The 143,253-nt window shown below is 40.8% G+C and overlaps 2 protein-coding genes across 5 annotated transcripts; both read right to left on the reverse strand.

The window, feature by feature from the left end:
* Positions 1-2,111: 2,111 nt before the first annotated feature.
* LOC307255663 (5'-AMP-activated protein kinase subunit gamma-1-like) lies at positions 2,112-25,868 on the reverse strand. Its single transcript, XM_080034399.1, has 16 exons — positions 25,692-25,868; positions 24,015-24,080; positions 21,936-22,185; positions 13,826-14,052; positions 11,541-11,592; positions 10,343-10,449; positions 9,551-9,632; positions 7,868-7,926; positions 7,696-7,741; positions 7,527-7,581; positions 7,281-7,407; positions 6,872-7,037; positions 6,743-6,780; positions 6,483-6,629; positions 6,260-6,353; positions 2,112-3,814 (listed from the first exon to the last, which is right to left on the reverse strand). Exons 1-16 carry the CDS (start codon positions 25,773-25,775, stop codon positions 3,783-3,785), a joined length of 1,632 nt encoding a protein of 543 aa, XP_079890525.1. The 5' UTR covers positions 25,776-25,868; the 3' UTR covers positions 2,112-3,782.
* Positions 25,869-27,903: 2,035 nt separating this feature from the next.
* Positions 27,904-115,660, reverse strand: kmt2cb (lysine (K)-specific methyltransferase 2Cb). Of its 4 annotated transcripts, none has more exons than XM_080034677.1 (60): positions 114,979-115,660; positions 101,786-101,971; positions 91,406-91,494; positions 89,090-89,237; positions 87,926-88,132; positions 86,615-86,724; positions 85,993-86,102; positions 85,214-85,376; positions 84,915-85,086; positions 83,791-83,905; positions 78,246-78,421; positions 77,692-78,044; positions 70,386-70,466; positions 69,385-70,091; positions 67,907-68,029; positions 66,355-66,471; positions 65,953-66,057; positions 65,066-65,170; positions 64,764-64,945; positions 64,129-64,293; positions 63,919-64,025; positions 63,692-63,763; positions 63,343-63,555; positions 62,842-62,961; positions 62,426-62,551; positions 61,442-61,572; positions 58,343-58,538; positions 56,651-56,743; positions 55,383-55,523; positions 55,252-55,284; positions 54,831-54,980; positions 54,593-54,734; positions 54,269-54,504; positions 54,034-54,107; positions 53,134-53,331; positions 50,949-52,904; positions 46,211-46,524; positions 44,545-46,082; positions 44,339-44,453; positions 43,867-43,933; positions 43,711-43,771; positions 43,354-43,586; positions 41,119-42,726; positions 40,699-40,884; positions 39,642-39,806; positions 39,403-39,532; positions 39,127-39,274; positions 38,774-38,958; positions 38,479-38,615; positions 38,010-38,292; positions 35,418-35,551; positions 34,762-34,878; positions 33,320-34,436; positions 33,090-33,226; positions 32,858-33,000; positions 32,563-32,737; positions 32,325-32,441; positions 32,151-32,224; positions 30,135-30,243; positions 27,904-29,685 (listed from the first exon to the last, which is right to left on the reverse strand). In XM_080034677.1, the coding sequence occupies exons 2-60, from the start codon at positions 101,968-101,970 to the stop codon at positions 29,593-29,595; spliced, it is 14,787 nt and encodes a 4,928-aa protein (XP_079890803.1). In that variant the 5' UTR covers position 101,971; positions 114,979-115,660; the 3' UTR covers positions 27,904-29,592. The 4 variants fall into 4 exon arrangements, with proteins under 4 accessions (XP_079890803.1, XP_079890801.1, XP_079890802.1 ...); XM_080034675.1 differs by having other exon boundaries at positions 44,339-44,450; positions 77,668-78,044; XM_080034676.1 differs by having other exon boundaries at positions 39,642-39,803; positions 77,668-78,044.
* Positions 115,661-143,253: the final 27,593 nt, after the last annotated feature.

The raw sequence follows: 143,253 nt of genomic DNA on the forward strand, positions 1-143,253 counted from the left end.
AACGACTTTCCTTTCTTGGGAAAAGAAGGGACCAAGTGTGAGTATATGAGCAGCAACCGCACCCCGTCAGACATCAAAGCTGTCCCCAAACACTGCACTTGTCAGCCTCCCCTCTCTGGCTCCATACGCTGCTAAACACGAGTGCAAAAAACCCAAATGCCCTGCGGCCAGTTTTTTTTCTCTCTCTCTCTCACACCCCCTGCTTCTGTTCAAATCACACTTGTCTTCAAAGGGCCAGGGCACTCTGGCTGCTCGGCGGAATTTGTGAAAAGCATGATGCAGTAAAACTAATGTTGAAAGAGTCGAGTGGGTGCGAGAAAATGAAGAGAGGAGTGAAAGAAAGTGGTAGTTTCAGTATGGTGTGTGTGTGTGTGTGTGTAGTATCCCCAAGGAGACCAACAGTGTAGGGAAGTTAATTTGGGCTGGAGCCCCACGCAATCCCGGCTCTCTCTCTCTCCTGCTCTCCATGCATATAAAATGCATGACACGCTCTGAAGAGGAATTTTAAATCAAGCCCTAGACTTTTCAAAAGAGAGTCCAGTGTGGATGTGGAGGTTGACTGAGTGTGTGTGTGTAAAGAGAGAGAGAAAGATGGGCTGGTAGGAGGGGGGGTTGGGGGTAGTGAAGCCCTCCTGCCTCTTCTGCTTTAGGGCTACAAGGTGTAGAGGAGGCTTTCCCAGCACTGGGTATCACAGGGGAGATTGGGAGATCAAAGCAGATTGTCTGGAGCAAAGTCTGGTCCAGTTTCACCCCTCATTTGGAAGTCCATCAGATCCGCTCACTGGCACCTTTGCCTCATTTAGAGGCAACCCTCACTGTGCTAAAGAACTTCCTGCTGAAAAACTGGCAAATTCCCTTAAAGAGATCAAAAAAAGACACGCAGCTCGGAAATCATTCATCTCTGATTGGCATGTAAATATTCAATGAGGAAGATGTTGTTTCTTATTACACCAACTGAATGAACATTTTGGTCTGAACTGTGTACTACAGTGTCACCTTGTGGCTGCTCTAAAAACACCACAGCAGCAGGGTATTTGCAACATCAGGCAACCGCAGTCTTTAAAATCGCCTGCAAATTCCTACCTGACATCTACACACAACGACAGCTGATTTCCACTGAGCGGATCAGCTTCGAATATAGAGGATGAACCATCAGCTGTCGTGGTGTTCTGCTGAAATAAAAACCAGCCTTTTCCCAGCACTGTCTGGCACATGGTCGCCTATCCCCAGCACTCAAATATCCTGAGGGCAGAGCGCCATGCAGGGAAGAAAGGCTCCAGGGCTGAGAGTTAAACAGCTTTGGTGATGACTGTTCAGCCGTCTGTGGTTAGCTATAGTCTTATTTAGAGATGTCTAATGAGAAAGACGGCTGAGACAAGCAATCTTAAGTCCCACACAATACAGCAATCAGCAGGAAAGAAGGCATGGAGGGCTTATGCTCTGACTCCTACTACAGATCATGATCAAGTGATCAGCAGCAAACCCATAGAGAGAATTTGCTCAATGTTGTTAAAGATGAAGTGTAACTTTTAATGTTCAATGCTAAATTATAGTCCTGCAGCATATTGCACATACCAGGACATTGTTTAGCGCTTTGGTACGAGCTGCAGAGGTGCTTTTTTAGGGTTCAGACAGGATATAAAGAAATAATATTCAAATTTCAATAAAAAATGCCTAAGGCGGCGGTCTGAAAATGTCATTATTGCAGATTAATTCTCTTTCGATCAAATAATAGATTTTTTTCAATCCTGTAAATATGTTTGTTCAGGAGGCAGTGTAGGGTGTACTTCAGCGTTTACCAGGGGATATGTAGTATTAGTAGCTTGTGAAGGTAGTAATACATATTTGTGGAAGAGAGGAAAATAAAACTAATTTCTGACATGACAGGCCGACTATTCAGGTTTCAGTTTCCCACCAACCAAGTCAAATGTTTAAACAACAAAGTGTATAAAAATGAATAAATAATGAAGGGGTATTTGAGACCATCTGAGAATGTCAGACAAAAACGATTGGGAACTGCTCAATTAAAATTTACACATCCAGTTTACACACGGTACACACAGTTCAAATAAAAAGAAACTTAAGTATGCCGCTTTAAAGTACATTCAGTGTCCATTTATTTTTCTGCAGCGGGAAAAATAGAAAAAAAGTTAAACTAAAGAACATTCATACTGCTGAAGTGTATTTTCTCATGCTTGCACATATACAGTACATGTTGATCTGATACAAAGTCTCTTTTAGCCGGACATATTGCCACAATTTATTTACAAAAATAACATTAAAACCGCACATTCATAAAAATAAAGCTTTATGTGACACGTTTCCCAAAAAAGATCCTATTTACAGTTAAAGATGGAGATGAGTCCTGTCCAGCTACAGCGTCGCATGTTTGTGAGGATCAGATGATCTGGAGCATCAAAAGGAAATAAATGTAAAAAAAGAAAAAGAAAAAAAAAAGTGTTTTAAAGATCTAGAAAGAAATGTTTTCGATTTTGTAATATGGTTATACAAAAGAATGCATCCTAAAGTCTTTAAATGTAAATAACTACTGATGTAAAATGAGTGTAAAGCTCTCACGCGTAGTTTTTGGCTAAAATGATTCTTATTCATGTACAGGTGTATTTGCTTCGGATCACTGCATGTAAATGATTTAGATTTTTTTTTCAGGATTTTCATTTTAGAAGTAGTTCTATTCACAAGGTTTAGTATCACAGAAAATGCAAATGAAGAGAAATACTTTTTTGTATGGGAAATAGACGGTAGATTTTTACCAACTGCTTAAATAACATCCAAATAAATCCACTAATATTGACAGAAAAAAGTAAAAAGAAAACAAAAACTGTCCGTTTGAACAGGTGAGGGCAGGGCAAACAGAAGGCACAAATAAAGATTGGGCATAAGTCCCTCCACATTGGCACTGGCAAACTGTTATTTTTTTAAATGAGGAAAGTCATAAAAGGGCCACATTGTAAGTAAAGTATTTTTTTCCTGGCGGTTATGAGATTCAGTATCAACTTCCACATCAACTGATGACAGCAGCATGATCTGAACTACACCACCAAGAACACCGGAGCCCTTATTCATTAGAACCAGTCTCGGCTTTCCCAACATTCCCCACAATGCATCTCTTGTGTGGTTGTCTGTGTGGAGATATACTATACTTGCCCTGCGTTCCAAATCGCATACTCTTTGTTTTTTCTACTCAATATACTACTACATCTGACCATAAAAAGAATCTAGTTAGGATGCAGTAGGCATACACTTGGGACATACTTTTACCTATTTATTTCATCATAACATTGCGCCTTAAGCTTGCTTTTATATCCGTCGATGTGACGTCACTTCCGGTGTGCATTGGGTCAGAATCGCCCAAATATGATGCCGTTTTCAACACTAGAAATCTCGGCCGGATCTAGTAGACATCCGGGTATTTTAAAGCATACTAAATCGACCACAAGAATTGGGACATCTTAAATCTTTTTTCTACCATACTAAATAGTAGATAGTATGGGTATTGGAAGGCAGCCACAGTGTTTGGGTGTTCTGATCAGTGTTCAAACTAACAAAAATATAAAATAAACTCAGAAGGTCAAACCTCAGTGCAGGAACTCCACTTCATTCAGCTGTCTATCTCTTTGGTTTCTAAGCCTCTATAGTGCATCAGTCACAGGCGTCTCTGGGACCTCCAGACTGGCTCCTCATAGTCTCGCTCTACCTCCCTACCTCAACCTTCAAACTTATTGAGTCCCGACCACGTCTCCGCTTCTGACGCTTGCTCCCGCTCACTCCACCAGGTTCTCTTCCCTACAGGCGTCTGCAGAGAAAAAGAAGAAAGTAAAGACACAGCAGGGGTCACAATACATGAAAAAACATTCTGTAGCAAAGACAGGACTAATGTTATTCAACCCACATTAATAGCTGTGAAATTACAACCTCCCTAATGGACTCATTTTTTGACAAACTTTTCAATCTGCTGCAGGAACTTACTAGGAAAAATACACAATTTAAAAAACCTTCCAAACCAAACCATAATACATCTCTAGTTAGAAATAGTTATAGTATTTATTTTTGTGAGAATACCACATAGGAATATTAAATTAAATAAAGTTCAGAGTAAGCTGAAGTCTGGCCACTTTTATCTGAACAAAAAGTAGACCATTTCCAAAAATAAGCTTTATGACTATTTTTGAAGCACTACACTGTGTTTAGACCCAGTGTGGAGCTACATACCAGTAGGTCACACAATACCAAGGTTCTGTTACACACAAATATAAATGATGCTATAAACAATACAATAAAGTCTTGGTATGTAGTGGATAATAAACAGCTGCGTGCCATCATGTTACTTTCGCGTCGGAGTTATGACCGAAACACACAAAACCTCCAGCGCTGAAATCACTAAAATTATGCACGCATCTGGTATTGGTTTTCAAGCTTATCAACACAAAACATTCACATTAAAGCAGAGCTTGCTTCTGGCAAAATGCAGCAATTTTTATTAAAAGCCAAACATAATATAACTGAGCAGAATGTATCATATGTAAAGCTTCTGCATGGAGGAGTTTATGCCTTGGTTTACTTTCATAGCCAACGTCTGTGATTCAAACCACAGTGGACAACTTGACTTTTACAGTTTTCCCATTTCATTTGGCCAATTATAGTTGTAAACCTGGGGTTTTAAATATATTAACAATAGACTATTCTTGTGTAATGGACAGAGTTTGTGTAACATTATCAGTCCCAACAACAGACTTTAGGGGGCTAAGTAAAAGGATAACAAATTCTAGTTGAAGTTACTAAGACTAAGCCTCCTAAGACATTTATTTGTACTGCTTAATATTATTCAAAACACTTATCCTTAAGTTATAAATAAACAAAAGAATAGTTGGATATGAGAATCAGCAGAGGCCTGAAGCTAGACTCGACCCAATTTATTTGACCCGTCTTTGACACCAAGTTTGTACTCAGTTCATGTTGTTGAGCTTGGCTGTTCAAGCATCACAGCTTCCTGTCACATTTCCTTACATACATTACAATTCAGAGCAGAGGAGTGTTTTGGAATTTCATACTCATTCCTAACTAATTAAAGCACTTTTTCTTTTTTTTCTTTCAAATCAGGGTATTTGATGCAAACCCTTATACATCTAACAATTGAATATGTGTGTTAGTAAAGGGAATCACATGTTCACCACTGAACATGCATGGTGGAAGAAAATGCTTACCCCTTTGCACTAAAGGCCAGGACACACCAGTCCGACATGTTCCGACTACGCAAAAAATGGAGTCGGCCGTTTCAGGAAGCTCCAATCTTCCCGTCGCGGCCAAAGAACACACCGAGACGACTGTTTATTTTCCGTACACTCGCGGGACGTATGTCTCCACAACAGCAGGCGGCGCTAATCTGTATTGTGGCCCGAAAAAATACGAAAGCCGGAAATGATTGGACATCTCTCTAGAGCATAAACATAGATAGAAATACGTATTTATATTTATGGACCATAAGAGCACAATTTTTAGCAGAGAGTGTCGAGCATGGTGTCGAGCAGTCAACAAGGGTTGATGCATGTGAGTACTCTCAAAACGAAACGAACAAACACATTAAAACGATGGCTAGCTGTTGTTAGCTGTTTGTGCTACCCGCCTCACTTCCGGGCTTCACTGATTCGCTAGCCCTCCACCAATCAAATTGCTCCAAATGAAAGACGGTCGGCCGCCGATTGAACATGTACAATCGGCGGCCGCCAGGCTCAAAACAAGCCCGACGACCTCTACGTCGGCCGACGTCACGGCACACACCAAACAGATTCGTCTTTTTTTTTGACGACGGCGATTATCGGGCTGGTGTGTCCTGGCCTTAAAAGGTCAAGGCAGCAGAAGTGCTGGACAACATGGATTTCCCCTCGATCTGTGCATCTATGAACACAATTTTCTCATCTCTATTTACACTATGAAGATGTTTAAACTTTACACTAAATATATTTCAATGCACTGGTGAGGGATAGACATTGGATTTGTTTTTGACACAGAAGCAGTGAAGTCCTGACAGAGGATACATCCCAACATAAAAACCCCACACAGCGGCCTCAAGCACACAGAGGGATGTCAGGGCACTGAGCCTCCCTGCAGCCAGCTACAGGCGACAACCAGCCAGGAGTAAAATCTTTGTGCTTTTTTTCCTACCCGGGACAGGGTTAGAGGGGAGAGAGGGTCCAGGACAGAAGGGGGGGAACTTGGTGCTACCAATGCTGAGCGTCTATACCTGCAGGGCTGAGCACCAGGGTCTGGAGGATGTCTGACAGAGAGACGATGCCCTCGATGCTGGAACGCTCATCCACCACCACCAGCCGATGCACCTGGCACCACACAACACAAAAAGGACACAATAACAGATGAACTTCATGTCAGTCCTGACTCCTGACGCATTCCTGGGGCAACTAAGTGCATGCACACGTCTCTGCGTTAAAAAAAAATTAAAATCTCACCTCAGCCTTGACTATCCTGTCCACAATGGTCTCCATCGTTTCCATTTTGTGGCACTTCATCACTCCTTCAAAGTACTGAGAGCGATGCTTCAGAGCCTGTGTCACCGTGATGTCCAGGTTGTTGTAAGTCTTCTCAGCCGCCAAGTTCTACACAAACAGTAAACATGCATTTGTTTAATGTAAAGAAAGTTACAACAGAGGGCTTTAGTCACCAATAATTTGGTATTTTTGTCGCTTTCAAATTAGACATTTCAACTCACAATCACGTCAAACTTGGAGTAAATATCCACAACTTTGCCTGTAAGAGAAAAAAAAACTTTAGTAAGAAGGTTAGTTAATAAAGTATTATTATTAATGTTATTATACTTTGTCAACACTGAAGGTCTTACCAGACTCATCTACCACAGGCAGGGCGGACACTCGTCGCTCCACAAAGATACTCAGTGCTTTGATGATGGGCGTGTTTGGGTGGATGAAAGCTATGTCGTGGTACGAACCAATGCCCAGCTCCCCGAGAGTCTGCTTCATGAAAGCTGGCTTTGGCATTTCACACATCTGGAGAACACACACACACACACACACATAAACAATGGGGGAAGGGCATGGGGCGTGCGTTCAGTATGTTCATTCTCCATCCATTTAATTTTCCAGATTGACCACTAGGAGGCAGCATACAAGTGAAAGTATGACATGTTCTCAACAGATGTGTTTATTTTTATCCATCATATAGATTAAACATAATATGTCTAGCTAAACAATCATTGACTAACACCCTGATGTGGATTGTGTTGGACTCACAAACAGTTGGAGGAACTTGAGGATCCTCTTGTGTGTGAGAATATAAAGTGCGTTCCCAGTGACAGGGTCGATGACAGGCAGCCGGTGAATTTTGTTTTTGATGAGGGTGTAAACGGCATCGAAGAGGCTGCGATAACAAAAAAAAAACACAACGACCAGTCACATTGTGTGTACAAGCTGCTCAGGAGAGCACAGAAATGTGTGAAAACAGAAAGATTCATTATTTATAGTCAGACCCCCCTGTACCTTGCTTCAGGTGATATGTTGACCAGAGGTTTGAATGTTGCTTGAAGGTAAACCTCTGGGAAGCAAAAAAAGTAAAAAATTGATTGTATATTGTTTTTATATAAACTAGCACTAAAATATTACATTATACATGCTACAAACATACACAACAGTTGGTCATGATACTAACCTCTCCACGTCTCCAGCTTATGTTCCTCCAATTCATAAATTTGCACCTGAAATACAACGAGAAACAGACGCTGGTGTAAGAAAAACAAAACAGAAACAAACAAAGTCCTTATACTCAAATCCTCAACGAAAGCAGCAAATATGTTCTGTCATGTTCTGTCAAGTGGACCTACCATGGGTGACTTATAGTATCGGTGTAGTATAATGATGAAATCTGTGATTGTCAGCATTCCTGCAATGAGAATAGGCATTAAAAACACTGGTCCAGCGCCGTGCCTGCATTAAATTGTGCGTTGGGGAGAAAGAGACAGCACTGATAAGGGCGTGGTCCACACAACACATCGCTGACTCCCCCCTCTGCTTTATCCTCGCGGCATTCATTATTCATCACAGGCTGACTCGAAATAAACTCTACGCAGGGGGAAAAAAAGTCAGCACAACAAAACCGGTTCATTGCTGGTTTGGCTGTTGGCACCATCTAAATAACTTAAGGTATCTTTTCTAGAACCTGTGGGCATTCTTCCTTTTTTGATAAATATTATCTCAAATCTCTCTGAGCATTGGTCGAAACAGGGACATGCCTGTGCTTAATGGTTCATGACTGGCTCTAATGACTTCTGCTCAATATAGCAATGCGCTCCGCCAGCCATTAACCAGCGGCATTAATACACACCGTTTTTCCTCTTTGTTGTTCATTTAGGAATACTGCACCAGCACAGCGGGGACATTTTCCACCTCAGTTCAAAACTGTGGACTTAAAATATGTACTGCTGCACACCGACTTCTCATTATGGTGCTAGAGTCAGATCTTTAGAGCGAGCGAGACGACTAAATGATATCGAAGCAACTTTTCTCTGCGCGTACTTCACATTTAATTGCTAAGCTTTGTCTTTTGACGGAAAGTTTGGCAATTAAATCTGCAATGTGCAAAGTTTGTGGAAGCTGTGGTGGCAGATATTGCATATGATATATCTCTGGACTCAAATGTTGGAATGCTTATTAATGCAATAGGAAACATTGTTATTATCTTGTATAGACTTATAAGTGTAATGAAATATATTGCATGTTGTTTAATTGTAAACTGAAATGTAGATTCCTCAAATGCGTATCCAACAAACCACTCAGACGGGCCACACCTCTCCTATTGTACTATGCTCAGAACTCCCCCTCTGCCATCTTCAAACTGTCCCCCCCACCATTCCCCCTCACAGGACTGGCCAATTGAGAGCATTGCATTGTGGTTATGGTGAACTGAAGCCATTGTTGTATCTCAACCTGTCTGTCTCCCTACCTGTCTCCCCAGCTTCAGACCAACCTGACCCCTCCCATGCTTACAATAACAATGCATGTATATTAGAACTGTCTGCCTCAAAACCTGTCTCCCCCTCCTCTTGTAATGTAAGTTAGTCGTCTTCCCCCACCCAGCTTCTTTAAGTATGTATATTTGAACCTGTCTACCTGTCTCCTACGTATTGTAATTTAGACTCCCCCTCCTGGGAGACAAATGTCCTTAAATATGTCATGACTTTAAGGGAACGGGGTCACTCTTTGCTGCACGTAACATGTGTTGGAACTAGTGACCACTCCGCAGAGTTTTCTTGCTATATTGATTGAAGAATAAACCTTTTGCTTTTACAACGTATCACTGTGCTTGAATTTCCTCACTACAGTTTTGCTTTTCCCCCTCTTATTTGGTCCACATACCTGCAATGAGTTAACAACTTTTTTAACTGCAGAAAAAGTTAAAGTAAAAGAGGCCAAATTTGGAGCTGAAGAGCAACATTATTATGAAAATGACTTTTGTATGTGATAAGAGCAGACATAAATAAAAGTACATTTTGTCTTAAGGTTCTTACCCACAAAGCTTTGCTTCTCTGTGTCCCATAGCGGAGCAGCTCGCACACCGTTGGCTACCAAGGCAAAGAACGCTTTCTTAACCTGTCAGGCAACAGTTTAAATACAATGTTATTTTATGAGATAATACAGAAAAATTCAATTCCAAAAATAAATGATCAATCCAGGCTGTTCAATCCAGCCAAGGCAAATATCTACTGCTCCAAACTTCTTAAGCGTGAAGATCAGCGGCTTGTGTGTGTGTGTGTGTGTTTAATATGGTTATAAATTGAATATCGTTAGGTTTAGTTCCCCAGAAGAAAAAAAAAACACACATTTTAAGAGCTCTCCAAACTTGCAATAGTTTTAAATTTTTTTGACATTTCTTAAAAAGCCAAATAAGGAATGAACAAAACAATGTATATTTGGGTGCAGCCCTCACCCTCATTTGATGACTTCTTTGGTTTCTGTCACATTCTCATGAATAGAAGAGACACTAGAATTGTTCAGGTCTGTTCTAAACTCTCAGCGGCTTCGTGTTGGTTTTAGTATTTCCCTAGATAAGAACCCTTTAACTCTCAGCTTCAGTGGGTTTAGTGGCTGAAGATCAACACATCAAAAGGAGGTCAGACCTTCACAGGTTTACTGTTTAACAGCTTTATAGCAATTTCCACAACCATCTCGTAGAAAACTGCTCTAAGGGAAACACTCTAGCCTATTCCATTGAACATTAACTTAAGGCTAAATGTCTCTGAATAAGATCAACCTCAATATCATATGGAGAAAAAGGTGCGGTATTTTGTCACAGTACTAACTTGGAGTGCTGTGTCAAACACAACCAGCTTGGAACTTGTGGGGACGATGTCGTAGCACTTGTGGGATTTCATAAAGCGCATGTAAATATCACTCTCAGGTTCAGCAGCTGGAAGATAAAAAGCAGGAAAATACTTTTAGAGGAAGGAGAAATCTCACAGGGAATATATAATGAGAGTCTGAAAAACAACACACACACACACAAACAAACACACACACACACACACTGCAGCAGAGCCGAAACAGCCATTATGTGTACAGGCCACTTACAGCCACTTTGCTGCTTACTTTGCTTCATCGTACTGATAATTAACAATGGAAAAACACAGGCAGCAAAGTACTGGAGGTCCTTCACAGATGATTACAGCATTGTTTTTACCCACATGTGGTGGTAAAAAAAATGCAAGCAGATTAACCAATTAGTTTACTGACAGAATGGAAGGAATAATTTAATTAAAAAAACATAGATCCATCCATATCTGGTGGGTAATTCTGAATTATTTATTGTTCAGTGAAAACAAAACATATGCTTGTCGCAGCTCCACAAACGTGAATATGTGTTAATTATCTTAAGAATATCATTGTAAATTCAAAACAAAACAATGTTGGTCAGACAAGTGAGACATTTTAAGACACTCCTCTGGGGTCTGACAACTTGTGATTGATTTGTCTTAGTTTTATTCCTGATATGTTACCCATTGTATGATAACTTAAATCAAAATAACTGTAAATAATTAACTTACATCTTTAGTTTAAGCCTTGCTCACACGTTGGAAGAAAAAAGTAGAAAAAGGCCTGTTGAATGTATTTTAGTGGAAACGATTTCAATCTCCATCATTTCACTGTAGCCGACATCATTTATCTAGGCCGCCGCTTAAAATTATCGCCAAAAACAACTGGACTGAGACATTCAGATAAACGTGTTATGAAAACAAACCGGTAAGGTCAACTAGCTGAAAAGGGAATCCCGAATATTTCTTATACAATTCAGATCGGATGAATCGCTGGTTCTCTGGATAGGACTGAGCAGACGCTGCGCATTGGACATATTTAACTGTTTGCAGCATGATCTGAGTCGCAAATGATATACTGAATACTATGGGGTCACCTTTCCATTGCATTAGCCTACTAATTGCGTTGAGGGTAGTAACAACATAGAAGAGAGCCCTTGGAAGGCAGACATCGCAGAGTGACACTTACCATCATCATCTAGTTCAAGTTTCTCCAGCATGCCTTCGAATAAACCGTAGACCTGTGGGGGGGAGACGGCACACGTCAGGTTTGCGCCGAAGAGCACAGCAAATCCTCAACAGCACACGGAAGAGCGCGACAAAACTTTGCTATAAATTGTTAGTGAGAGCAGAAGGGTGAACCGACTTTTCCCCAGCAGCCACAGATGACTGGTCACAGCGAGTGCGGTGTGCAAAATACCAAAACAACCACACGCGCAGACAAAACGTCGTAAGCGTTTGCCTAGAAGTATAAAGCTCCTACAGGTCCGCTATACAGACACAGGTTAAAACATTGTACCGTAAGCTGCAACTTTAGTAGCACGTTATTATTAGAACGCTGACCCCCCTGAAACTCCGAGTGGAACAGTCCTGATCCATTTGCTGCGGGGGGAACCAATGCGTGCAGGCTGCTCGAACAGCCGCTGCACGGCCATATGAGAATTAATCCCACCACAGGAAATACATTTAAGTCATTTAACATGTTTATAATCGGTCAAAACAACACTCACCACACGAACATTCTCTCACATGATGCGCGGAGAAGAAGCAGGAAGCTACATGCGCTGTGGACACACCCCCTTGCATTCAGAGCAACCTGGTTGCTTCACCATATTAGGAAATCCCCTTCGTTGCTTAGCAATAAGAAGCTGGGGGATGCCTAGTCACATCTACAGTGACAAATCGATCAACATGGCTGAACTCTACAAAAACAATAGTTTGAATTTGGACCATAAGCAGTGACAGCAACATGAGGAAATGGCATGGTGCTATTAGCAAAACACACACAAAACAGGCAAGTTCCCAGCATTGAAATATGCTGTGTCATGCTGAGAGATGTGCATACTCAAAGCGTGCGTATGGTAACATGATCTCCCTAATTTGCAAGTATATCCACGTCAGGCCACTGCAGCAGCATGAGAAAGCCTGCCTACCTGCTCTGGGATGCTAAACAGTCCCCCAGAGTCGCCCGCAGTGGTGACACAGCGCTTCTCTCGCCAAAAAACTGCTCCTGCACTTTCATAAATCTTGTGCTGCTGCATCACAGCAACACACAGCCGGCTGCTGTATTACAGCAGAGAAGCAGACATACCAGATCCATTAAATGAATTACTTTTGAAGCTTGATGTGGCAAAAAGTTACCCACTTCATTCGAAGATTTTTTGTGAGCCTCATATGATGATGAGAGAGGGGAGGGACACTGACTCATCACATTTTAACCACAACGAGTCCTTGGGTGTTAGTACCCAACAGTTTACAATGTTGATGATGAAATATTGATTTACCCTCTCTGGCAAGGATCCACAATCACTCACAGCAGACAGGTGGCGACAGGCCTTCAGATAATTATTCATTAAATGGGCAGAGAAGTTATTCCTCTCTAGCCGGGGGAAATCCGGCATCATATCGTTACTCAGACTGAGACGGTGGTGATTCTTAAATAAAAGCCAAGATTAAAAACCCTACTGACAAATACCCGGAACTTCTACTTAGCAGATTTTGCAGTCAACTGTGCACCAGCTTCGTAGGACACAATGCAGCTCATGGGATATTGCTTCAATGCTGAGACAATATTAACACCCTGTGTTTTTCTGCTGGTGCCCGGAGCAAATAGTGCAAACACCAGCCTGTTCACACACAGCATGCTCAAGCATCAGATCATTTGCATTCACCATGCTTTCTGGTCTATGCCACATAAACCCTTATGACTCTGAGTAAAGTAGCACATGACTCATGGACAGAAGGCGTATAAGGCCACTGGTTACAAAGAAAAAATTGTTATTCCTCTAGACATCTTTTTAAACAAGCAGTATTTATTAGAATTAGTGTTGATGATATAGTTATATAGTGCAAATATATAGCATTTTAAATGCTCATTTTGTCCTATATGCGGGCTTATTTTTTGGGTACAAGCAATAAACAGTTCACCTATTCTCAGAATTCACAGGCAGATGTTATTGCTGAGTCCCAGGACAGAACTCACTCTGTCCTAGAGCAAGAAACTGGAGAGGTGACCTTTCAACGTTTGTACCAATGATGTGAAATCTTTCTGCTCCATAAACAACAATGTGTGCATGGACTTTGTGGAACCATCACAGCCGTTACCATTGCTGACTGGTGAGTTGACGTATTCATAGCCACGTATATTCATTGTTATTCACAGAAAGCAACCGAACAAAGAGATAACATGCAACAAAGATGACGTTTCAACTTTAAATTACTTATTAAAAAAGGTAGTTTTGCAGTGTGACTCACTTGTTGTGAGGTAGAGTAGGATGGCATGGGGCTGGTGGAAGGGATGGGGGGTTTAGCAGAGGGAAGGCTGAGGCGCTGTCCCGTGTCTGGAGGTGTGGAGAGCGAGCGGGAGCGGGAGCTGGGCTCTAGCCGCTCAGGGCTGGGCCTGCTCCGCTGGGCCTCCTGGGTGAACACAGGTTGGCTGGATGACTGGGTAGGGGTGGTGGGTGGTGTGGAGAGTCCAGAGGCTGCAGAGAGATAAAATAATGAATGAATAAAAAAGGTCCACAATAGATACCACAACTGATCTCTTGTTCCTCTCTATGTCGATCCATACAAACTGCATTTTTAGTGACACTGAAACGCAGTGTGGATTGACAGCGTTGATAGACTTAGTTGGCAAGACCGTGGTGCCACAACGGTGACTGCAGCAGATACCATCAGTGCAATGACAGGCTATAAAAGACAAGGAATGCATATCTGATCCATCAGGGACAGAGAGAGTCCTCCTGGGTACTGAGAAACAACTTGGATACAAGAGACCAGCATTTGTCTTTGAAAAACATAGTTATACAAATCAACTTACAAAAAATGACCTAATCAGTCCAGCTTGTTACTGCCTCAAAAATAACCCTCAGATTGAATAAACAGTGCATCATAAAACATTAATAGATATTTGTGTTGTATTTACTGTGGGACTACTCTTTTGTAAAGAGTTTGTTATTTTATCCACCCATCATAAATGAGTGCCTAAAAAACCTCCATGTTTAACAGTGTGTTATTGCAGTGTAGTAAACTCCTTATAGTTTATGGAGATTCAATTATGCATTTAATGTAATAAACACCAACACATTCATGACATGTGAATTGAAATCACTCACTTCTTAAAATTGACTCACCTGCGACATTTAAAAATTAAATTGTAATAGAGCTTTGAGGTTGCATATTTATTGATTGTATTCTTAGTTTTACCTCATTTTAATATAAATAGAATCATCACCTTTCAAATTATACTTTTTAAATGTATTGATATTGATGATATTCAACAGCTAACTGAAGGCTTTAATTATTACAGTCGCATATTCCTCAATAACACTGCTTTTGACATCCGCATCCCTGTGTGTTCATGACAAATCCCTTTTATGGCACTTCAAAGCTTATCTCATCTAAGTGAATGGCTAGAAAACGTGATCCATAATAGATGAATATTGGAAAAATAAACAATGAATCATGCAGGATGTCTTACTTCCTGTTCCGGGCGCCTCCCCTTTACAATAACTAGGCTGATTACAACACAAGCAGCCACATTAAACCTGACTCCAGTGTAACAGTTGGCGGTCTGTGATGCAGCTCTGACGGCTTCAGTCACACGATGGCCCTCACACATGCTCTCTCATATCACACGTCACAATCTTACGCAGGGTTGACATGTGACACTCAGGCTGCCCCGGTTGCACCCCGCTCAGAATATTTCCGTGTCCAGAGACAATGAGTGACATGGCTGATGTGGACCAAATGGAGGACATCACAAGGCCTCTACCATGACTTTAATCGTCCAGCACTGGTGCCAAAGTAAATCTATGAGTACAGTACAGTATGCGAATGTTCAGTAGCACAGGCATAACAATACAAGAATCAGTTTCTATGAATCTTCACACTTGACATAGTTAGGTAAATTGAACAAATGACGGAGAAATAAAATATCTGGAACTATAATTGAAAGGTTAACAAGCTGTGCACACTCCTTATTGAACCTGGGCTATATTGTGTTCTGTTGGGAGACAAGTCCTCTGTGTGTGTGTGTGTGTGTGTGTGTGTGTGTGTGTGTGTGTGTGTGTGTGTGTGTGTGTCGAGTAAAATGTTTTCCTTGGTCTGTTCCTAGTGCACTCCACACTATCTCCTGACATTTAGTTGGCATGCACCAGCCCTCTTTGGCGTGTGCTGCTTCCGCTGTGTAGCCTTCTTATTTTAGCCACGCTGTTGTGGCACATTCCCTAGGAGGAGATAACAGCAGGGCTTGGACCCTCTCCCCCGCCTGTTGGATATAGGGCAGCTAAGGAAACAGGACATGGTTGCCTGGCTGTAAGTAGCCAGGTGCATCTAACTTTACACAGCCTTACGCCGTATTATATAATATTGACTGTGGCTGCTTAAGGACATGCTACTTTACTGATGAACATTGATTTGTAGCGTTGATGTTCCTTTGCGTTGATGTCCCCGCTTGTGTTGTAGTGGTAAGAGCATTCCAGAGGCTCAGTCCTCATCGCAGCTGACCCGTGGTCGTTCCCTGCATGTCCTCCCCTCTTTGCCCCATTTCAACTCTGTATCTCCAAATCTGTTTAAATAAAGTGAAAAATGCCCCCATTTTTTTTAAGAAAATCATTCTTGATTAATCAGTTCATCAAGTATATAATTTGCAGGTTAACTGATGCTGAAACTAATTGTTAATTAAAGCTCTAATTTTCAATTTGAGCTCAAACAATAAGTGCATTAACTGATTAGACAGAACATAGCAAAATAATCTAACTATTTTCATAATCAGTTTATCATTTTAGCTAAGCTGAGTATCTTTGGGTTTGGATTCCAATCAGTTTCAAGTCGCCACCTTCTGCTTCAAGATATTTTTGAAATTCTTATAGACTCAACATTAGCTTCAGCGCTAGCTAGATCATTTGAGATGTGGGCAGTGATTTACAGGCATTTAGGCTAATTGCAGGGTGGCAGATGTTCTGTTGCAATTCACTGCACGCTGTGTAAACGTATCACCCATAAAAGCAGGTCCTCCTAGTCTGGGTGCCCCCTGAGGAGTTGACATGATGTGTCCAGTTTAGCGGGGCCACGGTGACCCCGGGAGCAACCTGAGCCTCCCTGCTTGACGTCAGAGCAGTTACGCTGCTACGCGTCCATTGGATGCACCGCCACAGTTTTCTCTGGCCGACCGTGTAGCACGATGAATCACAACTGTGAATGGATATGTGTTTATATGCACACTGGCTAAAACCGGTGTGTGGATTGTTACGTAATAAGCGATATGACAGCCAGTGGCAGCCAATTAGCAACAAGGGTTTCTAACTAATTTTCTAGGTAGGTACACTATGAAATCTGGTACTCTCTGTAACAAAGACTGTGACTGTTTAGCACTTCAGTAACAGCCCGGTTGGATAGGTGTGTAAACTGCATGATGGCAAAAAAAACATTTAAGTGAGCAGTCACAATTCAAAGTAAAACATTTTCTAAGAAGGACACAGGGTTCCCACAATTGGCAACTTCTAAAATGTCTCATGTAGACGTCAACTTCTTAAAAAGGGCCTAATTAAAAGACACATAGTGCCGTGTGGTAGTCTGAGGTGTCACCACGTTGTATACTGCCTGGCGTTAACCTCGACGTCTTCAACAGCCACATAGACTTAAATCATTATGACAGGACTCTGTTCATCTGCTCAACCAAGGCCAAGCTGGCTCTAAATCAGGAGCTGTGAAGGCTGTGATAAAGTGCCATTTGTACACTGCACAGTGTGCACCAGGTCTTCACTCATCAAGCATTATAAGCAAACACTTGACCATAACTGCATTAAGTCTGCATGGTGGTCTGTGCCTTTTGCTTGGCATCCATCTTGCCTGTCACTGTTTACGGCCTGCTTCCTATCAAGAAAAACCTGAAGGGATATTGTGTACGCACACATAAAGAGAAGAAAACCAAAGTTTGGACCCGTCTCTGCTTCAGCTGAAATGTTTCCATCCAATTTAAATTAAAGTTTTCAAAACGGAGAAGATATCCTGAAAAGACGCCCTTAGGATAGGACAGAAATATTGTAATTGAGCTGAGTCATATAGAGTGGCTATAAACCACTTTACGAGGACGATTATTGATTCAAACAAAATAAAAACTGTTTTCCCTAGATAACGCTGCTATAACATTTAATATACTTGAGACAACTTGATCAATGCACAGAACAAAAAGCACAATGCAGTGTGCAGTAATTCCACTGCACTTCTTTTGTGCATTTGTAAAAAAAAACATAGACCAGCCATGTAAGCGGCGCCATAAATATTTGGGGTAATATAATAATAATAATACATTTTATTTATATAGCGCTCTTCTCTCACTCAGAGCGCTTACGGGCGGGTACACAACAAACAACTTTGAACACATATATACATACATATATATAATAATATGGGCACACGCTAAGATTGGAAAAACACTAAACAAACACACACACACACACACACACACACACACACACACACACACACACACACACACACACACACACACACACACACACACACACACACACACACACACACACACACACACACACACACACACACACACACACACACACACACACACACACACACACACACACACACACACACACACACACACACACACACACACACACACACACACGCCACTTTATTATTAGGTACAGCAGTTCAATTTCTTCTTAACACATATAACTAATCAGCCAATCACATGGCAGAAACTCAATGCATTTAGGCATGTAGACCTGGACAGGACAACTTGTTGAAGTTAAAACCGAACAACAGGATGGGGAAGAAAGGGATTTTAAGTGACTTTGAACATGGCAATGTTGAGGGTGCCAGAAGGGCTGGTCTGAGTATTTCCGAAACAGCTGATCTACTGGGATATTCACGCACAACTATCTATAAGGTTTACAGAGAATGGTCCGAAAAAGGAAAAATATCCAGTGAGCGGCAGCTGTGTGGACTAAAATGCCTTGTTAAAGTCAGAGGTCAGAGGAGGAGGGGCATACTGGTTTGATATGATAGAAAGGCAACAGTAACTCAAATAACCACTCGTTACAACCAGGGTATTTCAATTTGACGTGTTTTCAATAAACTATAGTAAAGCCTTTTAAATAATATGTCCTGGCCTTTGACTGCCTTTACTCGATGTATTGTATTTGTATTGTGATAAAAAAATAATAATAATGGGGCTGATGAAGAGAACAGCACATTACCAGCCAGACATGACGACTCGGACTGATGCCTCCCTCCTAGCCCATCTTGCTCCTTCTTTTTCTTGCTCCTCCTCAGGCTGCCAAACCGCTTCATGAAACACAGTGGGTTGTGGGTTCAAAATGAAATGTTACCATGACCATGTGCATCACGATAGGGGCGCAGAAACGTCTCAAATCTGCAGAGTGAGTTTTACTTCATTTGCTAGACTGAGAAAGTTGTCCAGAAGATATGTTGAAAAGTATATCCAACTGATACAAGTCCAAGAAGCTAGATAATGGTGAGTCTGTCTTTGGGGGAGTGACGGTCCTTTTCTAAATAATGCTCTTCTGGCTTCCTCTGATTTTTGCTAATCCATGAAGTTGAGCGTTTCACTTTTCTTGGAGCCAGCAGTAAAATGCCACAGCAAGGTTAAGCTTACATATCCATTCCAGACCAAAAAATCCTCCAAAATCTTCTTTGGAAAAGACACAGAGTGTATGTCAAGCTGTGAATTCCACACAGTTTCAGCGGAGAAATGTCTCTCTTGCAAGGGATGCAAATAACTGGTACCCCCCCTTTTCCCTGTGTCACTCACTGCCGTAAATTGTCAGGTGCAGCTGTGGGTGGCGTCTATCTAATATAGCACGCATGTCAGCAGCCTGGAAAAGGAGGCCAGTCTATGAAGGCTACACCAGCTATTGGCTCAAGCTGCAACATTTTCCCGCCCCCATTTCCACTGCCCTCCTTCCTACGACAAAGTAAAGCACAGGCACATCTGTCTCACTCCGTCTTAACACGATGTAACATGCAGTCCGGATCACACAATCTCAGCGTTTCCCGAGATAAGAAAAAAAAATCTCCTTGATTTCTAATTCCTCCAAATTTTTCTGTAACAAATGAACATATAAAGGTTGTGTTTTGAAGCTGAGGGTCCTGCTGCTCCGTCATTTGTACAGCCAGTTGTCTGTAACTTTTAGGGGACTGACCTTTAAGGCTGCTGATGCCAGCACCACCGTCAGTTGACAGCAGGGGGGACATCCCATGGTCTGTCAGCTGATCAGAAAGCTTCCATTCAATAGGAAAAGCTTCCCTTACCATGAACAGATGGCCTACTCACTGTAAAGTGAGCGTGCCCGGTGCAGACTTCATATAAGATGCAAGTTTTCCACCCCAATCAGTGGGTCAATGACCAATATGAGTGAGGGGTTGAAATATCATATGAAATCAGTCCACTCAAATATCCTGTCATCCGTTTCAGTTTGTATTGAAGGTACGTTTCAGATCCATAAGGATTTTAAAATACCACAGTGTATCTCCTTATGGTCTTCCAACGCTTATCTTTCTGGCTCAAAATAAAACCATCTGCCCTAATAAGGCCCACGTTTTTGCGAATTTGGAAAGTCAAAACTGCCCGGTTCCTTTATTTACTGACAACATACAGCCCACAGTAGCAACAGAGAGAGTGAGAGAGAGAGGGGGGAAAACTCTGCCTGGTTGTATGAGGAGATCCTGAGAGTCCAGTCACTTCCAGATAAGGGTATGAAAGCGCTGCAGTTCAGCAGTGAGAGACTGACAATGTGCAGGCGATGGGAAAACTCATATTTAAGCCAAACGGGAACGACACGACATTCTGAAAACATTGGTAGTAAATATGAATACAAATGCACCTGAAAAAAACTAATTCACTGAATACATTTTATAAAACTTATACAAATCCTTATTAATTATCCCAATAATTTTTTAATTCTTTGTTTACTAAAATTTAAATATATTGCCACAATAATAATGTATGGGTTATTAAATTGACAGCTGATTGAACTATAGTTTGAGAACTAAATCAAGTGAAGACCGTGCCTTGAGCACACTCTTGTGGCCAAAGTACGGCGTCTACAAAACATCCCACTAATAAAAATAGAAAAGCTGCTGTGCCCACTCCGTCGCTGTGTGCTATTCATTAGCATATGTTTTAGTCATTACAATGGCCCCAGATCATTTAAAGACAAACAATTAGTCAGAAAACAAACGAAGAGGATGTAAGGCCTGAAAATCACATCGCACCCTTGAAATCCTGAGCAGCTGCCATGATGAGAAGGCTTGCAGGCAGCAGTCAGTGTGCTTTAGTTACCATCAATAACAATCTCTAGAGGGAAGCGGAGCATGTCGACTCTTTGGGTCTGGCACTAACTGGGCTTGGGCTATTCCACCACCCACTGCCAAACTGACCCTCCGCAAGGAAACTGAAGAATGGGTATAGGTACAGCCCAAAAAACACATGACTCATGCTTGTGCCGTTTGAAGCCGTTTCCAGACGCCCTGTTTCCGTGCAACTCGGGCTGGTTTATGTTATGTAATAATCGTGCACCAATACACATGGAGACACGAGAGCTGAAAATCTGCCCAGGTCTGTTCTTTATAAAAGAAAAACAAGGCCTTGTTTTTCGCCCTAGCATAGCCTTCTCCGTTCCAGTTCTTTGCACATGGATGGCAGTATTAGCATTACGTCATAAACAAGTTTTCATTTTTCGCATGGAGAATGTGCTATGGCTGAATTGGCACCTGTGTGATGCCATACCCATAACTCAATCTAATACACTGTCTTTGAAATGCACTGCTCAATGCTAAGAATTGAAAGAACAAAAAAAAACTCCTCTTTGATACAAACAATAACCTAAGAGGACCGATAATGAAGAAACATCTTTCCTGCAATCAAGCCCCACTGTCTAACGAGGCTCGTGACCATCAGCAAAACAAAGCAGTGGGTTTTTCTCTCTCTCTCTCTTTTTACTATGGAGGAAATCCAGGCATCTACTTCCTTATTAACACAATAACGTTCTGTGTGAGTGTGTGTGTGTGTATAAAAATGCTGCGTGACACGTTTGCATGCCAGTTCTGGCCACAGGTGCAAAATATCTGAACTGGTGAACTCAATCAGATCAACACAGGTTCCTGCTTGTGGCTTTACCTCGTACCGCAGGAACACTGAAGACTCTTTGAGATATCATAGCTTCATCTATTGTGTCTTACTTCCTTTTTACAATCTTCTTCCTCCTAGAAGGCTCTTGCAACAGTGTTTCTCAAATTCTCTACAACAAAAAGCCTTGTTTTGTGTTTCCACATCACATGAATGGGCAGTCGGGGCAAGGCTAGCTTTTTGACTCACCTCTCCTGGTCCTCGAGAAGATTTTGATGCTTCCAGGTGTAGAAATGGATGAGGAGCGGAAGATACCACTGAAGCTTAGGCGGTGGGGGGACTTGGGTGGGGAGTCCTGATGCGAAGGATAGGGGAAGATGGTTTTGGGCGAGCTGCTCTTGAATTGCACTGGCGCAGACTGAGGACAGGGTGGCATCAGGGCTGGGCTCCTCGAAGACGAGCCAGTGGTGGGGCTGGCTGAACGGATGCGACGTTCTCCCTGAGGGAGACAATATGGAGGATTTTTCTTTTTGTTAAGTGTGTGCTTCATGTTCACCGTGTATACAGTGTTATGTGATATGGGATACGAGAGGTTACCAAGCTATACTGTGACAAACTTCCGCACATAAACAAAACCCAAAAGTAAGAGGCCATATTGAAGGAACAAATGTGGAGAACAGATTTATTGTGAAATGACAGTCGCTGATTGCACTTTTGCTTGATATTTTTAGTTACTTCTTGTTTTTTAAAGAATGTACTGTTTAGTTAGCCACATTTTACCACTTAATGGTATGTCATAAAAAAGCACTATGAGAATGTGAGGCATGTGCAAAGTACAATTAGGTGAATGTTTGAGACTGATAAATAGGAAAATGTAATAAAAGTGACTGAAAGACCAGCAATAAGGATTATATGACTCTCTTAACCAGAGGTCCCTTTGACCCAACATTTTTAGATTTCCAGTCATGTTGCATTATAACAAACTAAATCCTAAGCAGAATCAGCTAATTTCTTCAGGAAACTCAATTCACCACTTGCAATTCAGAGTAACATTCGCACTGTTTAGATTAGTTCTTAAAACACTGTACAACTTGCATCTTTCCCTATGTCCAAGAAATATGGTCATGCTGTATAGTGTGTTCAAAGGGCATCATGTTCAATGGCTTACAAGACAGAAATACGAACAAAGGAGAAAATTTTCTTTATATACAGGTATGACGTTTTTGTGTTTATCAGTCTGTCTTTGCAAGGACATAAAATCCTTGTCTATTTGCTGTGCAGATACCAAAACAAAACATGAGAGACTGCAGCCAATGTAGCTGGAGACAGAGAGAGCCTCCACCCACCGCTGACTGCTGCCCGCTCTGGATTTACCAACAACAAATCTTTTAACCATTTGTGGGTTCTGATACAGTGAGGCCATAAGACGCGCAGTGATCTCAAGTCCGGAGGTCGTATTTACTGAAAACAATTAAAAAATGTAACAGGACTGTTTTGGTAACATTGTCGGTAGATAGAAGTCTGCGTAAGAGCCAGTCTCAACAAAACAGACAAGCTGCATGACGATATGAAGTGCAAAAAGAATCACTGCTGCCCTATGGGGACGATAATAATAACTCAAAGATGCTCAATCATGGAACTTGTGACAAAAGTCAAATTATAAAAAGGGAAGAAATGTTTTTGCGGTATTTGCTTAAGGTTGGCCCTGCTCCATACACACATTTCTCTTTAAACCAATCCTGTGACAAATCTGAGGCAGCGAGAGCACACACCCATCTTTTCTGTTTGCCAACAACTCTCAACACTGTCATTGTGAAAGAGCTCACTGAAGCAGGCCATGCTAGCTTGTTAAGGCAAGGCTATTTGTGTTGATATAAATCAGCTCTTTCGAAACACAGAGAATGCAGGTTTTTTTTTATCAGCACTGTACAAATATTAGAGGGGTCAAATTGAAATACAGGTTGGGGAGGATACAGTATGAGGCAATGGTTGAGAATTGCTCCTATTCAGATCAATTAGAGCAGATAGTAGGAAGAGTCTGCTTTCTTTTAGAAAAATCTATTTCCTGTATGTGATCCTGCTGTGCCTGGACACAGTGGGCGTAATGTTACAGTAAGCCAGCGAGCGTTGGCAGAGTGGGAGAGATGGCCTTGCGATATTTATTTTGCTCTCCCAAATCCATGTCTAAATGTGTGTTAAGTCAAACAAACAAGAGACACCATAAATCATGAGTTGGAAAAAAGAGAAAGCTTTAGAAAACAAAGAACATAACAACAGTAATGAAAAATAATGAGACAAAAATCCATAAATGAAAATAATATACCGTACCGTCTGAGAACCGCTTTTGGTTGAGCCGCTAGTCTCCACTTGTGGGGAAGTGAATGCACCAAAGTCCTGCATAAAGGAGATGTGAATGTCAAGGATTAGGCGGGCAGCCAGGAAATAAAGCAGACAAACATAATAACATGTCATGGCAGGTAACACCAAGGCCTTCTAAGACACTACAGGCTGCTTTAGCCAGCTAGAACCCAACATTGACAATGTTGTTCTTCTTCATCAATATGAGAAAACATTTTAACATTTTTCAACAGGCTTTTCGGAAATCAGAAGAAAGACATGTTTCGCAATCGCGGAAATGTGCTCCTTTCCTCCATACCAAGGGTTAGGTTTTACATTCCAGGAAGATCTTTAGACAGATGATGCATGCTGCAGCAGAAAGGCCGTATGATCACACAGGCATTGTTAGGTGTCGGTGACCATGCAAACCTGTTCTAATGTCTTTAATGCAATTGTATCGGAGATAACATACTAAACTCAAAATCCAGCAAGTCTATACGACTGCACAAGAATGCTTCGTGACAAATCGGATGGCACTTTTCAGCTGCATTTTAAAAACTAAAAACTATCTTACAAAGATCTTGAATGGGTAACATTCAGGATAGGCCTACATCCAATCCTTTTTATGATTACGTTGGAAAATTTTGTAGGTGGATCTGATGGATGCCATCCAAAAAAAGGCATGCCTATGATCCATTGCTACAAGACAAAACAAATTAGTTTTTCACCAAAGTGTGCCCACAGTATCCTGGATACGATTTGACCTTGGAAAAACAGAAGGTAAAAGCCTTAAAGTCTACTGTATGTAGGCAGGTCTATCAGTCAGTTATTTGTAGGAGTGAGAAGCAAAGAAAAACACAGTCCCAGACATTAATGGTCCAGACCCAGACTAAACTGTGGATTACGAAGTGGAATAAACAGAGGCAATGTACAGTGACAATATTGAACCATAATAACCTGGTCTGAAGCTGTTCAGTTCCTCTGAAATCTTTAATTTGCTATGTTATCTTTTTGCTGCAATGAAAGTATTTTAAGCAAAATAATGTAACAATGTGCAGATTATCTTTATACCATTGTCATCTGAATATTTTGAGGTTTTGGACTGTTGGTTTGTCAAAACAAGAAAATTAAGGAAACTCAACTTAATTTCTGGCAGACCAAGAAATCAATCGTGTAGAAAATAACTAGGTTAGATAAAAGGTTAATAGAATAACGCTAATTTAGTAACAGCCAGACTTGACGTTAGCCAAAGCAGGGGAGCTGGCTATATGACAGGGACATAGTGATGGAAATGTAAGGACAATGTCCTAAACAGACTTACAGCAGCGCAAACAGCCAACTGTTTATGTTAGAACCGCTTAATTAATATAAGGCTTTAGCAAATAAAATTAAAATATGTTATCAAACTGGCGTATAAAAAAATAACACGAGACATCTCACAGCCGTCAAACAGGCACGCTACGTCGCGTGCAAGTAGGCTACAGGCGGAGGTGCTTATGTCTATGGCTACAACCCTTATGTCTATGGCTATAACAACATAGAACAAAAACGGATAATAACGGCTAAAAGCCCCGCTCCCGGTTTCATGACGAAGTTCAACTAGAAACACAGTCTTTATCTGGCAGTTACAATCTGAAGCCAAATGAGTTATACACTTCACCGACTCACTGGCATGTTAACCCGCAAACTTCTTCTCTTCTTTGGCATTTTCTTTGAGCTGTCCTTGCTGGACTCCATCACCGTGCTTCCCATCTTTTTCTTCTTACTTCGTGAAACAGCAACAGCTAAAAAAAAACGAGTGCTCTGTAGCGACTGCAGAACATCAACCTCCACTTCAGCTGCTCCGTTTACTCACTACGACAACACTACGGAGGCGCTGCCTCCTCCACCAGGAAGTAGACTTTCGCCAGTGAAAAGAGGCAGGGCACGCATCCTCGAATGGGCTTCATCATTCAGTGTTTACAGGTGTTATGTCACAGTCTGTCCCACTATGTGCAAAACAGCACCACTCGGTAAACCATTTATCACACTGTACAATAGATTGAACGCGATTTAGTTACAATTGGAGGTGTATTTTCTTATGGCAAATGTGATGAATAAGGCCAAGAAAGTGTTTGCCATGCATTTTTCCTTCCCCAATTCCCTCCCAAGATCGTTTCCTCGTATGGTGACACAGTCAGGAGTACTATTTCGAAGGGATAGCTAAATTCGACACAACACCGGGCAGGCAGTCATCAGTGTAGCCTACTGTAACCTAGCCTACACTGACGCTCCACCAACAGAGGTCAGTACGACTCAGACTTTTAACTGCTTTGGTCAAGAAGAATGATATGAAAAAATAATTATTAGCCTGGGCTACAATACATCTACTGCAGAATATGCATGTGATTTAAATACATAATCCTTATTAATATTGGACAGATTGACTAATTGGCATAAGGACATAAGGGGCCACCTTGTAGCCTGTTAAATGCAGCCTAGATTGTGATCGGGGTGCCCACTGTTTTTCAGCTTGTGAAAATGACCAAGTCAAAGTGAGCTACCACCTACTATTAGGGGTCAAAAGTCACGGTTCGGTACGTACCTCGGTTTTTAAGTCACGGTTCTGTTCTGTACGCAGTACGGTTCTCAGTTAAGAGGGAAAATGTGTGCAGAATTGCAGCCTAAAGGTATTTTCCAGTATAGAAAAGAAAAAAACTGCTGCATACAACCAAAGTCTCCAATAAATAAAATACTTCTTAAGTAAAAGTGAAAGTTCTGCACCGCAAACCAAACAAGCCTGTACATATTTATTTAAACATATTGAAAATTAATGTACAATATAAGTTGGTGTACCTTGCATAACTGCATGAACCTAGGGATGCACCGATCCACTATTTTTAGTTCCGATCCGATTCCGATATCCGGGTTTTGGATATCGGTCGATACCGATACTGTATCATAATTGTTATACATTTTTTTGTTGGTGGTGATGTTATGTATTAGGCTAGGAAGGCTTAAGCAATTCTAATTTAAAAGAGCAATAAATATACACAAATGCATATAGGTTGATCTTAAAGGCAGAATTATAGTCATACAAAAAAAATCCTTCTCAATGATCACTTCTGTCCCACTAGAATATGTGGTGGTCTGTTTGTCTGAACAGTCTTCCTCTCTCTGGCTGTATTTTACATAGTAGAATTTGTCACAGTGCAGAAGCCTCTCCACTTCCTTGACTTGGATTAGCTTTGGTTAGCTCACTGGCTAACAAACTGATATGTACTGTATGTCAAAATAGAAAGTGGTGTCCTCTCTCCCTCCACCGAATGTCAGGCTCATTCATAGTTAAAAAAAAAATATATATATATATATATATTTTATTTTAAGAATGCCACGCAATGACCCACACTATCCTCGCGATCGACCTAGTGGGCACCCCTGGTTTAGGTAGTAGTGCAAGATCTTCCTTTTGCATCTTTTGTTTCGGTGTGGAATTTTTGCATCAAGTCTCTCAAATGTAGCCGGTAAATTTAAGAGTTTGGCATATGCGTGGTCTCTCGTGGCTGGAATAACCTAATGTGCCCATTAGTAAAAATAATTATCCCAATGCAGTGTTAATGTAGCCTTACCTATTTATAAGTATTTTGCTTTGTCCAACTACTTTTAGTTCCATTAAAAAAGGGGGAACAACGTTGTTGTTGCCTAATTCCTACCCCGCTAACCTGATTTGGATGTAAATATCCTCAAATTAACGCTGAAAGTCTAAACTTTAAGCACATAATGTATGGCTAAATGTATTCATATGCATTACAAATTGATATACCACACACACACACACACAAACAAAACAACCTGCTAACATGTAAAATAGTTTATTTTTGTAAATGTTTCTAAATTCAACTCCACAAACTCCAAACCTCATACTCTGTACACTTCAAAAGGCATTTTCCAAAAAAAAGAAAAAAAAAGAAACAAAAGAAAAAAAAATCTGACTACGAGACCAAGAAAATGTAGCACAAACACACTGGCAGGATGATGTAATATCATACAACAGAAGAAAAATATCCAAGAAACAATTTTGTTACAACCATTCATTGAGAAAATATATACAATTGAGTCTTCGGAAAGTTAAAAAAATACATGCCATATACATTACAAGTTCTAGGACTGTCTCCAAAATTTTACAGTCAACTTGAAATTGTGCACGCAAAAACCTTTTCCGTTTTCTAAGCATGTGACTTGTGAAGTGTCAGTATAAGAAATATCTGTGATTAAGGAGAATGCCATATCTGTCCAAACGGTTCCAAATAAGAGTTCCCCGTACGATTTCTGTCACACACTGCTTCGTCTAACTCGCAACATGATTAGACGTTTGCACCTTATTTTAAAAGCGATGTAAAAACAAAAACACAGGTAAATACATATCGGTGTTCCTAGTTGTGTTAAAAAGTTAAAAAGTAGTTTTTTTGAGTTTCAAAACCTAATTCACAGTTCTTTTAAAATCAAACCTGATTAACAGCAAACAGATCACACTGATCTCTCACTATTTGAAGAGTCTCTTTGTTTTTTAAATTCTGTAACCGATAACTCGTTACGTTAGTCAACAAAAATATTTCTTTTTTGAGTGGTCAAAGTATGTGTAAGTCACAAAACACTAAGCTACAATACCTTACTTTTAATACAACAAAAATACTTTGTGAATTATTGTGGTTATATTACAAATTCTGTACAGAATAATCATAATATATACTCTCAAAACTGAAATAACGTCCATCTTAAATAAATTTCAATGACAAACAGAACAAAAAAACAATTTAAAAACACCCAAACATCAAGAAGGTTAAGGTAGTATTTGGTCGGTTATTCCTATAGTTTTCTTTATGTACATTTATACAAAAAAGTAACAGCATGTCTTTCTCAGTCTTCAGAAACAATAGCCTTCTTTAACGCAATCTCATCATTTTGAGAATAAAATTCATTCACTCAGTAATAAATACAAAACCTCTCGAATTCCACACAAATCACATGACGGAGACCTATGATAAAACTGACTCATGGAATCAAGTATTTTTAAAAGTTTCGCGTGTTTTTTTTTCTTTTTTTTCTTATTTTTAGTGCAAGTTAATATTCCCTTCGCAGTATTCATTGCTGTACATTCCTCATTCAGTGATGTCTACATTTAGTCATACGGTATACATTAACAGTATGAAATAAAAGGGCCTGCCCTTAGTAAGCAATAAGGCCGCACCCTGCACAGTGCTTTCTCATTCGCTGGTGGATTCCGCACCCCATGTACACCAAACACACATACAGACAGATGGAGGCATCTCATACAACAGAGCCTCTCACATATGGCACAAGTCAAATCCTGCTACTGTCTTACCTTTCCCCTCCTCCACCCATTTGTTTTCCATGATCGTGATCAACCAAAGCTTAAATTCATTCATCTCTTCCTAGAGGGTTTGGGTCTTTTGCTCATTCGTAAAATGACTTTAGTGTGATGCCTTTTTTCCCTCTCTTCTCAGAGAATCGCAGCATTCACACACTATAGCAAGGAATGCATTTTTGATTTGTCGATTTTTTGTTTTCTTCAGTTAATCCACTTCCTGCATTCAGGAGCTCCACAGTGGCAGGCAGTCTTGGGCTGACCATCCACAGTGTCAAACTGGTAGTCGAAGCACAGCTGTAAAACAGGGAAGAAAACATAAGTGTGAGCATCACAGTGGAACTTTTAAACTCACACATTCATGCAACTGTATAAGTAAGAAGTCTAATCACATCCAACCATACTGGCAGAGAATACAATGTCCAATTAAGAACATTTTTGGGGATGGAATTAATTGTTATTTTTGTACAATTTATCTGGTCAATATCGCAGCCAACTTGTTGGTGCAGGATAAATATTTATTAATAATTTTACCAACTGCCAGCAAGAAAGCTGTAACACGAAAATGGTTGCAGGCCAATCCTCCAACATAGTCTGATAGAGAAATTTGGTTACTAACCTTCAATGTATGGAGAGAATTACCTTCTCACTAAATCTAAGGACTGAAAAATGCTTGAGGTACTGGGAAAAAATGGTCTGTATTTGTGTCATCATAAGATGTAATTTGCTCTGCAAAAGATATTCACCTCCTCTCCTTTTTCAATCCTGCGAATGCAGCTGATGATGATTTTGTAACCCCTTTCAAATGTGACCACCTCGGCAACGCAGTTAGAAGAACAAGAGTGGTTGATATATCTGGAAAACAAAACAAAAATTAAAACAGATTTCATTCATATCATACCAAATTAAACCGAACCTTGACGTGACAAAATAAAATAGTCTTAGTTTGGATCAAATTGCTTGTTTCTAGTGTTAAGTTTTTTTTTGGGATGGTTCTGACTTTAGCGCAATTACAGTAAGTTCTGGCAGGCTACTGTCAGAACTGGAAAATGGAAAAAACGCAGACACAAAATGAGCAAAGAAAGCAAAATGGGGGACGGAAGCCCAAATGTTTAAACATGTGTTGTCATCATAGATAGTATATAAAATGGATGTAGCATCCGGGCTGGCCTCAGGTAATTCAACTGCATCCAATCGTCCTGGCCTATGCACGTCGCCATCTTGTCAGATTTTTACTCCGCCTCATTTCCTCTTACCGAAAAAGGGCATTGATATGACGTTGGGGGGAGAGAAATACGCCCATCTAGCCAACGTATACCTCCGAGGCGAATTGAGGGTCAGCGGGCGGCTAGCTGTCACTCAAGAGGCCGCACCCCCAATTATTCGTACATTTTAACCTCCAATAGTTTAGAAACTAGCGTAATCCAAAAAGATTCACCCCCTCAGTTTTGTCAAATGGAACCTGGCCCCATGTAGCGGCTGTTTTTTTGGTATCGCCTCGCTCTAGGTTCCAAGCGAGCTGAGCCGATGCTAAAAGGTGACGTCGGCAGACTGCCGGCCACTGATTGGCCAGAGACTACCGGCTTCATTCTGTTGTATATTCTCCCAAACTCTCCGGGACTTTTCAAGTGCGTCACAGATCCTAAGAAAACTTAATGAAATGTCCATATATTCGCTAAGCTCACCCAGTTGTGTTGGTTATTGGGAATGTTACTTTAAACATACTGTACACGACAGAGGAGACATGTAGGGCAGCTAGCAGCTAGCCTATAGTAGCCAGCACGGACAGAAATGATAGCGAGCGATTACATTACAAGCCTCGGACTACACTGATTACCTCAATAAAATATTGAGGAACACCAATCCTCCCGTTTAATGGCCCGTCGCAATATTCTTCTACTTCTATTAGCAAACAGATACAAGGGGGGTATTTCTTAAACATTTTCCATCTGTATTATGGTGGTTGGTTCAGTAAAAGGAGTAGGCTTTCTGCCCCTTTGTATGACGACCCCGCACACGTTCAGGAGGTACTATTTGCGGTGGAAAACGATCCGTGCTGCTACCAAACAAAGTTGAGTTAAGTCGAGTTGAGTCGAGTAGAGCTAAATGTGCGGTGGAAAAGCGCCATTAATTGTTTTTTGGACCAGGCCGTAAATAGGTTTAATAATGCTGTGAAAACGGCCTATTTAACAAGGTAGTCAATGAGAAATGGCTCTGTTTTGGTACCACCTCTTAGTGGCCACTCGGTGAAGTACATTTTTTGTCACTCCCTCATTGGATGCTGGTAGAACTCGATGTGGTTGGGGCTTGGTTGTCATACGCAGGCCTGTCTAAAAAACTATCTATTCAAATTATAGGGAGACTCAACTCACATACGTAATGAAGCCAGGACATAGGTAAGTCATGTACAGTTATTAAGTGCACTCCATGTGAAACCTAAACTAACCAGATCAAGTATACAATTTAACAAAAAAACGCTAACCTCAGTTAGGACCCGGTTCAGACATTCAGATCTAAAAAAGGCCTGAGACAGTGTTTTTCCTAATTGGCTTAAAGACAATTTGACTAATGTTAAATTGAATGATGTTGTTCCAAAAATTCAGATACACACATTCTCAAAGCTCATTATGAACACATTTTACATTTCACAATTTCTTTTAAAATAAATGAATACATTGAAAAGAGGTGACAAAATCAAATGTGTTATTTTCTTATCAAATGTTTAAAAAAACAACAAAAAAAACAATGGAATCCCATCGTACCTTGCAAGCCCTCCAGTTCGAGTGGCATCAACAACGTGTTCGCTGTCGATGCGGAACATGAACACTGCTCGGTTCTGTCAGGGAGAGAGGAGGATTTAATTGCCGATTGTTTTGGCAGAAGTTACTTAAGACAAAATAAATTTCAGCTCGAAAACGATAAAAAAAAAAAAATACCTGAGATTTATAGATCTTCTCCTTCCTGATAGCAACCTCATTTCGAAGGATGGTTCCATTGTACTCAATCACCATAGTGTGTTTTTCCATGTCTTTGGCAGCAAACAGCCCCAGGCCCTGTGAATACATTACAACAGTAGGTATTAATTGTGTCCAGAGCAATCAGAATCCAAGAGCATGAACCCTTACTCTGTCAAAACGGAGAGATACATTTACTAACTGTATAATCAACACTGACCTGGATGCGGGAGCGGCCCAGATAGACATTGGCTCTCCACTCACTCTTCATCCAGCGGTACTGAGAAGACCTGGGGTGCACTACTGGAGGCTTGCTATGGGGGGCGCCACCTTCTCCTTGTGCCACATTCTGGTTAGACCTGGCACTGCTGCTGGATACAGCCTGTGGTTGTGGCCTTTATGTTGAGAGGGAGAAGTAATAATGTAATAAAAACAATCCAAATTAAATAATGTGTTATAAATAAAATATAAATATGCCCAAAAACATAATTCATGTCAGCTTAACTCAAAGTTACCTTATCACCATAGAAGTGTAGGGAGAGTTGGCTCGTGGCTGGGCGCGGGCGCTGCCAGCTGGATTGAACACGAGAGGTAACTCCACAAAAGGGTTGCGTCCGTAACGGAATGAGTACCTGTCACAAGCCTCCACTCCCGGGAGCTATGTGAAAATGATTAAAAAGGGGGTTTTATCATGAAGCCCTTATCACATTCTTTAACCTGAGTAACAAACACAAACAGTCTACCTACCGATTCAGAGATCTTGGTGACTGCAGGGACTGTGAGTCCAAACAAGTCCTCTCCTTTCAGGTAAACAGGGAAGAGCTGTAAAGTGCCTGTTTCACTTCTTTTCTCTGCAACAGGACCCAGAACCTTATCCCACACTCCTGATTCCAGGGAAACAAACAAACATGATAGTTAGAAACTCTTTTTGGAAAATATTATTCCTGTAAAGTGTAAAGTGAATAATTAGGACACACCTTTAGCAGAGGCATCAGTCAGGACCAGGTCTTGGTAGCCCTGTTCAATGACTCTGATGGTAAACTCTGGCAGTCCCTCTCTCTCCTCAACTGTACAGACATAGCGACAACGGTGGTTGCCATGGCGCATGCTCCAGTAAATGCGGCACGCCTCATAGCCTACTGGATGGATGGATGTTGAGGAATGGAAGGCAGCCATTTGTAGAGGGGTTAGTTGGCCCATTGCATGCAACACCAGGCTGCCGACTCGAAAGGTATAACCCAACTCGGGCTGCCGCACAGCAGTGGCAATCTGACGCACTTCATCTCTTTGGACGTAGACACGTCGGAAGACGGCAAAGCAACGCAGCTCGTGCTCCAGTGCTTGTCCAGCTGTTCCCCGGGGCCTGTGGGCATGACATAGCATGGTCTTGTCCTTGAAGAATGTGCACTGAGCTTGCAGAGCACAGGTGAAATGGTAGACATTGGTACACCGTAGGCGGTGGCAGCCGCTAGTGGCTCCAGTCTGCTGGCAGTAGGCGCATCGTACCGTTTGGCCACGACGCAACGCAAGCTCCACGTTGATGAGGGCGCCCGCCTGCGTCTCATACACCTCAGTCGACCACAGGGCACAGTTCAGGTGAACCCATACGTCAAGATCTATATTGAGAAGCCTAGCAGGGCCATCAGTGATCCCATCTCCAAACTGGTGGCAGAAACAGCAACGCCTCTGATCCCGGAGTAAGGCAGGAGGTCGCAAAGAAGCTCCTAGTTTCTTTAGGAGCTCATCGATTTTATCCTCATCTGGGAGTTGGGAATTCCCTCTTGGCACCACTATCTGGACAGTCCACTTTCTCCAACGAAGACCTTTCGGCCTTTTGCCTTGGTGCCAGCCGTCATGGGACCTTTGCCGGGCCTTCAGCTTCACTGTCACTTTGATGGCATCAGACTTGATCTCAGTCTTGGATGTCTCGCCTGCTGTAGGGAAGGGGATTGGAGGAGTGGATGGGGGGGACTGCTTGGGCTGAAGCTGGGCCAAGCAATGGACATCCAGCGATGACATGTTGTTACTGTACTGGTGCTGAATTTTGAAAAGGCTCTCAGTTTCCTCGGACACAGGGAGAAGGGACGATGATTCCTGAAAAAGTTAGGCAAGAGAAATGACGTCCAGGGTTGGGGTGTGAACGTTTACAAAAATGTCACGGTACACGGTTAACCGTGACGTCATTGTCAAATAGTTTGTGTTATTTCGTATGTTAAATGAATGAATGTGTCTCTCCCGAACATAATGAAATAAAAAAATAAAGAATGTTGTTTATTGATTTTTCCGAAGCGGTTATGATTTACTAACCGGTTACACGTGTACAACCCTAGTCCAGGGTAAAGACAACAGTCATAACTGATGACTGAATATGATTTAGGCTCACTGTTGTGTTTCTGCATGTGTTTACAGCGCTACACACCTTAGTTGTTTGTAAAGTAGATCTGGATTGCAGGGGAGGTGAGGCACAGTAGAGAAGGAAGCAGCTGTGGCTGCAGAAAACCAGGACTTCTTCAGATTTCAAACGGCATTCAGATTCCTAAAGAGAGAACACAGCAGTTTTAACAGTCTGAATAAAGAATCACGTGTTAAATCAAAGCCTGACCAATGAGAACTGCTTATTAAGCTCAACTGACGCTAAAAGAAGCTATGAAATAAACAACAAAAACATAGAATATTTAAAAAAACTAAATTCTCTTAAGGCTGAAGTCGGGTATAGGGTATGCCGTTTAACCCACTAATTGATCCAAAATTTATTAAACTCAAGCAGACAGGATTTACATAATCAAGAGGATATATGAAGTATTACTGTGGCGCTCTGTGTGTGCTTGTGCACATTCAGCCCTTCAAGCTGAAATAGTTAGTATATCCACCAAAGTATGTTCTGGGCATACAGTCATGGACTTTCTAGACCCCGCACTGGAGAATCAATCATACAAGTTGGAGAGAAGACGTTTCATGAAGTGGTATCTGTATATGTAAAAGTTGTTGTACTTTATGCAGGTGAAACCTAGTCTGTCTGCTTTAATATACCACCCTGCTGCCATCCAGTAGTTTTAAACCTAATTAATTCAGTACCTTCATGTGTGCAGGAAGATCTATGATGGATTTCTGCACTCCGTTTCCCAGAACAACCACCTTGCAGTTGCAACACCACTGAGGTTTACATCCCGGGCTAGCAGGAGTCTTCTGGTCAGGTCCACGAGCTGCACCTGAAGTAATACAAATTATGTTTTTAAAAATGATATCCATTTCAAAACACATTTTGTGAAGGTGAACTTGATGCTTGATAGAAGTTAACAAATAAATATTAGATCAGGAAAAAAAGACCCTATTGCATAAGTCACAAATAAATTCAACTAGACCATGGAAGCAACTGTGCCTACCCTTCGACTCTTGGTGAAATATGCCCTCTCTTATCCAAATGTGTCTGTGCTAACAAATTATTAGGCAAGTTTCTAATGTTTTCGACAGCAATAAGCAGAAATATGTATGCCAGCGTTCTAAACAAAAATCCTTAACTCGCCCTGCGTTTGAATGGCATATTTTGTACTATATAGTATGTAGAAAAAAGATTTAGGATGTGCCGATTCTTGAGGCCAGATTTAGGATGGTTAGAAGTACCCAGATTCCCTACTTCATCCGGCCAAGATTGTTAGTGTTGAAAACTGCATCCTATTTAGGCGATTCTGACCCACAATCCGGTGCGCACGTGAAGTGACGTCACATCGACGAAGCCTCCATATGAAAACAAACGGGGATGCGCCAGATATAAAAGCAAGAGGCAATGTTATGATGAAATAAAAGAGTAAAAGTATGTCCCAATAGTATGCCTACTGCATCCTATCTAGATTATTTTTATCGTCGGATGTATTATGTAGAATAGAAAAAAGAAAGAGTATGCGATTCGGAACGCAGGGTATATTTCATTAGCTGGGAAAGTCCCCAAAATCAAAATGGATGCCTGTCAGCACCTGGCCTTTACGCTGCTGTCAGCCCCAGAATAATAATGTTATGCAAGACAAAATGGCAGTTTGCAAACAGTGTTAAGATATATACACTGTGTTCCAAATTATTATGGAAATTGGAATTAAGTGTCATAAACATTTAATTTTTTGTATTTAATTTAAACTCATGGATGGTATTGTGTCTCAGGGCGCTTTGGATCATTGAAATCAATCTCAGACACCTGTGCTAATCGGTTTGCCAAGTAAGCCCAATCAAAGGAAATCTACTTAACAAGGACGTTCCACATTATTAAGCAGGCCACAGGTTTCAAGCAATATGGGAAAGAAAAAGGATCTCTCTGCTGCCTAAAAGCGTCAAATTCGCAATACCTTGGACAAGGTATGAAAATTAGATATTTCACGAAAACTTAAGTGTGATCATCATACTGTGAAGAGATTTGTGGTTGATTCAGAGCACAGACAAGTTTGTTCGGATAAAGGTAATATGAGGAAGGTTTCTGCCAGACAAATTCATCTGAATAGGAGAGCAGCTGCTAAAATGTTAAGATGTTTTTGATTGAAATAGCTTTTTATTTCACTAAATATGACCTCCACATTCTGCAAATTCAACAAATTACCGTTTTTAGTTGTTTACAACCTATACAATGTTTTGAAACTCTGTTGTGCATAATAATTTGGAACAGTGCATTTTGAGTTTTTTATTTTTGAAAACGTTTTTTTTTTAGGTTTGTTCAATAAAATTTGAAATATACTTTAACACAGTGGTTCTCAATTATTTTCTGTCATGCCCCCCCCCTAGGGGACAGACATTTTTTTGCGCCCCCCCCTAAATTGAAATACTGTTGAGAAACTGCTAATATTTATTTATTTATCTATACAAAACCACTGAGTTTCTGGCACGAGCATTCTGCATACAATCACCTTATTATCAAATTGGATAACAAATTAGCTGAGATAACTTTTGCAGCAAAAAAATTCAAAGTTCAGTTTATTAGCTCAATTTGTAACATTTAAACAAGACTGCTCAGTCTGTGTGAATCTCAGGACAGAGAAACAAGAGCAAATGATTCACTGAGGTTTGCATTTCATTCAAAACATTTTTAAACTGTAAACATAGTTAAGGTGGTGTTTTTTTTTATTATTATAGGCCAATAGGCCTTCTGTGATGCGATAACCAATAATTCATTAATGTTATTATTAGTCTACTTGCTTGATTTATTTTTAAATAGCCTACAGAGACACATGTGGACATTTACTTACTGCAAATCGCGGCCTTTCGCGCGGATATGACCATACACAAGCACACATCACGCTTGCTAGCACTTAAAAATAAAACAATTTTTTATTTTTTTTTGTCAGTTGGATATCAAGGCAGCCCCCCCCCCCCCCCCCCCCGACAACTCACCATTTGAGAAGCACTGCTCTAACGGTTGATGACTTGAAAATTATACTGACTGTGATTTTCATCGACTATTTTGGAAAATCTGGGAAAATCTCATTTTATAATTTGGAACGCAGTGTAACTGCTCCTGTGGATGTGTAAGGATAAACAATGGCATATTAAGATTGAATTGCTGCTTTGCGCTTCACACAAAGACATTATGTGTAGTTTAAATCAGACATGACATTTCAATTAAAGACTGTGTTACAGTACTTGGGGGAATTGAAGAAGCTCTTGTTTAATTTAGTTGTATTCCCTCACCTGGGCTGTTGGGATGGAAACGGAAATGATGTGCCTGCTGTTGTTGCATCATCCCCTGTCCTCCGCTGGGCCTTGTCATTTGCCCAGGCCGTCCGGGAAGCCCTCCGTTTTCTCCTTGTCGGTGGAAGAGCATGGGAGGCCGAGGCTCCATGCCATGGGGTCCCACCCTTGGGCCACCGAGTATAGACATGGGCCCCCTGTCTGGGGTGCTGCTGACCTCGTAGCTACTGGGGATCTTCACACACAGTAGATCTGAAATGGCAGCCACAACACCTGTGATGTTCTGGAAAGGAAACAATTAAAAAAACATATATCAACAAATTGTTTTCTCTTATATATTTTTCTCATGTTGAATTTTAAGGTAAATATTTTAACAGCATTCTTGGCCCACGTTTGATTGACTACTAAATGTAAAAATTATATTAATGCTTATTTTCTGATACACCACTGTAAATTGAAGCGTTCGTACCTCTGCTGCAGCTGGTCTTAGCGTGATAGCTACAGATACCAGCCCTTGTTTGGAATCATTAGGCATGTGGCCAAGGGGGGCGCCGAAGAACATGGCAAAAGGCTCCGTTTTGATATCCTGCAGTTTGATTTCTGACCCTGGAGAATAAAAAGTAGGACAAATAGTTTCCATCTTGTTAAGAGCATGCTGAAGTTGGGTTTTCAAATTGCACGCACTAAAAACATCCAATTAATTAGGACTGAAGTCAAAGGACTACATTTTTTTATTTGGTTGATTATTGTCGAAGTTTGTTTACCTTTCCCATCAGGTGCAGGAAGCATGGGGAAAACAGGGGACAGACAGGGGGACCATGGCTCTTCCTTCACCACTGAAAGGTCTGGGTAGCGGCTGATCTCCATGCCAACAACGCTCTCAGGGGATGAGGAGGGAATAAAACTGTCTGGTGTGTCCCTGTCCTTGCAAGACTCCTGTCCTCTGTTACTGTTATAATTTTATGAGAAGAAAGATATATCCGTCAAGACCATGCAGCCCAAGGCCATTCTCGTGATCACATGAGTAAAGAACACTAACAAATGTTATGCCAACTGTTAATAGTGCAGTAGCCCTCCTAGAGGCAGTTTGAAGTAATTACTGTTTTTTATCCATTACCTAAGCTCCTCCTGGTTGTTGTGAGGAGGGGTGGGGAGGGAGGCTGGAACATCAACAGTTTTGGGTCCCTGAGCAATGGCCCGGGCTAATAGGTCTTCCTCAGTCCTAAACGGAACATGTAGTGGCTTTGGGACCAGGCCTTTGGACACTGTATGAAAAAAGGCACAATGTCATTACGAATGTACATACCTTGCTCGCCTATAATGATGGAAATATTCAATATCATCTCTGTAATTTTTCAGTGTAATATAGTAGGGAAGTAATGTGAATTCTTACCCATGGCAGCAGCTTTGCTGGCCAGCTCCTCTGTCGTGGCAAATCCATTGATCATTTTCTGTCGGTTCACAGGTGGTGGGGTGGGAGGCAGAGATGCTGGTGGTGTTGGTGGATTGCTCAGGTTACTCTGCTGTGGGAATCAGAATCAATGCAATGTGAGCACACCATGCTGCAGACACACTAACACACACATTACTCTGTTTACCCAGTTGCAATTTAGTAAAGCAAGCAGATCTCACTTTGTAGGCCAGTTGGGAGTAATAGTCAGAGACTCCATCTAGTGTGGCACTGCCAAAGGTCCCGGCCAAGAGGTTCTCTCCATTGAGCTGGCCGCTTCCATAGGGAGCGAAATGGGCAAAGTTGATGCTAATCAGTGGCTCCATGAGGGGCAGCAGGGAGAGCTGCTGTGTCGGGAGAGAAAAACAGGCACAGGGCAAGAAAAAGAATATGAGTGCAATGGATGTTCAAGCACACACACCAAACAAAATAATACAAAGTATATAAATAATAAAACGAAAAGACAAAAAATTGCATTTGGTCTTTTTAAGATAAACCTAGCATAACCAGCAGCAGTAATCTTGAAAGGGAATGATAAATAACATAACAGCTTCTCTGTGCGACGTGTCATTATTGCCTTGTTTGAATGATCAGCAGCAGAAGTTTTTGTTTTTTTTCCAATATCTCAAGTTGTTTTACTGAAAAAAAATCGTAGATAAAAAAAGAAAGAGAATATTGTTTGGAATGAATATTAAATAAATCAAGTATAATCTCTGTTGGAAGTTAACTACCCCCCTTTAGACCACAAAACAACGCAGGTAAACGGGCGCAGCATCAAACTGTTCACTGTCCAATACTAAGGCTATTCTAGCACTAAGTCAGTCTGAACAAGGATTTCCCTTTTAGCTAATTTTATTTTATACTAGCATACTACGTGGTGAACTACATATCTAATGAGTAAGTCAGATTCATAAAGTTAAAAGCACTTAAACTAAGTCAATAACGGACCTGCAATATAATCATGAATCTCCTTCAACTCATCTGAATAATAACAGATTCTAATACCAGTGTGTGGAACTGTCTAATTACAGTAATTTGTTTACGATATGTGAAGCAAGTGTCTGTGCACTTGGTGGAGACAATTGTCTATTCTGGCAGAAATTAATGCTGTAAAATTCCAGATTAAATATTTGAATTTCAAGCCATAGTCTTTCTACCATCTTTTGTTCCACTTCCCACAAACGTGCAGCTCCAACCAATGTTATTAAAAGGTGATGCGGATGGTAAAATCAATCTTACTTGTTTGATTTGGGTCATTACAGTGTCAGAGTGCATCAGTTGCCTCTCATCGCCATCCTTCTTTCTCTTCTTGTAGCGAGAGGCAGGTTTCTCCCCTCCTTTTGGAGCCCTCTTATTCCTCCCTTTCTTTTTCTCTTGTTCGGGGAGCAGAGGTCCAAGAAAGTCTGCGGTACCATCGGAGTATGCCTGCAGACGAGAAAAAGATGTTGCAAAAAAAGGCATGAACAACAACTAACTTAAAATTGCTTGAGCAGCATTATGGTGTTGAAGTTGGATGTTTTTTTCAAAAACACAATTATGACTCATTCAAAGACTGACGGCTATGACTCATAGCAATCTAACTGTGACGCACCTCCCATATGAACAATTTAGCCAGTCTATGACTCACTACATTACTGTGTGACAAACACAAGGACTGACCCCATTGCTGTCCATGGAGCTTTGCCTCAGCAGGGACTTGCAGTCTGCAGGCTCCTCCTCTGACCTCTGTTGGGACAATCCATGTGGAGGTGTACTCTTGTTCTTTAGAAGGTGTTTCAGTAGTTCATTGCCCGCCTCCCCCTTGTTTGGACTTTGCCCAACACCCTCTTCCTTCACAGAGCTCATTTCTGAGCCGATAGGCCCTTCTCGTGGCATATGACACTCGCTGGCATCTGTCTGCTCCAGTTTTATGTTGTTAAGGATCCTGTCATGTTCCTGAGCCTGGGCTCTTGCCGCCTCTAATGAGAGACCAGGTTGTCCGGAGTGGCCTCCAGAAAGCTGCCTCTCTAGCTCTGAGTGACTGGGGGTGGAAGATCCCAGTAAGGGGGACCTTGACAAGTCCTGGTCACCAAAGAGATGGGGGTTTCTGGTTGGGGTTGAGGAGGTGTCTGAGACACAGGGTGTGAGAGGGGCTGTTAGGTCCGAGTGTGGAGTTGAAGGTGTCTTCACTGAATCGGCATCATCATCTTTCTTCTTCTTGCGGTTCCTCTTCTTTTTCCCTTTCTCGTCTGGGATGATGTTTGAGTAGAGTTGGATTAGAGACTGACCTGAGCCAGGAAAGTTTGATGGTAGAGGTGTAGCTCCATCTCCTCCGAATGGGGGACCCTCACCTGGCATCTGAAGCATCATCCCTGGCCCACTGAACTGACGAGGTCTGGGTGGACCCTGGGAAAAGTTGGGTACTTGTAGGGCAAGATTATCAGGCCCAAAACCAGGTCCCATCTCACGGGGCATCATTCCATTACCCATTATGGCCCTCCTCTCACCATGCATATAAGTCCCAGGTGGTGAGCCCATACCAGGCTGCATGCCCTGCTGCTGGGGGAACATTTGTCCAAGTTGTTGTTGTTGCTGCAGAGGAGCTCTCTGAGGCTGCATGAAGTCCTGTGGCAGCTCAGCGTTAAAAAATGGCATCTGTGTGAGTTGGACCATGTTCCCGTCCGGTCCCATCATCCCTTGCTGCTCCATTTCCATACGGTGTTTCAGGGCTCTCTGCCGTTCCACTTCCTGCATCAGCTGCACCCGCTGTCTCTCCTGCTGCTCCCGAAGCCTCTCCCTTCTTTCCCGCTCCTGGAAGCCTTCGCTGAATGGGTTGTTGTCGTCAAACTTCAAACCAGCACCTGACTGCATGGGTTTACCACCTCCTGGAGGAGCTGGGGTTGCCTGAGGATCCACAGGCATTTGGGAGTGTGGAGGTACATTAGCCATTGGCATCTGATGAGGTTGCCCAGGATTTCCCACAGGTGCCTGTACCTGCGCTGGCATTATAGCTGGCAATCCGGGTCCGCTCATAGGCATGGGGGCATTAGGATGCCAGCCAGGTGGCGGGTTGGGCATACACTGAGATGCATTTGGGGGGCCAGGATGACGTGGAATCTGCATCATTGTGTTCATAGGAGGTTGCACCATTGGTGGTCCACTGGGGACCATGGCAGCAGGGCCAGGCATCGGGTGCATCCCAGGCATTATGGGTGTTATATTGTTCTGCTGCTGTTTCACTCTGTATTCCTCAATAAGTTCAGCATGCTCCTTCTGCTGCTTGCGGATCTGAAACAACATACACAAAAAATGTGATGCCATGCACATTACAAAGAAATGTTATATTTGCAAAGTTTTTATCACAATTACAAGAAAAATATAATGATTTGAATTTGAAACTGCGACTGAATAACTTTCAACGCTAGGGTTTGAAAGCACAATCAGTCAAGAGCATTCTTTTCAGCACTGCTTTATTAGGGAGTCGAAGCAGGTTGACAGGTGAAGCACAAGACACAAGCCTTTGTGTTTTGAATTATTTAGGTTTGTTTGGAATATTTTTTTAAAGTCTGCTTGGAAAGAAATAGTGAAGTGTATACCTTTAAATGCATATTGTCTGTTAAATTAGACTAATCAATACAATGTGTCTTTGCAAATAAACATGTTACAAAAGAACGTCTCTTCAACAAGACAACAACCATTTAAGTTATTTACATTGGTTATTCAGTTAGACCTAATTTCAGCCCAACACAGTCCATAACACGGTCCTTAATAGCAAGCTTTCACGAGGGCATCTACTTTTGGTGGGGCCAAGTCCTACTTTAAACATTAAAGTCAGGGCAATGCTTTAGCTAGCCATTGTGCATTGAAGGACCGAGAGAACATTCAGTGGTGGAGCTTGACAGGCCAAATATTTACCTGCTCCAGTTGTTTCTGCACTAAACCCTGCTGCTCTGTGACATTTTTGAGCTGCTCAGCGTCCTCCTCTGGGAACTCTCTCCCTGCCTTCTTAGCTGTTCTCTGTTTGGCAGACAAGGCTTTCTTAGACTTCCTGTGAGCTCCAATCTTCTCTTCCAGAAACTTCTGCTGCATTTGAAGTAGTTGCTGAGTCTCCTGGAGCCACTCCTCATACTGAACCCTCTGAGCATTGTCTGAAAAAAGAAAAAGGCTCTCCTGTTAGCAATCTTGACAGCATGAAAAAAAAAACATCTTAAAATTTCCAGGCCTGACAGACCTAAAAAGTTGAAAATGCATGTACATTTTCTGAGCACTTACTGGCAAATCCTGGCCCAAAGTTTGGGGGATTTGGTCTTGCTACTTGTGTCAATTTGCCATCCTGAAAGCAAGTTTACAAGAGTGTTATACATCTCCACAACAATTTTTCATTATATGATTTCAATTAAAATTTGAAAACATTAATGATTCAATTACCTGGCCAACTACTTGTGGAGGAAGGGGTGCGCTTTCAGGACAAGGCGGTACAGGACCAGGAGGAAATCTATAACACAGCAATACCACATTTAGTCATTAAACACACACACACACACACGCACACGCTAGTTATTCAACTAATATTTGAAATTGTTACAATTCACTATGCACATTCTGACTGTTGTGTAGTTGTGAGATAGGTGAGATGCACGTGTGTGAATGTAAAGGGTGCGATATATTTTGAGCACCGCTTCAGAAAGTGCACTGAATTTCTTTGAATGTATATCATGCATGACTATAAGGGAATCTTTTATCATTAAAACAATATCCTAGTGGCTGGTTTATATGGTTGAACTTAGCATTGGTTTAAAAATCTAAAAACCTATCACATTCAGTCTCACTATCAGGATTACACACATGTATCGCTCAAGAAAGAAAATGTGTGCATGCAGTTCCAAAGTCAACTTTTTACCTGCTCATGACCATTGGGGTCATTCCCATGTTGTTCTGAACCATGACTTTATTGATGCCTTTCAGGGCAACCATTTTAGCTTTCATGATGGGGTCAGTGATGGCATCAAAATCTGCTAATGACAAAATGCACTCTCAGAAAAGGTTGCAGAAAAACTAAACATTAACTTAATCTGACAACTAGATGTGGTAGCCTAAATAATTTACCAATGTTGGGGAAGAAGGAGTCACTGGAGCGCTGTCGTATCATGGCTTGCATCTGCCTCTGCTGCTGTTGCTCCTGCCTCTCCTGGTCTAGGAGGTCCTGCAATAGTAGCGGCTGCTCCTCTAGCAGAAGAGGACGATGTTGGCCGTGCTGACTCAATGCCTGGTTTAGAGCTGTCTGCTGGGCCTGGGTCAGACCACTCTGGTCCACTCCCTGGTGGTCTTCCCTAAACTCAGCCATAGAAGCTTCTCCTGCAGTGGTGGCGTCAGACATTACTTGATTCATTGTAAGTGTGGAGGTATGTGCAGGGTTTCCTCCTTGATTGACAGATTCAATGATTGTATTTAATGACTGTTCCTCAGGCTGCTGCTTAATGAGTAAGCTAGACAGAACTGGGGTGGAGTCAGAGAGCACGCCCTGCTGATTTGAGGTTAAAGTGTTTCCAGAGGCTTGCTGGTCTACAACCTCAGGTTTCTGGCAGTCCTTAAACTCTGTTTTAATTTCCTTTCCCGGTGCCAAAGAAGCAGAGTCCTGACTCCCAGGAGCTTCCAGCTTGACTTCAGCTGAAGACTGCTCACCTGGGGCTTCTGACTTTGCCAGTGCAGATGCTGAAGTGGATGAAGCCTCAGCTCCCGTGTTCGTGGTCCTGTTGATGTCTGCGATTTCAGCATGATCGTCCATAGGATCGCTAAGATCCAGTTCCTCATTAAACATGTCTTTCTTGATGTCATCTAGGTCAGGGTCAGTATAGGCAATTATGTCAAATTTCCCAGATGTTAGAAAGTCATCAAGGTGTAGGTCATTGGTCTCTAGATCTAGGTCTTTGCCGTCCTCAGGGTCCAAATTTAGGTTCTCCAAGTCAGCATCCACCAAGTCTTTCACTTCCACGTCCTCCAGATCTTTGACTGCCGATTCATCTGCATCCAGTTTCTCTTCCACAACTTCACTGCTGGCCAATGACATGGTTTCAGTCTGCCCACCAGGGGGTGCAGTCAGAATCATAGATGCTGCCATGTTCTGGGTCTCACTGGAAGCAGGCTGGCTCATGGATCTCATCAAAGGAGATTGTTTGAGTGCATTGTTTCCTGACAATTGTGTTTGCTGATGAAGATTGTCCATGCTGGCAGATAGCTGTATATGGCCAGTTTGGCTGGCCATGGGATCTACCATCCTGAGCCCCTGATTAAAAGGGAACCTGGAATCCGGTGCTCCTTGAAAGCCTGGTGGCCGCTGACCGTGCAAATTGGGATCCATGTTTCCTTGCATGGCACCTGGGGGAAATTGCATTCGTGGCCTGTTTTCTGCGACTCTGTGTCGAAGCTCAATGAAAGGCTGGCCCATTATGTTGTGCTGCTGAACTGGCATACCACGCGTTGGGAAGTGCTGGGGCAACCCCATATGGTTACCTCCCATGCTTTTTGCCATTTCGACAGACATTGACTGTCTCATTTGAGGAGGGACATCCTGCATATGGTGTTGCCCCCGGGGAAAGAACTCTTGGGCCCCGTGAGGTCCTAGAACCCCAGGTGGAAATGCAAACCTATAGTAGGATACAAGCATATAGTCTATAAATAGAGGAAGGACATTCATATAATTTTGCAGTGCTGTGTTACCAATTACAGAATGTCGTAAACACAAAGTTGTTATAAAAGAATTCCAAACACAAACCTTTGTCCCAGATGTCTCAAATTAGGATCTCCAGGATGTTGGCCCCGGGGGATTTGTCCATCATTAGGGAAAGGAACACGCTGATCGCCTGGAAAAGGTCCAGGAAACCTCATTGGCCCTCTCATGGGTCCTTGTCCAGGATAAGGTGGAGGAGGCCGGTTAAACATGTCCCCCTGTTGCCCTGGAGCCTCATGAGGCCAGGGTCGTGGCGTTCCTGGGGCTATGTTGCCCGCAGGCTCCTGAGGGCCCCTCTCCTGTCGAATAGCACTCCTCTGTTGCTGCTGCTTAAGGATTAGTTCTCGAATTCGTTGTCGCTACAAAACACAACAAGCATAAGAAATGTTAGTCTTTTCACACAAATAAGTTTTTTCATTTCCTATTGTTCTGACAAAAATACAGTTATTATATAATACAATAATCATATGATTTAATTTTAAAAAAAGTTACAGGTAGAGTATAATTATGCGTTTAGGATCCTCCTTAAGCTTCCAAGATGGACTAGTGCTAGCTCTTTGTTTGTGACTAGTAATGTCCCAACCTTTCATGCTGTGTTGAGGAATTTAATGTACAAATGCATGTGTCGACTTCTAGAGTCAAAAAACAAACTAATAATTGCACTCACTGACACTAAACAGAGTGATACAAGGTACTCCAATGGGTTGTGGAAACATTGGAATCGATGCTTGTATGTAGTTTAATTTGTGTTGTCATGTATTTGTATTGTCTTTTCATATGGAACTTTGAGTCCGGAATAAAGTATTCATTCATAATCGGTTTTCCTAACAGGCATATAATTGGCCTATATATTTACACATACCTTTACTGTCAAAAAGTTAAAAGTTCTTTGCCTTCAAAGTATTAAAGTATAACTGAATTCGCATTTAGACATCTCTTTTTTGAAAATAAGGTTTTTTGGTGTGTGAGTGAATAGATGAACAGCAAAAAGTTTCTGAAAACTTTGGATAATAATGTGCCCCCTCCTAAAAGAATGGAGTAAAACAGGGCATGTTTGTTTGTTTTATATACCGTTAAGTTTTATTGTGTTTTCTTTTGTGTATCATCCTGTCCAGGTTCACAAAATGTGGTCATCTTACTGCTTGCTGTTGTTGCCGCGTTGGACAAGAAATATCTTTAAAACTCCTACAACAAACTTTTAAATGTTTATTAAAAAAAATTCCCTGGAACTTGCAAAACAATCTACAGCAGGCAGACTGGACCAGCCTGTGTTTCCTGAACGGTACCAAGTCGGAGTGAAATCTGCTTCACCATAGTCACATTGCTATTATTAATTTTACAAAGTCAAATATAAATACATTACCTTTTCGCCACGCATCTACCGACTCTATTCATGTATGTATGCACTCGCTTCATTAACAAATGCATCTGCTTTAGGTACACGCTTAGAAGCGTGTGTCACAAAAAAACAACTTCTGCTTTTATCCAAAGGTGCCGCTAGAATCAACAGAAACTGTTCAAGTTCCTCGTAGCTACTTTAAAGATCTCAAGAACTGTCTCTGTGATTCAAATATGTAATTAAAAAGGTGGTCAGCGATTCTGGAGAATTTTTGTTGTCAAAATCACTTTGTCATCAAAATCAGCAAATATTGGGGCGCTCCGGTGGCGTAGTGGATAGAGCGCGTACCATATAGACCCCTTACCGTGTTTATCAACACGGCGGATGCGCGCGCTGCATATTTGCAGAAAGAAAAATTGTTTGGCTGGTTGCCATGGTTACCCGTTTGGTTATATTGCAGTTGCGGTGTTTCTTTATAGGTCCATGGTGTTAAATAGCGATGTTGTCAGCTTACTAAAAACAGTTTATCAGCAAGTGATAACATTGGTTATGCGGAAACATTAACACTATTGAACGAGATACGTCTTAATGACCCATACGCGTTGCCGGCAGTTGAGTAGATAAATGATGAGAAGAAATGGCCCCGACGACTTCAGTGGCCGGACTGCTGTTGGAGAGTGACAGTAAAGACCGGCAGACAGATAGACAGAGAGAGGCAGAGATGCCTTTATTTCATAATTTAGCTTTTTGATTTAAAAGTGATCATAACTAGCCGTGATCATCTGTTTTTAGACTGACTCCTGCTTTCGGGACCGTTGGGCCCACGAGCCGACCAGCTTATCAGACCAGCTGTTTGAGACGGAGATGAAAAGGAAAGTGAAACTTACGGTGGAGCAGTTAAATAGTTACATGAATAAATATTATAACCAAACACAATAATGTGTTGTGTTATCTGCTTTAGTAGCCTACAGTAGGCTAGCACATGTCGACCCCACTCGGTTTTCGTTTATTGATTTTTCCTAAATGGTATGATTTAGCCTACTTACCGGCTACACGTGTACACGTGCAAACCCCTACTGCCTAGTCAAACCATAGAGTCAAACACAAGGGAAGAGGACGGAGATGTATAACGTGGGTCATTGTAAATAAGCCTCCATTGCTTTCCATTGCTATAGCCTCATCTCCGGTCACTGTCCTTATTGTAAACATTTCACAACTCATTTAGCCTATGTAATTATACAGCGGTGCATTTGGGCATTTACTAGCTTTATCACCATTTAAACTAAAAATAAACGGTTTGTGCATCCAACAGCACAACAAGACATGATTGTGGCTCGTGTCGCTCTTGTCTCTTTCTGCAACGGACACGCGCAGTAGAGCGGGGAGTGACGCTGTGTGACGTAGACTGGTAAGGTGTCTATTGGCTCCGGCCTTCATTGCAGTGGTCACGGGTCTCTCTCTTTCTCCCCATTTCAACTCTGTACTGTCAAATAAAGCTTCAAAATGCCTAAAACATATCTTAAAAAAATGAATAAAATTAAAATCAGCTAATACAATGCAAAAGTATTCATACCCCTTGGACTTTTCCACATTTTGTCACATTAAAACCACACACGTACATTTATTTTATTGGGATTTCATGTGATAGACCAACACACAGTGGTGTATCATTGTGAAGTGGAATGAAAATTAAATATGGTTTTAATTTCTTTTTTGAAATAAAAAACTGAAAAGCGTGCCGTGCTTAAGTATTCAGCCCCCCTGAGTCAATACGTTGTAGAACCACCTATCGCTGCAATAACAGCTGCAAGTCTATTGGGGTATGTCTCCGCCAGCTTTGCCCATCTAGAGACTGATATTTTTGCCCATTCTTCTTTGCAAAATAGCTCAAGCTTCAGATTCAGCATGAGATTGGATGGAGAGCATCTGTCAACAGCAATTTTCAAGTCTTTCCAGATATTCTCAATTGTATTGAGGTCTGGACTTTGACTGGGCCGTTCTAACACATGACTATGCTTTGATTTAAACCATTCCATAGTAGGTCTGGCTGTATGTTTAGGGTATTTAACCTTCTGGAAGGTGAACCTCCACCCCAGTCTCAAGTCTTTTGCAGACTCTAACAGGTTTTTCTGCCCTGTATTTGGCTCCATCTTTCTTCCCATCAACTCTGACCAGCTTCCCTATCCCTGCTGAAGAACAGGACCCCAACAGCATGATGCTGCCACCACCATGTTTCACGGTGGGGATGGTGTGTTCAGGGTGATGTGCAGTGTTAGTTTTCTGCCACACATTGCACTTTGCGTTAAGGCCAAACACTTCAATTTTGGTCTCATCTGACCAGGGCACCTTCCTCCAACACTTGCCACAAGGCATGCGGGGGACACAGCATATTCAGATGAGACCAAACTTGAAGTTTTTGGCCTGAATGCAAAATGCAATGTGTGGCGGAAACTAACACTGCACATCACCCTATACACACCATCCTCACCGTGAAATATGGTGGTGGCAGCATCATGCTATGGGGATGCTTTTCTTCAGCAGGGAAGAGGGAAGCTGTTTAGAGTTGATGGGAAGATGGATGGAGCCAAATACAGGACAGAAAACCTGTTAGACTCTGCAAAAGACTTGAGACTGGGGTGGAGGATCACCTTCCAGAGGGAAAACTAACCTAAAAACACAGCCAGATCTACTATGGAATGGTTTAAATCAAAGCATAGTCATTTGTTAGAACGGCCCAGTCAAAGTCCAGTCCTCAATACAATTGAGAATATCTGGAAAGACTTGAAAATTGCTGTTGACAGATGCTCTCCATCCAATCTGATGCTAAATCTGAAGCTCAAGCTATTTTTTAAAGAAGAATGGGCACAAATGTCAGTCTGTAGATGGGCAAAGCTGGTGGAAACATACCCCAAATAGATTTGCAGCTGTAATTGCAGCGATAAGTGGTTCTACAAAGCATTGACTCAGGGGGCTGAATACTTTTGCACGCCACACTTTTCAGTTTTTTATTTATAAAAAAAATGTAAAACCATGTTTCATTTTCATTCCACTTCACAATTATGTGCCACTTTGTGTTGGTCTATCACATAAAATCCCAATAAAATAAATGTATGTGTGTGGTGGTTATAACGTGACTAAATGTCGAAAATTTCAAGGGGTATGAATACTTTTGCAAGGCACTGTATCTCCCCGCGGCCCGCTAACTGTCCGTACAGTGTGTGCTCTGAAAAAAAAATCATGTCTCTGTAAATGTTGCTAGCTACGTTGGGCATGTTTACATGTCTTATGTTTACATACCCATTTTGAGAAAAAGTGAATTTGACAACAAGAGTTCTCCAGAATAGCTGACTCCTCCTTTAACTAATAGCAAAAATGGCCAAACTTCAATAGTAATATTTTAATGATAAGATTTAAAATATAACATAAACAATGGCATCAATGTACCTGTCTGAGTCTTTCATCGCTCTCAGCAAGAGCAACACCGTGAGCATCAGAGGAGATACCAGGCATGTGTTGGTTGTTCGACAATTGGCCTGGGTCTTGAGGGACAGTTCCATTGTTACCCATACTCGACTGATCTTTAATTTCCATTTTTTCTGTTGACTGTTGACGAGGGGTCATGGGGCCTTGTTCAAATGGGTCATGGACAGGTGTCTGACTGGGTCTTCTGGAGGGGGACTGAATAAATCCATCATCTGAGATACTAGGATGTTTAGGTGTTTGTGAGCCTGGATGAGGGAAGGGCTCTTGAAGCCTGCCTTGAGGTGAGGAGAAAGGATCCTGGTTTCCCATTGGTCCTTGCCTTGGCCCTTGTCTGCTGAGCCCATCAGTGCTAGGCCGTGGAGTTCCTGGAGGCTGAGCGTAGGGGTCATTTAGCATATGTCTGGGAAACATGTCGCTATTCCCAGGCCTCGATGTCCCTGGTGTGCTACTAAATGGCTCAATTAGTCCCCTATGGCTACCCGGTGATTTGGGAAACCTCTCTGCCATTGAAGGCCGTGGAGTACCTGGTGGCTGTGCGTAAGGGTCCACAGAGTGGGATGGTGACATCCTCTGTCCATGGTGCGACTGATGAGTGAACTGGTTCATCCCACTGGGGTGAGGAGTAGAAGGAGCCTGTGAGTAAGGGTCTGATGATAGAATATGGGTGTTTGAAGGCTGCCCATAATTGTCGTGTGGACGTGGAGTGCCTGGAGGTCGGGCATAGGGTTCAAAAAATGGGCGAGGTTGGGCACCAGGTTCATTGATGGATCGCTGGTTTCCTGGAGACTGAGAGAAAGGGTCAGCCGCTGGCTTGTTGGCACCAGAGGGTTGGGCGAAGGGGTCATAAGTGAAGTGGTCAGGCCTCGGAGTAGAAGGTGCATGAGCATAAGGATTTCTAGACATTTGATTCATTGGTCCTGGCTGAGCAAATGAGTGCCCCTGAGGGTGATGCTGAACCATTCTAGGGGGACTGGTGAAGTTGTCATTCCCAGATGGTCTCGGGGTATGCTGAGGCTGAGCATAGGGATCATTCTGGTGGTTCTGGGAGAACCTGTCAGTAGGGTGTGGACCTGGTCGGTTGAAGAGATCCTGAGGAGGGGGCATAGGTGTTTTGAAGAGAGAGACCGAGCCAGATTCATTACTTCCAGGGATTGGTGCAAGTAAGGGTCTTGAGTAAGGGTCAGACAAGATCATCCTGTTCTGAGCCATACGCTGATAGGCCTCATTTCTTATCATGGGCCTTGAGTATGGATCTCTGCCAGGAGAACCCATTGGTGGCCTTCCCTGAGCAGCCTGACTGGCCCTTGGTGGACCCATTGGCTTCAGGAAAGGGTCCATTTCACCAGTTGGTCTTGGGGTGTCAGGAGGTTTGGCGTAAGGGTCACTGCTCATGGATGTTGGAGAGCCAAAAGAGTCGTGAGCAGGAGAGGGCCTCCCTCTGTCCTGCTGCTCCATCATGGAGGTGGGGGATTTACCAGATTCCACAGGCATTCTACGACATGCATTTGGCCCAAGACTTGGCGGCCTTGGGGTCCCGACCATCTTGGCATATGGGTCCCATGGAGAAGAGGGTCTGGAGCCAGAGGAACCTGGTGAGAACACCTGTGGGGACTGAGGTTGGGAGGAAGCGCCTGATGGAGGGGGAGGAGGGGGCCGTAAGAACACGTCCTCTGGAGGACATGAAGTGGGCGTCCCCGGTAGTTGTGGTCTTGCAAATCCATCTTTAGAATTAAGTGGCTGCATGGGGGACATACTGCCATTGCTGGGCTGTGAGGCTGGGCTCTGGCTACCACTGTTGTTGCCATCTCCCTCAGACTGCTGCTGCTGCTGTTGTTGTTGGAGTTGTTCATTCTTCACTTGTTCCAATTTCTGAGTGGCTTCAATTTTGGCTTGTTGTTTAGTCTTCTGCCTCATTTGCTGTTGAAAGGGCACAGTGAAAAGTGGGATTAGACAACCTAAAGGGACGCAGCAAATATCAGTCTCATGCCAAAAATGAACTGGACCTACTAACCACCAATGTCATCAGGGTTAATGTGGAGGATAGTGCAGTTGTTTAGGGAGCTTTACTAAACCACCACTTCCTAGCTGTCTTAATATTAAGTGGGCCTGCCGCTGCATTCGCTGACTTCATTGCATACACTCTTACCTGTCTAAACTTCCACTCTTGTTCATGCTCTGACTCTTTTGGTTTCAAAGGGTCTTTAAACAGCAGTTCTGTGTCTAGTGGTATGTTGGGATCAAACACCTCAGGGGGCTGTTGCTGTGGATTGTGCCTCTTCACCGTCTCATTCGACATCTGGACTTTGTTGATGCGCAGGGCTGCTCGGTTATCTCTTGCCTTTTGCTAAACAGCAAATCAATCACAATTGCAAAACAAATACGTCAAACATAAGTACTACAAAACGTTCTACATAACATAAGTAAAAATACAAAATTACAGATCTTTTTTTTACCCATGCAACCCCTGCATACTGTGTGATACTGGAGAAATGTTGCTCATACTAATACAAAAACTGGTGTACGAAACATTAAATCTCTTTCATAGCAATTATTCCATGTTAAACAACATTTGTATTGGAGATTGATTGGTTAAGGCCTTATATCACAAAGACCTTCTTCAAAACGTATATGCAGCGCAAGATGGAGCTCATTATTTTACTGTACATCAGGTATATGTTGCCTGATAAATACCAGTTGCAAAATAGCCTTAAATCAATAATGCAGGGTACATTTTTTAAATCAAAACTAGGTCTTTAAGTTTGGCTCATGCCAGATAAAATTACTTCTAGTGAACTTAATTACTGATAGCATAGTGAGTTCTAACTCTGAGCAGGGCTTCCTATGTTAATTAGTTCATCTCTGAATGGCCAGATTTCAAATTGCATTGGCAGGAGGAAAGAGGCCAGATGTGATAAAGGAGTCTGCTTACTGCATACTAATATGGCAGTGCAACTAGTAGTGATAGTTTGATGTTTAGCATGGTTCAAAGTGTTTTGGCTTTCAGATAGAACAAAATTGGCAAATTCAAGAGTATGAGTGACCTTACCACATATGGGGCCCTGTCTTGGGAACTTGCTTTCCTCCAAAGTTTTGCAATTTGCTTTACTCTTGTAGACCAATCTGTTGAAAGAACAAGAGGTGTTGTGATTCCAACACAATGCCTACAAGGTGCAGTGGGTACATCAAAACATAACCCAGGATAAGCAGAAATAACAAGAATGATGCTAATAAAAACATGGAGCGGAAAAATATATCTTGAGGCTTTATAGATATGTACTAACCTGGGTATTCTTCTTTAAGGTTGGGGAAATTGACATTGGTATATAGGACGGGCGCCACAGTAGCTAGCTCGCCAAGTGTCTCCTCCTTCTCCCACTTGAGTGTACTCCTCTGGGCATTCGACATGGCTTCAGTCTCCCCTTCAGGCAGAGATCCAGGGGTTGTAGGGCCGGAGCCATGGGCAGGGGAGAGCCATGGACCAACTGCCTCTCTAGGCATCTGATTAAATGTTATATCCCTGTAACAACAATAGAAAACATTATCTTTAGTCACAGCAATCTGGGCTGTGTTTGTATTCAGTTTAAAGAGGTGCTGCAGTACTTTACCTTGGATTGTCAGTGAAAGGCATACGGTTGAGGGGGGAGAAATTTTCTGGGATGCAGGGCCCTGATCCTGGATTTGTAGGGAAGCGTTGGTTTGGTCCCATCATACCATTGATCATTGGCATCCTTGGAAACATGGGATTCCCTACGGACGATGATTAAAGTAGATGGATTAGATCATGCCTATATTTTCAAAAACAAATTCAAGTACCATTCAACAACAAGGTGCTTAATGATGTACCTGCATTGGGGTGAGGCATACTAGTGCCAGGTGTGGCAGGGAGGAGCCCTGGACCCTGGGAGTGAGGCATCTGTGGTGGTGGAGGTGGGTGAGTCGTGCTGGGGCTGAGGACTGCTGTGAAGAGATCCTCCACATCTTTGCCCTCCAGTTCTGTATCAGAATGTAATAGTAAGATGTTGTGTGTGCCTACAATGCCCATTATCTTAGGAGTAAAGGTGGGTAAAATAAACTTGATTGTAAGAATGTACAGATTTAGTGATGCAAAATACTATTCACACTGATAAATGGCCACTAAATGAAGACTAATTTTAAAATAATGAGAAAACTATTAGAATATATTAGAAAATAATTTAAAGAAGGAAGAGACTTCTCCACATACTGATATATTCATTGTTTTTAGTATGAAGATAAAAATACAAACCTGGAATTTTGTACAGTTTGCTGAGAATTGATTCTGAAACAACCAAAGAATTGGAAAAAATTACATTTTAAATGTAAAATTTTAGAGAAAACCAACTAAATGTGTCTGGATGCCTGGTCTCCCAAACTGACCATCAGTGACCATCTTGTCTAGCTCTGGGCTGAGAATGCCGTCCAGGTGTTCCTCGTGGAGGGTTCGAGGTGTCCTTCGGCCAGCCTGAGATCGGGGCGCCACTGGGGAACCATCCGTTAGGGGCCCAATGTCCAAACCAGCTGTGGAAACACACACAGACATACAAAAACAAATCATAACACGCACGCATGCACACAATCACACACACACACACACACACACACCAACCAACAACACCCGACCCAAGAAAGTGATCATAAATATAGACTGGAAGTAAGAATATGTTTATTGCCATAACAGCCTGAGGAATGCAATCAAAACTCAACAGTATATGATTACAGCTCCATGGGGTTCCTGTGTTGTTCAAAAGTAATGTTTTGGGAACTGTTCAGAGATAGAAAGGTCATACTAATTCTCAGTGAAACGTACACAAACAATATTGTTTTAGAAAAATATTGTTTTTGGTCTTCTATATTGAAAACCTATTAATTTGAATAGAAAAAGAAACATTCAGCCTTCATCGGCTTTTAACTGTTGATCCAATCGATACAAAAGCCCAAATGAATATTCTGGCATATTACATTGTTAGCTGATTAAATGAAATGCTGAAATTTCTCACTAACAATGCAAACAAGTCTTTTCGTTCTCCTGTCTATACTTTCCCTTTATTCCATACTGCATTGTTTTCAACATTCATCTCTAAATATAGGAGGCTCACAAACAAAAACTGCCGCACCATTTGCATTGGAGTGAATACTGTGCAATGGGTTAGGTAAGCACTAAGCAGTTGACGAGTGTTAAAACAATCTGAAATGGTTGAGAAAAGCACAAGAAAAGTATGAAGCAGCTTATATACATGCACACTCAAACAAGAGACACACAGTGTAAGAGAGGAAGAATGCACTAAAGCAAGGGATTAGTAGGCCATAGCACCCTTACCAAAAGGAGGAGGTGAGCTGTCAACCTGGAAGGAGCAAAAATCAAGACCTACAAGAACCCAAAACCAGATAAAATGAGTGAAAAAATAGTGAGGACAGAACAAGCACAAAACGCTTCAGACAATGCAAATAAACAAAAGATAAAAAACCAAAGATGGACAAAAAGTATTTTAAAAGAATGTGACATAAATAAATAAAAATTGAGTGGTGAAAACAAATTAATCTTGCTGATTGGGGGGGAAACTGTGAGGAAAAAGATTTTGTAAAACCAAGGCTTAAAAAGGTGACTATTCTTGACACTGTAACTGCCTGTGAAATATATGACGCACCAGAGTCACTGCTTGGCTTTCCGAGCATTCCCAAGATGTCTGCATCAGTGTTCAGAACATCAGATAGATCAACTAATGCTTCCTCAGACGTCTCTGTAGATGGGAGGGGAAACAAAGGAAAAACAAAAAAGGAAAGCAAAACCAAACCGTCACAAATCATAATTGATGGTGATGTTGAAATGGACATGACTGATTCGGAACCGTTTGTTTGGATACCATATGCAAAATGTAAGTCTTTAGTTAACAAGAGAAGAATCTTAATGTAAATGATGGCTATACTGACTGGCCTCTTAAAGACTCGAAATGTATTACATCGAGAGTATAATCAATTAATCAAGGTTAGAGGTTAGGGAAATACTGCCAAAGATATTAACTAACACTTGTATATCAACATACTAAAACATGGTATAGATGGACAATTCTGTTTTTCTACCATAATCGTTAAAGATGATTTCAAAACAGTTCTTCTAGCCTTTGATTTAGATGATAACCGAGTTATGTGGTCACTTGATATTGTAGAATGAAATTACTGACTGCAGATACTTTTTTTTTTTGCATATTTTGACTCTTGCAAAATGTTCCTTACCCAAGCATGGCAGAGCTAGTTTTCTGCTACAGCATTTTCCCTTAAGAATTTTCCATTTTCTACAAACAGAATACGCTTTCCTTCAAATAATTGGGTAGAAAAATCACATTGTGGTCTGAAGACTGTAGTTGCCAAGGTTACAGTGTTTTATCTCTTTATACTGTCAAAATATAGATCCACTTCAATGGCAGTGGTTTTGCGTTATGTGTCACCAAAAGCAGGAGCTAGGTATGGAATGTTAGGGCTCCAAAGTGCACCTGTTTTGGGCTCACATGCGTCTAAATATCTGTGGAGTGCGCCTAGATATTGTCACTGGTCGCACTAGTGCACCTGAAATTGATCACGTCATATTAAATGTAATATTGAGTGAACCCAAAATATATGCTGGTGCACCTAGATGAAAAAGTTAGGCACACAGGTGCAACCAATGAAAAGGTTAGTCTGGATCCCTGAATGTCCAGTCCAAGTAGTGTGGCTGAAGCTGTGATTCTTGTTAAGGAGGTATTACCCTAAGTATAAACAGGTTGCGATCATGACTTCATAAATATTATAAAACCACTGTTAAGAGTGCGTTCAATTTTCAAACGTGTAATTTATTCTCTGGACAGCATGAACATTTTGAAAAAGACTATAATCCATTTTACATTTGGAATCAGTCATGACAAGCCACTGCCGTTTTTCAGCTTCAAACACGTGGCATTTCTGACTACACAACCGGTTATCCAGGTCAGAACAAGGGGTATGTTCCATTTCATGTCAAATGAAGACAAAGGTTGAGTGAATAAATGATATAGAGTGAGTGGGAAAGCAAGAAGGAGCGAGCTTGCTGAGAAACGTCTCTTTAAAAAAAAAAAACTTAAGTGTAGCAGTAATGAATGTTGATGAATGACCAGTAATACTCTAATTGTGCAATGACGAGGGAGAGTAATGCATGGAATAAAAGATTCTCCTGATAAGTCAGGCCTTTCCTATACCTGCACTGATTACTTTCCAAGGCTGGTCTAATTTGAGCCAATCCCAGTTATTGAGTCATATCAAATATTGAGTCCAATGCATCCCATTGAAGCAATGAACATCCCCTAATGAAAACTAATGTGTGTACATACGTGGTGCTGCTGCTGGCCTGTTGGGAAGGGATGTTGTCGAGGCGCTGAGCAGAGGGTCTGATGAAGGGTCCAGGAAGCTGGTGGTGGGGTGCTTCCTCTCCACCCGGCTTTGCCCTTCTTCCAGTAAGCCTGATTCCACCCCTTGCTGCCTGTTCTGCTTGCTTTTGTCTAGCAGGTCCTTTCCAAAGAACGCCTCCTGAACATGACAACACACAGCAGCAATGGTCAATTCTCTGTGTTGACGCCTTTCTAATTTTCTTTTTTACTTCGTTCACATTGTAGGCCCACAAGAACTGACCAAAGTGAAACGGGGAACATAAATGATGTCATATTGCTGCTGACATCACTTTTGTCAGCCCCCCCCCCCCCATACCCACAAGTCATCTACTATCCTCAATGACATGCATCTACAGCTCCCTACTGCACAGAGACATTAAAAGCCTGACGTGTTACTACCTCAATATTTAATGGAATGTGCTTCACTTTGTTGGACTTCAGGTTAGACTGAAATCCCCCTACCATGGTGGGATCAAGATCACCAGTGACAGCTGCCGGTGTCTTAATGCACATCACATTTCTCTGCATTGGCCAACAAAAGGTGACGCTGGTATATCGGTTAGAGACAAGGGGCCTTGAAGCCAATCTCCAGCTTGTGTGCGTCACATTCATAACCGAGACAGAAGCCATTTAAAGAGCATGATCAGGGATGAGTATCCTCTACAGAGAATTTCCTTAAGGCTGTTCCTCTTTCAAAAGAGCTTACAGAAAGGGGCACTGTGCACCAAAGTTCTGAAAGTGGTTTCCAGGCAATGTACTACGGACTCCCAAACTTCCCAAGGGGAAGACCAAATGCATTTTATGAAGTTATGGCATGACAAGACCCGACAATCTGTGCATATGTATGCGAGGCTTGCATAACAATAAAACAAAAATAGATTTGCAATCAACCAATGGAACAAGCTGTTAAAAGGAATGTCTATTATTTTTAATTAACAAATGTGCCTTGTTCAATATGCAATGTTTAAAATATGCTACTTCCGTTAACAAAATTGAGCTTGATAAAATAAATCAATCTGATTATTGATTATTAGTAAAGCTAATTATATGTAGTCAGGGCTGTAAACTAGCGGTCGCCACTCGCCAAATGCGACCAAAATATTCCCCTGGCGACTTAATTTTGGAGGGATACATGCCACTGGGGCCGATGGTCGTGCTCTTGCGATAAATTATGCATGATAGAACAAAACATTGTAGTAGCAGTAAACTGATAAATTATGACGGTAGCAAACGTCAAGCTAAACTGGTGATTTGTTGTGTGTCACACTGAAGTAGCTCCCCCGACGAAACGTAGCGTGCGCGTCACTGCCACAGAATGTATAAGAAGAACGCCGCTCTTTAAAAGTTTTGGCGCAGCAAAAGCAGTTTGAGCGCAGCAATGGAGCTCTAAATAGATACTGGATCGGATTGGTCCCATTTTTAGTTCTGATGATAAGTAATGAGTGTAGGGCTGCAACAACGAATCGATAAAATCGATTAGTAAAAGCGTTGGCAACGAATTTGGTCATCGATTCGTTGAGTCGCGCGATTCATAAATCACTTGCAGGCGCGGCACTGTTTACATCCAGCCGCCGACAGGTTCATGCACACCCACAGCGAGCCTTCACGTGAAGCGGTGCGGGAAAGCTGTAGTGTGAGCGGCCACAGCTTGTATTTTGGTCATATCTAACACTGGATTGTAGGCCTATATAAAAGTGTTGTACCTTTGCTGTATTTGGGTTAAAAAAACTCCTTCAACTCAGTATCCGTCTAGTCCAAACAAACTCTGTCAGCTGCTGCTGCTGCAGACTGTGTGCAGACGGGCTCGGAGAGTCGGCATCGGCACATCAACAGACATTCAAAGCAGCGGCAGTAATCACACAACCGAACGGTGTAGAAAGTCCCGTCAGTTAAAAATAGTAATCCAGTTTTTAAATCCATGTTAAAATCGGAAGGATATAGAGCTAGTTAGCTTAAAAAAAGTAGCAAACATGTCAACTGTGATGTGTTCAGGCCGGCTCAGTAATATGATTGATGTGTTCAAATGCAACACAAAAAAAAATAAATTTTAGATTTTGGCGATTTTCCCACCAATATAAAATAGATAGTAAAGATGGAATTATGACCTGTTTAATGTCCTATCTTGAGCTATGATCATATCAGCAATTAAAGCAATAATACAAGTTCTATTTCAACAAAATAATAGAAAAGTATCAATAGTGATATCAATAAAGACTTGGATCGTTAAGGAGTCTCAAATGGTATCACTATCCATAAAAATGAATGATCTCCTGTCACCTGAGAGAAATTAAGATGATTTATTTTTTTTAACCGTTAGTATTTACCGGTTAAAAATCTTATCGGTCGACTGGTTTACCATGGACATCCCTTATATACTGTATAAATGTATATCATACATTGTATGTTTTTTTTGTGTTATCCCAGTTAGGTTTATTATTCATTTTTTATCATTTAATATTACTTTTAATTGTTCCGGGACATTGGAGCAATAACCTGGTGTTTTGACACTGCAGTCTGCACTGTTTTTTTTAATCCGATTCATCGAAAAAATAATCGGCCGATTAATCGATTATTAAAATAATCGTTAGTTGCAGCCCTAAATGAGTGTTTCCTTTGTCACAGTTTTGCACTGTTAAAGTTTTAAATGTGCAATGTTTGAAATGAAATGAATGAAACTAAATTAATATAATATTAAAATGTATTTCTAAATATTACTTTGGCCTCTTTTCTAAGCATGTACTGCTATATAATACTGTTATCTCAATGAAAAGTACTGAAACAGATGTATATATGCAACAAAAAGAGGCAATTTATTATTTGGCCGGTAAAAAATGTACTTGGCCGGTAGATTCTTTCATCTACCGGTCCCCTTGGCAGGTGAGCCAAAAAGTTAGTTTACAGCCCTGTATGTAGTGTACTAATGTACAAAATTGAGAAAGAATTTCTAAATAATTCAGCCGAATGTTTTATGAACACAGAATAGTTACAACTGTCACTGATCATAAACTGAAATGAAAATGTGCTACTAAAAAGGTTACAGACCTGTAGGTAAGCGGGAAAAGCTTCTTCCAGTTTTGTTTTCTTTTTTCGGTACCGCTTCTTTATTTTCTCTGGGATCTCTGGTCCAGGAGGCATCTCATCCACAGGAGTATCAGGCAGAGCCTCTGTCCATCCTACAACAAAAGGTAAAGGATAATACATATGGATATATATATAAATATATATATATATATATATTCATTCTGTAATAATCTATATCTATATATATATATATATCTATATATATATATATATATCTATATCTATATCTATATATATATATATATATATTTATTATTAGTAGGGCTGTCAAAATTAACGTGTTAACGCAGGGTGAATAATTTCTGGAATGAATCCATTTTTTTTAAACACAATTAACGCATGCGCAAAAAGACCCGCCCCGTGTGTCCCACACGCTCTGCACTACAGTCACTAGCGTTGTGGCTGACATAGGATCATCTCTGCGCGTGGCCAAACATAGCAGCAGGCTAGCCTATGTTTTGAACTGCTAACAGCCACGTCTGTGTGGCAGGCGGCAGTTGCTGTCGGGAGCAACAGGAGGAGAGACATTGTCAGCTTTGTTCAGTGCACGGAGGACACAAATGTCTGCAGTTTTCAGAGGTGTGTGTGATTAATAGCCTGAGTGGCATCAACATAACGTCGGCTTTCTGGCACAAATGAACAGTCCCCCAAAATGTGGACACGCGCGCACACACACACCTAGGCCTATGTTTTAGTTTGGTTATAATCTATTTTCAGTATTAACACCATCATTTGGATTTTCAATTAATAAGAAAACAAATTTAAATGTATATATCCACCTTCTGTCATTTATCTTTTTGTTCCTATACAATATAGAGAGAAAATTCAAATTTTTCTGGCATATTTCGAGAGGTAGAATTAATCATGATTAATCCACAGCTACCCTGTGATTCATCTGATCAAACATTTCAATCGTTTGACAGCCCTAATTATTAGTTCACTGACCCTCATCTTTTACAATAGGAATCTCTGACACGGAGCCAGAGGAATCCTTTCTGCAGAGGGATCGTTTGGCCTTCCCCGGACCTTGACCTGGACGGCTCCTTTGGCGGACCATGAACCCACCAATGCCTTGAAAGTAGAGGTTATCGTTTCATTAGCAGATAATACATAAACTCAATACAACTCATATCATGCCACCACCTTGACTGTCATAAAAATGCTGTGAGAGATTTGAGTATGAGTGCACTGTTCTATTAATTGTCCATTGCGTTCTGCATGAAGGCTCAGGAACCCTAGATAGAGCCCTCTTTACATCAGAGGCCCTGAGATGGCAGTGCTTTGTTACAGCTTCAGCGTCGGGCATGTACTGCACCATTTTACGCTTCAGAGGAGCTGTCTCCTTCAATCAGGTGCCCTACCCGGCCGGTACGGTTTCCTCTTCCTCTTCTTGCCCGCGTCGGCCCCCTTGGAGTCGTCTTCTGCTGGCTCTCGCTCAAGGCTCGAGTCAGACTTCGCCTCACAATCCATGAGCTCCGCCTCTGCAAAGGGGAGAGCACATTGATGATGAGTGACAGGCCTTCAGCAGAGAACACCCCAGCCAGGCCCCTCAACATAGCACCGGGGTCATATCTATATGACTTCCACTCAGTGGCAGGACATAGGTCTGATTGAAATTGTGTTTACCAGCTCTGATACTAATTACCTTCATTCCAGGGAAGCTATTCATTTTTTATTCAAATGAATGGCCAGTTTTTTTTCAGTTCTGACTTAGGGAATTCATTTTCATTTTTTGGCTAAATAAAAAGGGCATTATTATTATTATAGGAATTCCAAACAAATAATGAGTATTGTACCAGGGCATGGTGCCAACATTGATAGTCCCATGTTACTTTTGTACCAATGGACTTGTGCAAGAGTACCTCGGTTGTCCTCCATGTCTTCATCTCGAGAGAGCTCTGAGATGGGGTCTACCGGCGCCTGAAGCACTGCCACGCTGTTCTGGTTGATGATCTTTAGCTTCAGCTTGGGTTTGGGCTTCCTGCGCCGTGACGCTGTGGCAGATAAACTCTGGAGCTGGCAAAGCCCCGACTCTGTCAGGCAAACTCCATCCTGGGTGTAGGTCCTTGACAGATCTGAAAAGGCCAGGGGACAGTCATTTTTCTATGAGCTTCTGATGTATAAGCTAAGGTCAAATCAACATCTTGTCAAAAGAAAAAGAAATTCTCTGTTGCCGTTTATAATCCAACGAGTTTGAAGTTGTGAACTCACCCATTTCTTTAGCCTTTGTAACAATCTGCGTCATCACTACAGGCTCAATAGCGTCTCTGGCCTTGGTCACAACTGCAGCAGCACAAAAGCCAAATAAAATAAAACAGTATGAACAGGAAGATCAAAAGTCATAGTTAAGTCTATTCACTCTATAGCAGACTCCAAAAGAAAAACACTATGTAAAGTAAAAAAATATTTTCTTTTTAGAGGAATCACTGTGCTCGCACCTTTAGTGGTCTTGAACGCTCGACACATTGTGCAGTCAAAGCTGCTCTCTGCAGCTTTCTCTACATCTTCCTCTGAATGCAGACTCTGACAAGATGCATGGAACCATCTATAGATAATAGAGAAGGTTTAGATAAGAAACTATTATGTTAAAGACCAGGTCTCTTAAATGACAAGGTTTGTATACATTTTATTTTTTAAGCAGTGCACACCTGTCACATTGGCGGCATTGCAGAATAGTGGTGCCTTCAATGTAGTCCACCAGACAGATGGGACATGTTGCAAGGCTGGCACACGGAGCACACTGGGTGTAATTATTTTGCCATTCACACCTTAGGCCGGGGGTGGTGGAGCCACACTGGGTACAGGACACACACCTGCAGGAGACAGGAGGACAGAGGTCATTCAACACAGGTTACTTCCAAGAGGATAATGCAAATTAACTCTGGCCTACATATATCACTTTCACATATTTTGACGGCATTTAGTTTGTTTATTGATACCTGGAGAAAAAAATGTGGCTGATTTTAAATTTAACTTTGGTAAAATGCCTGAATGACTTAACTATAACAAACAACTGGTTGCGAAATGAAAGAAATAGGCAGCCATGTAACAATGGCAATCAGCAGTTTATATACAGTGCACATTGATTTCAGTAATACAGTTTGATTGTGCATGGATGTTGGTGAGTGGTGTATTCACAAACACTTCAACGGCAGTGATTTTAGCTGAATGTCTAGAACAACAAACAACAGTGTTCAATATGTGCAATTGTTTTTAGTAAACAAAAAAAACAAAACCTATTTTATTTGCTAATTTTAGGTGAGACGACTATGAATGATCTCACCATTTGCACTTCCAGCTGTCCTTGGGCACGTTCTGCAGCGGAGGGTCCAGGCAGTAAGTGTGATAGCTGATGTCACAGTCGTCACACAGCAGCAAACGGCCTGGGTCTGTGGCCTGGCCGCAAGCCTCGCACACTGTACACTCCAGGCAACGCCAGCCTTTACTCAGCACCACCTTGGTGATCTGTAAAGGCAACAATGAGACATTTATATGTAAGTCTGTGTATGATAGGACATTTTTTTTATTTTGCCATGTACTCAAGTATACTGCCTGTGCGCTGTACAAACTTGATTGTAAATGTACCTTTAAGCCAACGCAGAAGGGATGGTAACACTGGCCACACTGAGCACAAGCCAAGAGACGGCCCTCTGCACCGAGGCCAAAACTCCCACACACCACACACATGTCCTAAAAAAGGAAGAATCATGAGTTTAAAGCAGTTTAATTTAGACAATGGCATTCTATAGCTAGAACTAGAACAACCTCCAGTCTCATTTTTGTTGTTAAGATTCAGTTTGTCAGACCACTACTTTGCCATAAGCGCTCTATATGTCCTATATCTTCAAATATAGCTGTGCATAAAGCATATTGAAACGCAAGTTTAAAGGAATGCAGGTCACATTTGGAAACATTGGCCTTTAAGATTTTTTTTGTCTGTGAGTGAGCCATTTTCAGTCCCTGCTTAACACTCACATTCAACTGAACAGTCTCTTGAGTCCCTTCCCATTTCACTTGAGACAGTCAGGGGCTGATGCCTTGATAAGAAGCCCCTTAGCAGTATTGTTTCATTTTCAAGTCAATTCATATAATAGTTATTCTCTTATTTCTCTTTAAAAATACAGGACTTAAACCTCTCTACAGTGCTAACTTTGTAATTACTACCACCTATAATGCCTTAATGAATGTTTGACAGTTGCTAACATTCACTTCTTGTTTACAGAAGTAAAATTCAGTAGAGGAACTTTATTTTGAAGGCAGACAGTAAGAAACAATAACAATTCAATATGATCCTCCTGTTTTATGTGAATGCATTTCCTGCAGGTGCTTGGCAGCATCTCATCAACAACTAATGATCTGCAGTGGGATAGGTCTTCAAGCACAGATTTCATTTCAGGCCATCTAAGTGAAAGCAGAGAGTCACGGACAAGGACTCAATACGAAATACTTTTAAGAATCAAATAAACAAACACCTGTTTCAGTGTGAAACTATCATTGCTGGAAAATATGACCACGGTGTTATGCATGGCGCTATCCTCCTCCTCCTTGACTGGGTATGGCATTTCTATTGTGGTGACCTGTTCAGAGAAAAAACAAATACCCACAACAATAATCAACATGACATACCATGACATAAGCAGTATAATCATTTCCCATATTAACTATTATTCACAATTAATTCCTTCTTTTGGGTTCAGTGGCTCCTCCAGAAATGTGTAGTTGTTTTCAGCATAGAATAAAACTAGCAAACAATTAACTCTTGCAGTTACATTAATGATGCAAATAAAACAACAGCTAGCTGGGGGGAAAAACAAGCAGTGCTGTGCATATAGCTCAATATTTTTCAATAATGTCTTCCAGCTGACAGCACATACCCCAGGGTTGATGCTTGGACTGGCTCCGTTCTTGCCTCTGGCCCTGCCACGTCCAGCTCTACCTGACAGACCAGCCCCTCTGGGTCTCCTCCTCCCAGGGAATCCTGAGCCTCGACCCTGTGGAGGAAAGACAACAATCAGAAAACGTGCACCTACGGGGAGGATTAAGACAGGGTAGGGGTGGAAGTGTCAAAGACAATTTCACAAACTACAGTGGACGAAGCACACGCTTTCAAAAGGTTTTCTTAGTTTGCTCAGTGGACCGATTTAAAGGTTTGCTGAGGCAAACCTTTCAACCCTCCCGATTTCAGCTGTTAGGTCTGTACATTCCTGACTAAACAGGCTGCACAACAGCAAGAACACTGTTAATCCGGTTCTAGAACGGTAATGTCACTCTTACTGCAAGCGCAGACTACATGACCGGTGATTTCAAGTAACTATGTTGGCAGTGCTATAAATCTAAAAAATCTTTTTAATGAAATCTCACATACCAAATCTTAACTTTAAAGAAATCTGTAAGATATGAACATCATATGCTCAACAAGAAGAAAAAAAACCTACTTCAATTAATCAACCTTATTCTTTATATTTCAAAAGGTTCATGGAAATCACTGTTATTTGAGAGGTACACTATGTTTCAGTCAAACAGCCAGCAAGTTAAAGAGCCCTCTCTCAAAAAATACCTCAAAGCCTGTTGTTGTAACAATGCGAGTTCCACTGTGCCTTTGCCACATCTCAAACAGAAGGCCTCTGCCTAATCATGACTGTCAACCTTAAGTCTAACTCAACCTTCCAGCACCTGCCTAAAAATCCCTTCCCATTTACCTGATATTTGACACTGTTCCTAAACCAAGGCTCCTCCCCATCCACTGTTCCTCCCAATAGAGGCATAGTAGTGGATGAAATGTCAGGATGGTTTATATCGTTAATGTTAGTATTGTTTAGCATCTATTTTTGGTTTTTGGTCTGTCTGTTTTATAATGGTGTCTTGTAAGCCCTTGTGGGCTAGGCATGCTAATGCGTGACACAATAATAAAATATTCAGATCAAATCAAATCAGTAGTAACATTGTGTTTAACCAGGACTGGACCCTTACCACAGTGAAAAAGTTAACCTTCACCCAGCTTTGCTAAGAGTAATACAAGTAACCATGGCAACCAACTGCCATCAAAATCAGCAGAGATGAAATAAAAAATATGAATGCAGGTTTGATATGGACAGAGAAGAGGAGAAGAGAGCAGACTAGACAGCATGGCTTACCAAGAGGAAAACTGCACTCAATCAATACGAAGAATGATGAGCCAAACATTGTGCGGACTGTGGATTTCTTGCCCTTGATTTCACAAATCAACAGCAAAACCAGCTAAACCCACTGTCAATAACCAGATCTTTCAGTTCCACTTCATAAAGTCATCATGGTCTAAAACATCTCCTCACATTCACTAATTGTAGTTAGTGTAGTAGTTAGTGTAGGCTATGATATGACATCACAGGTCACTTGGGTAAACAGAGGGCTGCCAGAGGCCAGCTGCTGCCCTGCCCCAGTATTTACCACTCTGATGCTCCAGCCGGGGCTGCCAGAGGACTGCCTGGTCTTTAGGACATCCCACCCCTCTGTTTGGTCTGGCGACCAGGACAAGGGGGAGCTCACACTGCTATGAGGGCTCCATGCACCCTAAGGTAAGGGGAGGGACGGGTGAGAGAGAGAGTGAGAGATAGGGAGGGCGACAAAATGCAGCAACTTAAAAACAAAGCCAGCGAAGAAACAAAACATATAAAGAAAGATGTTAGAGCGATGTAGTGTCTTTTTAATGTAGCCATTTGGGAGCTACTCAATACACATCCATGTATACAAAGCTACAGTGTTAGAATGCATCTGATTGTGAACAGGAGAGAAGTTAAAAGGTTTTGTTCTGTGTTAAAGCCAATCCTTTGAGTTCTTCATGCATACGAGTTAAACAAGCATGTTTCTTAAAGACGCTTCATAAAAGACAAAACTGGAGAGCTGTATTAGTTGCATGTTCAAACAGTCAAATGTTCCAGGCCATCATCATACAGCAGGAAAGAGGCCCTGTAACATTTCGCCATGACAACCGTGTACGTTTGGCATGTTGACAAAACAAGGGGAATTGCGTAAGGACGGCAACACATGAGCGCATCAGATTAAAGCATGCTGGACTAAAAAGGAGCAACATACAAATTTCTAGAAGAGATTTCCCTAGGCCTTGTGTAACAAATTAGCTTGAGCCATTTAATGTGTATTTAAGAGATGGGATATATCTTGGGAAAAAAACACATTTTGCAAACTAAATGAGTCTACCCTCACCAGCATCATTCATAATATATCATAGCCATGGGGGTGATTACTACTATTATTTGTCTGAAAGAGTCTACAGCCACTTTAATATAATCCACATGTTTTAAAGATACTGGGACACTAATAAAAGAAGATTAAAGGTTTTTCTCAGTCGCTCTTCTTGACCCACAGATGGTGTAATATGGAGATAACTAGCACATGGCAATGGGCAGTTTGTGACTTGATGAATGCTCATCTCCGATAGGACAATGAGGTGCTGCATGTTTGTAATGTGAACATGAGATGAACAGTGTGGCTGCAGTGTACCACAGAGGTGGAATATGGAGACGACTTACTATGTAAAAGGTGTTCGAGCCATTTAAAAACATGATTTCCAACTGGTAATGAATCAATTAATATTTGAGTTCTGCATGAACACCGTGCGGCACAGAATCATTGGCCATGCTGTCCTCTTTCTGCTATGATTGCATAGTGTACTGCAATGTATAACTGAAGAACGTATCCTGAACCGTAAGCTGATTCAACCCAACCCATGGCCACCAGAAAACCCTACCACCAGAGCCAAGAGTACACTCACACACAAGAGCACTAATTATTAACCTACACACCAGGGGTATGTAACTTTTTCTGACTCGCATGCCTTATTCCCTGTCCCCAGCCTGCGACATGAAACACGTCAGTGGTCTTCTATGACATGATATCCAAATTCCTACCTGTTTGACCCGTGGCCTCCCAGGTGAAAACTTCCTCTTGGTTATGGCTGGCTTGCCCATTCCAATCTTAGGGGTGAGTGGTATTAGTGTAGTGGTGGGTATGACACTGCTGTGGTCACCCAGTAAAGGTAGGATCTGGTTCTGTGGTGGTTCTCTGGGCGACATCCCTCGGGCCAGTGGTGAGGAGTGGGAAGGAGAGGACACCATTTCAGCCAGCCTTTCCATAGATGACTTCAGCGGTTTTTCCTCTGACGACAGGCTGGAAAGCGACATATTGGGCTTGCTCTCTGGTGACGTGTACATCTCCCCTGATGTAAAAGAGGCCGAGGGCACAACAGTCTCCGTCAAGTTCCTGCAAAGTTCTTTTGGAGCAGTTTCCAGGAAAGAAGAAGCCCTGACTACGTCCACACTCGAAGGTTGGGGTAATAGCGAGACCTCCATTGGTTGGTCCGTGAAAGGTACTGATGCAGTACTTGGTTCTTTGGTGGTTGAGATGATGGCCTTAAAATCCTTTGTGCTGGGGTTGGCAATGCCCTGCTCAGGGCAGGCCTCTGTCTTTGCTGGTTTGATTTGTAACGTGGTGTCCTGTGTGTGTAGTGCCTCCATGGAGAGCTGGACTGGAAAAGACTCCGACTCCTGGCTGGGAGTCGTTGAGGACGCAGGACTCTCTGTAGATGTAAGCTGGGCTCGTGCTGCTGGTTTTGTTTCTATAGGTGGAAATAAAATGCAGTGGTCAGAAAAATATGGATGTCTTGACATGAATAGATGAAAAATTAAAGAAGTGGAAAAGAACACAATGTTATGATAACAGATGTGATAAGAAAAGCAGACTGTATTTTGAATACAACCTGTATGTTTACACAGCATTTTAACAAGGTAAATAAACAGTGAGCAAAACTACTAACACACATTTTTTTAAAAACACTATGATATAAAGGCAAATACATAAGGCTTCCCACAATGCAGATTGAGTACTAAATAAGTAGGCTGTGTGAACTAACCTGGTTGGAATTCCGTTAGGATTTTGTTGATAGAAGACTCAGTAACCTGCCTCTCGACGACTTCTGCTCCCACTGAGACTTCTAAAAGAAAGTATATTCATTATCAAACAGATTTACAAAATAAAATGGATCATATTAGGGAAATGTCAGGCTTGGAGGCCCAGCAGTCAAACCGTCTGAGAGAAAGGATACATTTCTGCTTGCATCCAGTCTATCCAAAATGTATTTTAAATCTAATAGTAAAAAGAATACACCATGACATGCAGTCCTAAGTGGTGGGAACTTTACTGTTAGTATAAACACTCGAAAAAGGTGAACATGGACGATTGTTCTTTATAACCTCTGATTTAACACATAAGACTTTGTGTAGCAGATCACCAGTTATCTCAATCCAATAAATGGAAGAATTAATTTTATATGGCTCAACATTAGCATTAAAAATAAAATAATAAAATAAAAAAAAACTACTTTACATTATATGTGGATGGATTTCAATGCTCAGATTTAATCAACTGTTGTATTAGCCTTGAGAAGGATGTGACAGGAGTGTTACTGTAAAGAGGGGGGCTTTCGAGTAAGAAGCTCTCACAATGAACAAGAGAGACAACAAGGCAAGCCTTTATCATAGGCAACTTTAAGTAATAATGTAATGTAATGTAGTGTGTCTTATCCACTCACTCCATTTGATTTTGTATTGTCTCTCTCGGTTTTGTTTTGTCTTAAAAGACATTAATGCATTGGACTAGTCTGGTAAGGCAAGGCAAGTTTATTTATATAGCACAATTCAGACACAAGGCCACTCAAAGTGTATGAAGGTATGAATAGAACTAGTCATTCCTGGCTATCAGGCGTCTACACATCGAGCCAATATTCTGCCGGACGGCCTCTGACCGTACAGATAGCCCAGTCTTAAGGAGGAGGCGCCCACCATTTCACTCCACAAGTTCCCATGTCACACTGAAACACTGACACACACATGCACCTGCTAAGCATCTCTGCCAGGGAAGGGAGTAACCATGACAACCAACATCCCAGGGCCTGTGTGTTCTGGGCTCATGACTGTGCAGCTTGCAGGTGTTCATCCGGTGCCGATGCCAGAAAGTCAATTAGGAGATGGGCCTCCAACCATCTCCAGCCTTCAACTATTGACCAAGCTGAACACACATTCTCATTCATATCAACACCCCACTTCCTGTATCTCCTACAGTGAATAAGGTGATAGTTGATATAAATACAGGGCTTTGATTATGCAGCAGAGGCACAAAGTCAGGTCTAGCTCGCAGTCACGGCATGGATCTAACAGCATGTGTGGGTTCACGGTAAGCCTGCTGATAAAACCCAAGTGCTGGAGAGTCTCGGCATGTGATAAACCGCTCTGGTTAATGACTTTAATTACATTTGTGGGTGGTTGGCAGCATAGCCAAAAAAAAAGAAGAAGCAAATATCTAAGTAAATTTCAGCACACAGGGTTCGTACAGCTTTTTAAGAGTAAAATTCAAGCACTTTTCCAGCACTTTCAAGATAAAATGTCAACTTTTTCAAGGAAGCCGAAGCTTTAAATATATAAAGGATATAAATAAATGCTTATGATTTCATACATTGCCTTATCTGTAAAATGGGAGTGTTCATAATATAATGTGTATGGACAATCACCAAATTGCAGTATGGCCCTAAGGAGACCTTTATCAGTTTAGTTCATATGCCAAAAATGACCATCTATCAGGTTAATAACAACATGACTATACTTGAGCAATATCACATGAGATGGACCATATTGTCACTCTATATCAGTGCTGCTGTGATTCGGTCGAAAATGCCATAATGGTAATCAATAGGTCTTGATGTAGGAAATGGTTACTAATTAATAACTTATTTCACACACACACACACACACACACGTAAGAAACATGTAAGAATAACAAAGGGCAAATACAGCCTTTGCACTCCTTTTTCCCCCCGGCTGAATTATACAAATATGTATAAAAGTATGCCTAGATATTATATATTTAAATACATTCTTGAGCTTGTGTATGACCAGACATTTTCAATATTGCTAGGTTGCCAGATTACAGTTTGTGTATGTTGGTGTGTTGCCAAAAAGTGATCCTCCCAAAACGGTCTTTCAGTCAAATAACAAAAAGGTATTTAAGCCAATATATGTCCATGATTTCAGAACGTAAATGGGACTAAGTGGGCTCTGGTCCAATAAAGCATCAGTACAAATGGCGTTAGCATTAACATGCTGAGACTGTGGACTGATTACTGAAATCTCTTTTTGGTAGCCACCGCAACGACTGACAGCAAAGATCTTGTTGGATCTTGGTTCTGTAACTTATCACTACAGTGTGACTAATGGATTAGGTTATACAACTTGTTATGGGAGCTGCATCGAGCTAACCCCGCTGAGGGTAACATCACGTTACAATGAAGTAACCCCCGAGCTTACGTTATCTAGCTAACGACATGAATTTGGAGCCGGGCTCCAGACTAACCATTTTTACTAGGAGCACTGGCGCCTCTAACTCAGAATTTTTAGGGGCGCGAGCAGAAAATTTAGTGGCACACCTTAAACAGACCTGCAACGCAGCTATTCAAATGTTTCCCAATTTGAACTATATTAGGTCAACTGATATTGTATTGCCAGCATGTTTTAAAACACACTGACAACAGATGATACAGTTCATTGTGTTTTTGATTTTGTATCACCATGTGAAATCCTTCAGACATTCCTTTAGGAAAAGGCATTTCTTTTACCTATTTTCACCACAACCCCTTCTACATCGGATGTTTCCTCTATCCCTGCTTCCTGTAAGGAAAATCGTTATTGGCCCAAAAGTAACTAGAAACTAGATGAACTTATCAACTAATTTGCATAATATTACAAATTAACTAGGACGATTAGCATATTTACACACTCACTTTACAAACTTTTTTGTTGCCATATATAATTATAAGGTTGTATTTTTTATAGGAATGCAGTGGCCTATTGAAAGTGGACCTATGAAACAATTTACTAGTTTACAAACGTCACCTGACAGCTGTTGTACAGAGCGGACACGGTGCTGTCTGTCTGCTGCAGGTGGCGGGGGGCTGCCATGGGGGCTGCCCGAGTGAGTGCTGTCAGCGCCGCGGTGAGGAGGAGAGTACAGCCATTGCTACTCGGCTCTGGTGAGCGCGGTTTTAAAAAAAAGTTGCGAGGTGTCTCTGGCATTTAACAGCCTTATCGCTATGGCGGAAAGTCGGCAAATATAGCGGGGAAAGTCAGCAGTTTGTAACATGTTAAAGACAGCGGGACACTGAGAGGAGAGAAGGTCACGTCATCCGGGGCGTTGATTGATCACTCGCGGACTGTCCACTGTCTCTCTCTCAAAGCACAATAATAATTTAAAAACATTTTGTCTTTCGGTCGCGCGTGCCCCTAGTTGTGAAATGGCGCTCGCACGGTCTCAAAAATTTGGTCGCAGTCTGGAGCCCTGATTTGGAGCAGTAGCCTACATTATTGAGAACTAGCAGGTCAGCTAATTGCTAACGGTGTTGAGCATCAATTTAGCATGCTATTTATTTGTATCAACAAGTCATTAACACATACAAACTCAGGATTTGGTGTAACTTACAAAGGAGAACATGAATGAACAGTCATCCAGAGTGACATTGTCTGATAAGTTTTACTGATTTACCTTTGGCATGACTTCTAAGTGCCGATTCCCCCATTGTGAACAGCTGGAGGTAGGCTACTTTTTGCAGACAGTACAGTCGCCTATGCCTGCCGGTTATTAGGGCCTCGTCATAACCAAATGGAAACGGATATTTGATATGAAAGTATCGGGAGCAATAGGTCCATGAGCAGCGACTCGTGGTTCTGGATAATTCCTGGAGCGATCGCCAGGTGTGGCGCGTGTCCCAGGAAAGAAAACACGGGGAGCAACTGCACTCGTGCATACAAGACGGCGGCTAAGAAAACATTGTGACAGATTTTTTTTTTAATTTACAGAATAAAAAAAATGAAAATATGAGTTGAATTACGACACTGGTCAATAAAGAGAAAATCCAGCATTTTCCAGCACAGTGTTCAGATTTCAAGCACATTTCAAACCTTGAAAACACTCGATTGAAAATCAAGCATTTTCCAGACTTTCAAGCATCTGTACGAACCCTGAGCACATTATTTAAATTGGTGCAGGAATTTCAGACTGCAGACACCACAAAGATCAAATATATTTTTTTCTTTTCTTACTTTTATGAAACCAGCAAGCTTTTTCTTGATTGGAAATGACACAGGCTTCTCCCAAAAGATATTAAGACGATGTACAAGAGGCATCATTGTGAAAAAAATAAATAAATCTGCTTTTATTTACATTTGAACAAAAAGTGGCATGTCCAAAATGATTCATACCCTTCTCAATAATCAAAAGAAAAAGCCTTTATTTGCTATTACAGCAATCAAACGCTTCCTATAATTGCTGACCAGCTTTTTGCATGTCTCCACCAGTGTTTTTAACCATTCATCTTTGGCAATGAGCTCCAACCCTTTCAGTTTGGAGGGTCTCACTGCCATCACCCTGATCTTCAGCTCCCTCCACATATTCTCAATTGAATTCAAGTCAGGTCTCTGGCTGGGCCACTGTAAAACGTTAATGTGTTTGTCCGCTAACACTTTCTTCACCACTTTTGCTTTGTGTTTTGGGTCGTTGTCGTATTATTAAAAAAATACAAGAAGTTCTGCATGGTGGGAAACCTATGACGACGTGGTCGGAAGCCAAAAGTTATACCTGTACTGGGCAGGAGGATAGTGAGAGAGGTGAAAAATAATCCTAGGATCACCACCAAGGTCATCCTGGTTAATCTTGGCTCTGCTGGAGGCAAAGTTTCATGGCAGACAATCCAACAGATACTGCACACTGCTGGGTGCCTTGGACGCAGAACAAGGAGGATGCCGCTTCTCCAGATAAGGCACACAAAAGCCTGCTTGGACTTTGCAAACGCTCATCCGGACAAAGAAGAAGACTTCTGGTCTTCTGTTTTATGGTCAGATGAAACTAAATTGAATTGTTTGGCCACAATGATGTATCCTTCATTTGGCAAGAAAAAGGAGAAGCCTTCATCCCTAAGAATGCCATACCCTCTGTCAAACATGGTGGTGGGAACCTAATGCTTTTTTTTTTTTTTTTTTTTAGCCAATGGACCAAGGAAACTAATCACAGTAAACGGCATCATGAAAAAAGAGCAATACATCAAGATTCTCAACAACAACATCAGGCAGTTGGCAGAGAAACTTGGCCTTGGGCACCATTGGACATTTCAGCAGGACAACGACCCAAAACACACGGCAAAGATGGTGAAGAAATGGTTAGCAGACAAACACATTAACGTTTAAAGTGGCCAAGCCAGAGTCCTGACTTGAATCCAATTGAGAATCTGTGGAGGGAGCTAAAGATCAGGGTGATGGCAAGAAGACCCTCCAACCTGAAAGAGTTGGAGCTCATTGCTAAAGATGAATGGGCAAAAATACCAGTGGAGAGATGCAAAAAGCTGTCCAGCAATTAGGAAGCATTTGATTGCTGTAATAGCCATTAAAGGCTTTTCTATTGACCATTGAGAAGGGTATGAATAATTTTGGACATGCCAATTTTTGTTCAAATGTTAATAAAAGCTGAAAAAAATGTTTTCCCACAATGATGCCTCTTGTACATCGTCTTAATATCTTTTGGGAGAAGCCTGTGTCATTTCCAATCAAGAAAAAGCTTGCTGGTTTCGTAAAAGTAACTTTAAGTAAATATTTGCCAGGGGTATGAATAATTTCGGGTTTGACAGTATATATAAAAAAAAAAATCAAGGGAAACAGAATTATAAGACTTGTAATAAAGTACAACTTCTCATTATAAGGCTCTTAACATAACCCCTCAAAAAGCGCCTCTTAAATGTGTGCAGATTGCATTGACACACATGTATGAAACCCCATTGGGGGAAGCATCGTCTTGCCAGCTAAATCCAATGATGAAGCAGTTCAAGACCACAGGAGAAAGATAGTAAAATGAGAGCGCATGTGTACGGAGAGTCGGGTAAGCAAGCCGCGTGAGCAATCATGAATGAGCCAGCGTAGCTCCAAGGCAGGGTTTGCAGACATGGGATCTAACAACATCACCATCGTGCATCTCCTATGCCGTCTCTGCTGCCAGTGGAGTCTGCTGTCTAGACAGAGAGTGGGCAGCGCAGCTACCGCTGGCATCCCCAGCTCACCGTTAGTTAGTTTCCCTGATGATCAACTCCAATGCAAGCAGGCCTCACTCACATGGACCAGAGTGGGGATCCAGCCCTGTGCTTCACACTAGCAGATACAGCAACATTGTGCAACTCAAGAGTGTTGGTACAGCTTGCACCACAGTGAACATGTGTTGTAAAGAAGAGTTCACTAGGAAGATGGTGCTTCTTCTACTAAAGCCTGGTTTCCACAAAGCAGTGTGGTGCGGTTTGGCACACATTCATTTGCTTTTCCACTGTCAAAAAGTGGTGTGGTACAAAAATTAGCGAACCCTGCCGCACCTATTTTTGTCACCCCTTCGTTGGGGTACCAAGCCAAAATGTTATTCTAGGTTACACATGTATCATATAGTTACTCTCTTAGGGAGTAGAATGTAGTGTTAACAGGGAACTCAAGCTTAGATATGCACTAAAGTGAAATATGAAAAAATAAGTGCTCAAGTATGAGTTTTTTAGTTCACATAGACTGGCAACACATATTACCTCCCTGGGAGACAGGAGATAGAAACAATGCGCTTTTCATTTTCAAATCACAGTTACAAAGAAAACGGTGTTGCTTTAATCTGTCACTAGAAGGAAACCATCTGGTTATTGGGGAGTCCTCAGACAATCCTCCAAAAAAAAAAAAAGAGTTTGCTTTTCTCTGGTCTTAGTCCAACAAGTGCCAATCCTTTCATCTGCAACAACTGTGACTCTGAAAACTTCACGGCAGCACAATTCTGTGTTGCATTGACAAAACTTTGAACTGCTTCTGCTGCTGGCTAGAGACTGAACCAATGAACCCTGAACTACAAAGATTCCCTTTCATTTGCCGTCAGATAACTTGGTGCCTGCGTGAATGAATTTGTGTAATCAAAAGAGTTGCTTTTCTTGGCCTGTCCTTGCAATTACAAGATGTGATTAATGTACTGACAAAACAGATTAGAATCTCATGAGGGACACTTGGGCATTGAGGAAAATAAAGCCTTCAAGATGACACAAGGAAAGATATCAGAGCAGTTGTCTTTCTGTGTAAAAATCTAACCTTTTTGGAACAAAGAAGACCCACCAGGCTTCTGGGCTGACGTGGCCGGCTTCTCCTCCTGGAGGGTAGCTTGAACAGGCTCTGGATCCGAGTGCAATGGAACAGAGAGTAATTCCGGTTTGGGGTCATTGTGCATTTCAGGAGGCAGCCGAGTGCCAGGTTCTAGGTCTGTGTGCTTTGTAGCCAGCTGTAGGCCAGTCTCAGAGTCTGTGTGCATGGAGGCTGGCTGAGGGCTGAGCTCTGGGCCTGTGTCCATATCCTCTGCCTGTAGCGGCTGCTCTGCAGCAGGAGACCTGCAGTTGGAACAAACATAGTCCTCTCTGGGGTAGATTTCTGCTTGGCCTGAGTTCTGACGCTCACACTCCAGGTGTAGCCATCTGAAAAGAGTGCACGCAAATTTTTTTAAGGATTCATTCGACAGGGATCTCCTAAAATGAGACATTTATAGCTGTGGTTTTAGCTAGTGTTTTCCCTAGTGTTACAAGGGAACATACATTTGCCACTGGAATAAAACTACTCCTAAAAAACTAGAGTGTTGCATGTTTAGTATTTTAAGTTACATAACAAATGTTACTTACCTCTTACAAGTTTGGCAGAGGAGTACATCTTTGTGGTGCTCAGGGTCCAGGATGCAGGCACACATTGGACAGCACAGAGCAGGGTCCTGGTTTTGGATGCAGTTTTCACATAGCAGGCTGGTGTGGTGCCATTGCCTGCTGGTTCGTGTTCCACATTGGATACAGACTCTGCAGTTCTGCGTAGCAAAAAAAAGCCTTCTTAGTAACATGAAATTGAAAGCCATTCAGACCCAGTGCAGTATACAGGTTTGGGTTTAGCACTTAAGTCATAGAATGGGGAATCAAGCATGAAACCTGCCCAGGCCTTCAGCGAATGTGCCTGGATTTAAAAAGCATGACTGAGTTCCAGCCGAGATTCATGAGGTAGAGCTGGGGGATGTGACTTAAACTAACATGGATATTTTTAGGCCTTCATGAAACGGATTGAACAAGGCAATTTTAAAATCAGAAGGATAATTTGTGGTTTTAATAGATGCAATTAGGTTTACACACAACAGAACAAGGGCTCTGTTGTTTTACAAAAAACGTTGGCATCAAATTAAACCTGGCTCTGGCTACATAGCTGCACGACTAGTTTCAACATAGTAGTGCAAATGGCCATCATTTGAAATGAAGGTTGATTATAATCAGACATGCTCTAGCATGCTCGATTCACTTGTTGTTGACCAATGTTTTTTATTTTTATAAATAGGTCTTAGCTATGAAAAGCCCATTCCATGTACTATCTTTTGTTTTCTGGGGGACACTGGCTGAGAGAAGTCCAACTGCTTTACAAATATAACTGGAACACTTTTGTTCATCGAAGTGGGACAGAGTGACACAAGCAAATAAACACAAGGCAATATGTTTGATGAACAATCCGCACCGACAGCGTGCACCAGCAATAGCTGTCGGAATAGATACTTTGGGTTAAGACAAGAAAAGAAAAGTGGGCATTCTGCTTTTATGTCACAGACATGCCTCTCTCACGTGCTGCTGATCTTCTTTTTTTTTTAAGAACCCGATTTTAATATAACCCTCGAACCATAACTGTACAGTCACACAAAACATCATAAGACAATATAAGATATTTAAGAAGAAAAAAGGGACTCTTTGGTGTGGGCTATATTTACTTAATCAATATTATGTTAAAATATTCAGCTTTCAAACATAATTAAATAGGTGAATACATTATTAATGTAGGGATAGTATCCTTAGTATTTTCATGCCTAAAGTATGTATTAAGAACGTAAATAATATATATTAAAACTATTTGGATAGGGATTAACACCCAATACTGAAGATATCTCATAGGGCTGTGTGACAAAATTATGCTGGACATCATTGTAATATTTGGGTCTATCTATCTATCTATCTATCTATCTATCTATCTATCTATCTATCTATCTATCTATATATATAGACCCAAATATATATTGGGTCTATATATATATAGACCCAGTGCAGTATACAGGTTTGGGTTTATATACAGTCATATGAAAAAGTTTGGGAACCCCTCTCAGCCGGCATTATAATTGACTCTGCTTTCACAAAAAAAATATAAAAGTGGTATGTCTTTAATTTACTAGGAACAGCTAAGTACTGGGATGTTTTCCAAACAAAGATTTTTTGAAAAGCAGTATTTGGTTGTATGAAATAAAATAAAATGTGAAAAACTGGCTGTGCAAAAATATAGGAACCCTTGTGGTTTTGTTGATTTTAATGCCTGTAACAGCATGTAAAACTGATGACTTTAAACACAAAGTTGGTTTGATTATGTTGTTAAGCCTTGAACCTCATAGAAATGTCTGTTTAATCATGAGAAAATGTATTTTAGGTGCCTAAATGCAAGTTGCACTTCTCTTTGACTCTCTGCTGAAGTGAGACAGAATGGGATAATCAAAACAGCTCCCAAAAGATCTGAAAAACAAAGATTGTTCATTGTCATGGTTTAGGGGAAGGCTACAAGAAGCTTTCCCAAAGGTTTCAATTGTCAATTTCGACTGTAGGGAACGTTGTCAGGAAATTGAAGGACACAGGCGCAGTGGCAGTTAAACCCCGGCATGGCAGACCAAGAAAAAAACAGGAGCGGCATAGGTGGAGGATTGTGAGAATGGTTGCACACAACCCACAGATCACCTCCAAAGACATGCAAGAACATCTGGCTGCAGATTGTGTATCTGTACATCGTTCAACAATTCAGCGCAATTTGCACCAAAACATCTGCTTTTTATAAAGACCAAATAACTTAATTTTTGTCTCATCAGTCCAAAGCATTTTCTTCCAATATGAAGCTGGCTTGTCTAAATGAGCTTTTGCATACTCCATGCAACTGTATCTGTGGCGTGGGCGCAGAAAGGGCTTCCTTCTCATCACCCGGCCATACAGATGTTTTGGTGCAAATTGCACTGAATTGTAGAACCATGTACAGATACACAATCTGCAGCCAGATGTTCTTGCAGGTCTTTGGAGGTGATCTTTGGGTTGTGTGCAACCATTCTCACAATCCGCCGCATATGCCGCTCTTGTACTTTTCTTGGTCTGCTAGACCTGGGTTTAACTGCAACTGTGCCTGTGTCCTTCCATTCCCTGACAACGTTCCTTACAGTAGAAATTGACAATTGAAACCTTTGGGAAAGCTTCTTGTAGCCTTCCCCTAAACCATGACAATGAATAATCTTTGTTTTTAAGATCTTTTGGGAGCCGTTTTGATGATCGCATTCTGTCTCACTTCTGCAGAGAGTCAAAGAGAAGTGGAACTTGCATTTAGGCACCTAAAATACCTTTTATCATGATTAAACAGACCTTTATATGAGGTTCAAGGCTTAACAACATAATCCAACCAATTTTGTGTTTAAAGTCCTCAGTTTTACATGCTGTTACATGCATTAAAATCAGCAAGACCACAAGGGTACCCATATTTTTGCACAGCCAGTTTTTCACATTTTATTTAATTTCATAAAACTAAATACTGCTTTTCAAAAAATCTTTGTTTGGAAAACATCCCAGTACTTAGCTGTTCCTGGTAAATTAAAGACATACCACTTTTATCTTTTTTGTGTGAAAGCAGAGTCAATTATAATGCCGGCTGAGAGGGGTTCCCAAACTTTTTCATATGACTGTATATATATATATATATGTGTGTATATATATATATATATATATATATATATATATATATATATATATATATATATATATATATATTTTTTTTTTTTTGTGATAAAATAACTTTAGAGAAAAAGTGTTAGCATAGTAATGGTCGTTTCCAATCATCTTTTTTCATTTTTTCATTTTACAAGATTGTACCAGCACTTCCTTTCTCTTGGCAATATACTTTGCAGCCGAGTAGACTGGCTGGCCACTCGGCGTGTTTAGGCTTTCTTTCCTCAGGCACAGCTTGCCATTCTAGTGCTCATACATGAAATACATAGACAACATCAAGAGGAACATGACAAGCGCCTTGAAACTGGAACAATCACTTATTTCTTTAATTGATGTCTACTTCAGCTAGACAAGACTGCACTCAGAACAAAACTACCATGTCATTTGGGACAGGGGTAGGTGGCATGCACCCAGGAGAAGCTAGGTAGAGTGTGTGCGTGCGTGTGTGAGGGTTGTGTTCCTCCTGTGCTGAGTCAGATAGAGAACCCAAGTGTAAGGACCTTGCGTCACCTGCTGTCTCTGTAGCCTCCGCTGCAGTAAATGTAAACTAGCTGCATGATTGACAAGCTCAACATTTAAGATGATGTGGACAGGGACACACACACACACACACACAAAGAAGTTGAGGAATCCGAGGTTGACCCAAAGCTTTTTAAAAAGATCAGCATGTGGGAGTCATTTGGTTACCACAGGAATACCACAAATACAAACCACCAAAAATTCATATTCTGAAGAGTGGTAGACATTTGTACAGAGCAAAGATTCATATATTTTTTTTTCAATTCCATTTAATACTACTGTCCACACTTTATGTTGAAATTTTATGCAGAATTATACCTGGTGGAAACAATGTATACAGCATGTTGGAGCTACAATAGAAAGAATAATGTGTAAACCATATTTACATAGCAGCCATAAAGGCCCTTGTTTTATATTGTCGTAAATAGGGTTGGGCACCGAAACCCGGTACCAGTATGGCACCGGTGCCAACATAAATGGTAGTAACCAGACCGAATAAGAACGAAAGTTTCGGTGCCTCATTTCGGTGCCGCCCCCTGCTGTAGTCACGTTTGTATTTTGACAGACTGATCGCTCTTTATGTCATGATTGATGAAGCATGTCCGCTCGCGGATGCTGTTCTGTGTACACCGAGAGCAGCTGTGAGTGACGAGAACGAGCCCGACCGTCTCGAGGAGCGCGCGCACGAGTGCTCAACAGTCGCTCACGTTCGCAGTTTCACAGACTGATCGCTCTTTATGTCAGACTATTTTTGAACGCCAATGCAATGCATTTCTTTTTGCGAATGACACGCGATCTAGCAGTATTGTCACGGATGTATTAGGCACGTGTAGGCTGACGATGAGGCAGCGGCTGCCTGCATACTTCCTCCCGTCAGCTGTTCTTTACGCACGGCAGTGGAGACGAACCCAAAAAAACACACAGCGGGACACGGCGGCCCGGTGATATGGAAACGTTTAACAAAAAACTTCATAAAGACACTTAAAATAACAATCTCTGCCCATACAAAAAGCTCTGACTTGGATAACTTTATGGAGCGATCTCTGTATAAAGCCATCCGGTAGGCTACATGTGCCTGATGACGGGCCGTTATATTAATAATAAACAGCGCTGCACATTATAACAGCATGTACATTCAAGATCTCGTATCCATCCTGAGAAGGCAAACATGACAATTTTTCTGCACAAAAATGGTTAATTTGACAACGTTAATAGTTGTGGTCTTATCTTTACAGAAGACTTCTTTGTATTTTTTTAAGTCAGTTGAATTTTGTTTCAAGTTAAATGCAAATGAGCACTGTTAATATTCCAAAAGGCTAACGCTCTTCCTTGACTGTTTTCAGTCTGTGGTTCTCATTGGGTGTACTTATTCCCTTACTGTAAATCCAATACTGCATTTAATTTCATATGGGTGTTTTATATGTGTATCTATTTTAATTTTTAAGGTTGTATTGTTGAGGTCATATGGACTCTTTCTTATCAAAATGATTACTTTTAGCTAAAGTTTTAAGATGGAGATTAGATTACCTGGTAGTCTCCACATTAATCTCCATTATTATATTGTTTGAAACAGTATTGTTGTATTAGATAGTATGTAAATTGTGTGAATTTTATTTTATTTAAATTTTAAAATAGTTTATTTGTAAGTTACTCGTAATTATATTGTTAAAATTAATTGTGTTAAATTTGGCACTGGCTATAAAAGGGCTTTTTTTTGACAGTGTGTGCAATTTGAGGCTTCAAAGTACCGGTTAAAGTACCGTTTAAGCACCGGAACCGTTTCAAAAGTACCGAGTAGTAACCGGTATCGGAAAAAACCCAACCGATACCCAACCCTAGTCGTAAATAAGTCATCCAGCTGCACCGTGAGGACTTCCCTTACCTTACATCTCCATCCGTTGGTGGGAAGAGTCTCCATAGCAGGTTGTAGACAGAAGGTATGGTAGCCTTTGTCACACATGTCACACACCAGCATCATAGTGTCCTCTCCTGGGTTCCTGAAAACAGAGAAAGAAGGGTTGTGAGAGATGGGACAGCATGTGACTGACATACTGAACGGAAACTGCAAAGAGCTACGCAGGATTTTAAGTACAGGACAAATATGGAGGATCTTCATTATCTTAATTATTTTTGTGTGATCTTCAGAGGGTTCCATGAACAAAATATTTAAAAAAAAATATTATTTTACATAATGCTTTAGTTCTCAGCTGGGCGCTTGTGTCCCTTTGATTTTCCCCAAGGTGTATTCTTTGAGACTTTTTCAACCTTCCTTTGAACCAATCTGTTTCAACTCAATGTAATCTCAGTTGTACGGCAAATATCAATAACATTGGTTAGTCGGTTAATGAATGAATCAGAGGACAACCGGCTACTTGTCTTAACTGATATATGCCCTCTGTTCTAATTTTTCAGTACAGGGATGAAGAATCCTTAGCATATATAGCACCAACACTTATATAGTGTAGATCTAAGCAACAACACATTTTATACAATGAATGCAGTGATGACTGATGGCTGTGCATCAAATTTGTTGTCTTGTTTTTTAAATGAAAAATGGATGTGTTGTCATACCTTAACAACTCAAAGGAATCAAAAAAATACGGAGCCCCTCTTAATTTCCACCCCATCTGTTAACAAACACTTAATCATTAATCACTACTCATTTTGAAAAAATACCATGCTATGCAGGATGAACATGATACTAGAGTTTCTATGTAAATACAGAACTGAAAGCTCAATGGACAGTTTTCACCTAAGGCAAACAGGCCTGGTGGTTTCGCAGAGCTCCTGTGCTACTCAAATAAGGTCAGAGGTTACACGACTGAGCCTCAGGGTACAACATCCAGTTAGCTCCACAAAAACCACAGAGGTAAACAAACTGACAGTATGCACCATGCCTGTTAGCTATAGAGAAGATTACTAAGGAGGAAGGTGAAGGAGAATTCAGAGAGGACAAAAACATTCAGTCTATGATACGTTATTTAGGCGAGTGGAACGGTGACTCACTTGCACGTCTGGCAGATTTTGCACTCAGGGCACTGCCAACCTGCCCTCCTTAGAGGGGTCACCGCCATGTCCAGGCATATCCCGTGGTAATGCTGACCACAACTGGTGCAGAAGAGCTGGTCCAGTAGATCCCCTGGGCTATCACATAGCGCGCAATTTACTTCATCTACAACTACAGCCAGGGAAAATCAAAGAAACAGGATATAAGTCAAAACAAGAGATACCGGCGCATAGAATGTAATTTTCTCAAATGTCACTATAGCTTTAACACACAATGTGTGAAATTCTACTTTACTTACATTTGTGAATGGCCAATTCAGTGTGTTCTGGGCAGAGGAGTGAGAGACTCCTGAAATCCTGAAAGGTGCCAGCAGCCCCCGCACAGGGGTAATGGTAGAGTTGAGCACATCCTTCAGCACAGCACTTAATGGATGCTCCAAGGCGCTTACAGTATGCACAGTGCTACGGAAAGAGAGATAGAGATCATCAAATGTGTCTAAAACGTCCATCTGCAACTACAATTTTATGAATCCCATTAACCGTCCGGAAATCAAACTCTGAAACATGTACATGACATTTTTTTTAATGACTGACTTAGATTATGCTAAGACAGTACTTTATCCTTTAATGTCTCTTTGGAAAAATAAGTTGTGGGGTTTCTCGCTTAGGATCAAGATCGCCATTTAAACCCCCTTGATGATCACACTCATAACAGAACTTTGTCCATTCCCCATTTCTCTGGGTTGTATGAGTGTGCACTAATAGCCACTCTGGAGATCAAGTGGGAGAGTTGCTGATGGGCTACACGACCAATGGGCTGCAAAACGCAATCAAAGAGCTGTGAGCTGTGCTAGCGCTAACAGGAGGAGTTAAGCTGCCATGAGAGCTCCAGCCCTGTTGAGTGGCGTGACCTTTTCCATTTTACAGCTGAGAGATCCACGCTGCCGTGCCGACCTTTACCAGCCAGTCTGATCCATCAGCTTTGCTGTGCCTCACTGAAGCAGACCCTCCCTGCTGCCCCAACACATTAAGATGCTGTTAAAACCTATTAGTCCTCGGATGTTCTCCCCCGACTCACCTTTGTGCTCCCTGAGTCAATGGCTCTGTCCACATTAAGCAGAGATTGTCCCTCGCCCTCGCAAACACCTTCGGACCACATGGCACAACTCTGATGTGCCCAGCATTGCCCTGTGACATAAAGGAAGTGATGACAATGAAAAGTTAGAATCAAATAGCATCTGGTGCATATTCTGCATCTGTTACCATGTTGAACGTTAAAGTGATGTAACTGCATAAATTTTTCCCTCTCAATTAAAGAAGGAGTCAGCAATTCTGGAGAATGCTTGTTGTCAAATTCACTTTCTGTCAAAACCAGTGAATATCTACTCATGTCACCTGTCCATACTGATAGTACGCTGAAAAAAAATCCAGTGTTTATACACAGCATAGGCTCTGTAAACGGGCATGTTGCTAGCTACAGTGAGTTTACATATCCTTTGTTTACATACCAGTTTACAGAGCCTAGGCTGTGTATTAACAGCAGATCTTTTTTAGCGCAGGTAGCAGTATCCTAAGTGGATAGTCACCGATTTTGACAAATGGAATTTTGACAACAAGCATTTTCCAAATGTCGCTGACGCCATCAAAAGTGCCAACAGTGCTTGGTTAAATGCAAGCAAAACTATTTGTATTGATCTTACCTGACTCAAAGAGAGACTGGACGTTGAGATCTTGTGGCAGGCCGACATGAGAAAGCTCATCCCAATATCGACTGGCTGGGTCTGGTTCTTCTTCTACGCTTTCAGACCCTCTGCAACAAAAGGAGGAGGTTTCAGGGAAAGCGGGTCAGCACAGGTTCTGGATAATTTTTTTTTTTAAAGGACAGCGGAAAGATATCCTATATAACTGAGGGTAGAGACATAAAGGTAGCGGACGATGCGCAGTTTTTACAAAAGCAGAGAGATGAAGACAGAGAGAATGAGCTGGGGGGGGAAAATGTTAGAGAGAGGAAATAAAAAGCTGTGGGGGAGGAGGGAGAGGAGGAGGAAGAGGGCCATCTTGTTTGGTGTGTGCACAAGAGGCTGGCTGTTCTGTCTCATAAAATCTGCTGAAAAGGATGTGCTTCCTCGAGTCCCTGGCTTGAACTAGTGAGCTGCGTAGCATGCGGAAAATGTGGAGAGGGAGCATTAGCATTTAAAAAGGACCCTAAGTTCCAGTAAACAAACGCAATGGCCAAAATCAAGAGACCAGTTTGCTGGAAGCACGACGGCCCACTCGTGACAAACGGCCTCGACAGCTAATTGTTCACAGCGGAAATTTCATCACAGATTATGAATGATCTCTTCACATTTTCACACTTTTTTCTCGCCTTTGTCCAGCACCTCTGCCTCTCTGACTAATCGATATATAATTTCTCCTCTTGTCCTGCGCTCCCTCCAGTTCTTCTTTGTGGCTCAACTGCGGACTGGCCCAGGCGATGACCAATCACACAGCAACAACACAACAGCTACTGGTTGGGCTTGGCAGGCTGCCATACCCATACTGCTCCCACTGCCCATCACCTCACTGGGAACCCATAGAGACACCCAACTGGTTCCAAACGACCTAAACAAATTAGGCAGCTGTCCAAAAGAGTCTGAGAAGGCTCCCTATGTGGCCTAGTGACACGTACCGCAAGGCAGAGTGATCATTTAGCCTTCAAATGGCAACACAACCTGCTTGCTGAGAGAGGAGGCCCTGCGTCTGTTTGTTTTGAGTGCATGCTCCTTTGATTGTACAAATTGTGTGCAAATGCATAGGTAAATATGTATTTAGAAGTGTGGCCATTTATTAACCACCAGTATTGCTTTATTTCACCAGTATAGCCCAGTGAGTATCCTATCTACTCTCCAGGAGAAAGGTAAAAGGTAATTTCGTACAAAATAAAATCACCCATAATCATCACTGTGCCGACCCACACTTACAGCCAAACCATTTGTGACAACAGTATGCCATCGGTCAAGTCTACTTACTTCGTCTTTTCCCTCTGTCCTGAGGTGGTCTCTCTGGCCATTTTTGGCTGAGTGGTTTTCTCGCCATCAATTCCGTCGCTGGTGGAGCCCCCTTCACCCATGCGGCTGAAGAGCGCTTCGAGCTGAGGCGTGGTGCTGAATACTTGCAGATCCCCCTGACCCAGCAGGCTACGGCCACCGCAGTAACAGAAGGCACAAAGACGCTCACTGAAACAAAGAAAATGCGTGGAAAGAGGGTGTTTAATTATATATGACTACTGTGACTTTAAACAGTGCCACGCATGTCACGATGAATTAAGGCCTCTTTCTTCTGGGACTGTCTGAGCAGCAAAATACATATAAACACATAATGTCTACATCTGTGAGGGATGCGCACTCACTGTCTCCACACACACACACACACACACACACACCCGCTACACATAAAACATACACCATGTGAAATCCACATGGAATTTGAGAAGTAATAACTAACTCACATTTGAATTAACCTGCGACCTAGAGTGAAATAGTAGGTGGATATTTTCAGATTTGTTTAACTTTTTTCACTTTAAAAAGGTCACCATTTTCTATTTTTTATACAATTTTATTAATTACATATTTTATTAATACTATACAGCTTTGCTTTTGACATAATTTGAACAACATTAATGCACCGCCACATTCATCTTTATTGAAGAAGTTGAAAACAAACAAAAAAACATCACCTTGCAAGACAAACAAGACATGGAGGTGTTGCAGATTCCATGTAAGAAAGAAGGGGATTAGTGTCCAAAGACCAGGAAGTTGAGAAATAAAAAGGTTGGTAAATATTTATCACAAAATAAAGGGATGAGTTGGCCTTATTAATAAGATCCCAGGAGATGCTGCTGGTCTGCCCCTCCATCACCAACATCGATAGCAGAGACAGACCAGGAGATTGATTACAACCTTTAACAGAGTGGCACCTGGGAGAGGAGTTCTGCCTCTGCCAGCTGATGACTCCATTTCAATTCATCCATGCATGTGTACACAGTGAGACAAGCAGCATGTCCCATTGCTTGAATGAAACAAATGGCATACTAATGCTTGTACATGGACACATTCATAAATCACTTTTTAAAAAGAGAAAAATCTTTACTTCTTAAAACAGTTACAGTTCAGGGGAAGTTGAGTGTTTCTAACCTGCTTTTGACTTCTCTACTCGCTGGGACAGATGGTCCTGCTGAATTCTCAGCTGCATGGCTCTGGGCCAGAGGGGAAGAGGGCTTGTCCTCCTCTGGCACATCAGTGGCCACCACTTCCACAGAGTCCACTGGCTGGATTGGTGTTTCTGATGGCAGCAAAAAATAACATGATCAGTTAGTTAGTAGGAAACGACTTATTATGAATTTCTCCACAGCATTGCAGCCCATTCAACATTGGCCTCTAAGCAATTAGCTGCTCTTCAATTCATTGCCAATTATGACTTTAAAACCAGCATGCAGCTTGTGACAGATACAAGCTGTCACAGGGCAGGTTGATAGCATTCAAGTTTCCTTTAGGTCAAAAACCCAGCCTTTATTAGTGAGATGGATGGTAAAATATGGGGACTATTTGCTCAAGCACTGATAACAGTAAACCCACTGGACACACCAAGCTCTCAGACGGAGTAAGAATAACCATGGAGGCAAGAAAAAGAAAACCCATTGATGCCTGATGCTGCGCGAAGTAACATTGTATCCAATGCCTGTCACCCAGCATCAGGCATCAATGGGTTAAGAAGTGGGGCTTAATATTAACGAAAAGATTGTTCCCCTGTAAACTAAATTCAATTTGAGCGCTTTTGAGCTAATTTACAAGAAAATGACTCAATTCACCGTGCTAATCATAAAAAACAACTCCCAAATGTACCTCTCACTGAGACTTTGGGCCATGCAAGATTTTTTATTAACATTATATTGAGATGTAATTAAGCTAAAACTGCAATAATTCAGTGTCATCCAATGGAATTACACAAGGACAAATTCAAGCTCGTTACCTCTTGAATGACTGAATGCACCTGTGGAAGACTTGCTGCAGTCATGGGATATGAGTGAAGTGTCGACGGGACACCTGTGTCATACTCATACTCTTCAGTTTAGTTAAGGTCTGGTCTGATTATTGTCCTTTCACAGCAGTGATTCCCCTATTTTAATTCAGTAGCAGCGATCCAGCAAGTTTAACGGAAATGTTATATTATTTTTGGCTGCTAAACAAGCAACCTGTTACATCATTTAAAAACACGCGCCTGTGAATACGAAAAGGCAAACAGGGCCAAAAGAAGTGCAAGTGGGACCAGCAGGGCAACAAAAAAAAACTATACCGTATGACATTAGTAGTAAGCAATAGATAGATTTCTAGTAAAATAATGCTATTGTATAATGTATTGCAAAGAACAGAGTGCCTCATATTTCATCAAATTCAAACATCAAATCATTTCGGGACAGGACATGCAATTCCCAAAACATAAAAATGTCACAGTCGAAAAAAGCGAAAAATACAGTGATATTAATTTTAGGTCATATCAGCCAATCCTTATATCACTTTAGTTTTTTTATTACAAAATATTTAACAATAACTTTGTGATCCTACTAAGCATTTCATATGTCACTATGCTACAACTTCTGAGGTACACATGTGTTCCAGACTGTTTTCAAAAGTGACTTGCATAAAACATTCAAGTTACATGATGTTCAATGGTTTCACAGGGGATTTTAAACCAATGTCTTGGCCTTTTCAAAGCACAGATGACCACAGCTGCCCAGTGCCCACACATCACTTCAGGGATGACACTATATAGAAATTGTGGGTTTCATTTTGACAAAACTGCCTGCAGGCAGTGAGTGCCATGGGAGCCTACTTTCACATCCACTGATGCTTTAGAGGAAGGTAAAAACCTGAATGCATGCTCTGCTCAATAATTTCCTTATGTTTATGTAACATAACCCAAAGCTAATAAAAGTAATGCTAGCCACTGCTGGTAGAATTTCATTTTTCCAATATCGCCAGCACAGCAACAGGGCAGCAGCGAGATGTATGAGAATGGAAGGCATGGTCACATGGTGTGATGTACACACATAAAAAGCACATAAATGGGTCTGGAGAGACTGATGGGATTTTAAAAAGCTTTTAGAGGGCATTAGCCTTGGGCTCTTTCCCACTGCACCTCAATGCCAATCTCGGGACCAGGAGGAGAGATGGAAGCAGTAAGGGGAGAGAAAAAAAAACACACCCACTGCAGCTTCACAGCTAAAGCTAAACCCTTTCAATTATAGCCCTGAAGTAGAAGCTCGGGGTGCCAGGGAAAAGCTCTCCCCCATCCTTCTCCAGGAGAGGGAGACTCCTCTACCGTCATTGAAATACCCTTTTGAAGCACTCTCTGCACGAGGCTGCTCGGATGAGCAAGTTCAAGTCGTATACCACTCCCAACATAACCAACGCGTACATAATGGATCACAAAGGGGGATTGCAATGTCTCACCTGTGTCCTGAGGGCCTATGGACTCTGTTAGCTCAGTCCCATCCATGCTGTCCTCCTCATCCACAACAACCCTCCCTCTGGTGCGACCCCTAAGGTCAGGAAGAGACACAGACAAATAAATAGAGGCAATGAAAAAGAACAAGACAAGAAAAAGTGCCTATGCTTTACCACAGGGGGGGTGGGGGGTGGCTGTGCGGTCATGAATTAGTTAAATATAGTCACAGCTGTCACTGATTTTTAATGGAGGCACTCAAGCCGCTGGGCAAGGCGGAATATGGCGGTAGTGGGGGGTGTACAATACAGACTGGTAGTATGCAGTTTAAAGATGGAGGCAGGCTGATCTGAAGAACTCTGCTCTAAATATTGGGAAATCAAATAAAAAGACACTAATGTAACCTACACAAATAATTGACAATGCATGTGTGGCCAATCGTCCATGTTACCTTCTCAAAATTAACACCAGAAATAAAAAGTGTGGGTGTGTGTATAGTGTACAGCATAGAACAAATATCTTTATCATTTATAGACCCTTGAGTTATGACGACTCATTAGAGTCTAAATGAACATGATCCATTTGACTTTCAAATCAGAATACAAACATTAATTAATAATAAGAAATAATAACTCTATAATTTAAGACACCATAAACAAATATCTAATCATGAGTCACGTTTGTTTTTTTGTAAAAGACATATCTTTAGATTTGTTTGCATTGTGAGGAGATGTATCAAATCCCCCCAAAAAAGGCTTTGAATAAAACCCAATGATCCAGAGAATATACACAACAGATAATATTACATCTTTAGGCTTTCAAATACATTTGAGTTTTTTTGTTGTTGCTATAAATCCAAATTTAAAAAGAACTACTATTTTATTTTCGTTCTGCTTTGGTACATTTGATTATTATGGTTTGATTATTCTGATATTTTAGACTTTATTGGAAATTATTTTTCACAGCATAGTATGTTATAGACAGCACGCTTCCAGATACACAGTAATAAGAGAAGTACAAGCATAATGACATGCAGGAGAATAACACAGACGTATAACACTGATTTATCTGGGAATTTTGTAAAGGGCTGCTACGGCTGCAGGCACCGGGCTTTTGCCACAGCGAGCCCTCCTGCATCTCAGGGACCTATACCTGTGTCCAGAGGGCAGAATCATTTACTACAATTCAATAAATATTTAAATGAAAACACAAAATATAACTTAAATATCCATAGTTATTCTATTGAGTGTTGTATTATGGATATATAAGTTGAGTTAAATAAACTGACCGCAAAGTAGTTATGTCCTCAGCTGCTGTAAGCAGTACTGGACTGTGCTCGATCAAGGCCTTTTTGTCTAATTTTTTAAAAATGTATTCAATGAAGCCGGTCACCATTTCTGTCACTTTAGGGCAGTATACATTTGTCCACACTGGTGAGGTACGCCTGGTGAACCAAATAATAACCACCATATTTCTAGTTTAATAAAGCTTACCGCTGTCTATGTAGGGGAGAACGGGTTAAGTAGGCACACTTTTTACTCTAGTGAGAATTGCTTATCACCTTAACATCTTTCAATAGTCATTCCTACATTAAATTGAAGCTTAAGGTGTTGGCTTGAAATATGTACCCCTCACTTTTTCTATCTTATTGTAATAAAGAAGAAATTAATCATCAAAGACACCCTTACACATTGTGACAACCAACCCCATCAAGGGGTCGGTTGTCAAACACTATGGGGTTGTTTGTCACAATGTTATCTTAATGGGAATAATCTTAAAAAGAAGGCAAGAAAGTATAACTAAATTTGAAAGTTTAATTGCATTGTCAAGTTGACAAATAGGCCTACATAACTTACTGTAGCCTTGGCAGCTGGTTTAGTTTGGGATGCACTGGGTTGTTTTGATTTTGTTGACCTTTTTTCTTTTGCATGCTAGCTGCTTTTTCCTGCTCTATTCTTTCCTTCTCTGGGGTGTCAGTGAGGATACAGCTTGACAATTTATTTCGTTATTGGGTTCCTTTTCTGGCTGCAGCCTTGAGATAACATGTGACAACCAACCCCCCAAAAAATGTGACGACCAACCCCAACTTGAATTTCTTGCTAGCATCAAGGCCAACAACCATCTGACAACTAATTAGCTTGCTAACCACAATCTAAAATATAGTTTACCCTTCACACTTTGTATGGGTAACAAGTGTTTTGTTATAAACCCATTGTGTAAAAGCCTAGAAGAAAAACACTGAGGAGCTAAATATTTTCAATTTGACATGAAAAACACAAACATTCGTCTCACCTCAAATTCAGCAGTCTAACTCCAAGGAAGACTATGTAGGTGACCTCTGATCCCAATTCTGGATATTTACATACCAAAATTTCATTGACAGCGCCTTCTGGTTCCGAGATATAACGATTGTGACAACCAACCCGTGTAACAAATTACCCCGTTCTCCCCTATAGCATGTGCAAAACATAATTGAAAATAAATAAAGGGTTTTAGACTTCATCAGCATGGACCAAAGAACCACGTGTTATTTGGAGAGAAAAAACACGTCTATATCACTCAAAAGACATAACAAAAACAATATAATTGGTAGTTGTACAAAAACCTAACAACAAAGAGGCACCATTTAGCAAACAAGAGTAACAATGGCAAAGTACGGGGAAATAAACTGCTGCAGTTAGTTGGAACTACATTTCAAACTACAATTTGTTTAAGCAGACGACCAACAGAGGCTGGCAAAATCCTGTCCCAAATTTCTTGTTACAACTAGGGCTGCAACTAATGATTATTTTGATGATCGATTAATCTGTCGATTATTTTCTCGATTATTAATCGATTAGTGTTTTGGTCCGTAAAATGTCAGAAAATTGTGAAAATGTTTCCAAAACTCATGTTGATGTCCTCAAATGTATTGTTATGTCCAAAACACACAGATATTTCAGTCTACTGTCATAATAGGATTAAACTAACCAGAAAATATTCACATTTGAGAAGCTGAAATCAGAAAATTTGGAAATTTTTTATTAAAAAATTACTCAAACGATTAATCGATTATCAAAATAGTTGACGATTATTTTAATAATCGATTAATAATCGATTCGTCGATTACTCGTTTCAGCTCTAGTTACAACTGCTAGATACCGGCACTCCTTTCTAAACGACACAAATGAAATATGATGCAAAATATCAAGGAAAGTCGTTATTATATAGCTATTCAGGTGGTGATATATTACCAGTGTTGGGTAGTAACGCGTTATTAGTAACGCCGTTACGTAACGCCGTTACTTTTTTCAGTAACTAATAACGTAACGCGTTGTTTTTTTAAATTCAGTAACTCCGTTAACGTTACCAAACGCTGCGTTACTCCGTTCCTTTTGGATAAAAAAGAGGGTTTGGTTGTACAACGGCACACAGTTCCAATAACATAGTGATCAATAAAGTTTAATTGAATTGAAAAACAAATCATTTGTCGCCCTGTAGCGTCCCACACGTAATCAAACACGCGCCATGAAGAGGACTGGACAGGTCAGGACACGGCATGATGGCGAGCGAGAAGGGGAAGATAAGTTTCTACTCGTGGAGGTTTTCACATTATTTTAAACTGGAGAGCATAGGGGAAACCAACATCTCGGTAACTTGTAGACTGTGTCCCGGTTCAAAAGTACTTTCAACGGCGACCAACAGCAACCTGCTGAAGCACCTGGAGAAGCGGCATGCTTCAACAAAGTTAGCAGCTAAGGTAGCTAACGCAGCATCCGAGACGGAGTCACACAGCAGCGAGCACACACCCACTCCACACAAGCAGCAGCGGTTGGAGTTCGAAAGACGGACCCATAGCCAGGCACAAGTTGATAAAGCAATAGCACGGTATGTTTAATTGTTTATTTGGGTCTCTTTTAGCAATATCAGGCTATTATTCCAGTGGTAAAATTTTACAGATAAAAACACGTGTTTTTTCCCCTCAGATATGTAGTGGAGAACATGCTACCCATCTCCACAGTGGAGAGCCCTGCTTTCAGGCAGATCATCAGCATGGTGTCGTGTGCAGGTAATAATAATAATAATGTTGATTATAATAAATGGAATTTGCATGCAAGCAAAACATATGTGTTGCTAGGGCAACCGTCATTGTTTACCAAGCCTCTTGGGCGCTGCTCGTGTCTCCACTGCAATTACACACGCAAGAAAGGATCGATTTTTATAAACAATGAAACTGTAGTATGGTCAACTGTGTTTGGACACGTTTTGGCTGCTCTTACCTTCCCAACCTCCTCCTTTATGCTACTCTCCTGCATAAACAAACACTTAAATAGACTTTATTCTCTAAAGCAGGCACATGTCCCACTAATGCGCCCAACATAGTTTTTGTTTTGTTCTGTGACTGTCTTTCTTTCCATTACCAGAATATCCTTAAGTTATTATTTCTTAAAGATGTCAGTTAGGTTTGATCTAAATGTAAAAACGTAACAGCTCAGAATGAGAATTTTTTTTTTTACAAGGCATCATTTTCAGCCAAAATAAAAGAGTCTATTCTGTATAGCAATACTACTTTGACTGTGATCCACCTAATATGTTTAAATTATTGGTTTAACAGGTGGCATACGGCAGATGGGAAGGAAAACCTTCTCCAACTACCTGGAGAGAGAGTATTCAAAAATGGAACACGAATGAAATAAATAGGCATTGAAAAAATACTTTGGTGTTTGTGTCAAGGTTTGTGTTGGTGCACAACGGATCATATTGCTTGGATGATTAGATCCAGTGATATGGATGCAAATGAATTGAAACAGTTGTTTTAATCAACAGTCTGTATTACTCAGTATCAGTACAGAACTGAAATGACGGCTAGAGGGGAACTCAATCAATCAACCTTTATTTAATGGGGACATTGGAAAAACGTTGTACAGTAACTAAAAAGTTACTTTCTCAGTAACGCATTACTTTTTGGTTTAAGTAACTGAGTTACTAACTGAGTTACTTTTTTACAAAGTAACTAGTAACTGTAACTAGTTACTATTTTTCAGTAACTAGCACAACACTGTATATTACTGTACAGAAGTATCATGTAGCTGTAGTTTGCAGGAGGAAACACACGTATTGGATCAGAACTGTGAATTGGCTAATATTCATTATTAAAAAGACTTGAATTGAGATCCAAGGCGAAAAACTTGATCGGGATATCCTTTCTCATGTGTCCTCCTCCTGTTGAGTGACCCAAAAATATCTCATTACTGCTCCTTTTAAGATCTTCTCTCTGGAGTGCCATTTTACTGTTATCTTAACCTTTTCTCAATTTACCCCCTCTCATCTCGTCAAGAGACGTCATCATCATAATTTTGAAAAAGGGAAATTTTTTCAAAGCCCTAATAAAAAGAAACTCGATATCTTCCCATATCTTACTGTATCTAACTGTGCTCTGTCAGCAAATCAGACAACCATGTCTATGTTTCCAACCGTATGCCTGTGTGCCCACTCAAACAGATGAGCACGCAAATACACACACACACACACACACACACGCCTCTTTTATATACAGTATGGAGAGATCCGTCAGTGTCAGCATCCTCCGATGGGAGCTCCGTTAAACTAATCTTGGAAGCGCAATGTGGAGGGGCATAATTGTCAATGGATACAAATTAAATAGCAACAATTGTTAGCATGCTAAGTGGGGAGAGAAAACATCAGCCAAATGAGAGCAGCGTGTCTCAGGGGTGCTCGGGAGGATACAGGGGGTTGGAAGTGAGGGAGGAGATGCAAGGGGTGGGGGGCGGGAAGGGGTAATTTGCAGTGCCACTGGAGAGAAAAATCACAAATGGCTGGATGCCAGATCAACCCCTCCCTCTAAATGACTTCCATGTCAAGATAAGGAACAACCCCAAAACCCAAGAATGACACAACAGGCCGCTAGCAACCTCGGCTTAAACATAAATTACCTGTAAGCTTGAGTCAAACATGAACGTCTTCATAAAAAAGGAGCTCTTATCATGTTATTGTAAATGTGTTCAAACAGTAATTGCTGTAGCCAAAGAGGGGCTGTCTTGCTGTAGATTTGGATCACACTCAGATGTGTACATAACAGAGTCTGGTCTTACACAACTCTCATGAGGGACAAGATTGTTTCCAATAATGAGTAAAAAATAATTGAATGTGAGTGAATGTGAAATGAAAAATAATACAAAGGAAAAACCCTGTGTAGCATCTGCAATGACAAACCAAAGAAACAAAAATGACAACTGATAAATATGCAGTTACATAATAAATAAATCTGCAATATGATTTGTCAATTTGTTAAGCATAGGTCTAATAGTCAACTTTTATTAAATGTCTTATTTAACTATTGGAGGTTTTGATCCACATACTATTGCTTACAATGAAACGGGCTTGTACAGATGGCAGACAATGAGACAAGACTGTAATATCGAGACACACAGCTTTGCAACAGCAGCAGCGCAACAAACAAGTTACATCTTTCGGCCACACACTGCCCGTCTCACAGGCTTTCCTTTATACGTTTACAGCAAACATTTCTACCATTTACAGCTGATGACATTTAAGTGGGTTTTGATTCTCGAAGGCAAATCGAATTGCAGAAAGTTGCTATGTATCTGACATTTTCATCTATGACCACAATCTGGTACACACACACACACACACACACACACACACACACACACACACAGAAGTTGGTGTTGATGACGTCTTTACATGGACTGCTACACAACATTCAACTTTATTATATCGAACTACGCTAAAGGCATCACATTTCAGCATTTTATCACCCAGTTATTTCCCTGACAAGTGCTCAACTCTAACAACCTCATACCCTGCACAACTTATCCCCCCCAACAGTCCCACCACAGGGAGGGTAAGGGGGAGAGAGGGAGAGAGAGCAGAAAAAAGAAGAAGATGAAAATAATGCTGTGGTAAGTAGTCCCAGCTAGCAGCGTGCTGCCTGGAAAACCTGACACGGATCATGCCATTCTGAAATGGACTGGCTGGCAGATGGAGGGTGGTAGTGGAGCGGTTAAGTGTGACAATATTTCAATTTGTGATACAAGCGTTGAAATTGGCATGAGCAGTCTCCATAGGTCACTTGACAAGAAAATTGTCTGACAAAATGAAAAAAGATTTCTTTTTAGGAAAAAACCCAATTAATTGTATGAGAAATTTTCAAATTAACAATTTCAAATGTCTTGGACAATGTTCTACTCAAGTGACCAATGGAGACTGCTCATGCCAATTTTTACACTTGTATCATAAACTGAAAGATTAAAATAAACTTGTCTGTTGAGCTATGTGGAGGGGATCCAATTAAATGAGATCTTAGATGGGATTTACAACTGATAATAATTTTAGCAATTCTCTTAGCAAAATCTGTTTTTACAAAAAGCAACTACAGCGGTAATTCTGACATGACTACACTTCAAATGACTAAGATGAGCAGAAGAAGGTTTCTTTCTAGACCAGTTTCATCAATATGAAGCAATTCAAGTCTGTTCCAGGTCATCCTTCCACTGTGGCATTAACGCATCTTCTGGATGCTTGCAGATTAAATGATCCATTGGGAGCAGGGTATTAAGATTGATTGAGAGGACAGACTGAGCAGAGAGTTAAGAACCTTGTTGGGCATTTATATTACAGATCAGCTCTAAGCTGTGTTATATGCTGCTTTGGAAGTCACAAAGACGCCAGGAGCTTTGTACAATGCCTCATAAGACATTTCACTTCCAGCAGTTCTTCAAATCAAACTCCTTCAAAACCCTACTATGATAAGGACTAATAACCAAATCATCCAAACAGGACATTTTATCAAAGATCCGATAGCAGATGAAAAGGCCAAAACATGACCAGTTTTGAACCACTAACTGTAAAGCCAAAAACAAATATTTTGAGTTTATAGAGCTGTAATAAATATAACACTTTCTGTTCTTAATTTTTTATGTTAGGGTTGGTTTAATCTGTTTTAGTTGTATACTGTTTGTTTACTTCTGTTGTTTTAAACTGTTTTTAATATATTTTTCTCGTTCGTTGGTGAGCGAATGACAAATTGGCCTCCCGTCGGACAATAAAGATATTCATTCAATCATTAATTAATTCAACCTTTATTTATAGTCGAGAGATCATTGAGGGCTGACCCTCTAATAATTTAGATATCCCTTGTACTAGTTCTCACAATTTAAGACAGTCTTTGTATGAATTGTTTCCTGTTATCTTCCATCGCAACACCTTAGGGTTATACTACGAAGCGAGATTAAGGGCTGAGCGAGGTCTGTTGAGTCTTAAGCCAGAGTTTTCAGTATCACGAAAGGTGGCTCTCTTTCTACCTGGCTAGATCACTGTGGTAACAGAGGCTGCACGGCTAACCTGCCCAGACCAGTTTTTGTTCCAGAGTTTGAGCTTAAATTCGGCTCTTAGAGCGCTGCCCTTTAAGGAAACTACACCTTTTGAAATCCCGCGGACCTGACTATATTGTCTGAGCGATACTTCTCACTGAGTAAACTAGTTAAATCAGTAAACTTATTGATCAGTAAGTTAATGAACGATACGAAGCCGTGACATAAGGCTTACATTAGAGTGTACATCGCGCTGCGGCTTTTTGCCACATGCATAGTTATTGATGCAGAAAATGTAAAACAGCCTAGACCTACTGTATGCAGCGCCACTCTATGCTCTCACCTCAAATGATTTTACCTGGCGATTTACACACACTGGCTCTTAATGAAGCGTTCTATAAAAATCACATGTTGCAACATTATTTCACTGTAGGCTTCTTTCTTTTCATCAGTAGCGATTACAGTTGGGACGTGACAGGTGACAGCTGTCACAGTTCGGACATCGCTGCAGACTCGCAGGTTAAGCTTCTCACAGTAGATTCATATTTGTCCGGAAAATACAGACAACAGGTTTTGTATCTAGGCTATTTATTGTAATGGTATTTATAAGATGCAAATAAAGGGCTATTAGCCTAAATCAAAATTATATTAATTTTGATGTGGCTCAAAACTAAAATGATTTTCCACACAAGATATGCTATTCATTAGGGGACAGTGTCAGACTTAAAATCAGATTTTTAAGTGTAGGATTATCAACTAGGCTAAATGTGTACTGTTTAAATCTGAGTTAAACCTTTAATTGCTTTATAATGTCACGTTACGCACTGCGAGAACGATCTGTAAAATAAATTAATCAATTCAGTAGCCCAATTTTCTGACAACATTCCACTCTCTCCTTATTTGCAGTAAGAGTTTTTTTTTCGGTTTAGCTGTTTTCTGCTGTTCTGTGATCATTCAGACTGACAAACTCTTCCTCTTGAGTAGGGTTGCAAAATTTCTGGGATTTTCAAAGTTGGAAACTTTCCATGGGAATTAACAGGAATTTTGGGAATTAACTAAATTTAAAGCAACTCAAATGTACATAATCCTTGTAACTATGTTATTTCAGTCCTAGCAAACGTTCTAGACTGTAAAAAGCCGTTTTTCAACTACATTTTATAATATTTATGCACTGTGCATTCCTCCGTCACATGGGGGGTCATTTTATTTTACTTCATTTATTGAATGGGTTGGGTCAGACAGATGAGTTATATGTTACTCAATATTTATCTTTTTGTTGTTCAGTGAAATTATTGATTGTTCATAACATAACCCTACTCTTGAGTGAAGTCAGCAATGCACTTTTTTTTTTTTACTCAACTGCTCGCCATCAGTCCGTTTGTGTAAAGTTAGCGGCACAAGATCAGTCCATTCTGTGCGGAAGCAGAGTCAAATGACGGGTCAAACTCCCCCTTTAATGGGGACGCGCACAGAGCCTGAAGCCGAAACCCAGGTTCAACATAAGAGGTTGATAACTTCCTTCGTGATACTGGTTAGCTTTGAGCGAGGGTATGTGTTATGTCGAACCAGATCAAAAAAAAGAGAGCCGGGCTCTGTTGAGTTTGCTTTGTAGTATACCCCTCGTCACTTGTGAAAGATACTTCTTGACTCTTTGAGGCAGCTCCATTATGACTTAACAGAGGATAATTGTTTTGGAAAAATTAAATAACTCTGGAAACTGAAACAACACAAACAGATGTTTTCTTATTAACAAAGGTTAAGAGTAGTCCATTTGGTTTGTTTAGATTTACAAGTCAGAGTTAACTGCTAACACAGCATCAAGGAGGTATTGTTGCTATGGTTACCCGGTGCATATACAATTTCCTAATGATTTTTGATGTAGACAAAATATATTTGAAAGATTATGATGGTGATGCACGATATAACTATCTTCGCTCTTTCCTCGTTATGTACTAGGTTAAAAAATGGTTGAGGAAAAATCTTGTTTTAATTGAATATTATATCATTATCAGCAAAAACAACTTTTCTTTGAATGTCAGAGGGAAAAAAACCTACTTCTTTCTGTTCTTTGAGATGGATAAGGGTGGCGCCTGGGGTAGGATGGCAGCATCTTTGCGTGGCCTGCCCCGTGGTCGCTTGTCAGCATGGGCAGGACTTCCTGTGGACGTGGCCCCTGAACTGCTGGAGGGCGGCGAGGGTCCCTGGTCAGAGGGTTCCACAGTCTTATCCTCTGATGACATTCTGAAATAGTAACAGGAGAGATATTGAGGTGTTTAGCTTAGAAAACTAACTTTGGTTTTACAACACAGAGGTAAAACAGGTGCAAACATTCATCTCTATTGATTGCAGGTTATGAAGGAGTGAATAGGAAAAATGAGTGTCATGGGAAAATCATCATTTGTTGAGATACTAAGCTATCCAGATGACATTAAATTTTTAAAGGCTTTTTTTTTTTTTAGCACCTTCTGAGATTTAGACAAACTTGAGTGCAAACAAAGAATTGTGTTCCCATATCAATTATACAATATTGTAGAACGAAATGAAGCCAGTTCAATAGCTTATATCTCGTGTTGTTTACAAAAGGTGGGGTATACGATGGCCAGAGAACGCTTGTCCAACCGCTGCAATATTTGACGCTCAAGGCAAGTTCTCCAGCCACCCGGACTGTCCGCAATCGACACGAGGGCGTGCACACACTACAGACAGGATGGTGAGTAGATATCACCTTTCTGGATTACGATGAGTGAGTATGCCTTTAAAATACCTACGAGGAGCTTTAAGTTATTGTTGATTTCAACAGCACAGTTGGACAATAGTAGGGCCCTATGCAATCCGATTAACTTTTTTCCAAATTCTGTTTTATTTTTTCACAAATTCCGTTTTAATCTCATGATTTCCGTTATTTTACAATTAACACTAATTTCATCATCAGAACGAGTGTCTAATTAATTCGAACAAATAATATTCTAACAATTTAATCAGATATAAGAATAGCCTACATCACAATATTGCACTGTTTTTAGTGCTTCAAAAAAACGAAAAAACAGATTTGTTGGGTAGGCTATAACAGAAAATAAAGCCATTAATTTTGTGCTTCAAGTGAAACATTAAATAATTATTTTTTACATAAATAATAAAGTCCTTATAAACTTTTCAAGAAGCTGGACTAGAGTGAATATTGGACAGGTGGGACAGCCCTTCACCCAACAGCGGGCTGCAACACCAACCTACAGTCTATTGTGCGACGGAGAGCTAGTTATCATTAGCATCAGCGTTAGCCGACATCACGGCAACAGCTGAATAATGTAACACATTACACAAACTACACTACATGAAAACAACGGGCTGTAGACGCTAGAGTTATAATTGCGTGTAGGAAACATTGTTGAGACTGGAATTATGTACGGCAGCGGCCGTTCCATAATACAACACTCCCTTTAGCAATGGCTGAATATAAGACCTCCCTGTGCTGTGTATCTGCGTGAGCGAGTGGCATTAATAACTTAAAAACAGTAAACTTTTAACATGATTACGTGCTTTTAGATGCTTTAATCATATGCCGAATTTATAAACAGACCATATTATTAACAATAATGTAATGGACATGTCAGAGTTACGTGTATGGATAAATTAATAAGTAAACATTGAAAAGACAGATTTGTGAAAGGGGTTTGGCGCCGTGTGTTACATTACCGTTACTGCAGCTAGGCTCTACTTTTCACGGCAGTATATTGGTCTTTAGATGTCGCCAAACCAAAATTCCTACCTAGTTCTGCTTTAATTTCAACCGTGTTGTTTCCCTTTGCCTTGGAAATTGAATTTCACCAAAATAATGGCGAATTCCGTGACATTCCGTGTTAACAGCAGATTCTGTTTTTATTGCTCGATTCCGTGATTCCGTCCGCGTTTTCGTTATCACGGAAATCATAGGGCCCTACAATAGCTGTAGTATTTTTACGACACCTGTGCCAAACGCTTGCCTGCAGTGCGATCATTTGTTTTAGGAAGTGAAAGAACAGAGGATACACCGGGATGAAGTAATGTATTTATATGTGACTAGTAAGTACGATACATTTATCCTAAGTGAATAGGGCATAGTTTATATTTACTTAACACCTAGTCCATTTTACCTGATAAAAAATACTTTGTATTTGACTGAAATTACTTTAATCCCCAGTAGCAGGATTGGAAATAATATTAATCTAAAAAGGAATCCACTTGTAGTCTTGCAATATGAGAACCCCTGTCTTTTCAAAATCTCATTCTGTGACTGAAAACTCAGAGAACTAATGACTAATTGTCTTCAGGTGTGAGTTGATGGTCTTTAGATGTTGTGTGTGTTTTTTTTTTTTTTTTTTTAATTTAATACAGGGACAGTGCATATTATCAAACATTTCTGTCAATATGCCAGAATTAGCCAGAAGGCTATTTTTCATCTGCAGTCCCTAGACAGATGGTAAAAGTCACCCTAAAAGAAAATAAGTTACACATTTATATAACACAACACACCTATAGTAAAACGTACTATTAAAAAGTAAGTAAAGTAAAAAGTACTATTAAGCTAAAATATACAATAAAAACACAGCAGAGCAACAATCAGACAACAGCAGACAATAACATGAACAGGTTAGTGATAATGTAAACAGCTCTGGTTATCAATGAGCCATTTCTTTAACTGGCATTTGAATGACCTATATGGGGTCAGATTTCTGATGGCTATGGGGGTGAGGTTCCACTCAGTAGCTGCACGAACAGAGAAAGAGGTATGGCCAAATACACTCTTCCTAAAAGGGATAATACAATCTCCCCTCGCTGATGCTCTAGTTCTGCTGTGATCAGCTGTTCGGATGTTGACAAACTGATGGAGCGGAGGGGATGATAAACCGTGAATGATTTTATAGACAAGACATAGATTTGAATAGTTGACCATGTTTTCCCATTTGAGTAATCTGTGCTTTTGTAATATTGGACAATGATGAAATCTACAAGGTTTCTTGTCCAGGATTTTAACAGTTCGTTTGTAAAGTGATTGTATAGGTTTCAGGGATGTAACAGTAGCTTGTGACCAAATGGGTAAACAGAAAGTGATGTGTGAGAAAATCATAGAGTGCATAAACATTTTTGCTGCCTCTATAGACATTTGATGGCGAATGTGTCTAAAGTTCCTGAGGTTGAATTTGATTCGGTTACAGACCCTTTTTACATGTGATGTAAATGACAACTTTGAATCAAATAAAACTCCCAGATATTTATATTCGGATACAATCTGCAGCCTTTCCCCTGAAACCAAAACATTCGGCTCAACATTGACATGTCTGTGGGACTTGGTAAAGAACATTGCTACTGTTTTTGAAGTGTTCAACTGAAGGCAGGATTGCTTCAACCAAGCTGAGATAGTAACCATAGCATTAGTGAGCTTCTCTGCCACTTGAGAGATATCACTACCATGGACATAAACTACGGTGTCATCAGCATACATCTGCACAGAAACATCAGAACAGACCGACGGAAGGTCGTTTATATAAAGTGAAAACAACAAAGGTGCTAAATTTGATCCTTGAGGAAGACCGGTGGACAGACTGAGGGCCGCTGATTTAACAGACTGGACTCTGACATGTTGGGAACGGCCAGTGAGGTAAGACTCAATCCATTTAAGCGCATCTGACGAAAAATTGAAATGGCATAATTTTGACAGCAAGATTTTATGATTGACAGTGCCAAAGGCCTTCTTAAGATCCAGAAACACGGCACCAACAACCCCACCTCGGTCCAACAGAGCTCTTATGTTTTCAGTAAAGTGGCAAGTTGCAGACTCAGTGGAGTAATTTGCTCTAAAGCCAAACTGCATAGGGTGGAGAGCAAAGGCTGTGGTATTCAGATGGTTAATGATTTGTTTTGCTACCAGTTTCTCTGTAATCTTAGACACTGCAGGCAGTATGCTGATGGGTCTGTAGTTTGACATGGAATGAGGGTCTCCGCTTTTGTAAATGGGAACAACAATGGCTGGTTTCCATATGCTTGGAAACAAATTTTGTGAAATAGACAGATTGATAATTGTTGTAATAGGGCGAAGGACTGATGTACTGAGCTCCTTGAGCATCACTGTATCCATACCAAAAATATCTTTACATCTTGATGATCTGAGTGATTTAATGGTCTGTGATACCTCTGATGCTGTGATGTTTATTAAACTGAAGATTGATTGACATGTGTCTAATGCAGGGCTGCATGTATTCTCAGGTGTGAAGCACCTTGCGATGTCAGCCACAGAATCAATAAAATAGCGATTGAATGCCTCCGCTACAACCTCAATATTATTTGTTAGTTGTTTATTTATTTTAATTTCTAGTGCATTTTGTTCTTTGGGGCGATCACCTGTCATTTTTCTTAGCTGGTTCCATATCATTTTAGCATTTCCGTTTGATTTTTCAATTATAGTTAGAAAGAAATCTGCTTTTGCTTTTCTTAGTGTTCTTACAAATTTGTTTCTCAACATTGTGAATCGTCCTCTGTCATGAGTTAATTTAGTTTTATTTGCTATTTTTAGTGCTTGGTCTCTCTCTTTCATGAGTTTTATGATGCCTGGGTTTATCCAGGGTACAGTGTTTTTGTGTTGTTTGTACTCAATTTTTTGTGAGAATTCTTTAATAACTCTCTCAAGTGTTTTTAAAAATAATCTGCTGTCCTTTTCATAGTCAACTAAGGGTAAAATGTCATCCCATTGAATTTGGTTTGCTATAGCTACAAAGTTTTTATATTTGCTTTTAGGAATTGTAATAGTTTCCGTTTTTTTTTCTCTAACACAAAACTGGAAACGTTTTTTGGTAAGTTTTCTATTGACAAGTGTTAGATTATGGTCCGATAAACCTGTTAACATATTAAATGATTTTAAAATTCTTTCTGGTTTATTGGTGAATATGAGATCAATTTGTGTCCTGGTGGAATTAGTTATTCTTGTTTGCCCACGACCAACTTGTGTCAGCTCAAACCTGTCAGTGATTTGTTTGAGCTTTTTTCTAGATGATTTGTCTTCCCAGTTGATGTTAAAATCCCCCATAATAATAATTTCTTTATCAAAATTACTTTCTTTTAGCAGCTTTTCAAAGTTTTCATAAAAGCTGTTATCTGTCGAGGGAGGCCGGTAAATTACAACGAGGACAAAGGACATTTGTGGTGAAAGACTGATACTGAGACCTAAACATTCTAATGTTATACAATTGGACCACTGGATTTTGTGACACTGTAATGTGTTTTTTATATATACCATCACTCCTCCCCCTTTTTTGGATCCCTCCCTGTCTTTTCTGTGGATGTTGTAACCAGGAATATTCAGAGCTGCTGATGGAGAATTTTCATGAAGCCAGGTTTCAGATAAACATAAAAAATCCAGGTTTGAATCCAGTAACAGATGCTGTATCTGCTCACTTTTAGACAGTATGCTTCTAATGTTTAGATGACCACCTAAAAGGCCCTTTGTTTTAGCATTAGGGTCCCACACTATTCGTGAATGACTGACAGTCTGAAACACCTCCCACTTCCGGTTTTTTGCGATCCCTGGATTTAGTCGTTTTCTGTTTACATTCCGCGTCACTATGGGGACGCGTGAAGCGCCAGTTTTTGAAGTGGTCGCAGAAGGCTCCAAAGAAACATTGGCTCCATCCCCGAAGTCATCTGTTTGTAGGCCCTTTCCCCGTAATGTGAGAGGGTGTCAGTCTTCAGGCTTTTCAAAGTCTTTTAAAAGTCCTCTAGTGTAAGCCCAGCATTACTTGGAGGATTCTGTAAACGTGCCACGTGGAGCCACTCTGGATTAAGGCCAGGACACACCAGTCCGACTACCGACCGTCGCCCGAAAATGGAGTCTGCCGATTCAGGCAGCTCCAGTCTGCCCGTCGCGGCCAAAAAAGTGCCAAGAACACACTGAGCCGACTACTGACTTCCCGTACGCTCTGCGCTTGCGCGGGACGTAATAACTCCATAACAGTAGACGGCGCTAATCTGTTTTGTTGCCCAAAAAAATACGGAAGCCGGAAATGATGAGACAGCTCTCTCGAGTCTAGACCATAAAGAGCACCATTTTTAGCAGAGAGTGTCGAGCAGTCAAGAAGGGTTGATGCATGTGAATGAATGAATTAATTAATTTTTATTATTGTGTCATGTCCAAACAAGGACCCATCCCCTTCGGGATTATAAAACACCAACAACTGTATCAAATTCAAATGATAACATTCACTTCCTGTAAATGGTGATCACATTTCACAGTAGAACAACAAGGAAACAGACGCAAACAAAAGAAAAGAAAATAACTACTACTGACTGAGTACTCGCTGAACGAAACAAACAAATTAAAACAATGGCTAGCGATGCGATACTGTTGTCAGCTGTTTGTGCTACCCGCCTCATCACTTTCGGGCTTCATTGATTCGCTAGCCCTCCACCAATCAAATTGCTGAAACTGAAAGACTGCCCAACGCCGATTGAACATGAAAAGAAGCCCGACGTCATCTACGACGGCCGACGTCACCGAACACACCAAACAGATTCGTGTCCCTGCCCGGTCCAGACTCTCCAACCATGTCCGATGGCCAATTATTGGGCCGGTGTGTCATGGCCTTTATTGATTACCTGCAGGCTGCAACCCACCCACTGAAAGAAAAACCCACTAACGTCTCATAGCGCTCAATGGTAAATATGGTGAATGCTGCCCTTTGGTTGCAATTTACAATGATAAGTGAAATGAGGTAACATGACTTCTATGAAACAAAGGCAAACTGAGATGGAGATTTGCTTTCAATTGCACAAACCAGGGTTGGGCGAAATGACCATGAGACGATGAGTTAACTGCCAATGACAGACATTCCCATCTGCTTGTTTTATTTAGAAAACTGATTCTCAATAGAATTTCCAAACAATGCTTTTAGGCTCTGCAACTCTCAAATACCTTGATCCAATCAGACGTTTAAAACAGAGGAGGGCCCTTATTTCTTCCATTAAGTGTTAGGGGTAAAAAAATGTCGAAGAAGTTTGTGCTTTTTCTGCCAACATCATTGTTGAGCAAATGAGTGAGTACTTTTGTTCGAAACAAACAAAATCACATCCTCAAGGTAAAAGATGTCTGTTTTTTAGAAACTGGTTTTATTGTTGGGTGAGGAAATACGTTACTTTTTTTTACCACAATGGATTTCACCTTACATAACCTTGGCACATCTTAACCATGCTTTTTGTTAATTCTGCACTCATACCATATTGGCAGAATGGGAGAAAGGAAGAAACAGGAGATGAAACCTTTTTTCTGTTCAAACTTATTCAAGGTGGTAAGCCCTAGTACTAATTTAGAGACACCTGGGGCCTCATTTATAAAGCTTGCGTACGCCCAGAAGAGGGCGCACGCCAATTTCTAAGCAAATATTGGGATTTATAAAAAACAAACTTGACGGGAAGAGTGCGGTCCTCCACGCAAACTCTGACCCATGCGTACGCACAGAAAGTGGAGAAAAGAGAAACGGCGACTCCGTCGGCACATGTATGAAGTGCGAGAACGAATGTGTTTGTGTAAAATGAATCCAGATATAGGCCTATTATTATAAGCCATGTAGGTCTATCATATAGGGAGTTCCTTTGCAAAACGGATGAAGCCATTCTTACAACTAATAAAAACAATTCCTCCACGGATTTTTCCATGGAGTGATACCAACAAAAACTAAACGAATTAGGATCTTAAATAGCCTACAAACGGAGATATATGAGTGCAAAAAAAAACGTTTGAATAAGCTCTGCAGTTATGGCTATTAAAGAATAACCTATCTGCATGTTATTGGATTCATTCTGATAATATTGAGGTGGAATACAGCCTATTACTTTTACACTGACGCTGTTCTCGATGCCTCAGTCAGGCAGACAGGAGTACACAGTTCCACACACTAATCATAAGCCTACTGTACATTACATAGCCTACTGTGCTAATTTTTCGCGGCTTTTAGTCCGTTTTATCTATGTGTTTTTCTTTGTGTTTAAGCACGTCGTAACTGTGTTTTGAAAGGGACTGTGAAGTTTATTATTAACCCTCCGCCGCCCGTCACTGCACCGAGATGAATTCTCCGAATCTGTATCTCATGGGGGGTCTCAGTGTCCCCCGCTCGTGGCACAAACACTGCTGTGTGAGGATATGCACTTTTTTGCGTCCACTTTTATGTCGGATCGCTTCTTTTTATTTCGACCACAGCGTTCACAGAGATCGCCACAGGCTGCACTCTGACGCCTTTACCCTCACACTGTGCCACCAAACTAAATTTTCCCTGGTCGCCACTTCTCCAACGGGTACTTCGGCGTGACCGCAGTGATCCACACCGTGTGGAGTCTATTTTTCCATTTCCCTTTCATTCGGCGATTGCCACTACCGCCTTCATGCACTCAGTAAATGATATTAATTTGGGCGTGTCAATGACTATGTATGGGTAAATATGGGCGTTACGTGAAGCCCGCAAAGGCTGCGCCACATTTAGAGTGGATTGTGATTTATAAAGGGAAACAGGCGTAGGACGTGAGTGCGCACTGTTTTATAAATCCGAATATTTTTGTTCGCACGTACATCCTACATTTCTTCCGTACGCCAGCTTCCACGTGAATCCCACGCAAAGCTTTATAAATGAGGCCCCTGGGGCCTCATTTATAACGGTGTGCGTAGAAAGTAAACCTTCCTAAAACATTGCGTTCGCACAAAGCCAAGAATGTGCTGCGCAAAAAAAAAGTTGAGATTTATAAAACTGTGCTGCGCACAGTTGCACGCAATCTTCCCTTTATAATTACCCACCTGCGGTGATTTGTGCGCGGACGATCTCCGCCCGGTGTCATCCCACTTCACCTCCCAGTTTCATCCCACAATCTACCATACATGGCGAATGCTAAATAGCTCCTGAATATGATGACGCACTTAATAAGCACGGAATTTTGACTGACATGAGGAAAAAAGGGAGGTAACCGGCCACAAAGAAAGCGACTGGGAAGGAAGAAAGCCCGTGCCATGCGTCGCTGTAACTGCCTCAAAAACACAAACACACACGCGCGCGCTGATCACATATCATGATTGGCACAGTCGTTATAGTCTTTGTTAAGATGTTTTGCCCAACTTTGTACTGTATGAAATATCACGTATTAGCGAAACTGTAGGACTAGCCTATATGTAGGACTATATAAAATGTGTTGTGAGAAGTGAAATAATGCATTAGCCTATAGTATATTCCAAAGCATTGTTTCCCTTCCATAGATCAACACATTTCCAACAACGTCAGATTATAGGCTAGTTTAAACTTCGAGGGTTAGTTGTTATGGGAAAGAGATGCATAAAATAATTTGCTAAATTCATAACATGATTTTATCTAACGAAATATATAGTTTTAATTAATATAGTTGGCCTTAACTTTGTACAAAACTACTTTTTACACACAGCCTAAAATATAGACTATTTGCTCTCCCGCTGGCCACTCAGGGACACACCTCCCGACGTATATGATATTATTATAGAGTAGAACTATAAGATTCAATTTCAAAATATAATCAAAATATGTATAGACCTACTTGATAAGTAAATCAACCTACATCATTACTGCATGCCATAGACAACAGTAGCCTATTCGCAACAATAGGTACGCACATAATTGATGAAATATATTGGGTGCCAAGGATATGTGTGTTTTTCCGATGACAGAGCTTTATTTCGTGGTGTTGCCATTGAGTGTCGCTGATTCCCCGAGTCAGCAAAACCTTGCGTGAGCTCTACGCATGGTCAAAAGTTTGCGTGGGAATACGCACACTTCTACGCAAAGAATTCTTTTATAAATACCACCGTTTTGCCACCGCACATTTGACCGCACATTTCTGCCGTCTACGCAAGGTTTTTGTGCGTAGAAAGCTTTATAAATGAGGCCCCAGATTATTAGACTAAATAAGCCAGATATATGAACAAACAAGTGTATAGCTCCTATAAACTCATTGTTACATTTTATATTTGTCTAAAAAAAATGTTACCAAGTAAAAGACATTGTCAGTGTCAGTAATTCCAGGCATGATGTGAATACAAAATAAAAGATCAAACCTAATGTTGACCAATTCCCATGAATTTGTTAGTTTTCATATAATTTGAGTGTGAAAAGCTCACCACTGCAAGTATTTACAAAGTAAAAGTAAAAAAACAAACAAAAAACTAAAATGTCTTATTAAAAAGGCCGCCTCTCCTCCATAACATCTTCAATGCTCCTGAGGATAGATTTACAAGGTCAATACATACTCTCCGTCTCTGCACAACAGCTGAGGGCAGCGCTGGTCAGACTGCATGACATAAAAATGTCATCCGCCCACACCTGTGGACCCCTCTGCGGTCGACCACAGGCAGCCCAGAATGAATGAAAATGCGTGTCCGTGTTCCACTTCGACACCTGCGGACGTCATGCAGAAAGTATGTAGGGCCCTTAAGTCTCTGAAAATACTCCTGAAAAAATTACTACCACTGTATGTGGTATTTTCGTGGTGGTGTTCAACTGAACTGAGATATGGTACCCACAAAGGGCGATAGCGTGATTCTTATCATTTTCATGCCCAACCTTTTGATTGCCCAATACGAAAGCATTTGCATGAAGTGTTACGTTTCTCAACCCCTTAATTTAGGTTTATGTTTAATGTGTCATTTCATGTGCACAAGCTGCTTGTAAAAGGTGTGTTTACACATGTCACCTGTGAACATCAAGTCTTGTCCAACAGTGCAGTAAGACTTTTACTGTGTTGCATGCTGCAAGTGATGCAGTACAGTAAGTGGAGGAGTCTCGTTGTCTCAAGATTTAATACAAATTAAGATTCATTTTTTCTTTTGTTTTTTGGACTGAGTGCACACCCAACACGCTTATTTCGCCGCAGTACTGTGGCTGAACGGTGAAACGTATCTTATATTTCAATGATGGCTGACTGCCGCTGCCTCCATCATGATAGGACATGGTTAACAAGTGATGGTAAAGACATTTGAGAATGAAGCAGAGCAAATGGCCATATAGTATTATTAGCATTTGACAGAAAAAACAACAGAACAGTTAAAAGGGCAAAATAATATTGAATTTACATTCCTCACAACAGTCAGTAATAGGATGCTCATGTTAGTTGGTGTCTGCAGCTGTAAGTAATGGTTTGCCTACACACTAACTGTTTCAGCCCACAATATACTGTTTGTCAAGGCTGTGAGTTTGTTTTAGTCTTAGACCTTAACCAAGGACATTTTTTGTAGGAATTGTACAGCAACAAATTGTACAGCAACAATTGACCAGGCAGTCTAGCTGGGGTTGTGCTAAATATGCTCCAAAACATCCTACATAATGAGAAATGGAGGAAAATAAAGCTGATTGAGATCAAACATGTATTTGACAAGTGTTTGCTTTACACAAGGGTTTACATCTAGGGTAACCGAATCAATTGATACTTGATTTAACTTTTCAAAAGCAACCTAGCTCCGAATAGCAGAGGAACCATGTTATCACCCACCTGTAATAATTATTGACAGTTCCTCTTCAGAAAGATGGATGCAAATTCCACACAATCAACTTGATAACCATTTGTTTTGTTCTGTAGCAAAATGCAATTGCATCAGAATACAACATGACTAATCTTGGGGTGTCGTGAGTCACGAGAAAAAGTTACTTTTTCAGTTAAGCAGTAAAATAGTTTTAGTTAAGTGTAATTGTGGCTCTGATTGATCTGATTTAAATCCTTTGCTATATCACGTATTGCACTTTACAATGTTATAGCAAGGTGATATGTTGTTTGGACCAGCATTACAAACATTTGCTTTTAGCACGTTTAGATTGCATTAACAGCCATTTAACACTATGCTTTTTTATGGCTACTGGTTAGTCATGTGATTTATTTAATTAAAGAGACCTTTTTAAAATCTGTGAACCAAGAAAGGTCTTGATATATGCGGTAGGATACTGTGGAGCTGAGACCATCTTTCGCTGACTATCTGTGGTAATTCTCTCTTTTCTCTTGGCCTCCACCAGCCTTCAGGCTCTGTGGACAGATGGTGATCCAATAACACCAAAGTGCACACGAATTACTGCTCATTACAATGGTTAGACTGGCAGTACAAGTATTATGAAATTATGAATCTTTAGCTTAATTCCTTGGATGAGAAACAGGGGCTTACACTTTTTCTCCGGCAGAGCACTAAGAGGTGATGTAACAAAAAAAGGAGTTGAATAAGGGCCATTTTATGAGCAGATTTACAAACAGGTAAACCTCGACAAAGTGATGAGAATAATGTTAATAGAGGGGGCATCTGAGGTAACGATCCTGTGTCCATTAGGCAGTCATGACATCCACAGGTTCAATTTGGGAGACATGCTAACGTTAGCTTGTGTTAACTCCAGGCTGGGCACAAAGCAGTTGCACACAGCTAACGATAGCTAGCCTGTTGTAAAGAACTCTGTCGCCCCTTTTTTCTTTCACTACTGTCAATAGAATTAACAGTGACATGGACTGAATGCAAAAGAAAATGGAGGAGGAAATAAATCATATTTAACTGGCAAGGCAACATCGGACTCGGTGTTGAGAGACATTGGCCAGTGAGGCAACTTTGAAAGCATATCAAACAGGTTACCTATGGTTGTCGTAGTTAGTTCGCCAACTCATCACACTAGCTTGTAACTAACGCCTAAGCCAAAAATACTTAACATTAATGCTTCACTATTTTGTTTTCCCACAGATAATGTTACATATAAAAGCCTAAGGATAGTGCAAATGCAATGGTAACCTCAACAACACGACCCGGTAGCCAATTTACAACTGGGTACAAGGCAATGATGAGCATTCGAGCCCAACACACACAAAGGCTCGGTCTATTCAACGAAACGTAACTGTTCTTCGGGAACTACAATGCTACACCAAAAGTGAAAATGATACGTTGTGCAATGACGTAACCTTTGTTTTCTGCCTTTTGTTAGAAACTAACGTCATTCGTGTGTGTGATTGCTGGTCGAATGTACTGTGTTAAAATAGTGAAGATACGGCGTTAGCCCCTCCATTACTGACCATATAGCACCCATGGATTGAATAGTCTGAGTCATGAAAGCCAAGGCGGCGACAAACCCCCAACATCAGACTGGAGGTGTAGCTCTAATGTTGTTGAGCTTCACTCCACAAATAGGGGGAATGCGAAGACAGATGCAGCTCGAATGAAAAAAACAACAACAATTTAAACATCTCACTTGGCTTACCTTCCAGCCCTATGAATAGCGAATTATCCTCTTCATGTCCAAAATACTGGGGGGGATGAAACGTCGCACTTTTATCACCCAGCTAGCTAGCAAAGCTAAGTGAGCTAGCTAGCCTCTCTCCAATGAAGCAGCACCGCAATTCTCAAAGATGCACCGCGCATATCATTATATTCCAACGTCGCAATGTTATTCCCAACTTTGCCCATTTGATGGAAACGCAGACGATGCAAATCCAACAGAAAAAGCCTTCACTGGCACACGCATTTGGTGGTGGAGGTTGTGGTAGTGGTGGGGGGGATCACTTTCCTTTCTCCGATGACAGCTGTCGTCGCACGAGTTCGGCTTATATAGCTAGTTGGCGTTAGCCACCCAAGTCTGCAGCCAACAATTTCACCATTAACGTATAAACAAAAGCAAAGCCAAAGTCCACAGGCGGCAGCAAAAGTCAACAGTCCATTATGGTAGGGAACTTTACACGGGAATCCTCAGCGAACGTAAAGCGGCGCGCGGAGCGAACGTTGGCTACCGACCGCTTGGTAACTGGCGACTGGTTCTATTTTCTTCGGCATCGACGAGCTGCGGGACCAAGCGGCTAGTTAGGAGACTCTCGCAGCCAACAGCCTGCCACGCAGCAACGACCGCCTCCCGAGACATGTAAAAACAAACATCAGCTCGCCGAAAACTCCATCCCGCATGCCAAGGTGACCGAACATGCGAAATGACTGCAAAATATCTCCAAATTAAGTTGAATATGACGCTTCGGTGTACTCTATAACGGTGGCCATATCTAATGATAAGTGGCACCAAAGCACAGCCCCCTCTGGGCTCCTCAAAAAGTAGATCCACCCCTCCGCCCCCAACCCCCCTCTACCATAACTACGGCACACACATCTTTCCGATTCGACATGACCCCCGTCGAGCGAATGGACGTTTCACGAATGTGGCAAATGTTTAACAACATCGGTAAGAAGATACGATAAAATTATTTGGGAGAATTACCATGAAACACATTGAAAATGTCTTGAAAATACTCTCTGACCCTGCGGAGGGATATGGGCATTTAGTAAATACAATAATGGTTAGGGAGGGTTCAAAAAGATGGAGCCTGGATCGGAGCCGGGTAGAAAGAGGATTTGCCAACCTCTGGTGTTTCAGCTCATGCAAATTTCCACAAGCAGCAGCAGCAGCAGCAGCAGCTGTAGTGACTCCAACACTCATCAGCCTTCTCCAGAGTAGGAGGGAGGGCACAAAGATGGATTAACTTTAATACGCGAGTGTGGTAGCCTAGTTCAGTGCTCGTTCGGATTGCACCCGTTAGAAAAGACCACAACCAAATGGATCCCGGTAGGCTACACCATGACAACGTAGGCCTACCCCTTTTCTGCCTCCTACCTCTGTCATCCACACACTCTGATACAGGCATTGGGCATTGCATTGAGTGTTTTTATTTTATCAGAGATGGCCTGCAAATTGGCAGACATACTGTACAGGCAGGGGTTAAAATTCAGAAAAGCCCCCAGGGGTCGGCTTCCAGCAGCTACACATAGGCCTAATATGTAAAATATCTAGTGGTTGTTACGTAGGCCTATTTAGGCTACGTGCATTACGCTTTTTGTGGGTCCGTAATAACTTAGCCTACTGAGTTTATTCGAGTGAACACCCCAAAGATAATTAACTGGAAAATAACACTATTCCTTCAATGGTAAACAGTGGCACCTCTTTCCTAGACTATGAGCTCCCCCTGCTGGCTAATACAACAAAGGACACAAGTGTTGGGGTTGCAGTGTATTATTGTTTTTTAAATGCATGTTAACGTTTTGGAGATATTTCAAACAAATCTAATAGCAGTAAAGCAGATGAGTGATGCGTTAGAGGGAAAAGCTGAATAAATAAGTGCAGAAACATAAAAAAAGCAGATGTTTCTACAAAGGGCTAGAGGTCACTATGTTGGCCTACTGTATATAAACAGTGTGAATCTTCTGCTTAGCCTTAGAGTTACAGTCAGTAACACAGACACATGTGGCCTACTGCCTTTAAGTTGGTCTAACAACATGGGTTAGACAGATAACAAGCTTCTGAGACATTGCTTTCATTGTTATTACATTTTTTAATACAGGCAAGTAATTGATAAAAATATATAATTTACAATGTTGGCCTGATAAGCGGCAAAGGCTAGGGAGGGAAGGAGGGCTAGGAGATAAAATACATAACACATAAAATATAATTGAAATAGCCTACAATTTTAACCTTTAATCCGTTACTCATCTGCGACTTTACCTGCAGTGGTGACATGCATAAAAGAGTCAGAAATGTGTGATAAGGAATCAAACAGCACATATTGATAATAATTATAGTAATGTGTCACTTTTAAGATATAAACACCTCTTCAAGGCTCTTGGTTTGTGTTGTTGATGTTTGATTTCCCCCGTTATTGTAGGTTATGTATTCACATACATTACACATGCTATGGCACACAGATAAGACAGCTGCATGAGGGAACGTACAATACTATATAGTATATAATTAATAATAATACACTGAGAAAATATCTTGAGAATGAAAGGCAAGGGAAGTAAACTGGTCCTTAACAAAACAATGATAATATAGGAAAGAAAAAAAGGAGAAAAACCTGAAGGATGGTTGCAATAAAGTAATTTAACAGGAGTATATGGCTAGATTGTATAGACCTTACTCACAGTGTCATTATTTAATAAACGCACATCATCGACAGTTTTCCATTACAGATCAAATATAATTTCCAAGCACACAAGTGAGCACTGAGAAAGAGAAGAAGCACCCTCAAGTACAGAGTGGTTACCGTCAATGGTGCTGACTGACAGGTTTCCCTTTGAAAACATTTGACACATGTTCTAGTGCTTTAGTATACTACATTTTGAGTCTATACAGTTAGCACGATGTCAGCCCTAAACTGCTGCATCATGCTAATTATCCAAAATGCTGGGGTTGGGGTGATTTGTGCCAAAGGGCCTGGGATGAGTTGTAAGTAAGTAAAATTGATTTACAAAAGCACATTTATAACAGTTCGCACTGACCAAAGAGCCGCACATAGTGCATTCAGTAGGTAAAAAATAAAGGTAAAATAACGATAACAAAAATACACTAAAAGACATAAAACCCATACATCCACATGTAAACAAAGATAGTAGTGCAGAAGTAAGATAGTTAATGGGGAGGAAAAGCCAGGGTGTACAGATGGGTTTTGAGCCTTGATTTAAAGCCAGAAATGGAGGGGGAATCACAGGTGGCAGTTGGTTCCACAAGCACGGAGCAGCTACTGCAAAGTAAATTTCTGAGAGTTGTGCCAGTGGCATGGCTGTATGCTGGTCACCAAAAAGAAAGTGATTGTCTATTACAGTAGCTCAGAAGAGACTGACATCTCCATTCCAATTAAACGACACCACTGATGAGAATTCAGATTTACCCCATGGTATTCTTTCCAAAGGCACAACTTACCCCGCACCGGGGGCAAGTTGTGCCACAAGACAACTTTTTTTCCGAAAGCTATATTTCTTAAACATAATAAAATTAAATAATAATAAAAAAAACACCACCTTAACTATGTTTACAGTTTAAAAATGTTTTGAATGAAATGCAAACCTCAGTTAATCATTTGCTCTTGTTTCTCTGTCCTGAGATTCACACAGACTGAGCAGTCTTGTTTAAATGTTACAAATTGAGCTAATAAACTGAACTTCGATTTTTTTTAAGTTGCTGCAGAAGTTATCTCAGCTAATTTTGTAATCTTTATTTATTTATTTATTATTCTTTTGGACAATTCCACACAAAAATCTAACATCTAATTTGATAATAAGGTGATTATATGCAGAATGCTCATGCCAGAAACTCATACAGTGGTTTTGTAATGATAAATAAATAAATATTAGCAGGTTCTCAATTTCAATTTAGGGGGGCGTGAAAAAATGTAGGGGACCTAGGGGGGCATGACAGAAAATAATTGAGAACCACTGCTCTAGTGGGCCTAATTCTTACATGTGCGAAGATGATACTGACATGCTTATAGACTCAAGGCCGTTATTACTGACTCCATATTTTGAGTTGATGGGACTGAAAATATATATATTCTATGTTTTGTACTTGACCTGAGGTTTTGCTACGTATCTCAAACTGTCTTAAGTTTTTTAAATGTATTACAACCAACCAACCCATGACTTATTTAAAAGTTTCATATTGCTTTCAACAATTTACGTACAAACTTAACAGAAATTCCTGTTGTGTATTTGCAATGCCTGATCCTGATGAAGAAACTCAGAGGATTTGATGTCAGAAAGGACATTTGAACAGCTGTGCAGAAGGCACTCACTAGATCTACAAATCAATCACATTACCAAAGATCCCACAAGATCAGGCCGCAGCTATAAAGGCCCCCTGTCCAAGAAAAAACTATTATAAAAACTCCCTCATTCCCATTACCATCCACATCTTGAATAAATGGCGTTGATCCACATAAACACTATGCCCCTTTGAACAGTAGTATTTTGTAATTTATTTTCTACATAAATGTTTTTTTATGAGGTATATTATTCTTTTTTTAGGATCACACACTGTATGTATGTTTATTGTCCGTTGTATGTTGAGCCAGGTCTTCGATAATTGTCCTGTCACAACAATAATGTTTTCTGACTCAGAGTGTGGGTCTGAGTTGCTGTAGAAAGCAGTCCTTTCTAAAAAAAAAGGGGGGAGTCTTTTGCGCACATGATATTTATATATACAATGCAAGACCTAACAGAATCCAATTTAAATCACAAAAAGAACACGTGAAGCCTAAGGATAAAGCAGAATGTTCTTCTGAAGTAATAACAAAGCTATTCAGTTGTTTCAGGTAGAGATGGACAATTTTGGCACATAACAGACAGAGGGCAGCATGGCTCTATTTCATGCAACACTGGGAATAGTAATCACATCAAATTGGTCATTACAACTCTGGCACTTTCTCTGCCGATCCAACTACACTCTTTTCTATTTCTCTCTGCTATTATTCATGTAATCATTGTCTAAATTAGGAGATGAGATGGAACAGTTCCATATCTCAAGGTTGTGGAGCTGATGGAGCAATAATAAACCTTGTGCTGACGCAATGTGCAAACAAAAAAGGAAAATTTTCCACAAAGTTTTGCATTTGTTGAGGGATGTTTCGAAGGTGTATTCCAAAGTAAACTCACCCGAAAACATTTCACCTACATACACACTTCGGCATTAAACCCTTCACAATCATCTAAATCTCTATCATGAAAATGTATATAATCATCAGCAGGCAAATGTTTTTTTTTTCTAACACAGTAAGTCATTTCAGCAAAATACAACATAATTACATGCTGAGTGGATAAATGCTCAAGGAGCTCTTTTCTGGTTGTTGAACTTAATGGATGCCCCTTAGCTATCAGCAGTAAGGACTCATTTTCAAGAGAATACAAAGGGAACTGAGGCTGGGAGATAAAATGGGCTTTTTCTAGGCTAATGACCTACACTTTGCTAGCCATGCGAGCCGTTGTGTGGGCGTAAAGTCTTAAAATGCTCCAGATCTGCTCTGCTATTCCCTACAAAATAATTGCCTTCTGTTTACGTTGGTGGTGGTTTTCCTTATGGCAAGTTGAATTCATGCATAATACTGATCACTAAAGGCAATCTCTGACATTGTTATGTGTTGTATGTATTCGTAAAGCAGGGGACATTTGTAAAAGAAGAAGAAAATTACTTGAATGGTTTTACTGCTGAGGTGAACCACGCTGTCAGAATCAAATTCTACTGAAGAAACATCAGATCATTATTTGTTTATCTGCAACAAGAATAAAACCGCTGATAACATCCGAGTCTCAGACTGACACTGACATTACTTTTCACTTCACCTGTATAGTTTTTTTCTTTTGGGAGGCTTTAAGAGACAAATAACTGATGCTGCTCAGGGTAGGGCGAAAGGCAGCTGCAGAATAGCCGGACAGACAGCTGATGGGATCATATTATTACAATAGAGACAAGAAACATGAAACCAGATGCTGGCTGGGCTTGTCTGCAGGAGAATGTGTAATGTAGAATTGGGCTCATATTAATTCACTGCACACAGCCAAATAATGATCTCCCATGGTTACACGCAAAGTTTTGTAAATGAGCAAAACTTGCGTGTTTATGTTGTGAAAGATTAGCCTCAGTGTGAGTGGTTGGGGAAAACCGCAGAGAGTACACAGACTTCGAAAGGCTCCAGGATAGGGATTCTGTTTTGATCTTTAATTTTTAAAGAGATGAAATGGTTAAATATTTCAGGGACAAATTTGCATACATTTCCACTGACAACAGGGAGTTTAAATTCAGTGTGGAGTGACTATTACTTACCTTTAAAAGAGAGAGAGAGAGAGAGAGAGAGAATGAGGCCATCTCTGCTTCTGGTCATATCTCTGAAATCAAGCATTTGGTCTCTTGACAAGCTTTGGAATAAAGTGGAAACAAGTGGCAATTGACATTTTTACATCCCAGGGAAATTAGTGTGCTTAGATGTTATGAATGGATGTTATCAAACTGCACAGACATAAGCTCAGTGATTTTTGAGAAGTGGGACAAAACTGGGTGCAATGTTGAAAAAATACAAACCCTATGTTTAGGCAAATTAAATTACATGTATATATCCAATATACTAAGCGACTGAGCTAAGCTTTGACACAACCTCCCAGCTGTTGTCCTTTTCATCAAAATGGGCTTTTTTCCTTGCCCTTCCTTATTTTGTGTCAACACCGTCAGACACCAAAAACACAAATTAATTTTCCCTCAATGTATGCTAGACCCATGAGATGTATAGTGATCACAAATATTCACCAAGACTGACAGAGGCCACACAAAATATTCTCAAAATGTATATGAATGTACTTTTTTTATATCGTGTTTCCTATTTGTTCTTTAGTTAAACTGTGTAAAAGAATGTTTACTTTAAAATTAACAGCAATCAAGATGTATTTCAAATTCCAAAACACATTCTCATGTTAGGTTATATTTTTCACATATGACCAACCATTCCTCAACAACTATGAAATATCATTATGTATTGTTATTAAATAATATAAATCTGATGGAGTTGACACATATCTGACGGAGTTGACAAGTATATCTTATGGATTTGACATATTGCATGGTGGTGACAAAAACCCAGATAACCATTAGAATAATCAAACAGTGATTTTATTACAGCTTATAATTGGTTGAGCGTTAATACAAGATTCACATTGCAGTCTTTCAATCAGACTTGCTCTAACTGACCCACACCAAATCGCCTCATTTTGTAAATCATCCTGTACTTTTTTAATAATCATCCATTACAAAAGAAGATTGTGAGAGTTTCCATAAATACAGAATTAGAAAAACTAACCCCTATTTCTATATTTAATATAATTATAATAACTTGAAAACCACCCAAATATGATGCCTTCACATTGAATGTAAACTCCGGAGTTGAAATCTGACGGTGTTGACATATTTAACGTTTCTTAAACAAAACAAATGGAATTTATCTAGCCATTTGGTGTTTCTGTTGATGTTAGGTGCTAGTATGAACTACTTCAGGAAAATAAAATTATCAAAACATTTCAAATAACTTCTTCAGAAATTGTCGGTGATGAAATATCATGGTTGTGACGCAGGACTTTCAAGATTTGCCTGTCTGACTCTAATGTACTCTGCAGGGGTAGAATGTGACAAGAGGTCCATCATTGTGACATCAAATTCAATTTAAGGGGATAATTGTGCTCCAGACATTCTATTCTTAATCCCAAATAACATCTACAATTTTAAATATTTTTTATTTTTAAACATAACGGCAGTAACATATGCAAGACGGTCTTTTGTCCCACTTCTCAAGAATCACTGAGCTACAAAAAAAATCAATCAGTATTGTATCTCAATACTTTGGACAGAATCTTACGGTTGTTCAATTCAATGTAGTACAGAATTGATTGTGAACTGATAAATTATATGAAAACTAATCCTTGAAAAAATATATAAATTATTAAGGCTTTATTAAGGCTTTTGCACTAGCTTTAATGTGAAAAGGCCTCTGAGTGCCTGGTCCCTATTTGATGAACAATTATATTGCTTATGGCTGGAGAATCTAATTAGAATCTATTTATAATCATAAGGGAATATAACCAAAGAGCTACCGTAGTGGGGAGGATAGAGAAAGAGAGAGAAAGCGGTGCAAAGTTGGGGAAGGGGGGTTGCACTTGCAATGAAATCAGCCGACACCAAGGCGTTCACATCCCAGGAACCTGGCTGAACCAAATGAACCGGTCTGCAACACACAACACAGAGTTCTCTTATTTAAGGGGTGAATATGGGAAGAAGTTGAGCTGCAGTTTGAGGCCTCTTGAGTAACACAAGGGCATAAGTGGAGTGATGAATGGGGATTGCTTGATCTTTAAGTTACAAGTTGCAGAGAAACTTCTCATAAAAAGCTTCCAGTAGTCAAGTCTTATGTAAAGCACTCAGGGGCCATAAGAGAGAGCCTCCTCTCATGAGAACAAGAGGAAGAGAGAGAGTGAGGAAGCAAAAACGCATCAGCCCCATGGCCATCACAACTCGTTTGTTAAAAAATAATATTAAGATACTGTCACACATTAAACAGCAGAGATTGTGATTGTGTTCTGTTTGTCTTTGTGGCTCACCTTTATTTGCACTTAAGCAGATGCATCATCAATGATTCCAACCAGGCTCCGCTTCACTATTTACCTTGTGCACAACAAACATGACTGTGCTGTCAGCTCAATGCAGCCAGCCACTTATGTTAATGCAGTGATGTGACCCAGAGCAGACGGCAGAGCAGCAAGTTCAATGTGGACCGCCCACCATCCACTTCCATAGAGGTCATAATAGAGCGTCTGAGTGGACTTGTGAATCACTAAAACAGCATTCAAATTGACAAAATAGGACACACAAGTGTGACCAGGCGGGTCAATACAATGTGCTTTTAGTTGCTATCTATTGTACGTACCTAAGTTTTTTATGTCACATTGGCTCAGATGAAAAAAAAACACATTGGCCCATCTTCTCAGTCGGTGTTTATTTAAAGGCAAGGATACAGAAATAGTACAAAGTAAAAAAAAGCCTCTGATCCACTTATAACTACTTGATTAGCCGCACTGTGAGCAAATGTGACAAGATGAAAACATCCGACCAGCAGATATCAAATGTGATTTTTTTTGTGTATTCAACATTCTTTTGTCGAACAGCCCCTTCCGCCACACTGTAATGTTCCACTACGGAGAGCCTCAGCCCCTCTCCACTTTCTTTTTTGGAAAAAGCAAAAAAGAGCTGCTCGGCAGTGGGCTCCCTCACAAGCAAACCCAAGAGGCCTTATTAAAGCCAAGGTTAAATCCCACTTTGCACTGTCTTACACTCCATACTAGTATCCACTCTAAAAGTTCTCTAGTATCCTGGTTTCCTCGGCTGCACTCCAACTCCTCTGAGACACCCAGTGCACTGGACAGGATGGTACAGTAATCCTGCTGGTGTTACACTGAGCCAAGGTGAGACGCTTCACTGTTTTCACTCTGAATACCCAAAGGAAAGGAGTACAATGGGCCTATTTCACCTCGTAATATGTCATTACAAGTTGTTTTTCTTACCGTTTTTTACACAGCTGCTTTTGTGGTATGGTATTGTTGCGATCCCATGTGTGAGCCTTAAAAATTGTCGCCCTTTCCTGCTGTGATTTGCTCACTTGTGGAAAAAACTGCAACCCCGCCCGTTTGAAGTGCTTTTGTTGTTGCATTATGTCCTGTATCTCGTAAAATTTCATTTGCTGGTATGGCACCATAAAGCAGCCTCTTGGCGGCATAAATCAGTTGTGCGACTCAGATAATGCCTTATGGGATTTTTTAAAGCCTGCCCCAGCAATAGAGGAGATGAATTCAAAGGGCTCAAGAGTCCATATAAACCCGGGAGAAAGGGCAGCGGGCTGTGAAACACCAGAACTGATGCTCTGTTCTCAAGCCATATCGGGGGAAGTGAAGTGAATGTGACAGAAAAGACTGAAGCTGGCTTTGCACTGTTGGCACACAGGGCACTTATTAATGCCTTGTAGGGGAGGATAGAGAAGGCAATGAGTATTGGTGAGGTTGAAGGTGAGTGTTGTTAGGGTGCACTGTATCCTATTATTCACCAAATATCCTCTTTGAAGTCCACTTTATGCTGGGTGTTTTTTATGCATCAGCATATAAAAGCATAGTTATCATTTTGTTTGTAACATAACCATCACAATAAATGTTTTTTAATGAAAACAAATGAATTACCAGCTATAGTGGAGTTAGATTAGTTGGTAGTTTTGGATGTAGACGGACTGGCTACTCTTCGCCTGCCTCCAGTCCTAATGCTAAGCTAGGCTAAGTGACTCCCGCCTTTGGCTCCGTAGAGGTTGCATAGGCGTGAGAATGGTATCAATTGTGTCATCTAACTCTTCACAAGAAACTGAATAAGTTACTGTTCTTGAAAAAAGGAAGCACTGAGGCTTACTTCATAGGCACACTCGCACAGAGCCAAATATAGTTTAAAAAATACTTTAATAGCTAGGGTATATCAGGTTAAAAAGTTGACTGTTTTTTCCCACACTGGGTCTTCTCCAGGGCTTGATTGAAAAGCTCACCATATAATAAATAAATAATAAATGCATTATAAATAGTTTCACTCAACATTATTATGACAGCCACTTGAACAATTTTATGAACAGAACAGACGGGACATTTAAATTATATTGGATGTATTTCTGCTTATAGGGCCTGTTTTCCATGACAATTAGACTCCAAACTCTTTTTGTATTCACTCCACGCTTGCTTGTCAAAGCTTTGGGAACAAGGCTGTAACATTACAGCACAGATCATACTTACTCCAATATCAGTGACTCACAAAAATTTCAAACCAACCTTCAATTTACTTCTGTCACATTTGTTACGTTACCCTTTCCCCAGAAATATGAATCCTGGTAATAAGCTTGTGCTGAAGGGACAAATCTCTGACAGTTTGTTTTGCGAGTGTGATACTGAATACAGAACAGGAAATATAACACTCATGATTTGTGTTATCAAGCTGCAGTGTTGTTTGTTTACATAGCAATGAGCTATGATGAAGTGTTATATAGTAGTTTTATTACTAGTGTTATTTACTGGCAATGAATCATATTTCTTCTCATTGCTGCTCTACACTGGACACAATGTCAGAAATCATTGAAAAGATGAATTGGTAAATGAATGAAGAACAAAATGAGGTATATGCCTAAGCCTCATTCAACTGTCATCAGTATGCTGTTTGGATATAACTGACAGGTTAACGTGACTTTTATGATATCCAATACATTTCATTGCAGAGCGCAAGTGAAGATTTGAAGAAAATGCCTTTGTACTGGGTTTTGTGGAAAGGGTAAGCAGCCACACAGGAACATCTCAGTATCCATCCATCCATCTGCTTATTGAAACTATCCTAGCACACACAGGGTTAGAGATGGGGTACTTCCTTGGCAGGTTGCCAGTCTACCACAGGGCAAACACAGACCTCAGTAGAGCCAATAAAAATTCTGTATGTTTCAGCGGTTCACAAGCCTGTAGTGCTGGAGCTAGCCACAGTTTTTAAATGTGGCGATTTACATTTGAACAATATGCAATCCTCCACACAGCTTTGGCTAACCCTAACCCATTCTGTTATATGAATCTGTGGCTTTCTGTTTCTGTCTGTAAAATAACTGTTGGATTGAAGATTGTGATGAATTCTGTGAATGTTATACAATTAATAAAATATCAGACCCCAACTGACTAAGTGCATTCAGCCAAGATACAGCCCGGAGTTGATTAGACTGTTCATATTGCAATCAGATAAATGAAACCACTAATGATATGAATGTAACATTTTGCAAACGCCTACATGATGCTATAAATGTGCATTGTGTAACAACTTCTTTAAGGGAATCAATAGGGAGTATCAAGTCATGGCAAGCAGAGGCAATCAAGGTTTGTATTCTTTACAGGTTTTTAGCCATGCAAATGACAAGGGTCTTGGGTTGGCAAAGTGTGTCCGTCTGTTCGTCACCACTTTGGTCAAGGTTGAAATATCTCAAGAACTATAGGAGGGATTGACATTTAGTACAGATGTTCTCAGACCATAAATACTTTTTGACTATAGTGATTCCTGACTTTTCATCCGGGGAAATGAAATGAGACAACTGGATGGATTGCCATGAAATTTAAAACAGACATCCAGAGAGATGATAAATCCTGGTGACTTAGGTGATTCCCTGACCTTTTCTCTTTGTGTGTTGATTAAATAAATCAAATGTAACTGTGTTGATAAGCTATTAGTAGGGAGGTTTTGAACTTTGGACACAGACAGAGTCAAACCATTCCTCTATTCAGTTCTGTCACATTTATTTATTTTCTCTCCCCAGAAAAAATGTATTGCGATAATAAGCTTGGGTAACACTTTACAATAAGGTACACAAAATTGTAGTAGCTACTACATACCTACTACATAGTTTTTTTTTTTTTGTGCTACCTATGTGTTAGGTAGCACAAAAAAAAAACCCCTATGTGTTAGGTAGCACATAGGGTTTTTTTTTTTTGTGCTACCTATGTGTTAGGTAGCACAAAAAAAAAAACCTTATGTGTTACCTACTACATAGTTTTTTTTTTTTTGCGCTACCTATGTGTTAGGTAGCACAAAAAAAAAAACCCCTATGTGTTAGGTAGCACATAGGTTTTTTTTTTTTTTGTGCTACCTATGTGTTAGGTAGCACAAAAAAAAAAACCCCTATGTGTTACCTACTACATAGTTTTTTTTTTTGTGCTACCTATGTGTTAGGTAGCACAAAAAAAAAACCCCTATGTGTTAGGTAGCACATAGGGTTTTTTTTTTTTGTGCTACCTATGTGTTAGGTAGCACAAAAAAAAAAACCTTATGTGTTACCTACTACATAGTTTTTTTTTTTGCGCTACCTATGTGTTAGGTAGCACAAAAAAAAAAACCCTATGTGTTAGGTAGCACATAGGGTTTTTTTTTTTTGTGCTACCTATGTGTTAGTTAGCACAAAAAAAAAACCCTATGTGTTACCTACTACATAGTTTTTTTTTTGTGCTACCTATGTGTTAGTTAGCACAAAAAAAAAAACCCTATGTGTTACCTACTACATAGTTTTTTTTTTTTGTGCTACCTATGTGTTAGGTAGCACAAAAAAAAAACCTTATGTGTTACCTACTACATAGTTTTTTTTTTTTTGCGCTACCTATGTGTTAGGTAGCACAAAAAAAAAAACCCTATGTGTTAGGTAGCACATAGGTTTTTTTTTTTTTTGTGCTACCTATGTGTTAGTTAGCACAAAAAAAAAAAACTATGTAGTAGGTAACACATAAGGTTTTTTTTTTTTGTGCTACCTAACACATAGATAGCACAAAAAAAAAACCCCTATGTGCAACCTAACACATAGGGGTTTTTTTTTTTGTGCTAACTAACACATAGGTAGCACAAAAAAAAAAAAACTATGTAGTAGGTAACACATAGGGTTTTTTTTTTTTGTGCTAACTAACACATAGGTAGCACAAAAAAAAAAACCCAATGTGCTACCTAACACATAGGGTTTTTTTTTTTTGTGCTAACTAACACATAGGTAGCACAAAAAAAAAAAACTATGTAGTAGGTAACACATAGGGTTTTTTTTTTGTGCTAACTAACACATAGGTAGCACAAAAAAAAAAAACCCTATGTGCTACCTAACACATAGGGTTTTTTTTTTTGTGCTACCTAACACATAGGTAGCGCAAAAAAAAAAAAACTATGTAGTAGGTAACACATAAGGTTTTTTTTTTTTGTGCTACCTAACACATAGGTAGCACAAAAAAAAAACTATGTAGTAGGTAACACATAGGGGTTTTTTTTTTTGTGCTACCTAACACATAGGTAGCACAAAAAAAAAAAAAAACCTATGTGCTACCTAACACATAGGGTTTTTTTTTTTGTGCTACCTAACACATAGGTAGCGCAAAAAAAAAAAAACTATGTAGTAGGTAACACATAAGGTTTTTTTTTTTTGTGCTACCTAACACATAGGTAGCACAAAAAAAAAACCCTATGTGCTACCTAACACATAGGGTTTTTTTTTTTTGTGCTACCTAACACATAGGTAGCACAAAAAAAAAAAAACTATGTAGTAGCTACTACAATTTTGTGTACCTTGCTGAAGGGACAAATCTATGACAGTTTGTTTGCCAGTGTGATACTAAATACCAGACAGGAAGTACAGCTACTCATGCTTTGTGTTTATCAAGCATGCAGTGGTGTTTGTTTTTGTGAGTTATGATGAAGTGTGTGTAGTGTTTTGGAAGGGATTTTATGTCACCTCGATTTCCACAATTATATTTTCATTTGAAACATCTTTACAACTATTGGATGGATTGGCGTGACATTTCGTGCTTAAATCAGCATGTTAGCATGTTGACTTTAGCATTTAGCCCAAAAGCCACACAGTGCACAAATGGCCTGCAGAGCCCATAGCGTGGTTCCTCTTGTTACTAAATGTGTGCCAATCAGTAAAAGGCCTTGGTTGCACACAGTCTAGTTGCAGATAATTGGCCATCCTTGAAATGAATACTTGGCTACTTGGTTATCCTGTTAAGCTCAGGTGAGAGCTGGGTAACATGGATTAGACCCAAATGCATCTGTTGATTGGTTTTTAGGTGATTTAATAGAACACAAAGCCCATGGTCAAGTTCAGGTTGGTAAGCAGGAACAAGGATAGGAACACCCACAGGAATACTGGCACAAATACTGGCATGGACATCAAGACAAAGTCCTGGCTAACAAAGCTCACAAGACTGAGGATCCAACATGGAACAAAGTCCACTTTATACATACTGTATATTGTGTGTGGCTGATGAGGGAAATGGCAGGCAAGGGAGGAGATAGGCAGGGAAGGCAATGTGGGAGCTGATTATGAAAGTTTGAGCAAGTGGGGATTGGAAAATGAGGGAAAGTCCAAGGGCATCTGGGGGATAGATGACATATGGCAGTGAATGGGGACTTTAGAGAGGCAATCATGGCTGAAAAGGTGGAACAGAATGACAAACCATGAAATAACCTGTGGGTTGCTGAAACTTTTCTTGTTTGTGAAGTAGGAAAATGAGAAACAGCAGAATTTCTCAGTCTTGCCAACTATCTTCTTACGGACATTCCTTTTTCGTTAGAGCACACTAATTAACCCAACCTTTCACTGACAAGATGACAGTTGTTGGAGCATTAGGGCCATGCGTGTTCGATTAGGTTTTCATCAGTCTTGTTAACTTTGCTTATGCTTTACAGTCTGGTGCAAGGGTCCAGATGGATTATTTCCATGAGGAACAAGGCCACCCTTCAAAATAGGCCAGTTTTTTCAAGCAGTAGGTGGTATCTGTTCTAAATCTCTCTGCTGGGCAAGAGAGTGAGGAGTCCATTTGTCAATAATGAAGTGTGTACTCAAAGGAAATTAAGTTTGAAGTTATATCATGAAGAATATTTAGGTCACAAGCGTTGAAAGATATATTTGATGATATCTATCTGGGGGGGGGGGGGGGGGGTATAGCTGTAAGGGGATATAGCTGATTCCAATAAGTCATTCTGTTCTTTTAATTTTTGTTGTTTATTACCCAAAGCTATACTTTTCAGAATTGGTCAGGGAGGAGGTGTTGTGGTCAGAAGCCTCACTCTGAAATCCTTATTAAAAGGAACAGATGCTGTTTTAACTGTTCCCACTGGCTATATACAAAATATACATCATAGATCAGTGTCTGTCTATTTGATAATGCATACCCACGTACATCCTTGAAGGTAACCAGAATTATCAAAGAGACTAATTAGGATCATATACAAGCTTTCCAGATGAGGTCACTTTGGGTATTTGCTCAACTCTACTTGCACAAAAACAGCCAGAGGTCCACAGCGCAGACCTTCATGTTATCATGTATTACTGAACAGGGTCTTTGGCTGTCTGGGGGAAAGATGCAATATCCTAAATTCAGGTGCTGGGCCCAAATGTGAAAGCGGCTGAATAAGTCATGGCATCAAAGTCCATTTGGGAATTGCCAGAACTCTCTCTGCTGGCGGCCAAGAGATCACTTCAAAGTTTGATGAGTTAGACGATTAGACTGCTCACCGTCACATACAATGACCAAGGTACAACAGTAGAATGGTTGTTTTCTGTTGTGTTTATATCTACTTATTTGTAGAGACATGCAGTGAATGGAATGCTTAAGTGAAAGATAAGGCTAGATTTAAACGGGAGAAAGGCAGTCCTACGAACTGTAAATGGGCAGTGGTGAACAAACAGCCAGGAAGTGACAAGGGTTCCTCATATTCTCCTGCTAAGATTCTGCATGTTGCCTGGCAGCGGAAAGAAAAAAGTAGATATCGCAGTCTCTTTGAAATTTTAAATATAGTCCAAGACATAAAACAATAAGGACTTCTCTAATCCTCAGCCAAACCGAGTGTTTATCAGGCCAAAAATAGTACATGAATCGTGCTGGGAACAGTCGGTTGCTTAGGCATATGCAAAAACCCCAGACAAATGTATTTATTTTTTAGGCAGTTATTATGCACTAGAAGAAATGGTTCCCAACCTTTCATGAGCCTGAGAAATTAAGATATGTACTTGACTTGCAACCCCTTGTTACTAGCTGTATAGCAATTCTAACAAGTTCAAAGAGTCATTTTAATCGAACAATCTTCCTAGTATGTTTGTAAAAGATGGGGAGATTTAAAGGTCACATATTCTGATAATTTCCAGTTGTTGAATCTCCTCTTTTTAGCCTCTGTCTGAAACAAGCCGTTTCATAGCGTTTCATGGTCGCTTTAAGTCTGCTCTGATTGGCCCTGAATCTAACTGCTGGTTTCACTCTAACTGGCAGTTAGATTCGGGGGTATCTGGGTGTTTGCTTATCACAGGTGGAGGTAATGCTTACTTAGGTTTGTAATGAATGGGCGTGACTTCTCCCCTTGTGACATCATAAGGGGAGCATATCTGACTGGGGTTTCGGAACACAGGTTTTCAAACAGGTGGAGGTGGAGAAAAAGAAGAAAGGTTGTTTTTTCCTCATACTTTGGGAGTCTCTCGTCACCCATATGATTGTTGAAAAACTATGAAAAAGTGCATTTTGCATAATAGGTTACCTTTAAAGGGGACATTTTTTAATTTTAAAATGGGACGATTAGGATAGAAGGGGGGAAATACATTTTCTAGGCAAAACATTCTTCTCAAAGAGCAGAGAGCATTTTAGTTATGGGTTGGATATGTTAGGGTCAACTACAGATAGACTTTTACATGAGTTGGGTTATCCATAAATATTAGGAGATGGGCTAGTACGTGAGTATACTGTGCATTAAAAAGTAAGTAAAAAGATGAGGTTGAAAGAAAACAGAATTTGGTGCTTTTGGAGATAAATTCATATTTAACTTTTTTGAACACATTGAAAGTAAAATAATTATATTCTGAAAAGATGATCACCGTGATAAATGGAATGTATTTAAGAAAAGCAGAAAGGGCCTTGGACACCGCCCTGATGAAGACAAGATGGTGCACTGGAGATGAGTTGTGTTTTGATTTTGATGGATTTGCGTTCACACTGCTCATGCTGGTCTGCACCTTGCTGTTTGTCTGTCCCGAAAACAAACCTGCTTCCTAAAGAAGTGAGAAAACATCGATACTCACAACAAACAAAGATTGGAGGACAGCCTGACAAAATATGTGTTTCCTGAGCCCTACGATTTCATCTTGTAGCCCTTTTGTGGGGGTTCCAACCACCAGATTAAAAAAACAATTGCATTGGAACTCCCTTCAAACTTTTTCGCTTACACAACATGATTTTGAGTGTGTCTGGTGTGTTATTACATGAGTAGAAATAGTAATAAAATGTGGTGCTGTGCTGCGGACCTGTTCAACTCACCCATGCGAACAGAGTTACAGAGCACCAACTAGTATTTTTCAAAGTGAAATATTTACACATGCGGGACAGGTTTGTTTGCCAAGACCAAAGAATCATAAAACATCAACCATTAATCACCACTGTCTCAAAGCCGAACATCCAGCAGCGCTGCCTGTGGCTGAATATGCTCAAGAACAGTACAGTGAAAATTCACAGCGTCCCCCCCCACCATTCATTGTGATGAATGGCCCCCCTCACTTTGTCAAAACAACAAAGCACGCAAAGACAAAAGGCTCTGATGATGAGGTATTGTTTTTAAGCTGGAATATGTAGACCTTGTGTGTGCGTGCAAAGTATTTATGTCAATGTGAGATATTTTGCTCACTTTTCCCTTTATCATCCCTCTTCGTAAAGCATGTAAGGTGTAATGTGCTGCCAGGTTGATGCATGAAGCTGGGTGGCCCCGGAATAATGTGATGGAGCAAAAGTGCTTGTTTTCTTTCTGCTCGGCTCTGATTGGAGTGCAGATATAGTATCCTGACCTCTTGATGATGTCTGTAATTGCCAGCATTTTAGAGGCCTTGTAGCTATTGCAAATTATTGGGAATGCAGCTCAGATGAGTACATGGAGAGATTTACCCATGCTGCATGTACCTTTCACGGCAGCCACTTACTCAGTGTGCGTGTAATATCGTTTGCTTAGCTCTTCAGCACAAAGCCCAATGTTGTGAACCCACACACAAATCTGTCCAAAATCAAATCTCTCGCAGGCTTATTTTGTACACCATTCGTCTCTCTCTCGCTCTTTCTCTCTCGCTCGCTCGCTCCCTCTTTCTCGCTCGTTCCCTCCCTCTCTCTCTCTCTTTCTGTCCCTCTCTCATCCTCTTGTTGACAAATTCTGTAATAAAATATGACATTTTGTATGTAGTCTGTGGATATTATTGAATTGTTTGCTCATTTTAAAGATTGATCTGCTACTGCTTGTAGCGTTGTGAATCAGCATAGCCAGCCAGTAATGGCATGACACCGACCTGATGAATGTTTAACATGCAGGGCACCCATGGACAAATTACATCTAAACTTGCCTCATAACAAATGTCCATACTACATACAATTGAGCATAACAACAGGTATTATCCCCCAGTGACACAGACTCCACATTGCAGCACATTTGTTTGTGTGATTTGTCTTTGTGAGCTTTTCTTACTCAAGACTGTCTGTAATAAAGACAAGAAGTGCTCGTTTTAACACAATCTATCAGACTTTGTATCTCATAACTGGCTAACTCCCAATGAAGTCGTCCGTACATACTGTAGCTTAGAGAAGAGAAGAAGAGGATTCACCACCTGCCAGGCGCCAGAGACAGATGAATCAAATTTAATATAAAGAAAGTACATATATGTACAACCTCCTGCACAGCCTGTGTGCAGTCTGTACACATTATTTCTATGTTAATTCTAAGGATGGTGGCATGTTAGGGTCAGGTGTAATTATTGTATGGATTTCAGTGGAGTGGTAAACAAGAGCTGTGTGGAACTACATGGCTGAAAGCCAATCCGACAGGACCAAAACCTGAGATTAATTAGCTGGATGTCTGAGACCTACTCCTGAAAGCTGATGCAATGCAGTGGATCTTGTGTGTGTGTTTGTTTGTGTGTGTGTGTGTGTGTGTGTGTGTGTGTGTGTGTGTGTGTGTGTGTGTGTGTGTGTGTGTGTGTGTGTGTGTGTGTGTGTGTGTGTGTGTGTGTGTGTGTGTGTGTGTGTGTGTGGACCAATATGAGTTTTGGAACTTGGGAGTGAGGACAAATTTGCAAAGTGAGGACATTTTGGCTGGTACCTCTTTCTTCAATGGCCAGTTTGAGGATTAACACTCGGGGGGCTAAAATTAAAATTGGGTTAAGAGTGAGGGTTCGGGTTAATGTGATAGTAAGAGATGAGGAACGCATTATTAACTACTCAGTTTTGTTTATAATTAAAGGTGTGAAATCCAGGTTTGAATTGTAGAGTCTCTGGAGGTTGCCGGGTAACTTCACTGTGATTACAAAGACACCAGTTAGTCATTGCCCTGTCCCAGGAAATAGTCAAGCCCTTAACCCCCTGTAAAACTGCACTTTTAAGAAACGTTTATAATTTGGTTCACGGATTAAACTAACAAGTGAGCCTTACGACACTTGGTTGTTTACTGTCACACTGCTGCACTGGGTGACATAGCCCTTCATTTTAATCTAATTTAATATGACATATATCATATATAACATATTATCGATTTAGTCGGTCAACAAACACTCACTGGCACCAAATCTGCACATGCATATTAACATAACAAATGCACCACTACTGTGCCCAGCTGTTTTAGGAAATTATTAGTTTTTTGTAAAAAAATAAACTTTATATTCATGACATTTTTTTTATAGATTGATGTCTTCAGTGGGTTAATAAGGGCTTGTGTCTGAGATGTGTTGGCTTTCCTTGAGATTTGTTACAAATTACAAAAACTTTTTTTTTTTTGCAAAAGCAAATAGCATATCTCAACTTGAACAGTTCAAACTTTTAGAGAAATACAGCTATTATAACTTTTTCGTTGTTACTTATCTATTACAAGCAGTTTTCTGAAAGTGGCTGACCCTCCAAAGTGCTCCTCACCAAGTTGGTCACTGCAAATGTATTTTAGAGTTACCATATGACCCGAGTTCCTGCAGGCAAACAGTTTTTTTAAGTAATTCTGGGCAAAGTGGAGGAGTGGAAATGAATGTCAAGGAGAGTGGTATTGCTGCTGCTGCTGCTGTCTGTATTCCTTCTACAGGCTCTAGTCTCCAACATCATGTCAGCTCTACAGCAGCCCACACATCATTAAGTGGAGGAGGTTTTTGTGCTGGTAGTGATGCTTCCCCTGGTCATTCAGGACATTATCACTTCAGGGCTTGGCTTTCCACATGCCGCCCGTGTTGTCCCCAGAATGCACATTTCCAACCTCTGAGATCCTCAGGTCCATTAAATAAGCATTTCTCAGAACAAAGATGTATTCATCTCCCAACAGCCCAACTTTGTTGATACTGTAATGCGGAAATGGGGAAGGCTAACTGGGAGCAAGATTGTATTTCCAATCATTTACCCTGCGTCTAGACTGCGGTTTCAGAGGTGGTGATGAAATAAACAGGTCATATGCAGATCCAATGAAGCCTTTTTTTGAGAGAGAGAAAGCTAAAAGAAGGGCAAACATTAAAACAATACTTGTGAAGGAACCCCGGAATGTTCCTCGAAATGCTGAAATTCAAAAAGCTTGTTGAATCAAGTGAAATCATTTGAAATGTGTCTTCTGAGCAGATATAGAAAGCAATTGGCGCTACAAATGAAAAAAATCCTTTGGCTGACCTACATCCTGCAATGCTGTATTTCTTTTAAATGTCCTAAGCATATTTTTCTGTTCATCTAAATAAGGAGCTTGTAGACCACAGGGACTGAAACATGATCTGAAGACGAGGCACAGAATTCACTGCGTTTCTCACACACACCATTTTACAGGATATGTTTTTATTGATAACAGGATCTGGGAAACACTGATACTATGCGTGGTCATCTGATTCTTGCTCATACTGTAAGATGTAACACAATACAGATAATCAGTCAGCTGACATGACAGCACAGGAAACAGAGGGCACGGTAAATGAAAATGTCATCAAAGGGAAAATAGTGATGAATATCATCACCATAGTTCTAGTCTATAATTTAAAGAAAAAAAACAATTAACTAATGAAATCCAAATTATTTACCAAAACTGTAGATCATTTGGTGAAAATCCACTTAAAAGCTCTCCCATATGTGTCATTCACAGTGTTGTAATGAAACTCGAAGCTTGTTCATAAGAACACAGGTAGAGGAAGACATGTGAACATCATAAAGCATGTTTGTTATGGAGATTTCCCTCATTCATCCTCCCCTACTCGAATTTCATCCAGCCAATTTCCAATTTATTTGGGTTCAGTGTAACCCAGTTCCTGGTCTAAAACCTTCTACTCCACTTGAGCATTCCCACAACAGTTTTACAACTGTAATTGGTCTCCTGTGGCTTTAGCGCCCCTTGTCTATTCTTCCATGTGCACCACCACAGAGCTGACTGGCTGCTGTCCATGGTGCTGATCTGTAACGATGGCTTTGTGATGCACACACACACACACGCACGCACGCACGCACACACACACACACACACACACACACACACACACACACACACACACACACACACACACACACACACACACACACACACACACACACACACACAACTTTTTTCCTGTCTCCTGCATGATTGGTCCTCTGGAATACGCAAAAGAAGGTTTTAAAGAAAATGGAAGTTATAAAATGGGAGAAAGGTCATGCACCAACAAAAAGATCTGAAACATTTAAATCATTCGTTTTACATTTTTAAATAATTAGTAGGAATTTGAATTAATTTACAATCTACGCTTGCCTCCACACTATAAAAATAAAAAAAGAGTAAAAATAGTGCTTTATTATTGGCCATAAAGTGGAGAAGATATTACGTTTTGTGTCGCCTTTTTACTATTTTGCCAACAAGACCCAGTGGGGAATTCCCACACCTAAACTGTGTATTTCTTTGGGCATTATATACTATGTTTATTATATTCTACTGTTCAATTATTTATGGCCCAACACCTGTGCAATGTGGCAAAAGCTCACAGCAAGAAAAACAACTTTAGGGGTTGTTGCAGCACATACTTTATTTTTCTATCAACCCTTCCTCATTTCCCCACAGACAACACCACCAGGTTGTCTTTACTGGCCACTAGCTGTAATCAGTCATGTACCTCAATGAGATTTGTCTTCATTCTACAAGTCTGGAGAAGAAAAGTGGGAGAACTACGTGGACAAAAAAAAACTGTCGTTCCCCTCAAAGGATTTACACGAATATCATTAACAGAATATCGTTCATATTTTTCTCGTTAACAGAAGAAAACTGTCCCTTTACTCCCTCTAATTAGCTGCAATTTAAGTCAGAAACCCTGCAGTGTGCGCCGATACGTTGCTCCCTGTGGTTTCACAACATTCCCATTTTACTCTCTGTAATGAACTCTTCTGCATCCCTACCTCATTGGGGCCGAGAAGGGCCACAGGGTGACATAGTTTCGCTTTTGATCACCACCCACCTCTAAAAGCTTCTTAATTGCTGGCTCGGAAGTTTCAAATGAGGTACAGGTCAGACACGCACAATTCACAAACGAGTTGTGAAAGCAGAGTCAGATTTCTAAACCTCTCCAGATTAAAGGAGAAGCTATATATGTCCCGGCGCCGCACAAAAGCGCTCTTTACTTGTCACATCCCATCCTCGATATGCTCTGACATAGCAGTTGGGGCGTGAACGTTTCAAAAGATGAGGCGGCCAGCGCACTCTCCTATTCAACTGCACCGTTAAACGTGGGCACTTTGAGGATGGCATGGCTCCTCACTCCCGGGAACAGGGACGCATATGCAATTTGCTGATAAAGCAGAAGCTTCAATTCTCCTTTTCATTCTAAAATCATATTCTTATTCAGAACACCATAGCGGCCGCGGATCAGCTCATTCTGTACAACACCTCTGCAGAAAACCATAAAAAGAAGAAACACTGGTAATCGAGAAGAAACTTTCTGTCGATCATCCTTATCACTGGCCGTCGGCGCGCGCCTATTTAGCGCGTTGATTTACGATTGGACAACACTTTTAAACAGCATTTTCCACAGGTGGGTTGCGTTTAATCTCGCTCGTTTTTGGAATAGCTCGAGCTGCATGCCATTATCGTTGAGGGAATGTCGCCTTGTGAGGCTTTTCAACATGCAGGTTGAATGGTGTGTGTGTGTGTGTGTGTGTGTGTGTGTGTGTGTGTGTGTGTGTGTGTGTGTGTGTGTGTGTGTGTGTGTGTGTGTGTGTGTGTGTGTGTGTGTGTGTGTGTGTGTGTGTGTGTGGGGGGTATTCTTGTGATTAGTGCCTGAGAGGGAGAGAGAGAGAGAGAGAGAGAGAGAGAGAGAGAGAGAGAGAGAGAGAGAGAGAGAGAGAGATCGAAGTTGATTGTTCAGACGGCTTCAGGTGCATATTTTTGTATTGCAGACCACTGCTATAAGGGACCATGAACGCATCAGCAGGTGCAGGACACTACCGAAAGGGACCCACCAAGGCTGATAAGGTAAGTCATCTTTTAAGCCTCCTCTTTTCACCTCATGCACACTTTCAGCCGGCATTTTTTTTTCCAACCACTAGCCTTAAAACCCACCATGGCCAATTGGGACAGCGTTGTTGGAGCACTTTCTTTTCTCTCGATATTCTCCTAAAGAAAACATTACATATCATCCCATAAGTGAAAAACAAACATCTTTTATGTACTACCAGCTATTCTTTTCCCATAATGCCTTTTCCAAGCACTTGAATCCCACAGAGAGAAGCATTGATTGCATCAAATGGACACAAATATGTCGACTCTGAGGAGAAGCTGCAAAATTTAAATTGGTGACAAAGCTGTGTGCCTCTAGGGGGCTTGTCATCCCAGTTTTTTAAGAAGACAGGCTGCATGAAGTGGGCTATTTTTAGGTGTATGCAGAGTTCACATTTTGAAATATATATTCTTGTAAGTTATTGTTTAAAGATTTTTCAGATGTTAGTAATACAAAAAACAAAAAAAAGCAAAGAACAATTAAGTATGATGTGTTTTGCCACATTAATTCACTGGATTAATTCAATTAGTTTTGGTGTTATATACTGTAATATTGTTTAACTTGGTCTTGTTAATGTGTCTGCCCATTTGTTAGTGCTGCTGGATTTGTCATTTATTAGACTTTAACCCTTGATATCATGGAGTTAGTTTGCCCTCTGCTGGAGGCACACATTCCTACACTGACTCAAGAGCTGTCTCTTGACAGATTTTCCTCTCATTACAGAGGCTCTACAAGCCGCCAGTCACTTTCTTTCAAACAAAGCCCTCTGCTGTGACTTGAAGCTTTTGCCTGCACATTCCACATTTCTGCTGACACCACTCACAGTACGATCTTTTGGAAGTGATGAAGAAACTCAAGTTTCTGTGACCAGAGTTTGACTCCTTAAGGACTCCCAGGCACAGCCTATTAACTTTTACCATAATCTTTGGTCAATTTGCATGAAAAAGAAATCATTGAGTATGGCTGTGGATATCTGAGCTGCCCTCCGCTCTCAGAGGAAAGAGCAGATTTGGAGGAAATGTGCACATGTCTTCACAGAAGCTCATTACGCATGAGATAGTTGTTATGATCCTGAGAGTGAGAGGGCTCTGACTAGCCAAGACTGACTAAATGAATCTGCATGGATACACTCATAATCACCATTTTATTTTTGTAGTTTTCTTCTCGCCTTGTTTTCTCCAATTGTCTTTTCTTTGATAAACATTTTTTGTAATGGAAGAAATCATCGGCATCACACTCCGTCAGGCTAATGACTTTGAACCAACCACAGTCTGAATGTAAACTTGCTGCTCTTCACGAGCAAGTGTCAAAATCACAAGTCAGCTGCAATTAAGGGAATGCAAGTATCTAATCCCATCAAAGCTTTTATTGCATGTAGCTTGTAATCATCCTTTTTCAGTCAAGAATTCTCAAGCCAACTACGTGGAATACAAACAGAATTATTTAGAGATGTGTAGCTGTTACCAGAACTTCACATGGCATATACAGTGTACTAAAATGCATATGTCCAACATGCAAAACATGGATCGAGTTTGATTTTTGAAAGCTTTCAAAAGCTCACACAAAGCATCGTCATGTTGCAGTGTTGATGTACTGCATTAACTTTCTTATTTATCTGTCAGGTTGTGAGCTGTCGTTGCTGTTGGGAAGTGTTTTGATGATTTCTGTGGCGAATATAGTCGTGCCTGCTTTCATAATTAAATGTCACCCAAGAGGGATACACAAATCCCAACATCCAGAAGTCCTCTATCGAAACTAGGCTGCTACATAGACCTGTACATTTGCTGTTTGCTTGTGTGTTTGTTTCAGGATGCTGCACATATGATGCAATGCCACATAGTCCCATTCACAACATTTCATTCACGGTTTTTATTCCGTATCGAAAGGGCAAATAAGAAGCTTGATTTAAAATGCATTGGAATCAGATCAAAACTCAGCATCACTCAATCATAAAGACACAGCCCTGATTCAATCATCGGCATCCATTTGTACCTGCTACTCCACGGAGCAGAAAATACACTTCAAATTTTGTCATATGGTGTCTTGTCTCATCTGCCGCGCTGGCTGCCTCTGGTGTTGCCCATTGCCTGATGTATTTTCAAGGCCAGTACCTTTCTCCCTAGAATTCCATCATTTGCATTTACTGAGAGGCAATCAGTCAGCCGACATGTTCTCTGTCTCCGAGATACAGTATGTATTATTTCACTCTCTGTAAAAAAAAAACTATCCGCGCTGCTGTTACTGTCTCAAGCTGGCCGGGCATCCAGCTGTTTAAATGTTATTTATGAATGTGTCTGTGGGGTAACTGTACGTGTTATATTTCCAATTTATTGTGTGTGTTATCAGGGAAAATAATCATTACTTTAATATGTTTTGATCGGGCTTGTTTAGAATGAACCTGTATCAGGGCTATTTCAAAGTGTGTGTCAAGAATGCATTGGCTCTCCCTGAGCTGGTTCCTTGGAGTAGAATCGCACAGACAAACTTTTACTGAGGTGATTTGTATGCAGCAGGAATATTTGGGATGAAATGCCTTTCAAAAGCCTTCCGGTTTCATCTAGTGAGCCTCTGTGTTCATGTATTGGACCATTGCACTTTGAATTATCTGCTCAGAATGTTTGTATTGCTGGCCACAGCCACTTTTAAACGTTGCAAAATTACTTTCCTTTCTTCTGACGTGCACATGCACATGCACACACACACACATGCACACACGCACACACACACACACACACACACACACACACACACACACACACACACACACACACACACACACACACACACACACACACACACACACACACTGCGCATGTTTAGATACCATCTGTTTATTTTACCCAATGACTGCATTGAGAGTGATAATGCGCTGGCGAACAATAGCACTTTGTTCAATGAAATGAAATCCAGGAGACAGAGAAACAACCAGGGACTCGCAGCAGCAAGGGACAACACCATTCAACAGTAGTCATTTGTCACCACTAACTGCCGTGCAGAGGGTTTGGATCTCCAGGGATGGTTCGCTGTAGATGAGAAACGTGTTTATGAAAGCTGTCCAGGTTTTTCTCGCGGTTCCTGACCGCCCTGCAGCACCCAAAGTTGGTCATCCTGGACACAATCATGCTCTCACATTGCTCCCTGGGGTGCAAAGTTTATTCGTAGCCGTGGCCTGTAACAGATGACCTGATACAGCTCTGTGGGGCCCCGCTTGCATTTCGCTGATAAAGACTCATCGCATAGCCCCGATATGCACGTATTCCTGGACTCATTCCTATTCTGACAAACAGCGTTGTGTTCTCCATCCATATCTTTGCATATGCTGCCCTTCCCCGGACTGAGAAGAATACCAATTACAGCAGTGTGAATCTTTGGGACCTATGCTGGGGAGGAGTGCTGGTGGAAGCTGCTTGGGGCCTTTGAGTCCATTAGCCAGGGAAAGGTACTGTGGTCTGGCTGAAGGTCACGATCAAAGCTGGGCTAAGGAAAGGTTTGACGGCAGCATCATGGAGCATAAAATTGTGAAATGGGTTGAGATTACACTTTCCTGCTGCACAGTAGCACATGGTCAAGCCTTAGTCCTATGAGTTTTGCCAAGTCTAATCTCTGTCGCAGTGTTGAAAACATTGCTGATCACATTTGAAGGTGGAGTCAGCAATTCTGGAGAACGCATGTTGTCAAAATCACGTTTTGTCAAAATCAGTGAATATCTCCTTACAATCCACTACCTGTGTCCGTACTGTGTGTACATTGAAAAAAAATTGGTGTTACAGTTTTTCTCAGTTGCTTTGGTGCTTTTCTCAGATCAGAATGAAAATTCTCACAACTATTAGTTCAACCTCCGCAACATTTATTCATTTGAGCACATCATAGTAGCAATGTCTCCTTCCTCTGAACAAATTGCAAATGCTTTTGGACATGTATCAGTTGCTTTCATACAATTCTCTGCTGTTTTATAACATTGTCATTTGCTTATGTCATGCCAGTCAAAATTAACTATACTTATGGATGCTGAATAGTCGTTCCCTATAAAACTAATACTCTTCATTTCATTGCTTGAGTCATTACATACAAAATTGGTGAACTAGTTATCAAATTCTGTCAAGCAAATTGTATACCTTTCTTTATATTTT

This window comes from Ammodytes marinus, assembly GCF_949987685.1.
Source record: "Ammodytes marinus genome assembly, chromosome: 9".
Taxonomy (NCBI): domain Eukaryota; kingdom Metazoa; phylum Chordata; class Actinopteri; order Uranoscopiformes; family Ammodytidae; genus Ammodytes; species Ammodytes marinus.

Bases quoted from the DNA above. Each gene is read 5' to 3' on its own strand.
- LOC307255663 (XM_080034399.1), bottom strand. From the start codon at position 25,775: ATGGGAAGCACGGTGATGGAGTCCAGCAAGGACAGCTCAAAGAAAATG. The intron at 6,781-6,871 runs GTAAGACCTTCA...TTTCTCTTACAG, and splicing joins GCCTGTGGTAGATGAGTCTG to GCAAAGTTGTGGATATTTAC. The intron at 6,354-6,482 runs GTGAGATTTTAA...GTGTGGTGCCAG, and splicing joins ACAGGATAGTCAAGGCTGAG to GTGCATCGGCTGGTGGTGGT.
- kmt2cb (XM_080034674.1), bottom strand. From the start codon at position 101,970: ATGTCATCAGAGGATAAGACTGTGGAACCCTCTGACCAGGGACCCTCG. The intron at 78,045-78,245 runs GTAAGTAACATT...CACTCTTTTCAG, and splicing joins CTCTGCCAAACTTGTAAGAG to ATGGCTACACCTGGAGTGTG. The intron at 40,885-41,118 runs GTCAGTCCTTGT...TCTCGTCTGCAG, and splicing joins GCTCCATGGACAGCAATGGG to GCATACTCCGATGGTACCGC.